This window comes from Panthera leo, chromosome C2 (genome assembly GCF_018350215.1).
Source record: "Panthera leo isolate Ple1 chromosome C2, P.leo_Ple1_pat1.1, whole genome shotgun sequence".
NCBI lineage: Eukaryota > Metazoa > Chordata > Mammalia > Carnivora > Felidae > Panthera > Panthera leo.
In genome coordinates, this window is record NC_056687.1 from 123,310,028 (window position 1) to 123,454,206 (window position 144,179).

Here is a 144,179-nt window from a genome sequence, read left to right on the forward strand (position 1 = left end):
GCACATTATTGATACCCAAGTACAGTGGCCTGGTTTTTAATCTTCTTACAAAATAAGAAGTCTGCAGGTAGTCAGTTCAGAACTGGACAGCAGTTCCGTGGTGTATTTAGCATATCAGGTATCTATCCACTCAGCCATCCTTAGCAAGTAACTTTGGAGTTCATGCTTGTCACTTCATAGACTCAAGATGGCTGCTTGGCCCTCCAGGCTTATATCCACATTCAAAGACAGGAGAAGGAAAGAGGAAAGGGACGAGGAACTCCTGTGTTCAGAAAGCAAAACCTTCCTTCCTGTTAATCCCAAGCAAATCTCTGTTGGTTCCCATGGCCACCTCTAGCTGCACAGGGGTCTACCACTCTAAACTAAATAGGGGTTTCATTGTATCCTGGCTCTGCACATCCTTGAATTACTCCTAACAGCGTCTTTGGGGCTCTTTTAGGGGATTTGCCATTCTCCATTAGGAGAGTCTTAGTGAGAGTAAAGTCAGGTACTTCCTCTCAATATCCAAAGTCAAAAGGATTTGCATACGCCCTCCCCAGGACAGCCAGAGGAGCACAGCGTCAACTTGGCTAATCAAACGGGCTCTCCCAGGACTTTGAATCACGCATGAAGTGGCCGGAATTTAATCACCTATGCCTGCAGTGGCATTCTGACTAGACCATTTCTGCTTAGAGATAATACCTAGGGTTTTCACCTTCAAGCTTCTCAGAACTGCTTTCTTCCCATCCCTTTCTAAGCCTGGGTCCCCAACCTTCCTGTACATTCTGAAGGGCCAGTACTCCCAATAAGCTTCTTTTGCTCAGTTAGCAGAGACTGTTTCTGTTGCTTATAACAACAACAAAAAATACTGATACCATCCAGCCCCATATCTGACCAGCTGCATGTGGTCTTGAGAAAATCACCTAACCTCTTTGGGCACTCTCTCCCCATCGAAAAATGAGGAGTATTCCCAAAGTACTTTTCCATGGTGAACAATGTATTATGACTTTGACCTCCTTCAGAGGACTTCTTTGTACCAAGTGGGCCCAGACAGACATCAAAGCCTGAATTAGAGTTTTAGCTACAGGGGAAAATAGAAAAGCTCCATTAGAAAAGATAATTTACAGCACTGGGGTGCTGGTACTGGAACATTCTTTAGGCAATTAAGCCTAGGTAGACACTAACCCAAACCCAGGCCACTGCTGGTGACACCAGAATACAATGATTCCATTAGCAAACAGATACCAGTTAGTGTCATCTTGCCATAATTTCAAGGGTCCACTTATTAATTCTATGACTTCAGCTGTTCTTGATTCTAAGACAGCTTAACCATGCTACTGTAAAATCTGTCTTTGTTTTCCACTTCAAAATCTCTTTGCAGCAGATGTGCAACTGCCTTAAAAATTTTCAGAATACAGGGGAGAGGCCTCTGTAAATTTATAGGCTGCACCTTCAAGGAAAAATTAGTTTGTTAGAACAGGAAAGTGGCCCCAGTTTGGCCTTACGTCCTAGCAAAAGCTCATTGCTTAGCTGCATTTAATAATCCATGAAACATTTCTATTAGCTTTAGTGTGTGAATGTGCAGCTGCAGAATGGGTAAAAAGAAGTGAGACGCAGGCATAAAAAATATGCAGAAAATGAAAATAAGTGAGATCTTAAATATTTGATCAAGGCCTCTATTTTCAGGTAAGCAGTTACCATCATGGGCCCTCACATGCCAACAGGAGCCACAGAACACCATTCTGAATTATTAAAATAACTAGGGGAACCTTTTCCTTCTTACTACTTTTAAATGAGTATGTAGCCTTTCAAGCTAGCCTTTTCTTAAATATTTAACACAGACATCAGGTCAAAGACAAAACAGCAAAGGTCCTCAATCCAATACTCATCTGTAATTGTGAGTCCAATTATGTAATGCTTCTCAACCACTTCATTTGATTTTTTTCTCTCTCCACTCCAACAATTCTCTGAAAGGAATCCAGTCTAGATTAGTTGAAAGTCCACATTCTAGAATATTTTCGAACTATGTATTTACTGATTTTGGTTATATTTTTTATTCACTCAATTCAATTGGTTGATTCATCCAACAAATACTTATTAAATACCTACCAGGCAGCAGGCACTGTTTGTTCTAAGTGTGGGGATATATCAGGGACAAACATATATATATATATATATATATATATATATATATATATATATATATATAAAGACTCAGCTCTTTTTGGACCTCATACTTATTTATTATGCAAATAAAAAATAAAAATATATTCCATAGACAGCTAACAAGTGGTATGTATGGGGCAGTGTGCAGTGTTTGTTGTTAGGTAGTGATCCATTAGAAAGCTGATGAATTGGGCAAGTGACCTTAAGAGTCAGGAGAGTGTAGCATTTCAATCAGTGAGAACAGCAGTGCAGTAACTCTGGGGTACAAACAGACCCAGTGTGTTCCAGTAGCAACAGCAAAGCCAAGGAGACCGGAGGTGAGGAATGCCCAGTGGTTATTGTCAGGTGACAACGTTAGGAAGAGTTTGTTGGGGCAGATCTTGTGAGGGCCTTGGGCCATTGGGAAGGACTTGGGATTTGACCCTAATTGTGGTGGAAGCCACTGAGGGCTTCTGAGCTAGAGGCATACTGGGTACTGCGTCATGTTTTAAAAGGATCACTTTAGTTCAATAGTAAGTACGGCTGATGGAGCCAGGTTGACAAAATGACAGTTTTCTCATGGAATCCTGCTCAAGAGGCCACATAAGAGAGAGTCAGCATTGGCATTATCTGTTCACTGCTTCTGAGAAAACACCCATCTTCTGAGGTGCTTACAGTGATTGAAAAGTTTGCCTTCTTCGGTCATTTTAAAAGTCCACCAGGCTCTCTTTTTTTTTTTTTTTTTTTTTTTTCATGTTACTTTTCCTCAAAGTGTGCCCTTTCTCATGAGAGCTCAGAAGTCAAGGTTATGGGCTCATCTAAACACAGAGGCTGACCCAGGTAAAGTCCTATCATAATCTGTCCAAGAGCAGATTTTCCAGAATGTCCTTCAGGGCACACTTCTAGGCCTGAGACACTGACTCTCAGCCATCTGCACATTGGTTACTGCCCAAAATGCTCCTACTGAAACTTTGTCAGAACACCGTTAGGTAATAGAAGGAAAGTGCAGACAGTGTTACAGCTTGATCTCACTGGGTAGCCACATTTTTATGCCTGGAAATAGTTTGAAAAATGTTCAAAAATGAGCTAATCTGTCCGTTGCAGTTTTCTTCCCTTTAGAGACCTCCCACTTACAGCCTTTGCTTGGGTGGGATAATTCTGAGGCATGTTCTTTAATAACTTCTAGAGTTTTCCCACAGGATTAAGCTCCAATCACCTGTTCTAGTAGCTGGCTTAACAATGCATCCTGCCTTTCCTTCCCTCCGTTCTTCATATTCCATTCTTCTGCTGGTGTTCCCTGTATCTCCCAAATAGGCTGCTTGCACTTGAATCCTTGTCTCAGGATCTGCTTCCAAAGGACTCAAACTGAGACACGCTCTATGTGAAATCTTCCTCTTGCCTGAGCCATCATGGTGATAGGATTCAGGAGAGATGAAACTTACCAAAAATTTTATCCCCATTAAACCCATAATCCAGTAGCACTTCATGCCCTCAAGCAAAGGACATGACTCTCATCTTGATATGTATTCCCCCTTCTAAAATATTAGGAGCTAGTTGTCTCTCCAGATGGATTTCTCAACCCCTGCCTCTCCCTTACTTAGGTTTGGGTAAGTGTGCCTATTGTGTGAGGTTCTTACTTCCTACCACTAGGAGACACTATTTTGTGCCCAGAAGGCAGACTTCCTCCTAGAGAAGACTAAGTCTTCTTAGGGAAGAAAAGTCCCTTGCATGGAGAAGTCACTGCCTCATATCCTGTGTCCCTCTTGCTGTTTGTGTCCAGAGTCAGGACCCTGACTCAACATGACTCAGCCCTTGATTTTATTTTTTTTCTTTTTAAATAATGTCTGCATCCAATGTGAGGCTCACACTCGAGATCCTGAGATCAAGAGTCACATGTCCCACTGACTGACCAGCCAGGCAACCCGATTTAGCCCTTTATTTTAATTCAACCTATGTTACCAACATGCCACACACAGATTCTTAGAAGTCCCTAAACTTTCTCATGAGCTTCCCACTCTGCTAGGAGACAAACTGAGTTTTGAATAAGAGAACACAAGAGAATTACAAAGGTCATTATACTTCAAATGTTTTTTTTTAATCTTAGACTGGGAATGAATGGTCTAAGTATGACACAAGATCCAGAAGCAATAAAAAGAAAAGAATGATTAATTTTAATATTCAATACATTTAATAATAAAAAAATGTGAGTTAAAAAAACAGTTAAAAAAATCCGTGTATACATGGATATTAAGCCACTTAATCCTCCTCTAAAGCTCAACGTGGCAGAGACTGTTACCTCCAATTTCAAAGAAGGAAACAAGCTTGAATTGGAAAAGGGATTTTGTCCAAGGTCACCTTGTAAAGTCACATTTCACACCCTCAGTCAGAGTTACTCCCAAGTCCTTTGCCCTCAGGAGCTGGACAAGGGAAAGAGAGCAGAGTGAGCAGAAGAGAAGGAAGGCAGAGCAGAGGAAGGGGAAGGGTTGAACTCTCAGAGGAGAGAAGGGGTGTCAGGAGGGTGTGGACACTTTTTTCCATCTGAGTGAGGAAGGGGTACCAGCCCCTTTACCTTGCCACTTACTGGGAGCTAGCTGTGTGCCTCCTGCATTGATACAAGAGGGATAAGTATGAGCCCTCCTAAAGCGGGGACACTGGGCAGGTCCAGCCAACCTCATGGGAGAAGTGAGAGGATCTGGTGACAGGGCAGGGGCCCAGAGCCAGCTTTATAAAACACTCTCCATTCTAAGGTTAAGAACTTGTCACGGATGCTAGGATAAGCTGTGTAGCAATCACAAAACCTTGACATCATCCTTGACGTCTCTTTTTTGCACACACCAGTTCACTCCATTAAGAAATCCTATTGGCAGAAATTGATGAATCTTGACCTTCACCCTATGACCCTTGAGAAGTCTGGATTTATGGAGGTTTCTGTGTGGGCAGAGAAAGACAGGCCACACTGGGGAAGCAAATTCACCAAGTAAATTATCTAAGAAGGTCTCGGGGGATAGAGCCTGAATTTCCAAGGTCTCAGGATTTTGCTCATTCCAAACAAATGGTCATTTGCAAGCCTTAATGCTATAGAGCTGTCTAAAATAGCCCTCCTTTCTCCCTTCCCCCATAATTGTATTAGCTGCAGGTCCCAGAAAGCCTTCCTCTACTCCTGTCTTGAGGTCTCAGAGCTCACCAGGGCAGGACTTAAGAATAGAGGTGTAAATTTGTCAGGAAAAGGGAAGCAGGGGCACAGTAAGAGAGTAAATCCTCATCTAACATGGCAGAAAGTCAATAGATAAATCAAGAAATCGCTATGTAAGCTTTTTTTTTTTTTTTTTTTTTTTTTTTTTAGCGACAAGGGGGTGACCACCAGAAGAACTAAATGGAGGAACTCATATAAAGGGCCACGTGTGGGGAGCAAGGGAGAAGGGCTTGTTGCTTTCATTATAAGAACATTAGGTAACTTTATTTTGTAAAGAGTGTTCATGCATTACTTTGATACGTTTTTTAATTCGATCTTTTAAAAATACAGAAATAAAAATAAGAAAACGGAACACAAAACAAGAAAATAAAAAGCAAAGGGACACGCAACACAAAAAGGGCTAGCGGGTGAGAGCAGGACGGGGATTGGGGTGGGGCGGGAGGGCGGGGCCTAGAACGAAGGGGCGGGACGCAGTGCCTCGTTCCCCCTTAGGGACCGCCCCCACCGAGGGGGCGGGGCGCAGTGCTAAGTTTACCTCTGACTCCGCCCACGGCAGGGCGCCCGGGGAGCCCGGGGTCAAGTTAGCTTTAGACCCGCCCTACCCCCGCGCGGGGGGCGGGCCGGGCCGCGCTCCGCTCTCCGCGTAGCTCCCAGGCCGCAGAGGGCCTTGCGCAGCGAGACCAGGCGTCGTCCCGCGCGGTCTTCGGGTGCAGGGCCGCGGGCGGGCCAAGCCGGATACCCCAGTCCTTGGCAGTCCCCCGAGGCTCACAGAGTGCTTCTGCGGAGCCTCGCCGCACGCAGGTAAGCGCCACCAGCCCGTTTTTGCCCTGGAGGGCGCCGGCCCACACCTGGGCGCTGTGGCTACAGGTGGCGGCGGGGTGCGGAGCCCGGCAGCAGTCCTTGGTGGGAGAGACTGTAGAACGCCTCCCCAGTACACCCGCGCACCGCGCATTCTCGCCGCAGCGTGGTGTAACCCCTAGAACCATTTGGCTCTGACCCGAACCCGGCAGACACGAGTTCGGATCCCACCTTTCCCACTCTGGCAGCCTGCGGAAACTTACCGTGTGCCACCGAGTGCCGGCCACTGGGCCAAGTGCTGGGCATACAGAAGTGGGCGAACGAACGTGGTGCCCGCTGCGGTGGAACTCACAGTGTAGTGGGTAAGACCCCTGTAAGAGCTGTGAAGATAGAAAGTGCAGGTTGCAGGGGAGGATTTAACCGGCGGTCCCAAATGTGAAGGGTGCTGGAGCACAAACTTCAGCATGAGTCAATTCCAGGGTGGAGAACAACACAGCAGACACATTGTGTTAGGAGAGAACGTGGCTTGTATGTGGGGCCTGCCTTTAGAGAGCTGGGCGGGGGGAAGCCAATTCCTGAACTTTCTGCTCTATAAAATTGGGGGGGGGGGTCTACGCATTGAAGACTGGGGCGTTGAATTTACATGACTGAGCGGTGTTCCCAGGTGTAAGTGAAGTACATTTGGAAACGTTTCTGAATGGAGCAGGATGCTGATCTGGACTAAAGAGTGTGCCAGCCTCTGAGCAAACACACTTCCCCTCTCCTGGAGTCCTGGTCCTTAGTCTGAGTAGAATCTCTCAAACAGCCTTTTCTCTAAAATGATGCTGTCTTTGGTGATTTATTCTGGAAACATTTAACTAGTACTCCCTTTTTATTGCTTCTGAGAGTTCAGTGAGAAATCTGCCTCCGGCCTGCCCTCCTAGAGCTCCTGTAGGGTGGGCCAGGTGAAGTAAACCGAGTTTCAGCCTGGTGGGCTCAGTGCTCTGGGAGTCATCAGAGGAGGGCTTCTGACGCTCTGGCCTTGCTGGGGAGCGACTCTCTGCTTCTGGGGAGGTAACCATTTCTCAGAAAGCCTCACCTGTTACTGCCAGTTCCATGAGCCCCCAGAACTTAAGTCTCACACTCTGACAGAGCATATAGTTACATGCTCACTCTCATTGGTGGTGTCACCCCTGACAACTGGCCAAAAAACTCCCCCAGAGGACTTAAGCCTCTGATCCCTAGCTGAGGACCCCTCAGATCTTGAAACCCCAGGGATTTAAGATGGGGGTGGGGTGGGGTGGGCACTTCAGGAAACACCTGTTAGCCTCTTGGTGTGTTTTATTGGCTTGAATGATCCCAGTTTCTTCTTTGCCTCTGTTTACACTGTTGGTGTAGACTTTAGGATCTGCTCCATGAAAACTGGCTGGGAGGCCCAGAGAGTCAGGGGACACAGTTGAGAGAGGAGTCTGTCACTGTTTGTGGGTGGTGGTAATAAAAACAGGACCGATGTTAACAGAAAGGTGCTGGAGGAAGAGGGAGAGAGGGCTGTCTTTGCAAACCTCAGCAGTGCCAGCCATAGAGAAGGGAAGGGAAACACTAGGCCAGGCGGTCACAGACCTGGGTTCAGATTCTTACTCCTTATTTCCCAGCTCTGTGACCAACCCTGGGCAGGTCACTTATCTGATTGTGCAAGCTTAACAGTGGTTGGCATACAGTTGACCCTGAAGAAATATTAACTCCCTTCCTCTTCCCCTAAATGAACTAAATAGGAAGAGTAACAGTGTGCAGGGCAGAGGATTATTATGGGATTTAATGAGATAGTGTACCCAAAGTACATTGAGCAGTGCCTGACATGTAGGCAGTTACTACTACTGCTGCTGCTGTTATCTCTTATTTGGGACAAAAATTGGTGAAACAAGGCAGGGGGAGAGTGGAGGTGGGGGCGAGGGGGTGGCTCTGAGGGTCTGTCCAGGATGATTAGCTGAGGAGCTGTGTTATCTGGGGCACTGGTTTTACCGCAAAACTTCAGCTGGGACCGGAGAAGGGAGTGTTCTGCATGATAAAAGGCGTCTTGGGGAGCCACTCTGTCCAGAGGCCTGGGGAGTTTGAGGTCTTTGAAGACTCTGGCCAAGGAAAGGCCCAGAAATTTATGGGTTAAGGGAGGGGGTGGGGACCAGAGTGTAAAAGATCTAAAATTGTCTCCTTCAGGTGCATCTCTAACCCACAGCTCATTATGGGTCCCCTGTGAGGGGCTGCCCCTGCCCCATCCTGCCCTGCCCTTCATCTGGGTACAGTAATTGCCTGAGACTAGTTTAGAAGCTGGGGAATCCAATCCTGTAAATCTTGCATCCAGCAGAGTACTGGGCCCAGAATGAATGGTGAATGGACGAATGACTGAACATAAACTCACAAGGCAAAATTCTGTGTTAAAGTGTGTTGTTTAAAACAAAACAAAACAAAACAAAAAGGAGTATACAGATAAGGCAAAATAGCTAGTGTTTTCAAGTCCTTGCTAAAGGCAAGTGCTTATTTTCATGTACACTGCAGTGTGGTGGTGAATGCTGCAGCTTTGGAGTCCGATTAAATTGCTTGTGTGACCTCCTGTGCGTCACAGAAGCACTCTAAAGCTCAGTTTTTGCATCCGGAAAACTGGGAGCCATGGTGTAGCCAGGGTGTAGCCAGGGTGCCATGGTGTAGCCAGGGTGCAGGGATGCAAGAGCATCTGGCTCCAAGGTCCCCAAACAGACCAGGCTGGGCCACTTACTGTTGACAGAATCCAAAGGCAGAGAGGAGTGGCGGTAACACAAGAAAGGAATTTATTTCAGTGACGCCAACACCAGGAAGACAGCAGACTAGGGTCTTGAAGATTGTTGCCCAAGTGCCAAAAATAGTTCCAGGTTTATATAAGGAAAATGTGGGATGAAGGTGGGTGGGTGTATGCAGGTGGGCAATTAAGGTCAAGTCCATTGTCCTGGGGTCAGTCACAGGGGGTCTTGCTGGCTCAGGGCATTCCTTATTGTTTGAGGGGGTAGGGTAGTCTTGGTTCCCATCAGGGGATGCTTTCCTGCAGGGTCCCTTGCCTCGTTAAGAGATAAGCTGGAAAGAAGAACTTAATTAGAAAGCTTGAGGTCAAAGGGAAAGTAATTGAAGTCCTCTTTCTATAGTACGTAACTCACAGGGCTGTTAGGAGTAGTAAGTAATGCTCGTGTATAAGTGTATAAAGTACAGTCTTCACTGCACAGACTGTGGTATAGTGAGTGCTCAATCACTAACGTTGCCATTATTATTTTTCTGTTTATCAATCCTCCAAATGATGTCCACCATGATGTGGAAACAGAAGGCCACAGACATGGGTGTGTGGCATTAACTCTGAACTCAGTCCCATCTAGAAGCAAAGACTCTCTGCAGACTCTAACCAGACAACGTGTATGAAATTAAGTCAACTTTATGTGCATTTCACTCATTACTTAAAGCCTTTGACTATATGAAATCTTAAAAGGAAAAAACCCTACAAAATTATAATTTATGTGCCTTTCAAGTTCAAGTGTTTTATCATCCAGATAAATCTTCTATGCCTCTATGTTAAACCACTTTGGGCTGTCGAAGCTCTTAAATAAAGTGGCTTGTCCTGACCAGTGTCTGTCTTTGCTCGTTTATCATAGTTCCCTGGTGAAGACAGATGTATCCCATTTTGCAGGACAGGCCTCGGGATGGCAGCTTCTACCCCACTGTTTCAGCCATGCAGTTCTGCGTGGTGCTGTTTAACAAACCACGGTGGACTTAGGGTTCCCTCATCATTGTCTCTCTCACGTGCACGTAGACCCGTAGCAGCAATCTGGGAAATAGGAATAGAAAGGCATTCATTCTGTTGCTAGTATGAATCTGGGGAAATCTAAGGTTCTCAGGGATGGGATTTTGCATGCAGGGGCCTTGGATGAGGGTGACAGTGTCTTCTGGAAGTGAGAGCTTTCACCTAGGAGCACCATCTCTGGGCCTGGCCTCCTGTGCAGTGTAGTTCTAATCTGCATCTCTGTGCCTCCCCGCTGTCCCTGCCTCTGCCCAGAGCCGCCCCTAAAGCTAGAATCTCTGGAGCAGCTGCAGAAGCCCTGCCCATTGCAGGGAAGCCGTTCTGAATCCACTCTTCCTTCCCACAGTCCTGATGGGCACCTGTGCCGGCCATGCCCTTCTCCAGCTGACCTGGACTGGGCTGTGAGCACTTCTGCAGCTATTGGACCAGGTGTTCTTGGGGCCCACCACCGTGCCTGGCTCGTTGTCCTCCCTCCCTCCTTTCTTTCCTTCCTTCCTTCCTTCCTTCCTTCCTTCCTTCCTTCCTTCCTTCCATAAATCCTTCAGGCAATGTCCCGGGGATTAGAATGCCGAGCCAAAATGACACAGTCTCAACCCTCATGTGGCCCATAGACATCATGAGACAGGTTATAAAGACAGACAGAATTAAGCACATAAACACACACAATGTCATGTTATAAACTGGATTGACTATTGTCAAGAAGTCTGGCCTGCCACAAGAATGTGGAAAGGTGGAACGGATACAGAAATAAAGTCTCTATTGATATAACATATGGCCATAAATGTTGGTTGGAGGCTCATGCTCATTTATAGACCTTTGAAGACCATTGGGTGGTATTTTTCTATGAATTCTGGTAAACAGTGTTTTATGCTGCCAAGGTAATCTTGTAAGAATGTGTACTTTAAAAAAGAATTGCAGGGGGCACCTGGGTGGCTCAGTTGGTTAAGCATCTGACTTCAGCTCAGGTCATGATCTCACGGTTTGTGGGTTCGAGCCCTGCGTCAGGCTCTGTGCTGACAGCTTGGAGCCTGGAGCCTGCTTTGGATTCTGTGTCTCCCCTCTCTTTGCCCCTCCCATGCCCATGCTCTGTCTCTCAATAATAAACATTAAGAAAAAAAAAAATTTTTTTAAAGGAATTTCAGGACGCCTGGGGTGGCACAGTTGGTTGAGCGTCCAACTCTTGGTTCAGCTTAGGTCATGATCTCACGGTTCGTGAGTTCGAGCCCCGCATCAGGCTCTACACTGACAGCAGAGCCTGCTTGGGGTTCTCTCTTTCTGCCCCCGCCCCCTGCTTCTCAAAAATAAATAAACTTAAAACCAAAGTAATTGTGCTTTAGCTTCGAAATGGGAGAAGAATTCTCATGTTCAATTTATTTAACCCTTTGGAGTTTGCAGAGCCCCTCCTTGGATGTTGTCTCATTGGGTGCACCAGTTAGCCTCACACATCTACTGGGTGGTGACAGCAGTCAGGCCATCTGGCTCACCAGAGGGTAAATCTGGGAGATGGGCCCTGGAGCCCTCTCCCTTCTGAGTGACAGGGTCTATCTGAAAGTCTGTTTTTTCCTTCCTTGATACCCCTGGGCACACAGGCTAAGGTTCCAGCATAGATTTTATCCAGTTGGAGCTAGTGCTGTCCCAGCACAGTCACTCGAGAGGAACCTCCTCCAGAGGGACACCGTGCCTGCCTTCAGTCCCGTTCAGTTCCAATGAGAGCAAGGAGAAAATAACACTAACAGCACGGTTTCAAATAAGACATGATCCAAACAGCCCCAGGAAACATTCTGTCTTCAGGACTGAATATTACTAGAGAGTTATTGTATTTGTTTGGCCAGAGCTGAGGGCAAAATACATCTTCGATCCCCACCAGTCTCAGACGTGGACCTTATTACAGGAGATGAGCTACCATCTTCCCCGAAGCAAAGGAAGGCAACTAGCATTGCTGTGCAGAAACTGAGAAGGTCAGTCTTGGTGGGGTGGGTGTGACTGCCGTATTCGCAGGGCACAGCTTTAATAGGATCGTAATCCTGTGGCCCTGAGCCATGGAGAAAAGAAGTGGCTCTGGAAATCTCCCTCCCATAAGGATGGCACTCAGTGACAGTGTTTATTCCCCTTGGAAGTGCATGTTAAGTGGTAAGTATTTATGAAAAAAGGCTCTGGGGAGTAAATGTGTCCATCAGTCAATGTGGAACTTTTCAGAGCTCCTAAGATGGTTTGAAATTAGAGCTAATCTTCCCGCCTTTCCCCTTCCGTCTTTCCTCCTCCCTTGCTTCCTCCTATAAAAGTGAACCGTTAAGGCAGGACACAGCCCAGGGAGGAGTGTTGGAACTGACTTGCAGAAGCAGAGTTAACATTATTAAAGACAGACATGTAAGGGTTTAGTGCCTCGATTCTGGTCCTTGCCACCTCCTCCCGGTGTTTAACAGAGAAGAGTGGGGAGCAAGGCCGACCAACACAGTTCAGCCTAATTACATCCTAACCACAGCCATCAACGGCTCTGCTATCAGCTAGTCTGTTCGCTGAAAAGCTTTTGCAATTGAGGAGGGAAAAGAATGATGAGAACAAGCGTGGAACTCACCCGAATTCTGGCCGAGTAAGTTGCTTGTGGGAGAGAGTGAATGGCAGTGTCATGAAGGGGACCACACCACGCCAGGCAAAGAGCGGGCTTTCAAAGGCTAGAAGTCTCTCTGTGAGCAGGTGCTCATTAGGGCAGAATGCCTGTTGCATGAATTAGTGTGTGGGAGTCTAAATTGAAATTGCTATCCACTTTCAAATGTTCGTTTTAGAGATCAGAAGTAGGTGTTTGTGTTTACTGCATGGACCCTAGGCATAGTATCAAAGACTGCTTTGCATTTTGGTTCTCTGTCTGGTCTTCTTCTGTGTAAGTTTTAAAATGCTGTTGTTGGTCAAGCTTGTCTTAATCTTTGTATGTATGAGAAAAAGGATGCCAGTGTTTCATCCACTTTGTATTTTGGGAGTAATCAAAGGACTGCAGATGATAAAGGTAGGGGGGCTGCCTGTTGCAGGGGTCGCTGAAGTGCTACCAATACTTTGGCTTCCTCTGGGATTCTGTCTTAAAAAAATAATTTGAAAAGTGAAAAAACCTGCTGTATAAAGATGCATCATTATTTATAATGGGGAAAACTTAGATGTGACCCAAGGGGTGCCTGGGTGGCTCAGTAGGTTCAATGTCTGACTTTACGGCTCAGGTCATGATCTCAGGGTTCCTGAGTTCAAGCCCCACGGTCAGGCTCTGTGCTGACAGCTTGGAGCCAGGAGCCTGCTTCAGATTCGGTGTCTCCCTCTCTCTCCGCCCCTCCCCCACTCGTGTGTGCTCTCTCTCAAAAATAAATAAACATTAAAAAAATTTTTTAGAAGTGACCTGAATATATAGTATAGGAGGGTATATTCAAATTACCAAAAATTAGGTTGATGGAATATTATGCAGTATTTAGAACTAAGAAGATTAGTAACTTGGGAAGTCATTCTGTGCTCAGCGAACAGAATGCTATTACATTAAGTGCACATTCAGGGAAACAGTCTGCAAGGGATGCCTCGAAGGGAAAAAGAATTGCATTGCAGCAGTGGAAGTAGGAATAATTTTTTTTCACATTTCAAACTTTGTATATTGTACTTTTACTCTCCTTTAAAAAAAAATCCTGAAACAAGCCAAGTTAAATAATGATCTTCATGTTGTTTGCAGTTTTAAGGACACTACATTTATGGCCTTATCCTGATTAAATCTTTCAATCAATAGTTCCTAAAGCCAGGGTTGGCTCCCTGCCTCCATGTCTCTGGTCAAAGGACATACTCTGGGTCCACTATCTAAATGGCCTGCAGATGCGCTCGCTCTGGCATGTAGATTCAGATTCTCAGGGTTTTTAAGCTGAAGAAGCTACCGCCCCTCCCCACCTTGTAACTTCATATCCTTCTGCTGGCCTCCCGGTCTTCACTGGTGGGGTGAGGGTAGGGGATTTGGGTCTGCAACCTTTGAGGACCTTGCTGGAAAAGTTTTAGGCATCTCTGCCCACAACACGCACACACACACACACACACACACACTTCAGGTCAGCCCTTGTCTGGAGCAGCCCGGATGTCACTCTGGCTTCTTGTCACCACTCAGGCCTTGGTACTCCAGTATCTTTGGGACTAGTTTGTTGTGTGTGTGTGTTTTGTTTTCGGTTTTTTGTTTTTTTTTTTAGTTTTTATTTATTTATTGTGAAAGACAACGAGCAAACAGGGGAGGTGCAGACAGAGAGAGGGAGAGAGAGAATCCCAAGCAGGCTCTGTATTGTCAGCAGAGAGCCGTGCAGAGCTCAAACTCACAAATCGTGAGATTATGACCTGAGTTGAAACCAAGAGTCAGAAGCTTAACCGACTGAGCCACCCAGGTGCTCCTGGGGCTAGGTTTTATATTCTTAATATCTGCTCTCCCTTTGTTGGCCCCAAACCCATGTATCCTCTCTGCCTAGTGCTGGCAAGGGCCTAGCAGCAGTTCTCGAACTCATTCAGTTGGCCGTACAATGGGACATCATAATACGCATCTTTATCTGAGACAAGAATTTGAGCGTGGTGATTGATTTGGGAGGACATCCCATGAAGCACTAGCAGGAAATAGGGAAATGAGCCAGAGAAGGACATCACTGAGCAGGTCACCAGTGTGGACCGCTGGAGTTTACATCTGCTGGGAATCTCTCACAGCCAGTGTGAAGCCCGCATCCCAGAGTTAGTTTCTTGTGGGGCTTGGGACTGAGACTATACCACCACTGCTGTCCGTCATTGGTTGGGCGTTGCTCCTTACGTGGGGTTAATTCTCTAGGACTTCTGGCAGCTTCCCGTCCCCAGGTGAAACTCCAGGGCAAAGGGATGCGGATGGTAGCACGTGGAAATCAAGCTGGTGCGCCCTAAAACAGTTGAGGCCTGAATGCTCAGAGCACAGCACTGACAGTGTCTGCTGTGACCCTCTTCCCTGATCACCTTGAACATTATCAGTGTACTAAATTGAACAGAACCAAGTTCAGAATTCCGTGCTGAATCAGAGACCCTTTTATACTAAATGGAAGAGTGCATTAAGGAGCAAGCAAAACCCCAAAAGTCTATGAAAAATTGTGGAAAGAAGTCTTTAAACAAGAAAAGTATCACCATATCTTTCCCTGTGAGCTGGGATAGCCTATTAATATTTGATTTAAGTGGCAGAATGCTAGTGTTCACAGCTGTACAGTGTGAGCCCCAACATTTGAAAAGAGGGCTCGAATGTGTAATAAGATTGATCTTTATTGTGGCAGTGTTTCCACCTTTGTTGTGCCTTGACTGTTTTCTGTTATTTCTCAAGTGCATTAAGATGATCTTAAAAGAAAAATTCATTGGGAGACAACATTTAAGCTCATTTGTCAACCCACGATTATATCTCCAGTGCTGTGTTTTAATATTAATACTGAATTCGCCATACTGACAGTAATACCAAAGGATGGGAGAGAATTTCTGTAGTGATGGCGTTTGGCACTGTGATAAATGTTTTGTAGTCATTGCCTTTATGTAGAAACATTCTATCTCCAATTAAAGATTTAGTAAGCTCTTCATCAAAACATCTATTCACAATTGAGGCGTACAAAATGGTTGTGCTGACATTTCAACTTAATGCACTCTGTAGTTTTGTGGGTCTCAATCCATTTAATATGCTTGTTTTTTTTTCTATGCACGGAAGAGGAATAGTGGCAGAAATTTGGGGGCATAATGCAGATTCTAGAAACCGTTTCCATGTACTTATCATTACCAACTCCACTGGAATATTTATCACTACAAACGAAGGCCTTACTACTCCAAGAGGTGATTTAAAATTGTTCCTGTAGCAAGCTCAGTAGGGCTTCGGAGCTAAACCCTTTGAGTTATGGGCATGTTAGAATTTGTGTGGAAAAGTTTCCGGATTCGAGTGTTCTAGAGGAATGAGGCCATTTCCCTTGAAGCTATGGTTCAACATGCATTCTGCCAAGAATGAGATGGAGGATCCCAATGTTTATGTCCTGTTCCCGCGTCCTGCGTGCATGGCAGACATCGCTCCTGCATCCTCCTGCATGCTCCTCCGTAAAGTGCTCCCTGCAGCTCATCAGACCCGGCTCACTAGGGGAAGCCTGTGGACTCCCAGCGCTCTTGCACACCTTTTTACTCATCCTTGTCATTGCTTTGGATGGCCGGCCAAGGAAATCTTTCATAGTCCCGCTACAAAAGAGAAAGAAAAAAAAATGCAAGAGGCAGTTGGTTTGATTACCTTGTACCTTTTTATTCATGTCTCTGTCATTCGGATGGTGGTTACTCAGTTCCTCCATGGTAGTCGCCTTTGCCTTTTCCCTTCTACCACATGCATTTGATGTGCTTCCTTTCTTCCTTTTTTTCCCTTTCGTGTTTCTCAGAAGATAAAGCAGGGAGGTCCACATTATTTGCTATTCGATTGAAGTAATTTGTATTAATGGGAATGCATTGAGATTTTAATTTTTTTTTTCCCTACCACTTGGGAAAGACTGCTCTGCTGTAGGTTACCGGTGACTGACACGTTGCCAGGTCTTCTGCGCTTTCCCTGTACATGTCTTCTATACAACATTGAGGCCTCTGACCAGGCTCAGCTCTTGAACCCTTCTTTCTTGGATTTTCCTCCTTCCTGCCTGATTGCCTCTTCTTTGATCTCTCTACCCGCTGCCTTTCCTCTGCTGGCATTTTCAGGGGGACAGCCCGAGGGTTCTCCCCTTGGTCTCCTCTTGTCCGTGCACTCCACCTGAATGATTTCATCCATGCCCCTGGTTTTTAACTATCACCTTTACATAGATGCCTCTTGCATCCTCATCTTCGTGCACCCCCTCTCTGCCCAGACCTTCAGCCTGCTGAATGGTGCCTCTTGTGATTCCCATTGGCATCCAGAGTCAGCATCTTGCACTTGTTCTAGATGATTCGTATTTTCACAGGGCCAGCCAAACACTTGCCCCTCTCAGGTTGTTTCTGCTACCTCCTCAGGTCAAGTGTTGTAAGTCTGTCCGAAAACTTCCATCTTGGAAAATGAAGCATCAGACAGGGGCACAAACCAAGAGCTCCTCCTCAATGCTTAGGGGCCTAAAAGCAAACAGTCATTTAATTAGCATCTCTCACAGTTCCAGGTGTTCACTGGACTCAGCTAGGCAGGTCTCACTCTGGGTCTCTCATTCAGTGGCAGTTAGATGGTAGCAGGGGCTGGAGCCATCTCAAGGCCTGGTGGCCGGGACCTGAGCCAGGCTGTTGGCTGGAACATGTTGTCATATGGCCTGGGTTCCTCACAGCATGGCAGCTGGGTTCCGAGACCGGGTATCCCAGGGGGCCACCTTCAGAAGTCTCATAATGTCACTTTTGCCCTATTTACCATCGCTCCCAGCTTCAAGGGGATGGAACATAGACCCACCTCTTGATGGAAGGCCTGTCACATGATGGCTATGCTGGAAAATACATTGTGCCACGGTCCCCACACAGGTGTGACTGTTCCTTTGAGAACTACCTGCAATGTCGCAGTTTTCTGTTTTGTTTAAAAATTTTCTTGAGTAGGTGACATGTTCACATGGTTGGAAAGTTCAGAAAAAATAAGTGTAAATGTATACTCTGAAAATATTCTTTCTCATCCCGAATGCCTGCCTCCCCATAGACAGCCACACTGCTCTGTTGCTTTATATTCTTTCAGCATTTATAGGTATTTTTATATTTCTGTTCTGTGCTTTGCTTTTTTGTGTCTCCTTAACAATATATCTGGGAGAGATTTCCTTATCAGTACACAGAGAGCTGTCTTGTTTTCCCTCCTTCCCTTCGCTCTCTCTCTTTCTCTCTCTCTCTCTCTCTCTCTCTCTCTCTCTCACACTCTCACACACACACACACACACACACACACACACACACAGATGCAGAGTATTGTACTCTGTGCCTTTACCTTAGTTTACTTAATTAGTTCTCTATCTGTGGGCACCAGGCAAGTGCAGGCATTACCGCAGTCAAATATGCCATCCTTCAGGTGAGAGAATGTACTGGAAGCCTTCCTTGAGAGCTGTGGGCAATTTTGTGCATCCTCCTCCTATCCACCTCTCCTCTCATCCCATCATGGCATTTCCCCTGCCTCCTCTCCTGGACTGTGGCCACCGTCACTCATTTCTGCTCTACCTAGTACAGGGCGCTCTGTGTCCACACCATACAGAGGTGGCCTGTACTGAAGAGCCAAGAAGAAGGAAGAGCAGGGGTAGGTGATTAAGTATAGGGGTGCTCTGTGTTCCCCTCCTCTAATTTCACTTGTGGCCACATCTCCTAGTTCCTGTTATCACTCCAGCCTGTCCCCGAAACTGAAATCAGGTCCCATTCTGTTTTGCTTGGTCTTGTGGGTTCAGGCCCAAGCCGGGCCAGCCCAAAACCACTCTCTGACAGCTTGTCTTATCCAAAAGTAGCACCAGCAGGGGTCATTGGGGGAAAGTGTGGGTGGTGGTCATCATATAGTACTAAGATATATCATTGATGAGTTACTGTCCTATAGAAATCCAGCAAAACAGAATTCTTCCCTTGTTGAGGAAATATGCTTAAATCACATACTTTTTCTGTTTCTGTTAGGAAATGCATGCCTTAAGGAAAACACACTGTTTTTGTTAAATTAAGGAGGCCAAACTTGACCCTCCACAAGGAAGATTGACAGTTGTGCTGTGGCTTAAAAGAAAGCTTTCTGGGATGGTGTATGTTTAGAATTTTTTGTAAGGAATAGAAACTTCTTTCAAATTATGTTAAAGCTAGGAATATGGCGATAATAGACAAGTTTCAGGGTATCAGGCACAGCTGGATCCAGGTGCTCAGAGGATGGCACTAGGAATCTCACCCTGTCTCTCTTTCAGCTCTTTCTACCACTGTATTGGCTTCACTCTCTAAGGTAGGGATGATGACAACTCCAGGTTTATGTGGAGTTTATAACTCCTGATTTCAGAAGAAGACACTCTTTTCTCCAACGTCCACAGCAAAGGGGCTCTGATTTGTCCATTTGTCTCCTGTAATAGTTGCTTTTCTAGGAAGTTAGTTTCCTTAGCATCTTGATAGACTTTCCAGAATCCTAAGGAGCTGTGGGAGAGCAGGTTTCAAAACAAAGGGATGCAGGACCAACACATGGAGCTGCCCACTGCAGATGGTAATTCAAAATTAGAATTTCAGCTTGTAAAGAATACCTGAATTGGGGGCGCCTGTGTGGCTCAGTCGGTTGAGTGTCCGACTCTGGCTCAGGTCATGATCTCACAGCTTGTAGGTTCGAGCCCCACGTCGAGCTCTGTGCTGACAGCTCGGAGCCTGGGGCCTGCTTTGGATTCTGTGTCTTCCTCTCTCTCTCTGCCCCTCCCCTGCTCATGCCTTGTCTCTCCTGTCTCAAAAAATAAATAAGCATTAAAAAAAAAAAAAAATACCTGAATTGGAGGTCATAGGTCTAGGAGTCAAGAAAAGGTTCATTGTCCTAATCTCTCTACTTTTGTATATGTTTGAAAATTTCTGTATAAAAATTGCATTAAAAAACAAGAGGAGAGGGGCACCTAAGTGGTTCAGTTGGTTAAGTGTCTGATTCTTGATTTCGGCTCAGGTCATGATCTCAGGGTTTGTGAGATCAAACCCTGCATCAGGCTCCTCACTGACAGCATGGAGCCTGCTTGGGATTCTCTCTCTCCCCTCTCTCTGCCCCTCCCTCTGCTCACACACACGTGCACCCCCCCCCTTGAAATAAATAAACATTTATTTAAAAAAAAAAAAAGCTTTTTTTCTACCCTGGTTTAGGAATTCCCAACAAACAATACTATACATCCATATATGTTTATTATCTGATTTTCTGACACCCTGTTTTTCTTTTCATTGTACAAAGAAACTTCAATCTTTATTTCCCTCTAAGCTGGGAATTGGAGGGGAAACACAATAGTAGGCCAACTATTGTGTGGTGTGCTGGGAGGGGGGTTTGGTGTAAGTCAGTAAAGTGCCCTTACATCCATGTGTCCATGGTTCCTAGGACAAAAGCCTTAGAAAATTCCATCCAGGAGAGAGAGGGATGTCCATGCCATGACCAAGTCATCATCTCTCCCTTTCATGGTCAGTACTTGAGTCTTGGTCAGTGTGGACAGACCAGGTGAAGGTTCATGGGGTCCTTAACCTTGTGATCCATGTCCATTGTTAGGGGAAGGCCCAGATCCTCAGGTGGTCATAGACTGGCTGCTAGAAGACATCTTCGTGTGTAGATAGCCTTTTCTTTTCATAGGTGAGGAAACAGGACAGAGAAGTTAAGTGGCTTGCCCAAGGTCACACAGCAAATCAGCAAGAGCAGAGCTTAGTTGGAGTTCCCATAATCTCACTCCTCAGTCTAGTGCCATTTAATAGCTGTGTGACCTTGAGTAAACCCCATTACCTCCCTGTGCTTCAGTCTCCTTACTTGTGATGATGGACAGAATAATGGCCTTCCAAAAAGTCTATGTCCTAATCTCTGGAACCCATGAATAAGTTTGATTACATGGCATGGGGGAATTAAGGTTGCTAATGAGCTGACCTTATCTTGGATTATCCAGATGGGATTGATGTAGTCATAAATGTTCTTGTAAGTGAAAGCGGAGGGCAGGAGAGTTAGACTGATGCACTGTGAAAAGGACTAGGCCAGCCATGAATAGCTTTGAAGATGGAAGGGGGGCATGAACTAAGGAATGTGACAGCTGAAAAAGGTAAGAAGAATCTGAAAGCTGGAAAAGGTAAGAAGTGGATTCTTCCCTCGAGCTCCTGAAAGGAGTTCAGCCCTGCTGACACCTTAATTTTAGCTGGTGAGACCCCTTTGGACTTTTGAGCTCCAGAACTGTAAAATAATAAAATGCATGTTGTGTTTAGCCACTAAGTTTGGGGTAATTTGTTACAACAGCAACAGGAAACTACTACATCTCCAAAGGGGGATAGTCATACCTGTCTCAAAAAACTGCAGCATGGAGTCGGAGAGATAAAGTTTGAAAATTACCCAGCAAATCTCCTGGAATGTAGTCGGTGCTTGATGAATAGTAATGTTGATGGCAGGCAGTGGTAGTGCTGGGCAGTGGTGACCATTATTTCAGAATGAAGGGGGAATAGTTGATGGCAGGTGTCTTTGAGGAACCAAGGTTGGTGCCTCTGAGATAAGGTTCAGGGCTATTAGGTCAGTAGGAGATACCAGATGACCCAGGTAGGTGTTCAAAGGCCCCCTCACAGGGACTTCTACTCTGATTGTCCACAGGCCTCCCTCCTCCACTTCTGCAGCCCTTCATCTGGCAACGCCATCCTGCATTGAGGGAGCGGGAGCTAGGAAAGGACTGACCCTGTGACCTCTTCCATCAGGGGAAGCCCTACCTCAGAGATCTGGTAGGATAGGGCCTCTCTCGGCCTGCCCCTCACACCCTAATGCCTCTGGCTGCCCTGTGGCCTCAAAGGTTAGTACTGCCACAGTGTCGGCAGCTGAACTTGAGTGAGCTTGCTGTGGCCCAGGCAGTTTGCTAGGCACTCTCTGACAGAGCCTGTGCTGTGGTCTCATTTATGACGGCCCTCAGAGGCAGGCCTTATTTCCCATATTACAGAAGAGCAAACAGAGGCTCCAGGAAGTTAGGCCACTTGCTCAAGGTCAAATAGCTTGTCAGTGACAGTGCTGGGACTAAAGGCTAGGTTCGTTTGACCCCACCAGGTCCTGGGCAAAATTGGTCACTGAGTGGGAGAAGAGAGATGGCCCACCCACAGGCTGACTGGACAGAGCATGGGAGTGTTTGGATGCGGTGGCCTGTGGGGGCAAGGTCCCCCCAGTCTCAAGAAGGAGGCCCCACTCCAGGGAATGCCTTCCATGCCCTCCTGCACCCCTGGGAATGGTGGGGCCCCCAGGTGGGACAAGAGTGACGCACATTGGCTTCCTGGGCCCTGTGGGGGCCCTCACATCTGCTCTCTCAGGGTCACCGCAACTACATCCATCTTTCCTTTCCTCGGAAGGCATACGCTGACATTCGGACTGGTGTTACAGGATATTGAGCACTTTTTGTTAATTATTGTTAATTTTATCAGGAGTGAGCATGATGTGGATAAATAAGAAACTCTCATATTCTTAGAAAGTGTCCTTTATTTTTGAAATATTTAGAGGTGAAATATCATGGTTTTTGTAATGGACTTTAACAGACTTCCAGGGGGAAGAAAAGATGAAATAAATGTGGAAATGTGTTAATGACCGTTTGGAGACCTCTATGTGGCAGTTCATTATGCTATTTCCTCTACATCTCTGTATGTGGTAATTTTGTATAAAAAAAAAAAGTGATTTTTTCTTTCTTTAATAAAAATCATTCACAGAGCCCTTAGGATGTACTCAGTCTTAAGCTAAATGAGACACAACTCTACACTCTGGAGGCCCACAGATAAATGACCACAGTGGCAGGGATGAACTTGGGAGCTGAGGTAGAGGGGCGTGACAGGGCCCGGTGGGGACAGTCCTCAGAGGAGGAGCCGGCCTGGAGAGGAAGTCATATCATGGGACCTGGTTCTGGCCCTCCTAGTTGTGCGGTTGCTTTTGTCGAGGTGTTTCTAGGCAGTCCTGAGTAAAGTAAGAGACAGCTGGCCGAGTCTTCTTTAATGCCTGGTCACTGAAGGGCTCCCTGCAGTGGGTGACTGTCCTCGCACAGGCAGGCTGACTTTTCCTTCATGGTGGCATTACTCCTTTGCTGTGTTATTATACGAGAAAAGGACCATGGTGTTTTGTCAAACGTCTCCTCGTGGTACATACTACTTATTAGGAATTCCATTGTTGCTGCAGATTCCCCAGCACATTTCCTTTGGCAAATTCTGTAATCTTTTGGGTTTTACACGAAGGTTCATTTTTCAAACTCAGCATTGGAATAATCAGGTTCCCTGATCTCCTGTTAGCCTCTGCTTCCTTTGCATTTTTCCTTATCAAAATAGCCAGCCAGTGAAGACGAACAGCCCCCAGAGTGCTTGCTCTTACCTTATCTTCTCAGCATTTCCAAGGACTTTGCCAAATCTGTAGCACCGTGTTGAGCATCTTTTAATACAGACATCACTGCTAACCAGTAAGCCGGTCTCGGCCAAGTACTGGTTAGGCTCTCCATATACAGTGTTGTTCTTCAACTAAAACTCCGTTTCTTTCCTGTGAGCCTTTAGACGTATGAACGCATAACAGGTGACCTCTGCGTGGTAATTTCATAAATTCTTGGTGAAATGAATTGTATCAGATCAATATATCCGTAGACTCATCACATTTTTTGAGCTGCAAGGGACTTTAAGATGAATCTGGTACAGCTCTGTTAGTGGAGGAAACATTCATTTTAACTGCATAGTCAATTCTCAATTAACAAGGGTAATGGAGTGGAAGGAGGTCAGTGATAATCAAAAATCATGAAAATAAAATTACAGTCAACACTGGATTTTCTGGGGGCTGATTAACTGGCTTGTGGATTAATTGAGGTTAAGACACAGCGGACCCCAGGATGTCATCACCTTGGTAATTGGTCAACAGCTGCTTACCACCTGGCCATCACTACCACCACCACCCCCCCCCCCCAACCCCGCCACCATGTCTCAGGGAGGAAAAGGGCTTCCTGGGGGCTAGATCAGGCAGAGCTGACTATCCCTGGCTGGATTGGTACCATGACGACACAGATGTCAGTCTTGGGCGCTAGTTGAGGGCTGTTTCTAGGGCCTGTCACACTTGCCCCTTGAACTGTGGTTCACGAACTTGAGCTGCATCACTTCTACCTGGAGGGCTTGTGAAGATCCAGATTGTTGGGCCCCAGGCCCAGTTTCTGATCCAGTAGTTCTGAAGTGTTGCCTAAGAATTTGCATATCTAATAAGTGCCCAAGTGACATTGATACTGCCAGCTCAGGGACCGCACTGGGAGAACTGCTGATTTCCAGACCGTTCTTTTCATCCCAGCTGCGCAATAGCGTTGTCTGGAGAGCTTTTTAAACCTACCGATGCCTGGATACACCTTGGCCAATCATATCAGAGACTCTGGAGGTGGAACCCAGGCATGGGTGGTTTTAAAACCCCCAGGTGATTTTACTATGCTTCCAGGACAGACTACACAGCTCTAGGGACTGTTACCTCCGTCATCTGCGTACAAGTCTCATGATTTTTTCCATCTCTTTCCTCCTTGTGTATTTAATATGTCTTTAAATGAAGTTTTTTTCATGAAAAAAATTCATTTAAAAATCAAACTATATATATCCCCTTCGTGTAGGAAAACTAGTCTCACAGGCCAGATACAGGACACATCTGTAAGAACATCTCACTCCTCTTACATCCCATCACATTTTGAGAGTCTCTATTCTAGAACTGTACCTTTTACGTTTTTCACAAAGGTGATGGACTATATTATTTCTGTCCTTCATGCTCTCTCACGGGCCAGGCAGGGTTGTGCTACCTCGGAGCACATCTGCTTCTCTGCCCATAAGAGAACCAAGTCAGAATGGAAGTGCGAGTGACTTCATAGCTGAGTAATCTCCATTAGGTGATCATCTTTACCTCTAAGAAAAGAATCACCCCATAGGAGAATAGATAAACTATGGCATAGCCCAAGAATGGAATACTATTCAGCAATGAAAAGGAACAAGCTACTATTGCACACGACCACCTGTGTGAATCTCTCAGACATTATGTTGAGCAAAAGCTCAACGTGGATGAGACTAGACACTGTATGATGCCATTTGTACTTAGAGTTCTAAAATAAGCAGAACTGATCTATGGTGGAAAAATTCAGAATTGTGGTTGCTTGGGAGATGTGGGACCAGGAGACTGAGTGGGAAGGGACAGGAGAGGAGGGCTTTCTAGGGTGATAGGATGTTCTGTATCTTCGTAAGGCTTGCTGTTACACGGGTGCATGCATTTGTCAAAATGCACTGAGTGGTCCACCTCAAGATGTGTGTATTTTATTGTATGTCCAAAAAGGAAAGAGAACACTGAACAGATAATGAACTCCAGTTAATGATACACATGCCGAAGTGTTTAGGAAGAAGTGCACTGCTGTCCGCCTCTTTGAAAGGCATCAAAAAAATAAGGCGGATTGATGAATGGATAGAGGGGTAGATACATAACAAAGCAAGCATAATAAAGTATTAATGGTAGAATCGAGGTGGACGGTATCTGTGTTCATTTAAAATTCTCTCACCTTTGCAGTATGTTTCAAAATCTTTCGTATTAAAGATGGGGCGCGCCTGGATGGCTCAGTCGTTTAAGCGTCCGACTTCGGCTCGGATCATGATCTCACGGTCCGTGAGTTCGAGCCCTGCGTCAGGCTCTGTGCTGACAGCTCGGAGCCTGAAGCCTATTTCAGATTCTGTGTCTCCCTCTCTCTCTGCCCCTCCCCTGCTCATGCTCTGTCTCTTTCTGTCTCAAAAATAAATAAACATTAAAAAAAACAAAGTTTTAAAGATGGGGGGCGGGGAATTGGCATATACATTCAGAACAACAAACAAGTGTTCCACCCGTGTGCCGGAGCTCTCCAGCATTTGCCACTCTGGTGAGTCTTGCCAAGGAGGCTCCTGCCAAAGACAGATGGGCTGGAGGATCAGAGGGGCGAACCAGGAGGGAAGGACGGGGTTCTTCAGAGAGGCTGCTGCTGTGCTGGTAGAGGACTGTGGCTCCCCTGTGCTGGGCCTGCTGCAAGAGAGAAAGCCAAGGGCCTTTCCTTCCTTCACCCATGCTGTGGCCTGGAGGGTCCCTAGGAGCATTGTCTTGGCAGTGAGCCCTGGGAGGGGCTGTGCAGAGGCTGTGTTAGATGTGGTCTGAAACAATACCTGGTCCCTGCCACAGAAAGGGCAGTATGAGTGAGTGAGGAAGAGTGCCTTCTGCAACCAGCAGAGCTCCAGAACACGTTGCCCCAATATCTCACTGGATATCCTGACCCCAGTTGTGGCGGGGAGGGGGGAAAGGTGGAGTGCTGGGGCATGAGCTCGCCATCAGGGGGATCAGGCAGGTGCAGTGGCGAGGGCAGCCTTCTGAGGCCCGGTAGTGGGCTCTGTAGGGTGCCCCACAGCACTGACCAGGGACTTGCTGGGTCCTCCCCACCCCCAGCACACCCATGACACAGTTCCACAACTTCCCCCAGCCACCGTATATCCCACAGCACAACTCTAACACCACCCCCAGGTCGCACCCTCACAGCAAACCCCCACAGTATACCCTCATGGCCCATCCCATAATATACCCCCGCCGCATAATGCCCTGGAAACATCCCCCACGACAGGATTTTCACCACACACTATGCAGCACAGCCCCTCCGTCACCTACACTTGACTCCCCCCGCCACATCCACAGCACACCTCCCCCTGAGACACGCCGCAGACCTACCCCCACGGCAGCCTCCCCGCCACAAGCCCCCACAACACCGTCTATAGCACATGCTCCTGTGTGACACCCGTGCAACACCTGCAACAGCCACGGCACACTCCCCACTGCGCACACACACACACCCCAGTGATGCACGCCTGCTCAAGTTTGAGTGGAAGTCCCCTTGCCTTTGCTATTGAGGGACAGGTACCTGCACTTTAATCTGCCCTTACCTGTCCTTACTCATGCAAGGATCTTGAGGTACACAGAGAGGAGGAGAGCAATTTACTCTTGAGGGAAGAATTTATGATTGATGTCTAAAGGATGGTTAATATGCTGATTACATCTGTTGTCTCCTGCAAAAGTGAATGAGCTCATCTTGAATACCAAAGAGTCTGGGGCTAGCCTGGAAGCCCCTCTGGGTTTCTGCGCCTTAAAGGTAGTGGGATGTGAAATGACCCGGCCTTTGTGATCAGACAGGAGCTTGTTCTGGTTCCTTTTTTCCTAGTGCCGCATCATCGTTGGCCAAGCGCTAAGCTTCAGAGCCCCAGGCTACAGTGTCCCCATCAGAAACAAAAGGATAATACTTCTCTGCGCAGTGTTGGCAAAGATTAAAGATAACACAAAAGACATTGTAGTAACAGGCACAGTGTATGTGCTGACAAAATAGAAGTTAGTAGACCTAAAAATTGCCTAGTGTATAAAAAGTGCCTGATAGGGGCGCCTGGGTGGCTCAGTCGGTTAAGCCTCCGACTTCAGCTCAGGTCATGATCTCACAGTTTGTGAGTTTGAGCCCCACGTCGGGCTCTGTGCTGACAGCTCAGAGCCTGGAGCCTGCTTCAGATTCTGTGTCTCCCTCTCTCTCTGCCCCTCCCCTGCTTATGCTGTGTCTCTCTCTGTCGCAAAAATAAATAAAAACATTTTTAAAAAATTTAAAAAGTGCCTGATACAGTAACTTTTAGCTATTTTCACTGTTACTATTGATTTACTGTGATAGTGATTTATTATTGTCATCCATGAGGGTTTAAAATGTGAACAGAGAGCAATATTTAGAACTTCCCCAGCTGCAATAAGAGTTTTTGCTTTGGGGCGCCTGGGTGGCGCAGTCGGTTAAGCGTCCGACTTCAGCCAGGTCACGATCTCGCGGTCTGTGAGTTCGAGCCCCGCGTCAGGCTCTGGGCTGATGGCTCGGAGCCTGGAGCCTGTTTCCGATTCTGTGTCTCCCTCTCTCTCTGACCCTCCCCCGTTCATGCTCTGTCTCTCTCTGTCCCAAAAATAAATAAAAAATGTTGAAAAAAAAAAAATTAAAAAAAAAAAAAAAAAAAAAAAAAAAAAAAGAGTTTTTGCTTTGACCACAAATGGCATTTTGAACATTTAAGTAGCTGCTTGTTTTTTTTTTTCCATGCCTGACCGCCCCTCCCCCCTCCCAACCTAGAGGGAGTGCCTTGAGAACAGGGACTGTGTCCTCCATAAGCTTGTCCCCAGGACTGAGCGCAGTTGCACATGGAAGATGTTAGGAATTTGGATGATTGGCCTAGTTTCTTTCTTTCTTTTTTTAATGTTTGAGAGACAGAGAGAGACAGAACATGAGCTTGGGGGAGCAGGGGGCAGGGAGAGAGGGAGGTGCAGAATCCAAAGCAGGCTCCAGGCTCTGAGCTGTCAGCACAGAGCCCAACGCAGGGCTTGAACTCACGAACCATAAGATCATGACCTGAGCCGAAGTCGGATGCCCAACCGACTGAGCCACCCAGGCACCCCGGGCACGGTTTCTTGGTGAGCAAATCATCCCAATATTAAAGCTCTTTAGCTCATGCAAGCTGTGCTTTTAAAAGTCACCAACAGCACCTTTAAAGCTACAAAGCCACAGTGGCATTCTCATTTACATGCTACTCTGTCAGTGAATGTTACATGCCAATTAAATGGGACATTAAGCTGCCAGTAGGCATGCAACTCTGTATGCTAGCATCCTCTTCGTGTCAGTTAGTGACCTGAATTCACTGCCTCCAGTACATTCCCAAGACTCTTCCTCACCCCATCCCAGCCAGCCCTGGCCAGGACAGAAAGACAGCCAGACATGGCCCTGTGCTCTATCTGGTTTAGGAGACGGGTCTGCGAGGCCAGTGAGTGTGGCTGGATCCCTGTAGAATTCCAACCACAGTATGACCATAGTTACTTGGGTGCATCTGACTAGGGACAGCCCATCTTCGAAAACTTCCTCCTTGAAGCAGAAAAAGCAAGTGTTAGCACCCAAGAGTGCGGGGGACATGTCTGTCCCCTAAAGCATCCTGTCCTCAAGGAGTTGTGCCAGAGAGCCCTGGCGGCAGCTGTTCCGCTGAGCTCTTCCCTGGTTTGCCACAGCTTTAGGTAAACTGACCATGGTGAGCAAATGTACCTATCTGGAAGGCTTGGTCTGACACAGCCCGCGGGCTTGCGTTTCATTTTTCAGACTCTTGCTGTTGTATTGCTGTTGGCAAAAGATGCAGCCTTGTGCTTAAGTCTTCCCTCCCTCTGTGGCTCAGGCACTTTAGTAATTGAAAAGTGCTCCGTTTCCTTCTTCATCTAGAGAAGTAAAAATAATTATAATAGAAAATGGGTAATTTGCAGCTACAATGGCAGGCTGATAATCAAAAACTTGTAAATGGAAACATGAGCATATGTTTATCACTTCTTTGAAATTAGAACGCAGTTGAAAGGAGCTGTGGCCTCAAAGAGGGCATTATGGAAGAGGAAGAGGCTTAGTTGTTCGTTGGAGACCTGCCTGCTAATGAGGCTTTAAAGCTCTGTTGCCTCAAGAGCAGCGCAGAAAGGAAGACGTCCCTGAGTGCTGTTGAGGGGACCCTCAGGTAACCACTTGTGGATTTGATCACTTTGTAAAATCACGTAGGGGCCACCACCATCAGGATCAAGTTTGATCTTGTCAACACAGAATACAAGCCCCTTGGCAACCTGATGGTGGAGAACCTTGTCACGCCCCCCAACCTTGGCTACTCTGTTGACCCTCTTGCAGCCCCACCATGCCCCATGGCCTCCCATATTCTCAGGCTTTGCGGATACTGTTAAATCTCCCCAACTCATTTACTTGCCTAGCCCCTATTCATCCTTTAAAACCCTAAACACCTGTTACTTCCTCCTGAAAACTTTCTATACTCCTATTGCCTGCTTCCCTAACCTGGCTGGGCTGGAGGGCTCCTCTGTGCACACAGGCTCCCTCTGTTTTTATCTATGCCAGTTCTTACCACGCTGGGTTGTGAACACTGGTGAGCCTGTCAGTCCCCGACAAAGACAGGTGAACCCTCTAAGTAGAAGGTAGCTTATCCTGCTGTTGCCCTGGTTCCTGGCATAGTACCTGACACATAGTAGGTGCTGGCTGATGTTTGCTGCATGAAGGGATTATTAATGGCAGTGGACTTTGGAACAGTTTCATAGTTTGTCTTTAAAAAGCACAGTTGGGGCATCTGGATGGCTCAGTTGGTTAAGCATTCGACTTCAGCTCAGGTCATGGTCTTGCGGTTCGTGGGTTCAAGCCCCACATTGGGCTCTGTGCTGACAGCTCAGAGCCTGAATCCTGCTTCGGATTCTGTGTCTCCCTCTCTCTCTGCCCCTCCTCCACTTGCACTCTGTCTCTCTGTCTCTCAAAAACGAATAAGCGTTAAAAAATTTTTTAAAAAAGGCACAGTTATCACATAGTCGTTGATAAAATAAATCCTATAATACATTCCCCAGACACCTGGAATATTTGGATCCTCTCTGTGCATGTTCATTTTTGTGATGAATGAAGGGGTGGATCATGAGGTAGGCCCGGCCAGTTTTCAAGTCAACAGTAAAACTGGCCCGAGAGACATCGTGGTTTCGCTTCTGCCTTACATCCCGCATGCCTCTGTGCCGCAGTCAGGACAGCAGTGTGTTCACTGCTTTGCATCTTATTTCTGTGATGAAATTGGAAGTACTGAAGGCCACACAAATGCTTTCAGCACTAAAAGGAGGTCAGTCTTTTTAATGAAATGTCTGTGACCCCAGGAAGCAAGTTTATTTCCATTTACGCCCTCATTCTGTAACCCGGAGTCCAGCTCTCTCTGCCTAGTGAGCGGGCGCGTCTGCCAGCCGCTGGGTTTCTCATCACCACGCTTATTCTGAGTCCGTTCCAGACACATGGGTCAGTAGGAGTGAAAGGTTTACATTTAAATTAGCCCCCTGATTGGAGGATGACTTTATTTTTATCTGCAGGTTAACTTGCTGAAGGCTTGCTTTTAAGCTAATCAGGTACCTCTCATGCCCCAAGACCTGGGGAGGTGGGGAGTAGGTATGATTCCTAGCCTAAGCATCTCACCTTAAGACACGCACTTAGAGTGGGGATGTTCCAGAGCCATCCTTGGCCTCTGGCTGTACCATCACGGGACTCTGTGTGTGCCATGTACTCTGCCAGCTCCTGGGACTCAGGGACAAAAGAGGACAGGAGTCCGAACTGGGAGGTTGGAAAAGTGCTGCTCACACCTGCCCTTGACCAGATCTCTTAGCTTGTCTCCATCTCCCTGACCTGAGAACTGTGAGGCTGGACTGGACTGGACTGGAGAGTGCCCCTGGTCCTCTTTGTCTGGATCTGAGTTAGGACATGTTGGGGACTGTGTGATGGGCAGGCAGTGAGTCCAAGGAAGGAGGGGAGGTATCTGGCAGCCTGGATTTGCTAGAGGAGTTTCTGGAGCTGGGGAAAGGCTGGTTGGTGAGGAGGCTCATTTTTCCATTCAGCGTTTCCCAAGGCCAGATTATTCTCCAGTCCTGTGCTAGGCACAGAGGTCATAGACGAATCGAGCTGAGCCGGGCTCTCCAGGCCTGGAGTTGGTAATCCAGTGGGGGCGGCGGGCATGCGTGGGCATGTGCTCACCTGCCCACATCCGCACCTGACCACGCAGACCGGGTGCACGTGCTGCACGGACTGGTTAGCTGTGTTTCCTCCCAAATGTGTTTGTGCCTGTTGTACTTAAGAAGTATACATAGGGGCGCCTGGGTGGCGCAGTCGGTTAAGCGTCCGACTTCAGCCAGGTCACGATCTCGCGGTCCGTGAGTTCGAGCCCCGCGTCGGGCTCTGTGCTGACAGCTCGGAGCCTGGAGCCTGTTTCTGATTCTGTGTCTCCCTCTCTCTCTGCCCCTCCCCCGTTCATGCTCTGTCTCTCTGTCCCAAAAATAAATTAAAAAAACGTTGAAAAAAAAAAAAAAATTTAAAAAAAAAAAAAAAAAAAAAAAGAAGTATACATAACTTTAGTAATCATTGAATATTACATAAACTGATGGATTGTGCATATAAAAGGAAACAATAGGATTTTTGGGGTTTTTTTGTTTTGTTTTTGAGGAATGAATTGAATGTTTGAAGAGATTTAAAAAGGTAAGAGTGGCCCCTCCCCCACTCCCACCCCCATGGGGTGTTGGGGAAAGAACTGAAACTGTAGGAGTGGTGGTCTCCAGGGCAGGGGAATTGAAAGTCAAGACCAATTCCATCCCCATGTTCTTCCTGTGCGTCTTCAGGTGCCCCCGCCATCTAAAAGAACCTGGAATGGGAAATTGTCACCGATGGATGGGGTTTTTGAAAGCTCCAGTCCCGGTCCCCAAAACAAAGCCCCAGCCCTGCATCAAATCACTTACTTGTATAGGTTTAATTTAAAGCTAAAGCTCGCTTAGACATTTTTTGATGGACTCCCTGCTTTGATCATTGCTTTCTGCTCCACCAGCCAGCCAGGGGTAGGTAAGAGGTCTTCTGTGGCAGCTGGGTGCCAGGTGGCTGCTGGGGGTGGGGGGGGTGGGGAGGGATTAGGGACTGATGGCTGAGAGCTGAGCCTTCTGGGGCCACATCTCTGCCTTGTCAACAGCTTGGGCTCTAGCCTGAGGACAGAGGGGAGCAGAGGAGGGATGAGCTCAGGTGTGCATTCAGGAGAGGCTAAACCAGGGAGTGGGGATCAGGACACCTCTGTGAGGAGTTTCGATGGGAGGAAGGCCAGAGTGAGGCATTACAGAGGGAATGGAGGAGAAGAGAGGTGAGAGAAGGAGCAAGTAGAGTGTATAGGATTCAGTGATACATGAATTTTAGGGCTCCCTTTCTTTAAAGGGGGCCAGAATCACTATCACACAACTGACTGGATGATGGTGCTATTCATTTATGGAAAATTGGAGAAGGTGATATGGATAAACTGAGAAGGATGGGGGCATTTCAGGTGGAGAGAAGAGCTCCAAGGAAGGGAAGGAAACAAGTGGCTCCTGGCCAGATGCCTGCATCATTTATTCAGCAACCCTTTATTAAGCACCTTCTGTGTACATGCTTAGAACAAGCCTGTTGGTCTCAGGCATCGAGGAGGAAAAGCCAACCAGGGAGGTACTTGGGTGCTAGGATGGCAGCCAGGCCCTGGAGGTTCCACCCCATGGTGCCATCGACACAGTTGATGATAGGGGGTGAGGAGCCACTCTTGTGGAGAAACCATAAGGAGGTGGTAAACGGGGGTACCCGTGTGCCAGGCCCCAGAGGCCAGAAACTCACCTCAGGGAGCAGAGGCGAGGAAGGGAGCAGAGGGAGAGGGCAGGCTGAAAAGATCACTCTGGCATGGGAGTGGACACAGAAGGAGAAAGGGTTTCCAGCTCTGAAATGCAACCTTTCCTTACTGCACACAGGATTCTGATTCAGGAAAATGGTAACCAAGGAACCACTGGTAAATGATCTGTTTGATTGCTCCGAAAATAATGGCTTCAATTGCAATGAGCATTTTATAGTTTCTGAGCATTTTATGGTTTTCTATTATTTTTGAATTAAACAGCTTTCTTTATTATTATTATGAGGTTTTTAACACTATCACTTACTTTTTGCATTATTCCAGGACTCATTGGAAAGTTTGAGATTTTTTGCATCGACAGTTTTTAAACCTATCCCTAAGTCTCATTTTCTTTACGGGACCATCTCTTAGGAACTTTTTAATCCAAGCATAGGTATTTTTATAAAATGGAACAGACAGAATAACACCAATATGGTGACATGTATGAAGCAGTGATTCCTTAAACTGGCAGGTCTGGCATTTATTCCCCCCTGGAAACATCTGTTCCTTTAACACCTCTATTGTTTCAGTAAAACAGGGGAAAACTGCTTATCATGAAACTCATTTTGTACTTTGAATTCTTTTTAATCCTCTGTTGAGTGAATTTGCATGCCACTGGTTAGGCACCTCAAGCTCAGGTTTTTCTTTCATTGCGCTTGGTTGTGGACTTCCAGAGTTACAGCCAAGGCTGTTTGCTCTTGGAGAAGCAAAGCTGCATTTTGTTCCACAGTGATTCCCTGCCTCTCTCTAGGGTGGGAAGGGCTAGAGATTTATTGGATCTCGATCCCCTTTCCTAGGAAAAGAGGCTGCTGGGCATTGGTTCGCTTTTGCTTTCAAAATTAGAGTGAATTTAATTGGGTTTTCAGAGTTTTGCAGTCCCACTTTAACATTATGCTGTTGGGGACCTGGGAATCCCAGCTGTGCCACCCCCAAGCTTGTGCTCACAGTCCCTTGCAGAAACGAGAAGTGCTGTTGTCACCTTGTGCACACCCAGGTGAGACAGCTTGAGAGCTGTGGCATGGGGACAAATTGCAGCTTGCTCCTCCTTGCTGGGTAACCTTGAACACATTAGTTCACTTTTCCAGCCCCAGTCTCCTCATCTGCAACGGGGGAATAGCAGCATCTAATTGAAATAACATGTGTAAAGCAACGTGCAACTGTGCTCCCATAAATGGTTAGTAATGACAATTGTCCCACTCAGGTGCTTTCCTTGGCTCCTGCACTCAGAGCCTTTTAGCCTCACTTCTGGGTCCCCCTGCATTCTGTGGGCGTTATGGCTGTTGACTCATGTGGCTCTTCCAGCAACCGTGGGCTGGATCTCTCTGTGGATCTCTCTGTGCTGGATCTCTCTGTGGCCCCATGCCTGGTCTGAGCACTGGCTGGCTGGGGTAGAGCCCATGGTGCCAGTCTTCACGGTTCCTCCTAGCATTTCCTCCAGCCCGGGCTTTCAGAGCTCTAGATGAGGACTGTCTAGACCTTTCCCTCTCTGGCCTGGCACTGGGTGGAAGGTGAAGGCTGGACATAGATGCAGGAGTGGGCCCCAGATACATTCTTCTGTGAAGAATGGAGGATATGGGTCCCCAGGCCGATGGGTGATTCCTGAACACCCGGGGAGGGATGGGCTGGGGGCATTCAGAGACACACTTGCTTTGGAACAGCAGAGGAGAAAGGCCTGGAACAGGAGCACTGAGGCATGGCTGGGAGAAGCTTGACAGGCCATTCGGGGGATGGTTGGGTCGGGAGCAAAATTAAGGACGGCCGTTTTGCATCCTTGCCCAGAGCCTGAGCCCCTGAGCCCAGGATTTTGGTGGTCGCTGCCCTCAGACCTGTCAGCTCCCCACACAGACAGCCCGCACCCGTGGGCCACCTTATCTCCAGCAGCTGCCTTTGAGGTGCATGCCTTGATTCTTAAGAGTCCGGAATCCTATAATCACTGATCAGAAAGCAGTTCAAAGCTGTTGTCAGTAGGTCAGCAATATCGTCTTCAGGTAAGGTGCCACACGTTATTAGCTTTCCCTCTCTTAATGTCACAGATGTTAGACAGACTTCCTCCTCTCAGGATAACCTCCAGCTTTTGGATCATTTGGCAGGAATATATGTGGAATCATTGGTGGAGTTTTTAATCTATTTTGTTTTTATTTTCCCCCCTTCCCGTTACTTAGAAACGTACTTTCTTGATCTAAGACTTGCTATAAGAACTGCTTTGCAAAAAAATGGAATTTTTACAAACCTTAGAGGTGACAGTCATACAGTAGGAGCCGTTATATGGTCTCTAACTCAGAAGCTTTATGTGATAAATGTTCTATGTTCTGCAGGCCTCTATATATTATCATTTCTGTCAAAGTTCTTCATACAACCAGGCCCGAGTGAGTCTCCTACTCTCTTACAAATTCCTACAAAAATGATTGTCAAGTTTTCATGACATCTCCATGCTCTTATTTTCCAAAATTTTTTGCTTTCACAATAGAAATGTTCAAGTAGGACTAAATTGGAAGGTAATTTTAAATAATCACTTCTGGGGTATTGGGGTGAGGAGCATTTTGTGTTTTTGTTTGTTTTGTTTGTTTTTTTTATTTTTAATTTGTTTTTAGAGAGAAAACGGGTGCATATGGGGGAGAGGGGCAGAGGGATAGAGAGAGAGAATCCCAAGCAGGCTTCATGCTCAGCACAGAGCTCGACGTGGGTCTTGATCTCATAATCCTGGGATCATGACCTGAGCCAAAATCAAGTCAGATGCTCATCTGACTGAGCCACGCAGGTGCCCCCAGCATTTTATGTGTGTTTTTTTGTTTTTTTTTTTTTTTTTATGTAAAAGATTGTGCATTGGTTTTCTATGATTACTTCTTGGATCCTGCTGTTGAGAGGAAATCAGATATTCCTTTTTGTTAGCTGAACTTATGAAATCTTCCCTGAAGGCTTTTAGAAATAAGATACTTCTCCCCTGGAATGATGTCAGCGACTTCTGCCTCAAGGAAGGGAAATGGGAGTAAAAGAATCGCTCCAGGTCCTTTCCAGCTTTATTTCTCTGAACTTATTATCTTCTTCTTCCCCCGCACTTGTCCCGCGGTGCCTGTCTCATTAGGCCTAGCGATGGAACTTGTGTGTCATGATCCATTCCTTGGATAAAACTTAAAAATCTCCATAACCAAACAGCTTGATTTATAAGGCACTGTCACATGGTGATATAAGTCTCAGCCCAAGCTCTGATTCTAGCTCTGTTACTACCTTCCCATGTGACATTGAATAAGCAAATTCACCTCTCCAGTCCTCACTTTCCTCAGTTATAAAAATGGGGGTTGGCCAGATGTCAACATTCTGCAAATGGAAGCACAAAACCAACAGGGTTCAATATTTTGATGAAGCACAGGCCGTCTAGATACGGCATTCCCTCTGCTTAAGGAAAAAATCCAGCTTCCAATCTTTGTTTTGGTGACAATTTCTTTAGAATACAGGAGACGAAAGTCTTCCTTGAAATTTGTAATAAGGAATCATAAAAATGTCATGACTTTTAAAGATATTGTGGCAAATCTTGGAGAAACATACCTTGAAAAATAAATACTTCATGCTATGTGGAGGAGAAGGAGGATTGGGTCCTTTCATTCCACCGAAAGCAGTAATTTCACTAAGAGCCATCACTTAAAAAGTATTTGTAGGGACTATCATCTTCAAAGCACTGTGCTCCTGTAGCATGTGTTTGAGATAGAGGTGGCACACCCCTGCTTTTATCCAAAAGAGAATTGTGCTTGTCATTTCTTGTCTGGAATGTTCCTCTTTGCTCTGGGGTCCTGAGACGCACTCCCGTTCATGTCTTCAGTACCCCGACTTGAGTAGTGTGAGATCAGTGCATATTTCCCCTAGCTGTATTAACACCTTTTTGGTGCATAATTGGTCAGCCTGACTGTACATTAATCCAAAGCAGCATTTCCAACAGACGACTAACTGGGAGACTCTGGATCTAAGAGCTCTGCCTTCGTATGTGATGAAGGGTGACTGGGGTGTTCTTTGGGGTGTCTTCTGAGGAGAGAGGCTACAAGGGTGCTTTTCCAAGGCACAGGGCTTCCTATCTTGATGGACAGCTCACCAGCACACCCTATTGAGGGCCGTGCTCCATAGCAAGCACAGGGACTGCATGCTCACCTGGTGAGAAAACTACCCTTCCAGGGGGTAAGAAAACCTTTAGAAACAGCCTTGTGCAGAATTTCTCCAAGAAAGTGTTCAAAAGACACATTTCCCTTGGCTTTGGTGTAAACCACTGAGTTGGTGGACAGTGGCTTGGCCCCACTCCTGTGGAAGAGACAAAAGACACACTTGCCTGGGACTTTGGTCTACTGCCTGTGCCTTTCTTTCTCTCTTTAAATAAAAACATGGCAGCACCACTAGGGAGCCTCGTAGAAAAGCCAAGGATTTTGCCTCGAGCCCTGCAACATTAGCTGGCTTACCAGCATCTTCCAGAAGCCCCAGCCATTCTCCAAAGACCACCTGCTGCACAGTCCTCCTCAGGCACTCAGTTCCCGAGGGCCCCCACTGTTTACCTGACACTATACTAGACAAGGTTCTCATAGAGTATCGCTATTACATGTCCATCGTTTCTTTCTTAAGACCACAAAAGGAGAACACGCTGAAGGAAGAAGCTCATTCGTATGAAGATGCCCATTCCACTTTGTCCCCCCAACAACCCTCCCCTTTCCTCAGAGGTGACGACTTGTTTGCAGTGTACCTATCAGGTGGATACAGAAGTGTTTCTATTCTACAGTATTTCTCTATATTACAATAACATAGATAGCTTTGTTTAACCAAAATGAGATAATACTGAAATGCTATCTTCAACTTGCCTTTTTTTTTACCCAACATTTACTCATTCATAGCCTCTAATGTCAGTGTATGTAGAATTATGTTGCTCTTTAATAGTGGCATAGTATCGTATGAGACTTAACCATTCCCCCGTTGGTAGACATTTGGGTCTCTAATTTTTCACTATTACAGAAACCCTCAGAGAGCAGCCTTGTAACATATGCTTGCAGGCATCTGGCCATGTTTATTAATAATTACATTGCATTTGTTTAAAGATGCACTCCCGACACATACACATAGCCACGCAGCCCTGTCTGAGCTATGAGGTTAATTTATCGGAAATATCTTAAATCCTCGGTACCCTCTTCACACTTACCTATTCACATTTTTGCTCTAAGAACTAGACATGTTTTCTTCATGTACTTAGCACCCTGCTTCAGGAAGGGACGTTGCCTGGAGCTGTCCCCAGGGACCCAGGCTTTTCTTAGCCTGTGCTTCATGGACCTGACTGCCCTCAGTTCCAATACTCTCATGCCCTGCTAGCTGGAGGCAGGAAGTTGAATTCTGTTAAATACCATTAAAAGAACCATAGAGTATTTGGGATGGGTTTTTGGGGGGGGGGGGGAGGGTTTGTTTTTTGTTTTTTGTAAACACTGAAAGCCTCCCCTCTGGCCCCTCTGTGGTTGTGTTAATTTTCTAGGGCTGCTGTACCAAATCCACAGACCTGGTGGTTTAAAACAGCAGAAATGTATTCTCTCACAGGTCCGGAGGCCAAAATCAGAAGCTTCCCAGCCCCAAATCCAGGCGTCAGCAAGGCCACATTCCCTTCAGAGAGAATCCATTTCCGGGGGGATCTGTTCCTTGCCTCTTCCAGCTTCCGGTGGCTGCTGTCTTTCCTTGGCCTGTGGCTACATCAGTCCAGTCTTCAAGGCCAGCATCTCCAGGTTTCTCTCTGCTCCTTCTTCGCAGGGCCTTGTCTGTGTGTGTTCAGGCCTCCCTTTCCCTCCCTCAGAACGTTCCATGTGATTGCACTCAGGGCCCTCTAGACGATCCAGGATAATCTCCCCAAGATCCTTCATCACGTCTGCAAAGACCCTTTCCCAAATAAGGCAACATCTGCAGATTCCAGGGATGAGGAACTGATTTCTTTGAAGGACATTATTCAGCCTGTTGCAATGGGATATCCAACCTGTTTTCCAACACACTTTAACTGCTGGAGCACGCTTGATGTTTCCTGTGGACTCTTTAGAAGGTGCATTTTCATTCCTAAGAAGGCAGAAATAGATGTTATTTTGTTCTGTGCACTGAGAAATGGGCGAGAAAGTCAGGGTCAGACAAAATCTCTAACTCATGAGCTCCTTTCACTGGAGAATACATGGCTTGAGCCACATGTACAACTGCTGTTAAGTTACAAACGTGCCTGTCTTCCCTTTTTAATTTGGAAATATTTCACTGTATAATAGATTGTATGTCCTAGCTACAAGGAAGTTGGGAAGCTGTCTGTTCTACCTTCCTGCCTACAGATCAAAGCATATCCAGACCATGAAATTCATCTTTTAAAGCTGTCCAGAAGAGGTGCGGACGAGTGTTCTACTGTTGTTAAAAACAATGGAGGGTGTGGGGCAATATGAAGGGCATAAGGCCTGGAGAAGCACAGGTGGTTGGTGGCATTAAAATACAAGGATGAGGTTCGTGAGCACACAGTTAACTGACAGAGCATGGCTGCTCTTTCAGACTCCCCAGTCCTCCCTGTGAAAGGCATATTACGGTTTTGGACTTGGCCCTACCCTTGCCATGTGAATGCTAATGTCTTATACTTCCATTTCCCAATTTCACAGCAGACCTGCATGCTCATAAATTAAACTGCATCGCTCAGCATTATCGTGTGCATTCTAGGATTTTGTCCAAAATGGCCCAAACTACTGCCTATTTCAGCAGAACTCCCTTTGGCCACTGCCTGTTAATATATTATAGAGACATTAGGACAGCGATTTGAGAGTGTAGACCAGGTAGGTAGAGCACGCACTTCCCTGCGCAGAGGTCTGCGAGCGCACAGGAGTGGCCCGGGAGAATGAGCGTGGGGAGATGTTGGCTGCCTGGGTTCAAACAGAGGGTGGTGCGTAGGAGGACCTTCCCCACCAGAAACGGAAGAAGTGATGTGTGTGCCAGCCCAGTCCATCTTCTCATAAAGAATCTTGGATGTTAATGGCTAGAGTTTAAAAAATAACAAATCCATTGAAAAAAGTGAGATCAAGAGAGCCCTGAATGTGGCTGATTTTTGTCACTTTCTAAGTCAATGAGGAGGGTTAAAAACATACCAAAGTGCCCACCACTGACCCAGGCTGCCAAGGGGAAAGGAAATAGAGTGAAGCTCTGTTTCCCAAAAGACTAGACTAAACACTGTTACTTTTGCCATCAAAATAATACATGCACATGGCTTTTTAAAAATTCAACTAATTCAGACAGGCTTTTAATATAAAGTTATAGCTCCATCCCCACCTCCCTGCCTACCTCCCAAAGCCTCTTTGGTCTCTTTAAATTCTTTTGTGGGTTAAATGCACAACTCTAAATTGTACCCAGAAAAGATAGCCATTGAGTCCCATTATGAAAGATTGATTTAACTCATGTATACTCTTCACCCTTCCTCCTTCCTCTCATTTTTGATGGCTCTGTTATTTTTTTATTCTTTTGTTGGTTACCTTTTTACTTTAAAAAATATACATATATTTCTTGAGTCACAGATGGTGACTTACTTACCTAATATCCATTCCTCCCTTCTTTTTTACAAACAAGCCCAGTTTTGTTGAGAGCAGCAATGTGCCATCCAAAAAACTATACTTTTCAGTTTGGAATTTAGTCAGTTTTATTCTTTGGATAGGAGTGGCCATGTCACTGGGTTCTGGACAGTAAGATATAAGCAGAAGTTGTTGGGTCGTGCTTCTGGAAAGTTCTTTATAAGGGGGCTGACTCAGCAGGTAGGCCTCTTTTGCCCTTCTCTCTTCTTCTTTCTTCTTATTTGGAACACAGATAGGATGGCTGGAGCTGCAGCAGTCATTATGTGATCATGAGACAATCTTGAGGGTAGATGGAAGGCATGTTCTAAGAATGACAGAGAAATCTAAAAGGATTCTGGGATGTTGATGACATCAGAGCGACTGTACTATCCCTGACCTGCCTACCTTCCCAAGATTTTATAGGAGAGAAGTTTATGCCCTGGCTTGTTTAAAGTATCATTTTCCCCATATCTGATACAACCAAATCTGTTTTTTTATTGTTGTTTTTGGTAAATTAATCCGTGCCTACACTCTCCATAAGGTAAGAGGAAAACCCTGGTGCTTCTCCTGTTTCTTTTCATCATTCTTTCCTCAACCACTTCCCTTTGGTAGCTGTATACTTACATTGCCAAGAGGTTAACATTACCTTTCTATTCTGTAATCACAGTTAAGCTTTCTGTGCCTGTTCACTAGATTGACTCTAAAAGCTGAACACCATTAAATAGGACTGAAATCATTATGACCACATAAATATTCACTCCAGGGTCAAGTAGCCCTGGACCACTCATAGGGAAATTCCTACTACCAGGGTCAAATGTATTTTCTTTTCTCATATTCCATAAAGAGCTTAAAATTGTGTCACATTTATTTACATGATTTTTGGACCACATCATATAGCTCTGTGTTTTTGGATTTTGAGGGGGGGAGGGTGGTCGTAGTTGAGAGAGAAATGCTCTCACCATAACCCCATTTGACCCAGCGTCTCTGGCCTCTCCTCTCTTTTTTCATAAAAGGCCCACACTTTTCTATCCTGTCCAGTTCTCTCCAGCCGTACAACTCTCATCTGTCCTAGCTTAACCATCCTCCTCGGTGGGATCCTTGTCTTCTACTTTTATTGGTTTTCCTTCCTTGTTTTGCTGGAACACTCCCCCAAAGAGCTACTTAAAGAGTACCCAAGAGGTAAACTTTAATATATGAGTTCCATTCGTATATAAAAATGTATTTCTTCTATTCCCATATTTAATTATCTAGCCAGATAGAGAATTCCAGATTCAAAGTCCTCTTTTCTCAGAAGTATGTACACATTGCTCATTTTTTGCATCTAATGTTGCAAATGAGGGGTTAGATGCCATATTATTTTCAGCCTTTTGTCTGTGAACTTTCTTTTGTTCGTTCCCTAGAAATCTTTAGTGTCTTTTCTTCTTAGTGTTCTGATATTTCAAGTCAAGTGTAGACTCAATTAGGTTGAGTTTGGTTGCAAGTAACAGGACACCAACTCAAACTAGCTTAATGTTAAAAAGGAGATTTACTGGTTCATGTAATTGAAATGCCCTAGAAAGTTTAGACTTTAGAAGCAGTTCAGTCAGGACTCTGGCTCTATTTCTCTGTAATTATTTTGCTCTAGGCAACTGGGTATGTCTCGAAACAATCCTGAAAGAACAGAAAACAAGGAGTCAAGGCAGATTGATGAGCAATGCGGCGCAATCAGAGTCTGGTATCAGAGAAGGCTTAGCAAAGGATACCTTTTATTTTAAAATTGTAATTGTGGTAAATTACATATAAAATATACCATCGAAACAATTTTTAAGTATATAGTTCAGTAAAGTATATTCATACCCTTATGCAACCATCTCCAAAACTCTTTCATGTTGCAAAACTGAAACTATACCCACTACCAACAACTCCTCATTCCCTCCTCCCTCCAGCCCCTGGAAACCACCATTATACTTTCTGTGTCTATGAATTTGACTACTCTAGGTGGTAGTCAAATATATATGGACTCATACAGTAGTTATCTTTTTGTGATTGACTTACTTCACTGAGCATAATATCCTCGTCTTGTAACATATGTCAGATTTTTTCTTTTTGAAGACTGAATAATATCCCATTGTATGTGTATTGTATATATTTGCATATATATCTACATGCATATACATATATACATCAAAAATAAATGTCACATATTATGTATACACACACACACACACACATATATATAACCATTTTGTTTATCCATTCATCTGTCATCTGTGGACACTTGGGTTGCTTATAGCTTTTGGCTACTGTGAAAAATGTTGCTACGATCATTGATGTACAAGTAACTGTTCCTGTGGCTTTCAGTTCTTTTGGGTATATACTCAGAAGTAGAATTGCTAGATCATATGGTAGTTCTATTTTTAATCTTTGGAGGAACCTCCATACTGTTTTTCACAGTGGCTTTACCATTGTACATTCCCACCAAGAGTGCACAGAGGTTCCAGATTCTCCACATCCTCGCCAACACTTACTGGTTTTTTTTTTGGATAATGGTCATCATAATGTATGTGAGGTGGTATCTCGTGGTAGTTTTAATTTGCATTTCCCTAGTGATTAGTGATGTTGAGCATCTTTTCATGTGCTTATTGGTCATTTGTATATCTTCTTTGGACAAATGTCTATTCAAGTCCTTTGCCTGTTTTTTAATGGAGTTATTTGTTTTTGTCATTACTGAGTTAAGGAGACCTTCTTTGGTTGGCCTAATGTGTGCTGAGTGCTGGGGAAACAAAGTTTAATAGGTAGGAATGGGTAGAGGGGGCACTCTAGGTAGAGACCAGCAGGAACAAAACAGAGATGGCAGCGTGGGTGTGTTCAGGCTTCTTCACGTCACCAGGCTGTGCTGGACCACAGGCACAGGTAGGCAAGCAGCCAGCACTGAAGCAGGCAAGGCACAGCGGTCCCCATCTATGGAGAGGAGCAAGGAGCCACTGAGGGTGCGAAAGTCCCCTGAGATACAAAGCTACCCTCACAAAGTTCCCTGCAGTCGGTGCCTGTGGGGACAGTGAATGCAGCTGAGAGGGGTCTGTTAAGAGGCTCAGGAGGCAGCTGCCCCTGAGGTTAGGTTCTGAGGTCACAGTGTTAACCAAAAATCATGTATGTTCAGAACAGTTCCTGGAGGATTCCCAGGATAGCCCCACATTGGAGTTCAACATACCATCCTTCCCAGGACCCACAGAGTGGGAGGTCTTCCAACTCAGATTCAGTCTCTCTCCAGCTGCAACCCAGGTGAAGCAGCTGCCTTGACTTTAGACGCCATGTTATGTAGCAAGTACCTGTCTTTACACACTGGAATCGCACTTGGCCCACGGAAGTGCACACACTGTGAGGAGAAGGCAAGAACTGAAGCCTCCTGAGATGGATCTCTTTGGATGCTTGAGGACACAAGCAATTGAATACATGACCAGCAGTAGCTGTGGCAGGAAAGATATTGTAGTAGCTCACATAATAAAGTCTAGAGAGAGGCTATACTAGGTTATTGCAGCAACTTAATGAGACCAAGTCTCTGGGTTGCCCTTCACCTCTGCAGCTGTCTAGGCCTTCATGGTCACCGGAGGGCTGTGGCAGCCCCAAGCGTCACATCCCGACACCACAGCATCCAGGGCAGGAAGCGGTGGAAAAAGGACCTGCTTGTATTTGGACTTCGAAAATTTTTCCCATAGGCCTCCAGGCACTTCCTTTTATATCTCATTGCCCAGGGATGGGTCACATGTTTGTGACTGGACCAATCATGGGCAAAGGGAGTGGCCTGCCATGGTGGGTGTGGTGCTGCGGTTCCTACCTGGATCTCTGCCCCTTGTCCCCGAAGGTGAACAAAATCAAGTTTCTTGGTAAGGAGAAAAGGGAGTCGCTGTGCTGCAGGAAGCACCGGCAAATTCTCTGCCACATCACACTCCCTCTGGAACATCTGCTCCCAGAAGACAGTGAGCTTAAATCATTTCACTTTGGCTATACTTTATTTTACACTTAAATTATTATTTTATTGATTTAGTGAGGCCAGCATATGTAAGAGAATTCACATAAGCTAGAATCCTGGGAGATGAAGCTTTGCTGTCTCAATTTTAGAGTGGATACCTCCAGATGTCTGCATCTGGCTTTACCCCCCACTTCTGGGCATGAAGTGCTCTTTACTTCTTCTGCCCTGACTGGATTCTAGCTCTGCCCATTGGCCTTGAGACCCTAGGAATCTGCCTGTGCCCCTGGGGCCAGGACCCTCCTTGTTTGAGCCTCTGGGCAGCCTCTGTGCTCCAGCCCCATGCTTGTGGCATGCACACTCAAGGATCACCATGTATTACAAGGGCCTATAGAAAGCGATCTGAGCCAAAGCGTGTACCAGACAAATACATTACTTTTTCAGAAGTCATAAAAGCAAATTAACCTCTTTGTTGGTGTTTTCATTCATACTTAGTAAAGTAAATCAACAAGTCCTGACTCTGTGGGAGGGAGCCTGGTGCAGATCAACTGGAGTGTTGTATATGACCTGGTGGGCTTCTTCAACTGCCCCAGCCCTGGCTGAGTTGGCCAGAAATCCCAGATTCCGTACTATGCAGGGGTGGATGAACACAGACCAATAGTGGCTTCATTTGGACTGTTCTTGCAGGAACAGGTAGAATCTGTCAGGGACAGTGGTGTCTTTACACAAGGTTGGCACATATGAATCCTGTTCCCTAACTCTGTGATGGAAAAGTTTCCTCCTCCTCTGAAAGCAGTGTAGGCAGTATAGTCCTAATGTGTCTCTTTAGTTCATCTTCACAGCCTCCATGGATGAGCTTGGGCTATCCTCATTTTTTAGAAGACTGAAGGGCTTATTCAAGGTTGCAGTGCTTGTAAATGCCAAGCCTTTTCCATTCCAGAGGTCCCCCAAGTACAAGCACAGGCAACCTCAGTTCAAGGCCAGAAGAAGCACCTGATGCCCTTCACTGTTAGAGTGCACATATCCTGTGTGCACAAGAAATGCATGGGCTTTGGTGCAGACATTGGCAGGGAATGATCTGCCAGTCATCCTAGTGGATTCTGAAGCAGTAACTGAGGGAAGAAACACAATCAGGTTTGTCTGTTTAAGGATCACAGGGTCTGCAGCGTTTCTGTGAACTGCCCACTCTTTAGGCCTAATTTCCAGCCAGCACAAAAGCACTTATGCATAACATTAAATATATGTGGGATGAACTTGGTTAAAAATTTTAATTAATCACATCTCCAAACTCAGGTCTGTTCTGATTTCATAGATCACTGCCCAGATTTGCAGTTATCTGCTCACGACTATGGCAGTCTGCTTATAGCTCAATAAAGAAGGAAAGATGAGCTTCTTGGCTTATAATTTTTGGAGGAAATTCTATTACATGAAACGGGAAAGGATTGCTGTGGACTAGGTTGTGTTGTGCCCAGTGACATTCCCAAATGAACGCCTGTCCTTGAGCAGCAGGATTCTTGCCTGTTCTCTCCCCTGCTGTGGCTCACTAGGCCTCAGCTGGTCTGTTCTGCCCTCATGGAGAGGCTGGCCAGCTTTCCACCTTTCCAGGCATTTTGGGATCTTCCTGTCACCTCCTATTGCCCTGAGGAACTTGATGGCAGTGGCAGCTTGTTTTCATTTTTAGTGAATGAACAAGGAAGCTAAACGGAGTTGCCTTCATTTTTGGAATTTTTGGGTTTAATTTTAGGGCTGGTCCGAAAATTCCATCCAAGGGGACTTAGGATGGAATGGAAAGCAGTTAGATGGAGCAGACACGGGGAGGGTGTTGGAAGGTAAGTGATGAGGCTGACAAAATAGGTCATGACCAGATTGTAAAGGGCCATGGGTGGCTGCTAAGGAGTTTCATTATCTACGATGCGATTGGGTGGCAGGGGAAGCATTCTAAAAGATCCCTTGGGCAGTTGAGCAGAGATGGGCAGAGGAGGGGACACTAGGACAGGTTAAGAGTTCACTCAGGTTCAAGTGAGAAATAATGAGCCCCAATCGAAGGAAAGAACTGTGGAGTTTGAGAGACTGATGGATAATAAAGATATTGCAAAGGTGGAACTGACAGGCTGTCAAAGCAAGGGAGAGAGAAGAGCCAGATGGCTGCCAATTTTGTGCTTTGAGCACGAGAAGGACCGTGGTGCCATCTTCTGCCATCATTATGGACAGTTCTGCATTTCCTGCCAAACAGGGACTCTCCCAGGGATGTAGAGGGTGTGAGACTGCTTCTCTCAGTACTAACTGTGGCTCATTGCCTACTGCTGGAATGGAGCAGAGCCCTGGACATACACCCAGGATTCGGCAGGGGCAGAGGCAGGGAATGGACAGAGGAGTCAAATGGTGCCTCTGAGGTGCAAATCAGGACCCCGGGTGGAGCCCAGCCAAAGTGGCAGACACAATTTATGGGGTAAGAGCAAAATTCAAGTCCACAAGGGAGGTGACGCCCCTGATAGTGAGACAGAAAGTTGCATGGAGTAAAGCAAGCCAGGAAATGCTGAGTATTGGAAGCGAGAATGGAAGCACTTTAGCCTAGGTCATGCCAGGAGGTGACCGGGGCTCTCTGGCTCTCATTCTGATCTACTTTTCACTTTTACCTTGTCCTCCAGTGAATAAGGTGAATATTCCTTATTTGCATTCCACTCTGCGTTAGACCCTGTGGGATCCCTGCCCTTGGGGTTTTACAGTCTTTTGGCAATTAGAGAGTGGGACTCAGTAATACAGACAGTGTCACCTTTAAGAGGTCAGAGGATGGAACAGTGACTTCTAGGTGGGCTCTCAGGGGAAGCTCTGTGGGAGAGCTGGCATGAAAGAGACCACCTAGCTCTAGAAAGTGGCATCAACAGAAGCCCAAGCAGCAGGAACACTCAGAAGACACATCAGAGAACAGCAGTTGGTCTCAGCGTGGGAAGGACATGGAGCCCATGTAGGGAATAGAGAGGGTGGTCAGGATACCATCTGGAGAGGTGGAGTGGGGCTAAAATCCCCAAAGTTCTAATGCCAGCTGAAGGACACGGCTGAACAACTAAATGCCAACGGAGAACAAATTTCTGAAGGTTTTATCGCTAGCTTGGCACAAAGGTCCAGGTTTTATACAGTGTTTAGTGCATGGTAGACACCTGATTGTTCATCGCAGTAATTTGAGTGACTTAACCCAAACTTTAGGACTAGTTGATCTGGTTGGCATATTGAGAAAAGATTGGACTGGGGCCACGTTGGGGCGGGGGGAGCTGATTGCAGAGTTTCTGACACCAAGTATGGAAGCTATTGCTGGGGGTGGGGTCTGTCTGGTCCACATCAATGGCCTCTCTCTGAGAACAGCGTGCACTGGCGTGAGCCTCACTGACCCTGTCTATACCATGGGGCTCTGTCCAGATTGAGACCATGGCACTGCCCTGTTCCTCGTCTATCCTGAGACCTCATGTTCAGCCCTTCCATTATGCTGTGACAGTCTGGTGGCCTTCGGATAATCCCGTGCTCCTTTACTGCTTTGCCTTTTGTGGAGAGGGGAATTAGGATGACCAGAGCTTGTTTCTGTTGTTAGCAATTTTTTAAAATCCTGATACAAGAAGATAATAAAATCCTATAGTAGGATGGGTCTCAGTAGTGATGGAAAGTGAAGACCTCACATGGGGCATATTGGCCAAACTTGGAGGTCATTGTACTGGGGGGACATGATGAAGGATGAAGAGAGATCATAGATAACGGGCAGGTTTTTATTGAAAGTGACTAGAAAAACGGTGGAATCTTTTTCAGACATGGGGTGTGGGCAGCCAGAAGCAGGTGTGGGAGACTGAGAATTCTGTTTCGAGTGCAATGAAAGGAGCTGGTATTTCTGGAGAACCTCCTATGGGCCAGGGACTATTCTAAGTGCCCTACATGAGTCAACTCTGATTAACCTTTATGACAATCTGTGGAGGTGTGTGTAATTATCTCCATTTTCCATATGGGTCACTGAGGCTAAGCACAGTGGATTAACTTACTGTAGTAGGCACAAGGCTATTCACCAAGTATATCTGTGTCCTGAAGTTGGAAAGCTAGAGTCAGATTGTATTTTCTAACTCGTTGAGGTTGGGTGGGGTTGTTGGAAGGGATATTGCCAGTTTGAGGCCAAGCATACAATACAATTGCTGGTGAGGGACCTTCTGGAGTCCTTTATTTTCCTCTGCTACAGACTGACCATATTCAGTCTGACTGCTCCATTGGCTTGAGTCCTGGATTGAGAGGAAAAGAGGATCCAGAATAGAGCCCAACCAGCATAGAATGCACACGTTAATAGGAACGTGAAACAGACCTTTATTGGTTTAAGCTCCTGAGATTTGGGAATTGTTTACATACCTCATCTGGACTCCCCTGACTCATACACTCAAGGTCGCTTAGTTAGGAAGTGCTTGCTAGTCAGCTTTGCATCCATGCTTGTCTGTCTTGTTGATAAGCCAGTGCCAGGTGGACATCCGTGGACCGGTAGGGGCCCATCAGCAAGGTCAGGGCTAGAGCTGTAGATCTGGTGTCATCTGTACGGTGTGGTAGGGAGTAGAGAGAAAGGCACAGAGATTTGGTCTGTGGGCTTTAGGGTAAAGCCTACTTCCCTCATATTTGTTCTCTCGCGAGGGTTTGTGGTCGGCTGCACATGTCCTGCTGCTAAGTAGGACATCTCTGCTGCCTGCCGGGTTCCGTTGGTTCAGAGACTTTGGCGTGAGTTTGTTGACAGCTGCACTCTCATAACATTGCTAAAAACTTCATAAACTCTGAAGCCTGGAAATAGCCCAAGTGATTTGAGGTTTTGCTCACTTGTAAATGTTTGAGTATTGTGTCCACAAATTGCAATTTGAGTAACTCCATTTTGAGGCACAGCTGTTATTTGGAAAAGACCCATCTAGGAACGCAAGCTCCTTGCAAAATGATTGTGCTTCATTTTTGTCAAGTATCAGAAATCCATTAAACTGCCAAGCCATATGGCAAATGCCCACTCAAAGCAGAGTGTAACAACACGCAATAATGAATCTGGTTTGGGGGAAAGGAGATAGGACACAGTCTGGTTTTTGTGATCTACAGAAAAGCAGATTCACTGCTGCACATTTCAGCCTTCTAGAGCCCTGAGTAAGGATTTTTCCTCCTATGAAAAATTCATATAAAAAATTAAGTTATGGTAGATTTTTTTTTCCTTAGGTGTATTTTCCCTTTCAAACAATATCCATTTGAGTTTCCACAGGTAAAATAGGCTTAACTGGGGTGGTAGAAACTTCTAAAAGTTTACACAGTTTTCATTTCTTTATACACTAGTTTAATAAACATTCATTAAGGTATCAGTATATCAGTTAGAATTGATTAGAATTTGCATCTGCAAATTGATTAGAATATATTAGAATTAGAACACAAGTTTCACTGTGTATAATAGAAAAAGAGAAAATAATGGTGACTCAGAAGATTATTTATCCCCTGGTAGAAGAAACCTGAAGGCAGGCAGCCTGGGGCTGGTATGGCAGCTTCAGGGTCATTAAGGTCCTGGCTTTCTCTTGGCTTATTCTCCGTCAAACTGGGAGTTGGTCCAGTGTAGTTACTATACTCTAGCCATCAAATTCTAGACAGCAGGAGTGTAGAAGTGGAGAAGGGCAGTCCGTCCCCATTTCAGGAGGGTTCCAGAAGTATCATGCAACACTTCTGTTCATAGATCTTTGGCCAGACCTTAGGCACATGGCCGTACCCTGCTGCAGAGACTGGGGAATGTGTATTTAGCTGGCAGGTTACTAGAGATTCCGTTACTAAAGAGGAAGGCAGAAATGGATATTGGGAGGTTACTGGAAGACTCTGTCCTACTTGGGGCCCTAGTGGTTTGTTCTTCCTGCCAAACTGTAACCTTGAGGACAGGGGCCAGGTTTTGTTTATCCCTGTACCTCTAAGGCACTAGCACGGTCGCTAGTCGGTTGTGATTTTCACGATCTGCTACTTCGCACTCCTCATGGGAGACGCCAGGCACTTCTCACGTTCTACCCCCTTGTCTGCTTCTCTGTTCCAGGGTGGCAAGTCAGCTGTGATCCGGGGCACATTTTTTCTTCATCACCAGATGTTCTTTCCATCAGCAGGACATTAAACTGTTTCTCACTAGCAAGTCTTAACTCCAGGGACAAGTGATGCTCAGAGCTGAGCTGTTGCAGTTGGAGCTAGGTGGAAGATTCTGGCAGTGGTGTGTGGGGACGGCCTTCCTTGGGAGTGCTCTTCTGTGGGAACATCTCCCAGGCCTGGGTGGTCTGCAAGAGATGTCTAACAGGGCAGCGGGTGCTAAAGTGGTCCTAAGGACCACCAGGTTTTGGTCACGGGTGACTGCAGAAATGGTGAACAAGTAGGTTGAAGCGGATGTGGGTACATTCTGCTCTGAACATAAAGAAAGGAAAGAGGAGCTAATGTTTCTGGAGAACCCCCTACGGGCCAGGTCCTGTGCTAGGTGAGTTAACCCGGTAACCCCCATGACGGCCCTAGGGGGTATGTGATTTATCTCCATCTGCCATGGGGCTCACTGAGGCTTAGAGAAGTCGAGTAGGATGCAAGCACAAACCCTCTCCTTACAAGCATGCTGAAAGAATCAGCACTGGTGTGTGGAAGGTTCTAGAACAATGCCTAGGCTTTCACTCAGGAAACCCAGGAGCTGTGACTCCATGCCACCTTCCTGCAGCAATCGAAATTCTTCCCAACTCCTGAGTGGGGGGTTGCAAGAGACCTCGTTCCATTCCTCATGCTCCCTCACATCTTTTGAAAGTTCTCCAAACTTAAGAGCCAGGCTGCCTGCTTTCCTGGGAGTCTCATAATTAGGACAAGTGCTTAATTGGCGTGTGTGTTTGCGCCAAGAGGTGGCTACTGGAGGATCCTCACACTGGCAAGGAAGGCTCGCTTTGCTTTTGTTCCCAGCAGCACCGTGTGCCCATAGCAACAGCGGGTGAATCCAACAAAGTTGAAAAGAAAAAGTGCCCGGAGTTCGCGTGAAGGTTGATTGCCCTGGAGAAGTTGACATCCTCGTGCAGATGGAAATGATTTCCCTCGGTCCTAAAAAAATGCGCTCGTCACCCCCAGAAATACAAACCGCGTCTCTTGTTTTCTTTAAGATGAGGAGTCTGGTCAAGAGGTCTGTGTAATGAAAGATGTTTGTAGAATCCATTTCCATTCTGCCCGAAGCCATCTGCTTTATGTCTATAATAAACAGGGATGTTTTCAGCCACTTTCCTGGGCCAGGTCCTGTTAGAGGCGCTCACCGCAGGGAAAGGTAAATTGACTGCCTCCCAAGCGATGAGCATTAGCACATTACATCTGCAGTGACGGCACTTAACCTTCCTGGCTCGCCTTTCCTTTCTGTGTCTCTGCGACGGCCTGTGACAAATGGGCCGAAGGGTACACACTTAGAATTTGGTGCATGCGGGGCATCGGCCAGCATCCCATTACCGGGTGATTGAAGTGAAATGCAGGCAGCAGGAAAGGCCATCCTGGGGGAAGATGGAGAAATGCCTGCCCTTCCCTAGGTGGAGAGGGCCTGGAAGTTGCCACCCTGGGGCTTCCTGACGCACTATCCTGGGAGCACCTGGGCTCTCTCTGAACTAGAAATGTACGAGTAAGTCGCACCCCTGCTGAAAATCCTTCTGAGGCTCCTCATTGCCCATGGAATAAAATCAAGTCTCCGAGACCCCCTAGGGGCCTGCAGGATCCCTACACCAACTGTGGCCTCAATCTTGAGTCACCCACACAGAGCCGCATGGATGTGCTTTCAGTTCACCACCCCCCCCCCCCCCCAGATGGTGATTTCGGGGCTTGGCAATGCTGGTCCCTCTGCCCGACACACCCTTCAATATCCTTGTCACTGGCTCGATTCCTTTACCTTTCTTGTCCCAGCTGGAAGGTCACTGTAGAGAATCTGCCCCCGCATAGGTGAGTTTGTTCATATCCGATAGCTGCTGTAACAAACTGCCATGGGTTACTAGTTTAAAGTGACACATGTTATTTTCTTATGGTTCTGGAAGTCAGAAGTCTGAAACCACAGTGTCAGCAGGACTGAATTCCTTCTGAAGGCTCTTGGGGACAATTTGTTTTCTTGCCAATTCCAGCTTCTAGAGGCCCCTTAACGCTGCTTGGTTCCCGGCCCCTTCCTCTTTCAAACCAGGATAGCCTCTTCCCTCCTGATTGTCACTTTGGCCCTTCCATCTTTGTGTACCTGACCCCCCTCCTCCTCCTTATTAGGACCCTCATGATAAAATTGGGCCCACCTGGATAATCCAGGCTACCTTCCACATTTCATGACCATTAACTTAATCACATCTGCAAAGTCCTTTGCCTATCCAAGCAGCAGCTGGTGACCTCCGCTTCTCCAGACCAGGAGGATGACCTTGGTGTCAGCGTGCAGGAAGTCGGTATACCCCTGTTGATGGAATCCTGACATTGAACATGGTCCAGCAGGCAGGCGTGTCTTGTTTGATTTCGGGCTGAAGTGGACTGGGGCCTTGACAAGGGGTCTTAAGTGCCTCTTGAAAGCCAGAAAGGTCAGTTTCTATCTGTGAAAGCCCCAGCCCATTGACCACTTGGGACAGAAACAAAGAGATGAGGTAGCTGTCTGAAAAGGATGACCCTTGGTTGGAGACACTCATTCTCTCATTCATTCTACACACTTTCTGAGCGCCTGTGCGCCAAGCACAGTGCAGGAGTTGAGGGGGGACCAAGACGAGTAAGAAACCACCCTGTAGGAGTTCACCTGCTTGGGGGAGAGCAACATGGAAATGAAGCAATGGCAGTTGTGTGGTGGCTGGAAAAAGAAAGTGATAAAATGTGTAATGGGGGGTACATATAGCACGGTGTGGGGGCGGGGAGGGACAATTGGATAAACACTCCCAGGAGAAAACCTTGAAGGCAGGGGTGTTTCAGGTAGTTGGAACAGCATTTGCAGAAGCGAGGAGAAGGGAGGCAGCGTGCTGCATTTGAAGAGCGGGGTGAGATGCTATCTGGGTGACTGTAAAGTGATAGATGGTAATCTGGAGAGGGGACGGGGGCCAGAGGTGGAATCTGGTTGCCTTGTCTCTCCAGTGTAATGATAAACTCCAAGAAGGCCGTGTATGCCTCCTTCTCAACTTGTTAAATCGTTCAGCAGCAATTACTGCTCACTCTGTGGCCCCCCATTAAATGCTTATTAATGAGAAGCCTTTCCGGATAGCAAACGTCTCCTACACTTGCTTTGTCTCACTAGATGTTACCAAATGACAGGGCAGATGGGTCACTTTCATGGCACGCATCTGGCCTCACGTCCGATGAGACCTGCACTCAAATTGGAGCCTGGTTTATTCTCCTGGTGGCCCCTGGAGTGAGGCCATGTCAATGCTATCATTGTATTTCTCCGGGTTTGGGCTTGGCAGGGTGTGTAGTCGAGGCAAGTTAGAGTATACAAGTGACACAGGAGCACTGACCTCACTCCTGAGCCTGGGAACGTGCACTCCCTGCCTCTCCCATCTCAGCGGCGGCTTGGATACTCTAAGTCGCTTTGGAGTAGTGTGGCTCAGTGGGCTGCTGGCAAGGAAAGAAAGACAGACATTAAATGTCATTGATTCTTCTTCCCCAACATCACACTTCATTGCTGTTGATGCCACCATTCAAACAAATGATCTAATTTATCGTTTCTAGGAACTTCTGAAAAAATGGATCAAAACCCCAGGTTACCTGAGATGTTGCAGTTACATGTTTTAACAGCTCTAAAAAGTTAGATTTTGTCAAAATGAAATAGAACTTTGAAAGGCTTCATAATAGTTGTGAACAACAGCCAGACTCCCCAGATACACTCATCACAGGGCTGCTCTTGTGAATAGCTCGGCACATTCTGCAAATAATATCTCATTAAACCATCCAACCTCCCTGGGAGGAAGCAAGCAGCAGTAGCTTACAGACCGCTTTCTTCTCCCGCAGTAGGGGGTGTTCCTGCTGCCTTAAAGGAAGCTTCAAGAAACCATAGCCTGCCTGAGAGTTGGTTGGGTTTTTTTTTGTTTGTTTTTTGTTTTATCTGCTTGCTATAACTCACAATACTTCCAGAACAACTTCTCTGCATTAGGAAGTGCATTAGGCCTTCCTCCCACCAGGACGCAGGACAACCCTGCAGCCAGCCGTTTCCAGTCTTCACTGAGCCCTACTCTGGGCCAGGCACTGGGCTTGAGGCTGGGATCCAGAGATGAAGAAAACACCACTTGTCCTCTTAAATGGGCCTATTGTCTGGCGGGGAGGAAAGACACAAGAGCAGGTTTTCCCTATAGAATGTGGTATATGATCTACTGAAGGTAGGCCATGGATCAGCTGACCCAAGGTAGCTGTCAGAAAAGCCAACATGGCAGCCTTCTACACAGTCAGCTCCAAGGCAGTTGTATCCCTCTGTGCTGTGAACTAGCTAATCCCATTTCCAATTCCCTTTTCCTTTCTGCTTCCCACTAGAGAGGCTGTAAAGCTAAATACTTTTCCAGCCTCTCTGGTAGCTAGAAAGGCCATGTGATCTGGTTCTGGCCAATGAGAAGCAAAAATCTACAGGGTGGTTCTGAGAAAGCTCTTTTGTTTTTGACTAAGAGGAACACTCAGGCCACTGTATCTCTTTGCTCCTTCTTGCCTTGATCCTATTCATGATGGCTGTAGCTACAGCAGCAGTCTTCTAACATGAGGGAAGATCTGAGAGAATTGCTGGTCATTGTTGAGCCCGTGACCTAATGGCAGCTGCCCTCTTTTACTTCTTGTCATGCGAGAAACAAATAACATCTGTTTGTTTAAGCTACTGAAGTTCGGCTTCTGTTGTCTGCTTTCCTTTAACCTCACCCTGGCCCTGAAAGCCCAAGAGTGTAGAGACAAGGGTGGGCAGAACCCTCATACTGCTTTGGCCCTAGATAAAGGACAAGAGGTAAAGTCAGAAAAGATCTGCAGATTAGATAATAGTCCTGTAACAATATTAATTTCCTGATTTTAATCATTACTCTGCAATTACACAAGAAAATGCCTTTGTTCTTTGAAAACACATACTGAAGTATTTAGAGGTAAAGAGGTATTGTGTCTACAACTTACCCCTAAACATTCTAGAAAAAAATATAAGTATACGTGCGTGCCTGCGTGTGCACACGCGCGCGGGTGTGTGTGTGTGTGTAGAAAGAGAGACAGAATGAGTGATAAAGCAAATGTAAGATATTAACATTTAAGGAAACTAGGTAAAGGATATACAGGAAGTCCTTGTTCAAGTGTTACAACTCTGCTTGCATTATCTGAAAGTATTTTTTTAAAAGTTTTTTTTAAACTACCAGTCTACTCTGGGACCTAAGTTTCACTTGGACTACCAAAGATGACATTATGAGGGTCTTACATACCTCCTGTAGATTCCAAGGTGACTCATCAGAGCCCAGGAGGGTATAGAGGTTACAGGAAGAACAAGGTCTCTGCAGTCAGGCTGCCTGGGTTCCAGTCCTGCAGCTGCTAAGGTCCCAGAGCTGGATAGGTGACCACTCACTCAAGGATTTGGTGAGATAAGGGAGATACCCTGACATTGTGTTTAGCCCAGGTCCCGGCCCACGGTAAATCCTCCATAAATGTTGTTATTGTTATTACTGCCCTCCAGTCACCTTTATAAATGAGATGTAATGACCTGTGTATACTTTAGGGACACTGATCTGGACAGCTGTCTGGTGCCAGCTCGCTAACATGAGTTATTGTCCCCATGAAGGCAGGGTGGCCACTGCCGTGGGTGTGGAGGTGCCTGACAAGATGAAGAGTCGAATCCCAGTGGTGCTCCTGGCCTGTGGCTCCTTCAATCCCATCACCAACATGCACCTGCGCTTGTTTGAGGTGGCCAGAGACCACCTACACCAAACAGGTCAGTCGGGGGAGGGGGGGGCAGGGCCAGTGGAAGAGCCAGTGGATTGGGCCTCGTGGGGCTTTGCTGGTGGTTGTCATCATCACCATTAGTAAAACTGCTTAATTTGTGAATTCACAGCATAACTGGTGGCATACATTTCCTCCATCATATTTGGCGAGCTAACACCCCTCAGCCCTGTGACACGTGTACCATTATATCCCTGACCATAAACTTGAACGCTTCTCAGGGCCCACCACCCCCTGCCACCTTGTGTTGCCCATGAAGGCTAAGAAGACACTGGGCACTTTACAGAAACTGTGTCCCAGGCATTCTCCCTGGCGGTGCCAGGAAGCATTTACCTGCACAGCCAGATGAACAGGTAGCATGTGCCTTGCTGCTTTTGTGCATGAGAGCTTTTGCTACTCTTCAGTGGGTAAGTAAACACACTATAATGGGAATTTTGACATTTTCTCCTTTGAATAGATCTTAGACAATTACAAATTAACAGTCTTGCATGTAGAGCATTTCCAATATAGATGGCAAGGCTCTGCCAGAAATATTTAATCAGCTGGGAATATTTAATCTAGAAATGTTTCATCTCTTTGACTTTCCATTTCATTATTAAGAGAGTAAAATGGCATTCAGAATCTGCATAATTATTTCTAAAGAATGTAAGTCATTTATATGTTGATGTCAGATGTATATGAAAGCATTTATACATTTATGTATACTTTATATATTCATATATGTATTTTATATTTTTTTGTTCAAAACTATTTTCCTTTAAGGGCAGTGTCTTTAAGCCAGAATCAATTCCTACTTATTTTTAATGTAGAAGAAAAAGTATTTGAGTAACATGCAAATAATTTCTTCAAAGAAGTTATGTACTGTTCACTTGTTTTAAAGGAAATGTCTTTGTTTATACAACAAATATTTTTAATTCAAAAGCTGAAAGTGGGTATCTACCCTTAGTAAATATTAGAGCTCTTACAAAGGAATAAAAAAAATCCAAACAATCCAGTGTATGTTAGCAGTATACCAAAGAAGAAATATAAGTGACATAAACTTAGGAAAAGATGCTCAACATTGCTAATTATCAGTGAAAATACAAAGAAAAACATGGTAAACAAACACCACTGGGTTATAAGCACCATGAGGGCAGCTACTGTGGCTGCTTGAGCACCACAGAGTTGCCTCCATCCATCACTAGGCTTAGAGTTGGTGCTCAATAAATAGCTTTAGCCTGTGAGATTGGCAAAGATTAAAGACTTACAGAATTCAGTGCTGGCGGGACAGGAAGGGAAACAGACACTCTCATCTATTGATAGTGATAGGATTAATGATAAAACACTCCTGGAGGGCAATTTGCTGTTCTGTGAGAAAAAAATTTAAAGTCTATACTCACCCATGATGAGGACAAAAATCAATCAATTGAAACTGAAACAGAACTCACACAGATGTTAGAATTAGCAGATAACATTAAAACAGTTACTATAATTATGTGCCATATGTTCAGAAGTAGAGACCTGGAAAATATAAAAAGGGCTCAACTCAAACATTAAGAGATGAAAACAGTATGTGAGGTGAAAAATACACTGGAAAGGATGAATAGATTAGATATTGCAGAAGAAAATGTTAGTGAACTTAATGACAGAACAGTAGAAATGATCTAAAATGAAACACAGAGGGGGGAAAAAGGAATTCTAAAAAGAAAGAAAAGAATATAAATGAGATGTGGGGTAACTTAAAGGAATTTTGAAATACTTGTAATTGTAATCCCAGAAGGAAAAAAAGAGGAAGAACAGGAAAGATTATTTGAATAAATAACTGCAAATTTTCCAAATCTGATGAGAACAGATTTTATAAGTAGCTCAACAAATTCCAAACACAAGAAACGTGAAGAAAACAACACCAAGGTGTATGATAGTAAAAATTCTCAAAGCCATTAATAAACAAAAAATCTTACATGCAGTCACAGAAGAACAAAAATAAAGAGGGCAGCAGATTTCCCATTAGTGAATTCAGCAAAAGGGAATTTAGTGGAATAACATCTTTAAAGTACTGAAAGAAAAAAACTGTCAACCTAGGATTCTATATCCAGCAACAATATATCTTTCAGAAACAAAGGCAAAATAAAGACATTTTCAGATATACAAAAGCTGAAAGATTTCAGTCTAACTTTCACTACAAAGTCAAACTTTCACTACAATAAATGCTCAAATCCTTTAGACAGAAGGAAAATGGTGCCAAATTGAAATGTGGGTCTACACAAAGGAATACACGGCACTGATAACCACATGGGCAATTATGTAAGTTTTTCTCTTATTATTTAAATTTCTTTAAAAGATAATTTACTGTTTAAACAAAAATAATAGGAACATATTGTGGGGTTTATAACATACGTAGAAGTAAAATATGTGACACATATATTACATAAAATATATGACAATATCATAAAGAGGGGGAGGGGAAAAATGGAAGAAGACTATTGTAAGGTTCATGTACATGAAGTGGTATAATATTACCTAAAAGTACATTATGATAAGTTAAAGATAGCTAGGTAGTTATTATAAACACTAATACAAGCACTAAAAAAGGCAAAGGTTTAGCTAATAAGCATACAAAGGAGATAAAACAGAATCAGAATATACTCAGTTAATTTAAAAGAAGAAAGGTAAAGAGGAAAGGGTCCAAAGAATAGAGGAGAGAAATAGAGAGCATATAACAAAATGACAGACTTAAATCTAACTGTACCAGTAGTCACATAAAATATAAGTTGACCCTTGAACAACACAGATTTGAATTATGCAGGTCAACTTATATGCAGATGTTTTTCAATGAATACACTACAGTTCCGAAAATGTATTTTCTCTTCCTTATGATTTTAAGATTTTCTTTCCTCTAGCTCACTTTGTTGTAAAAATATGGTATGCAACACATACGTGTTTCTGTTATCAGTAAGGCTTCTGGTCAACAGCAGGCTATTAGTAGTTAAGTCTGGGGTGTGGGAGAGTCAAAAGTTATATGTGGATTTTCAACTGGCACCCCTAAGGGTCCAGTGTAGTCTAACAACTCCTACTAAAGAGCAGGTGCTGTCAGATTGGATAAAATAAGCAACACCCAACTACAGTCATATCATGCCTACGTGAAACACAGTAAATATAAGGACACAGATAGGTTCAAAGTAAAAGAGTGGAAAACTACTCCATGCTAACACTAATTAAAAGAAAGCCGAACAGAGGAAAGAATATTACCAGGCATAAAGAAAATGATCCCATAATTATAGAGACCGGTTCTTTAAGAGGAAATAATTATCCTAATATTTTTTTTTTACTCAGTAACATAGAACTGCAAGAAAAAATGGATAAATTTGCAATTACAGTCAGATATTTCTATTCTCATTAACTGATAAAGTACACAAAAAATAAGGATATAGAAGACTTGAACGTTATTAATGAATTCAACCTAGTTGACATTTATAGAACACTCAGCAGAATACATGTTCCTTTCTAAGACACAGAGAAAATTTACCAAGATAGACATATTTGGGGCCATAAAAGAAGTCTCAATAAACGTAAAAGGAGTGAAATCACACAAAGTTCATTCTGCAACCACAATAGAAGTCACTGAGAAATCACTAACAGATCTCTGGAATATCCCCAAACATGAAAATGAACTAACACACTTCTAAAAACCCAGTGGTCACAAAAGAAATCCAGATGGAAATTAGAAAATATTTTGAACTAGAGATGAAAACAATATATCAAAAATTGGGGGATGTCACTAAAGCAGTACTTGGGGGAAATTTTATAGTGCTAAACACCATATTAGGAAAATAAAAGAAAGGTCTCAAATCAATGATTTTGTCTCCTACTTTAAGAAATTAGGAATAGAGGAGTAAACACAAAGCAAGCATAAGAAAATAAACAAGATCAGAGCAGACATTAATGAAATAGAAAACAGAAACATATTACAGGAAATTAATAAACCAATAACTGTTTCTTTGAGAATATCAAAAAATTGATAAACCTCTAGATAGACTATCAAGGGGGAAAAAAGAAGAAAGACACAAATTACCATTATCAGGAATAAGTTGACATAACTACAGATTCTACTGATATGAAAAAGATAAAGGGATATTATAAAAAACTTTATGCCTATAAATTTGACAACTTAATTGGAATAGACAAATTCCTTGAAAGACACACTATCAAAGCTCATTCAAGAATAGATTTTTATTTTTAAAGAATAGGTAACCTGAATAGCTCTGTATCAGTGAAATTTCATGTGTGGTTTAAAAACCATCCTACAGAGGATTTGGGGAAAACGGCAGACTAGGGAGCACCAGCAATCTGTCTCCACACCTAAACAGCAGTTGCACTGGCAGAATCGGTCTGATGTAACTATTTTGGAACTCAAGTCTGTTGAAGGCTTGCAACTTCTAAGGGAAGACTGGGGCAGGTAAATTGCAGCTAACTTCAATCAGTTTCAGTGCTTAGCACACTAACAGTTGCCCCCACGTGGCAGGCAGTTGCATACATGTTCCTGGAGCAGCCTGCACACAGCCTGAGATAGCCAAGGATGGCAAAAAGGACACTGTCCCCCAGATATCAGGGATCTGTGTTCTGATCCCCTTTTGCACCTCCCCCAACTCCCAGTATTTGTTGCAAGCCTCTCCCCCTCTGGTTGAAGGGATTTCCAGGGGATTTAAAGGGCCAGTGCCTTTTCCCTCTCCCCTTATTTTTCTTTTTCTATTGTAGAATCCAGACATTTAAAAATAACTGCATGTAAGGGGGGGAGGGGCAGAAATTAAAAATTGATCTCACATGCCCAGAGAAAGACTGAGAAAAGACCTTAAGTTTACACCTCAGACTGATCCTCAGGATAGAGACAGCTTAAAACGACTAAAAAGCAAAATAATAAACAATAACAAAAACAAAAACAAACCTTGGGGAAGGAGGAGAATCTGATTTCCAGAGTTACCACATCATTAGATTCAAATGTCCAGTTTTCTACAAAAATGTCACAAGACCTGCAAAGAAGCAGGAAAGTATGGCCCACTCAAAGGGAAAAGATTAATCAACAGAAACTGTCCTTGTAAAAGACCTGAGGGTGGATATACTAGACAATGACTCTAAAGCAACTGTCTTAAAGATGCTCAAAGAACTGAAGGAAGATGTGGAGATAGTCAAGAAACCATGAATGAACAAAATGGAAGTATCAGCAAAGAGACAGAAAACCTGTAAGGAGCTAAAAAGATAATCTGGAGCTGAAAATTATAGTTACTGAAATTAAAAATTCACTAGAAAGATTCAAAGACAGATTTGAACAGGCAGAACAAAGACTCCGCAAACTGAAAGATAGGACAATGGAAATTATCAAGTCTGAGGAAAGAAAAAAAAAAGATTAAAAACCAAATGGAGTATAAGAGACCATTGGACCACCATCAAGTAGACCAACATAGGCATGGTGGGAATCTAAGGAGAAGAGGAATAAAGGAGGAGAGAGAATATTTGAAGAAATAATGGCTGAAAATTTTTCAAATTTGATGAAAGACATAAATAAAAATATCCAAGAAGCTCAATGAGCGCCAAGTAAGGAGAAAGCAAAGAGATGCACACTGAGACACATTATAATCAAATGAGACACATTATAACCAAATTTGCAAAAGGGAGACACAGAGAATCTTGAAGGCAATGAGCAAATCATCACATACAAGGATCCTCAATACGATTTTCCGCAGATTTCTCATCAGACACTGTGGAGACCAGACACAGTGGGCTGATATATTCCGAGTGCTAAAAGAAAATAGGTGTCAGCCAAGAACCCTGTATCTGGCAAAACTGTCCTTCAAAAGTGGGAGAGAAGGTTGGGACCCGTGTTTTGTGGGACAGATCTGATGTGTCCTAACACTGCCTGAAATAGATACTGACAACCTCTGTAAGCAGGTTCAACTCCTGGCAGACATGTGTATCCTTACTGATGAAAATGACAATAAAATTGGGGCCAAGACCAAAAAGGATTGTCACCTGAATGAAAACATAGAGAAAGGATTATTGCATTGAGCTTGTAGGGTTATCTTATTCAACACTGAAAATAAGTTCCTGCTACCACAGAGATCAAATGCAGAAATTACCTTTCCAGGTTGTTTTACCAATACTTGTTATAGTCATCCAGTAAGTAATCCAGGAGAGCTAAAAGAAAACGATGCAGTTGGAGTAAAATGAGCAACACAGAAACATTTAAAGGCTGAATTAGGAATTCCCATGAAAGAGGTTCCCCCAGACGAAGTTAATTATCTAACAGGAATTCACTACAAGTTCCAATCAGATGGTATCTGGGAGCGGGGGCAGGGAGGGGGGGAAGGGACATGAAATTGATTACATTTTGTGAGCAAGAACCTAACTTTGAATCCAGATCCCAGTGAGATTAAGAGCTATTATTATGTGTCAAAGGAATAGTTAAAAGAACTTTTGGACAAGGTAGCCAGTGGTGAAATGAAGAGAACTCCATGGTTTCAAATTATTGTCGAGAATTTCCACTTTAAATAGTGGAATAAACTTAAATCATTTGAATAAGTTTGTTGACCATGAGAAGATACATAGAATGTGAATGTTGAGATGAATGGTTAGTAAAATACTGAAACTTTTCTCTACTTAGTAACCTCAACATGATTTTTTTATTTTTTTGATACATTGTGGTAAACATTGTCAGCACACTAGTGGAGCACTTTGCTCTTTGCCAAATGCTTTATAAATCATTAAATTTTCATCATAGTCCGGGGGGGAAAAGTGAGGGATAAATTAAGACATACCTAGATTAACAAAAGCTGAGGGAGTTTGTTACCATTAGATCTACCTCGCAAGAAATAGGGAGTTCTGTAATAGGGAGTTTGTTTCCTACAGAATTTAGAAGACTGATACATTTGAAGAAAAAAATTCATTTGTCTAAAAGCTAGTATTACTGTAACTTTGGCTTGTAATTCCAAATCATGTTTTCTATATAATTTAAGAGACAAATGCATTTAAAAGAATTATGAGTTTATGTTTTGGGGCACACACTGTATGAAGATGTTAACTGGTGACATCAACAACCAAAAAGGGTGGGGATGGAGGTTTAAAGGAGCAGAGATTTTGTATGCCATTGAAGTTATACTGGTGTAAATGTAAAGTGTTGTAACTTTTGGATGTCAAGTGTAATCCCCATGGTAACGACAAAGAAAATAGTTATAGAATATACCCAAAAGGAAATGAGAAGGAATTTAAACATTCCACTACAAAAAAATCAACTAAACACAAAAGAAGACAGTAATGAAGGAAAAAGGGGGAAAAAACCATAAAGCGTTTAGGAAACAAACAGCGCTATGACAGAAGTTCGTCCTTATCAGGAATTACTTTGACTGTAAATCTTTTAAACTCTCCAATCAAAAGACAGAGATTGGCAGAAGGAAAAAAATCCATGATCCAACCATATACTATATACAAGAGATACTTTATATCCAAAGACAAAAATAGATTGAAAATGAAAGGTTGGAAGAAGATACTTCATGAAAATAATCAAATATAGCAGGAGTGCTTGTACTATTTTCAGACAATATAGACTTTAAAACAAGAAGAGTTACAAGAGACAAAGAAGGACACTGTAGAATTATAAAGAGGACAATCCAACAAGAAGAAAGAACAATTATAAATATTTATGCACCCAAATACAGAAAGCAGCTATTAACAAACATAAAGGAAGAAATTGGTAATTAGGGACTTTAACATCCCACTTATATCAATGGATAGGTCATCCAACAGAAAATCAGCAATGAAACAGGGGCTATGAATGACATATTGGACCAGATGGATCTAACAGATATATTTAGAATATTCCATCCTAAAACCATGGGATACACATTCTTTTCCAGTGCACATGTAATGTTCTCCAGAGTAGATCACTCATTAGTCCACAAAACAAGTTTCAACAAATTCAAAAACAATGAAGGCACACCATGCATCTGTTCTGACCACAACACTGTGAAACTAGAAATCAACCACAAGAAAAAGTCTGGAAAGAAAACAAATGCATGGAGGTTGAATAACCTGCTACTAAACAATGAATGGGTCAGCCAAGAAATCAAAGAGGAAATAAAAAAATACATGGACAAATGAAAATGAAAACATTATAGTCCAAAATCTTAGGGTGCAACAAAAGCTAACAGAGAAGATTATAGCAATACAGGTCTACCTCAAGAAACAAGAAAAATACTAAATAAACAACTTAACCTTAGACCTAAAGCAGCTAGAAAAGGAACCAAAAAAGGCCACAATCAGTAGAAGGAAGGAAATAATATAGATTACAAGAGAAATGGGTAAGATAGAAACTAAAAAAAATACAACAGTAGAACAGATCAAGGAAACTGGGAGCTGGTTCTTTCAACAAATCAACAAAATTGATAAACCTCTAGCCAGACTCAAAAAAAAAAAAAAAAAGAAAGAAGGGAGGGAGGGAGGGTGGGAGGAAGGAAGGAGAAATAACACCACAGAAATACAAAGTTATTTGTCTCCTATAAGGGATTATTATGAAAAATTATATGCCAACAAATTGAACAACCTAGAAGAAATGGATAAATTCCTAGAAACATAACCTCCCAAAACTGAACCAGGAAGAAGTAGGGAATTTGAACAGATTTAAAGTTTGAACTGATTTAAAAACAAAAAAAACTCCAACAAAGGTTCAGAACCAGACAGCTTCACAGGAGAATTCCACCAAACATTTGAATAAGAGTTAATAACTGTTCATCTCAAACTATTCCAAAAAATAAAAGGAGGAAATCTTCCAAATTCATCTGTGAGGCCAGCATTACCCTGATACAAAAACCAGATAAAGATACCCCCAAAAGAGAAAATTACAGGCCAATATCTCTGATGAGCATAGATGCAAAAGTCCTCCATAAAATATTGGCAAACTGAATTCAACAATACATTAAAAAAAACATTCAGGGGCGCCTGGGTGGCTCAGTTGGTTAAGTGTCTGACTTCGGCTCAGGTCATCATGATCTCACAGTTTGTGAATTCGAGCCCTGCATCCGGCTCTGTGCTGACAGCTCAGAGCCTGGAGCCTGCTTCGGATTCTGTGTTTCCTCCTCTCTGCCCCTTTCCTGCTCATGCTCAGTGTCTGTCCCTCAATAATAAATGTTAAAAAAAAATTCTTAAAAAACAAACATTCACAACAGTCAAATGGAATTTATTCCTGGGATGCAAGGCTGGGTCAATATTCACAAATCAATCAATGTGATACATCACATCAACAAGAGAAAGGATAAAAACCCTATCATTTCAGTGGAAGGAGAAAAACCACCTGACAAAGTACAATATCCATTCATGATAAAAACCTCAATAAAGGGGGTTTTGAGGGAACATACCTCTATATAATAATGGCCCTATGTGAAAAACCCACAGCTGACATCATACTCAATGGTGAAAAACTAAGAACTTTTTCCCTAAGATCAAGAAAAAGACAAGAATGTCCACTGTCACCACTTTTATTCAGCATAGTACTCTAAGTCCTAGCCACAGCAGTCAGACAACAAAAAGAAATAAAAGACATCCAAATTGGTAAGGAATAAGTAAAATTTTCACTATTTGCAGATAATATTACATCTAGAAAATCCTAAAGATGCCACCAAGAAAACCTGCAACTGATAAGTGAATTCAGTAAGTTTGCAGGGTACTAAATCAATATACAGAAATCTGTTACATTTCTATATGCCAATAATGAAGCAGAAGAAAGAGATATTAGGAAAACAATGCTATTTACAATTGCACCCAAAATAATGAAATGCCTAGGAATAAACTTAACCAAGGAGGTGAAGACATGTACTCTGAAAGCTATAAAACATTGATAAAAGAAACTGAAGACAACATAAATAAATGGAAAGATATTCCATGCTCATGGGTGGGGAGAACAAATGTTAAAATGTCTGTATTACCAAAGCAGTCTGAACATTTAATGCAATCCCTATCAAGTTTTTCACAGAACTAGAACAAACAATCCTAAAATTTGTATGAAACCACAAAAGACCCCAAACTGCCATAGCAATCTTGAAAAAAAAGAACAAAACTGGAGGTATCACAATTCCGGATTTCAAGGCATAGAACAAAGCTCTAGTAATCAAAATAGTATGTTACTGGCACAAACAACAGACACATAGGTCAATGGAACAGAATAGAGAGCCCAGAAGTAAACCCAAAATTAAATGGTTAATCTTCAACAGAGGAGGCAGGCATATGCAAGGAGAGAAAGACAGTCTCTTCAACAAATGGTGTTGGGAAAACTGGAGAGCTACGTGCAAAAGAATGAAACCAGACCACTTTCTTACACCATAAACAAAAATAAAATCAAAATGGACTAAAGACCTAAATGTGAGAGACTAAAACCATAAAACTCCTTGAAGAGAGCAGAGGTAGTAATTTCCCTGACACTGGGTGTAGTAACATTTTTCTACATATGTCTCCTACAACAAAGTACTAGAAGTTATAGCCAGAGCAATTAGGCAAGAAAAAGAAACAAAACACATCCAAATTGAAAAGGAAAAATTAAAATTATCTATGTTTGCAAATGATATGATCTTATATGTAGAAACCCCTAAAATTTACACACACACACACACACACACACACACACACACACACACACACACACAATCTTTAGAATAAATGAATTCAGCAACATAGCAGGATACAAAGTCAACATGCAAAATTCAGTTATATCTATACACTAACAATGAACAATGTGAAGGTAAATTATGAAAACCATTTCATTTATAATAGCATCAAAAAGATTAAGATACTTTGGAATTATCTTAACCAAGGAGGCAAAAGACTTGTGTAATGAAAACTCAACACAGTTGCTGAAAGAAGTTATAAATAAATGGAAACACCCCATGCTCATGGATTGAGAAAAGTTATTGTTAAAAATAACTTAGGTTAAAATTTTTAACCTCCTATTAAAAAGTCAATACTTGGGGCGCCTGCGTGGCTCAGTTGGTTAAGCGTCCGACTTTGGCTCAGGTCACGATCTCGCGGTCCGCGGGTTTGAGCCCCGCGTCGGGCTCTGGGCTGACGGCTCAGAGCCCAGAGCCTGCTTCCGATTCTGTGTTTCCCTCTCTCTCTGCCCCTCCCCCGTTCATGCTGTGTCTCTCTCTGTCTGAAAAATAAATAAACGTTAAAAAAAAATAAAAAAATTTAAAAAGTCAATACTATCCAAAGAAATCTACAGTTCCATGCATTCTCTACCAAAATCCTAATGACATGTTTTGCAGAAATAGAAAAACCCATCCTAAAATTCTTAGGAAATCTCGAGAAACCCCAAATAGCACAACAGCCTTTAAGAACAAAACTGGAGAACTCACACTTGCTGATTTCAAACTTAACTGCAGTGCTGCAATAATCAAAACAATGTGGTCCTGGCATAAAGACAGACATTTATAGTATATAGACCAAGGGAATAGAATAAAGAGCCCAGAAATGAACCCTCGCATATAGGGTCAAATGATTTTTGATAAGGGCGCCAAGATCATTCAATTGTGAAAGGTTAGTCATTTCACCAAATGGTACTGGGAAAACTGGACATCCACATGCAAAAGAATGAAGTTGGACCCTTACCTAACACCATATACAAAAATTAAGTCAAAATGGATCTAGGACCTAAATATAAGAAAAAGAATAAAGCTCTTAAAAGAAAACATAAGATAAAATTTTAACAATGAATTTGGCAGTGATCTCTTGGATATGACACCAAAGGCATAGGTAACCAAAGGAAAAATAGACCAGTTGGACTTGGTGAAAATCTTAAAATTTTGTGTATCAAAAGACACTAACAAGAGTAAAAAGACAACCCAGAGAATAGGAGAAAATATTTGCAAATTATGTATCTAATAAGAAATTAATACCCAGAAAAATAGAGAACTCCTAAAACTTAAAACAAATGAACCAATTAAAAAATGGACAAAGGAATTGAATAGACATTTCTCTAAAGAAAATATACAAATGGCAAAGAAACACATGATAAGATGCTCAACATCACTAATCACTAGGGAAACACAAATTAAAACTACAATAAGATTCTACCTCACACCCAGTAGGATGGCTGCTATCAAAAAAAAAAAAAAAAAAAGAACACAATTGTTGGCGAGGATATGGAGAAATTGGAACCCTTGTGCACTGTTGACAGGAATGTAAAATGGTGTAGCCATTGTGGAAAACAGTATGGCAGTTCCTCAAAAAAGTTGAAATAGAATTTCCATATGATCCAGCAATTCCACTTCTGGTATGTACCAAAAATAATTGAAAGCAGGGTCTCAAAGAGACATTTGTATACCCTTGTTCATAGCAGTATTATTCACAGGAGCTGAAATGTGGAAGCAACCCAAGTGCCTATTGATGGATGAATAAATAATCAAAATGTGGTATATGCATACAATGGACTATTATTCACCCTCAAAAGAAAGGAAATTCTGCAATATGCTGTAACACGAATGAATCCTGAGGACATATATGCTAAATGAAATAAGCCAATCAGAAAAAGACAAATACTGTATGAGTACGTTTATATGAGAAACTTAGAGTAAATTTATATGAGAAACATTTATATGAGAATGCATAGAGATAGAAAGTAGTATGGTGGTTGCCAGGGGCTGGAGGAGGGGGAAATGGGGAAGTATTATTTAATGGGTATAAGAGTTTCAGTTTTACAACATGAAAAGAGCTATGGAGATGGACAGTGGTGATGACTGTACAACATTACGAATGTATTTAATACCACTAAACTGTTAAAAAAGGCTTAAGATGGCAAATTTTGTTATGTATATTTTACCACAATAAAAAAAACTGTCCCCCACCATACATACATAAATTAATAATTTCACTGGTGAATTCTGCCAAACATTTAAGGAAGAAATAATACTGGTTGTATACAGTCTCTTCCAGAAAATCAAAGAGGAGAGACTACTTTACAACTCCATCTGTGACTCCAGCATTACCCAGATATCAAAACCAAGCAAAGACATCACAAGAAAAGAAAGCTATATGCTAGTATCCCTCATGAACATAGATCAAAATCCTAAACAAAATATTTCTAAAAAAATCTAACAGTATATATACAGGATAATATATCAGTACCAATCTCCTCTCTTGATTGTCTCACAGATGAATGCTTAGTTTAACACCCAAAAATCAGTTAATGTAATTCATTACATTAATAAACTAAAAAGAAATATGTGATTATCTCAGTAAAGACAGTTGTCAAAAGCCAACATCCACCCCTAATATTAAAAAAGAAAGAAAGAAAATACAAAATAGCATATTAGGAATGGAAAGGAATTTCTTCAACCCAGTAAAAAAAAAACTATCTGTGAAAAACCTACTGTTAACATCTTAATGGTGAAAGGCTCAATGTTTTACCCTTAAGAACAGGAACAAGATAAGGATCTCCATGCTTGCCCCTTCTATTCAACATTGTACTGGAGGTACTGGCCAAAACAGTAAGGCAGGAAAAAGAAATAAAACCTAAAGACAACGCAGAAGAGAAAGGATAGTCTTTTTAAAAAATGGTGCTGAAACAATTGGATACACTAATATGCAAAAAAGAAAAAAAGGCACTTCAATTCATAGCTCACACCATGTGCAAAAACTAACTCAAAATGTATCATAAACTTTATTTTATATATATATAATTTATTGTCAAATTGGTTTCCATACAACGCCCAGTGCTCATCCCAATAGGTGCCCTCCTCAGTGCCCATCACCCACTTTCCCCTCTCCCCCACCCCCCATCAACCTTCAGTTTGTTCTCAGTATTTAAGAATCTCTTATGGTTTGCCTCCTCCCTCCCTCTCTGTAACTATTTCCTCCCCTTCCCCTCCCCCCCGGTCTTCTGTTAAGTTTCTCAGGATCCACATATAAGTGAAAACCTATGGTATCTGCCTTTCTCTGCCTGACTTATTTCACTTAGCATAATACCCCCCAGTTCTATCCACATTGCTGCAAATGCCCAGATTTCATTCTTTCTCATTGCCAAGTAGTATTCCATTGTATATATAAACCACAATTTCTTTATCCATTTGTCAGTTGATGGACATTTAGGCTCTTTCCATAATTTGGCTATTGTTGAAAGTGCTGCTATGAAGCCTAAAACTATAAAATTTCTAGAAGAAAACATAGGACAAAATCTTTGTGACCTTAGGTTAAGACTTCTCAGATGAGACCCCACAAAAAGCATACTCCAAATAGAAAAACAAACAAGTATAAATTAGACCTTATTAAAATTAAAAGCTTCCATTCTTCAAAAATGAGTACGAGAATGAAGACAAGCCATAGACTGGGAGAAAAGATTTGCAAAGCCTATATCTGATAAAAGATTGCACCTACAATATATAAGGACCTCTTAATTCAGTAATTTTAAAAAAAACAAGCAATAAAAAAATGGGGAAAATATTGGAACAGAGTCTTCACCAAAAAAATATAGAGGTATGGCAAATAAGCACATGGAGAGATGTTCAATTAAATAAGGGAAATGTAGAATAAGACCACAAATAAGAGATACCACTACTCCCATACCAGAATGGCTAAAATTGAAAAGGCTAACCTAGAACTATGGTCAAAGACATGGAACAATTGCAAGTTTCAGTCACTGCTGGTAGGAACATGAATATGCAATGGCTATGGAAAACAGCTTGACAATTTCTTTCAAGCTAAATGTTTCCCTGCCATATGATTCAGCTGTTCCATTTCTAGGTATTTACCCAAGAGAAATTAAAGCTTCCACTCACGTGAAGACTCATGCACAAATGTTCAGAGCAGCTTAATTACAACGGCCCCAAACTGGAAACAATCCAAGCTTCCATCAACACGTGAATAAACAGGTGGTGGTTTATCCACACAGTGGAATAGTACTCAGCAACAAAAAAGAATGAACCCAAAACATAGATGAATCTCAAAATAATTATGCTGAAAGAAGCCAGAGCAAAAAAAGAGTACATATTTTATGTATTCCTTATGTAAAAAATTCTAGAAGTTACAAACTAATCTACAGTGACAGCAAACAGATTAGTAGTTGGGGGTCAGGGTGTAGCATGGGGCAGGAGAGAAGGATTACAAAATGGCACAAGGAAAACATTGGGAAGTGATACTGCGTTCGTTATTTTGATTGTTGTTTTGGTTTCTTGGGTATATACATGCTAAAACATACTAAATTATACCCTTTAAATATATTTGGTTTATTGTATGTCAATTATACCTCAATAAAAAATACCAAACTTAAAAAAAAAAAAAAGATTCCACAAGGCTGCTTCAGTTATATGTAAAATGTGATAAATTCTGTAGGACATATGACCCGATTTCTTTAACAAATAAGTAGTGAGAAAGAAGAATTGGAAACTATAATTCAAGACATTTAAGACACATATGAAACAATACCATGTATGGACCTTATTTGAATCCTGATTCACGTCAACTATAAAATGATATACATGCAAGACTTGGGAAAATCTGAAGACCGAGCAACTGGTTGGTAGATGTATTAAAGAATTTTTTTAAATTTACATTTATTTATTTTTGAGAGACACAATGAGACAGAGCACGAGCGGAGGAGGGGCAGAGAGAGAGAAGGAGACACAGAATCTGAAGCAGGCTCCAGGCTCTGAGCAAGCGTTCAGCACAGAGCCCTATGTGGGGCTCGAACCCACGAACCGTGAGATCATGACCTGAGCTGAAGTCGGACACTCAACCGACTGAGCCACCCAGGCGCCCCAATGTATTAAAGAATTAATTTTTAAGGTCAATAATTGTTTTTGTGTTAAAATAAAAAGTGTCCTTATCTCTCAGAAAGAAAGTATATACTCTTGGTCTACCAATTCCACTTCACAAAATTTATCCTAAAGCAAGTGTGTGGGGGGAAAAAGAACATTTCTATTTGGAAGTAAGAAGAAATTTATTTCCCTGTAAATCTCTAAACAGTGCGTGGAGTAATGTTCTTTTCGGGATATATACCCTCTGCTTGACTTGATATAAACATCTGTTTGACTCTTAGCCACTAAATGCCTTTTCCTGCCAACCTTGACTCATCAGAAATGCCCCCTGGCTTCATGGGTGTTGTCTTTGCTGTGAGGCTCATCAGGGTAGAGTATGCGGTCTGCATTGTAGAATGTGTCACTTCACAGACAGGTATCTTCATCTGTACTATTTGGGGGACATAAGCATCCCTTGATGTAGTTGCAGACTCTCTTTTTGCTGCATGGGAAGGAAGGCTCTGGCATGGCCCAGCGAGGTGTCAGAGAGTGTTCCTGATCTCCCAAGATCATGGTAACCACAGAATGCATGGATAATCTATCATGGATATATTATGTGTATTATATGTGATTTCTATCAATCGGGGTATTTGTGAGTGGAGGGGCCTTGGTTATGAATGACCTCAAGCACTTTCTTTTCTTTATTCTCATTCTTCTATGCAAAGTACTTGGTCACTTTTGAAAGTCCAGAATGGAGTCCCCTGCTTGTGTCATTGAATGTTATACATTCGGCTGACACCTTTCAACATCCCACAGATATTTACAGCGTCTTCTCCAGACCGGGCACTGTTGCCGGAGATAGAATTGATTAAATTGCATACCCTGCCCAACAGGAATGCATGAGTAGCCTAGGTCACCTGAGGAATTTTACCTCTGTGGGATAGGACTGTCTGCTTCCCTTAGACAGTGAGACGCATGGTAGCAGGCGACTGTGGCACTTGGTAAAAAGGAGGGGCCTTTCCCACCTGGCATGTGGGGGAGGCCTCTTGGGGGAGATGACACCCAAGGCTTGGGGAATGTGAGAGACAGTTTAGGGGGCATTATGGACAGAGAAAGGAGTATGGGTAAACACAGCAGTGGAAGAGAATCACATTCCAGCATATGGGAGGGAGAGGAGGCTGACAAAGCAGGGAGGACCCAGGTCTTGGAGAAAGGAACTTTCCTGCCACCTTGAGGGGTGTGTGGTGTGGATTTCCTTTCTGTGCTCAGGCCTCATCTCCTACCCACACCCCCAGTCACTGGCAGCAGGCGCCAAAAGCCAGCAGATCTATGCGCCAAGCCATAACCCGACCCCCGTGATCTCTCCAGGGACATATATTCAAACAGTGCCTTTCCCCTTAATCAGAATCAGCTCACGATTAAAGCTGGATGAAAATCTGGCCCTACAGCTGACTTTCTTTTTTCACAAAGAAAAGTGAATGTCCCTTCTGTTGGTATATTTTCACTAAGACAGCTCACAACTGTAATTTGATATTGCATGCATATAAATTGGATTAAACTAGCTAAAGCATTTGTTTAGTACCTTTAAGGAGAAATGAACAGCGTCTCTAACGGCTTTCTGCTTGGAGCTCTTTCCCCTTTCATAAACGTCCCTTCTCCAAGCTGCATTTGTCCTTCCTTTGTTTCCTTCATCCTGCTTCTCCCCAAACAACAAAACCTTACAAACCAACAGAGGCAATACAGCAAAACTTCTATCTCTAGTCCTGTGATAACACAGGATAACCCCTTCTTCACCATGAAAAAAGTATCCATTAGATGAAACTTAGCTCTGTGGATTTTCATTGTTTATACACTGACAGTCATATGAGCCCAGAGGAGAAAATGTTGAACCAGCTCTTATTTCACACTCCTTTACTTGAGAGAATGTTTGGGAACAAGAGATAGGCTAGTATGAATGTGTCAGGCCAGTGGATGTTATTTATAGTGTGGTCCTTTAACCTTAGGCACTTCCTGCTTTGTACCACATGTCGTGTGGGGCTCTCGCAGAGAAGATTCTCAGAGGTTTGATGGATGAATTTGAGTAGTGGGGGTGACTGGTTTTAAAAAGTTCATTTGAGATTTTTATTCTTAGTTTGCTGATTTTTGACAGAAATTATGCAGCCCGACATATGACTAGTCAACGCCATCAGACACACCTACAGCATTCATTGAATATATTAAGAACCCGAGCCTGCATTTCTTTTGAGATGTTGGATGTATTCCCAGATGTAAGTTGTTGTTTTCCCAACATGTAGTCACAAACTTACTAATGGAGGTTGAATTAAATTTAAATTCTGTTTTCTGTTACTTAGAGGGTTTATTTCTAGGCAATAGGATTTGGCCGTTGGCCTACATTTCCTATACTTCAATAACAGCCACTTGTATGTCTTTTTTCAAATCAAAATTTCTTTCAGTTTAATTAAACTTACTCATTTAGCGACTGTTCACCTGTTTGTTTTAACAGATGTACATCTCCCTTACTATTTGCCAGGGAGTAAGTGCATTACATGGACTCATTTAACCTTCATTACTGCCCTCCAAGGTGGATACCGTTACTCTCCCTGTTTTACAGATGAGCAAGTTGATGCTCAGAGAGATTGAGTCACCTGCCCAGGGTCACACAGCCAGGAAGCAAGACAACCAGTCTGCCCCACAGTGTGTGCCCGTAACCACATCATGTTGCCTCAGTCATTCCACGTGTTTCTTGAGTACCTGCCTATGCTGGAAACTTGCTAGATGAAGAGACAACATGGGCACAGAAGTGGTCCCTGTGCTCCTGGGGGAGTGCCTTAGTCATTCAGGCTGCTAGAAACAAAAATATCATAGATGGGGTGGTTTGCAAGCAAACCAAATACATTATTTTTAGCTTATTTTTAGAGAGAGTGCACGTGTTCACGTAGGGGAGGGACAGAGAGAGAATCCCAAGCAGGCTCTGCACTGTGAGCAAAGAGCCTGATGCAGGGCCCAATCCCACAAAATGTACCCTGAGATCATGATCTGATCCCAAACCAAGATTTGGCCGCTTAACCGACAAGCCGCCTAGGTGCCCCAAATACATTTATTTCTATAGTTCTAAAGGCCAGAAGTCTGCTCTCAGGGTGCCTGCAGGATCCGGTTCTGGTGAGAACCCTTCCAGATTGCAGACAGCTGACTTCTCATTGTACTTGCACAGGGTGGATGGCAGAGAGAGGAAGCAAGCTCTCTTGTGACTCTTATCAGAGTGCTAATCCCATTCATGAGAGCTCTAGACCCATGACCTCATCTAACCCCAGTTACCTCCCAGAGGCCCCCCCCCCGCCTCCTAATGCCATCACATCAGGAGTACAGTCTCAACTAAGAACTGGGAGGGGGTGTCACAAGCATTCAGTCCATAACAGGGAGGCAGACATTAATCAAATCCCACAGTCAGAAAATTACTCAGATGACTGACAGGAAGCTCTGATGTTCTCAGTATGAACAGTGAGGCAGTTCAACGTAGTAAGAAATCAAGGAAAGTGTGTGGGTATGTAAGGACTGAGTTAAAGAAGAATAATGAGGCACTTTTTAAGTTAAAAGTGAGGTTGGCTGGGGTCATAGGATGTAGGGTATTCTTGGCATAGAAAGGTGGATGTGCAGGGCGCCTGGGTGGCTCAATCGGTTGAGCATCTGAGTCTTGATTTCGGCTCAGGTCATGATTTCACTCATGAACTGCAAGATCATGACTTGAACCAAAGTCGGACGCTCAACCAACTGAGCCATCCAGGTGCCCCTGAAATAGTACTTTTGATAAGAGACCCTGAAGAGAAGGTGACAGATGTGGAAGGTTACCAGAAGGTAAAGTTGGCCTGATACTGGATTGGATCTGATGGGGAGAGTGTGCCACTCACCAAGAAAGAAAGAGTCCTAGATATGGACCAGACTTGAGCAAAGGCAAGTTCAGCTTCAGACATGCTGGGTGGAGAGACCTGTGAACGTCCGTGGGAAGGTGGTGATTAGAGCCAGAGAAGACAGGCCTGGATGCAGACATTGGCAAGTCACTTGTAGCTAAAACAGGCAGATGTCCACAAGGGTGAATGAGATCAAAGAGCAGGAGGATTACAGAGGGAGGTAAGCCCTGAGGGGCTGTAGCATTTTGCAGCCCCACAAAGGAGGATGAGCTTGCAAGGGAGCCCAGAAGACTGAGGAGCAGGAAGGAACCAGAGCAGTTTTGGTCACAAAAGAAAGAGAACGCTCGGCACCTAATACTACTAGGAAGTCAAGTTAGATGAAGACTGAAAACCCGCATCTGTGGGCTTTAGCAGCATGCAAATAATTGTCTGTGAGGATGCTTTTACTGACATGGTACCATTGACAACCAGGTTGGAGAGAATGAGAGAGGAGAACCGGGGACACTTGCAGGAATGGCCAGGTCTGGGTGAAGTGGGGTTTGTGCAGGAGCAAGGAGGGATTATTTGTAGTTAAAGTCTGAGAGAGTAAACGGACTAGCCACCCTGAAGGGAGCATGTGTGGCCTGTCCAAGGTGGGGTTGCCATACCTTCTGATTTTGTGAGGGAAGCTGCAAATATGAATATTCATGTGTCAAAGATTATTGATTGTTGCAATGCTTGTGATTTTAACATATGGGAAACTAAACATTCAAGTGTAAACAGATATCCAACTCTAATAAATAGGTTCCTTTTCCCCAAAGTCTCAGAGTAGCAATTCCAAAACTACTTTCTTTGTATCCTAGAATTAAGTGTTAAATAAATATCTTGTGGATAATCGAAATCAGGTTTCTGTAACAAACACAACGGAGTTATAAATATAGACAGAAGGAACATAGAAATACCCTAGTGATGTGACATTGGAATGGAAGGTATTACTGTGACTTCATGGATATAAACGATAAGATAGGTAGAAAGACAGACATGTCTGTCAGTATATATGCAGACACACATACATCTATATCTTATTCCTATCTGCTGAGAGGGTCTACAGACAATTATACCCCAGTAGCAATAGTACAACCTAGCATTCTAATCTCAGTTTCTTTTTTTTTTTTTTTTATGTTTATTTTTGAGACAGAGACAGAGCATGAGCGGGGGAGGGGCAGAGAGAGAGAGAGAGAGAAGCAGAATCTGAAGCAGACTCCAGGCTCTGAGCTGTGAGCACAGAGCCTGACACGGGGCTTGAACTCATCAACCATGAGATTATGCCCTGAGCCAAAGTCAGACTCTCAACCGACTGAGCCACCCAGGCGCCCTGCTAATCTTGGTTTCTACATACCATTCTGTATCAAAAGGGCTCTTTGGAAAAATGGTTGGTTCTGGGGCTGGTGCAGGGAAAGTCTAAGATGAACCTGGAATATCTTGCAGAACCAAAAAATAAGAATGTGCTCAAATAATGGGGACATAGCAAAAGCACACAGGAGCCAGCTTGAAGGAGTTCCCACTGATAAAATCTAGGACAATTTGAGCATAAAAATAAATAAGGAAGTAAAGGATTATAACTCATTGAATACAGTCCATTAACCTAAACTGGTATAAATCAACTTACTAAGTTAGTTAAATGAACAAACAGATAAAGGGAGAGACAAGAAAGCTTTTTCTTACAGTCGAATGCCAACTAATAAACAGAGAAGGAATGATAGAGCCAGAAAATCACCATTTGGCAACCACATAATAAGCAATGGAAGCAAGAATCGTTAATGGGTTCTAAAACTAGTGGGTTGAAATAAGATATTTGCATACCCACAGAGTAACTCCTGACAATAGACTCGTTAATCAGAAAGGGAAAAAATCATAACTTTACAGCAGAGAAATCCAGCAGATACCATCTTCACCCAATGATCAGAGCTGACATCGGCAGGACAGGATGTAATGACGGGGTGTTTCCTGACCTGATGTACGGAGGGCAAACCGTCGCCATTGCTGTGTTGTTCCCGCCACAAGTGCGCAGCCTTAGTCTCCTCTAGAGGAAACGTGGCACAAAGCTAAAAGCAAGAAGCAGGCTACAAAATAACCGGCCTGTATAAAATGTCGGTGTCACCACGGGCAGACTGAAGAGCTATTCTAGATGGAGGAGGAGCTAAAGAGACAGGATAACTGAATGCAGTCTACAGATCATGGGTTGACTGATTATTGCTACAATAGACACCAGTGGAAATTTCGTGACACATGAATTGGATCTGTAAGTTAGCTAACAGTATTGTGTTGATGTTAACTTCTCGATTTGTATGATTTTATTGTAGTTATGTGAAAGGATGTTTTTGTTTCAAGGAAACATGCTGGGGTGCCTGAGCGTCCGACTTTGGCTCAGGTCATGATCTCGCTGTCTGTGGGTTCGAGCCCCGCATCGGGCTCTTTGCCCACCACTCGGAGCCTGGAGCCCGCTTCCGATTCTGTGTCTCCCTCTCTCTCTGCCCCTCCCCTGCTCGCACTCGCGCTCTCTCTTAAAAATAAATAAACATTTAAAAAAATTAAAGGAAATAGCTAAGTCTTTAGGGACACAGGGACACCATGTCTGCAATTTACTCATCTGGTTCAGAAAAAATATACGTGTGTATGTGGAGAGAGGGAGGGAGGGAGGGTGAGAGGGAGGGAGGGTGAGAGGTAAAGCAAATGTGATAAATATGACCATCGGGGAATCTGGGTGAAGTGTGTATCAAAATTATTTGTAATATTCTTGGTATTTTTCCTTAAGCCTGAAATTACATCAGAATTAAAAGGTCTTTTTTAAAAAAACTCTAAAATATTAAATACTGACTCATTAAAAATAAAAAATAATTACATTGTGTGGACCAAGCAAGACATGCCTGCCATGGGCGGCAGATTCAGGCTGCAGTTGACTGATTTTCAGCCTGTTTGGTGGTGTTCTGTGGGACAGGGACTACAAGTCCAGGCCCAGGTGGACAGACTGGCCCTAGGCTGCTGCTCTGTTGTAACGGGGGTGGACAGACAGGGCAAAGGTAGAGATGCCCCTTGTGGCTTCCCTCACCTTCCAAGATAAGAGGCATGGTCCCCAGCTGAGAGTGAGGGTTGCCAGGAACTCAGAGGCTTGAGGAGGGAAGATGGTGGGTGTGTGGTAGGAGACCACCTGGGCCAGAACCTCACCTTCGTGCAAGGCGTGTGGCTAGTCAGCAATGCAAGAGGCCCCAGGGGTGGCTTTTCCCAGCCGTTTTTGGTTGCTCTGTGGCAACCACAGAGAAAGAAGGTAGCTGGGTTCAGCCGGGGAAGGAGTTGGCTACCTGGATGTGATGGTGGAATGCAGAGGCGTGGGGCTTCAGGTATTGCCATGAGCATCCTTGAAAGGACTGACCTGGGATCTCGAGTGATCAGAACTGAAATGCAGAAGGAGAGGGGAGAGAGGAGGCGGGCAGGGCAGGGTGAAGAGTGACTGGAGATGCCAGCAAGGTGGATGTGCAGTCTTATCAGATATGGTAGAATCCACGGCTGCCAAGGAGAGCAGAAGGAACAGATTAGTGACTGTAGCCATCTTGGGGGGTTACAGGGCCCAGTGCATAAAGGAACCCGGAGTGGCTTCAGGGTACAGAGGAGAACACTTTGCTAATGAGGGGGCAGAGAGCCAGTGTGTGAGGTTGTCCGTGTGGACTTGGAAATTGCACCGCAGTAGTGGCCAGATTGTAGATGGAGAGGATCACATTGTGCCAAGTGCAAAGGCCAAAGTATGACCATGGTTTTACAGATTGGTAGATAGAAGCTAAAGGGGCAGGGGGACCATGAACCCTCAGTGAAGAAGGAGATGCCAGGGAACGTGCCACTACAGAGGGCAGAGTGGAAGAGTCCGGGCAGAGTGGGCAGCTGAGTCAGGGCGTGAAAATAAAGAACCTTGTGAAAATGACCACGAGGTAGAAGAGAAGAGCCTTATAATGTGCAGACCTCTGAGCACAGAAGGATTTTATGAAGATGAAGTTACTTCCTGTCCTACTCCTGAGAGCCTGTGGCTGAGATGGGGCCGGGGGAGGGGGAGGGGGAGGTGAGGAGGGGTGCTTTAAGCCCAAGAGTAACAGAGGGTGTCGCATGCCATAGTAACGGTGTACATGCAACGGCTGGAACACAGACATTGGTCAGGGGTCAGAGGGTAGTATCGTCCTTCCCTCTACAGACAGCGAAACTGAGGCTTGGGGAGGTTGTCAATGCCACAGCTAATACGTGAGGAGCTGGAGCCTGCACCCAGACCTCAGCCTCCAGGGCGGTGTTCTCCCCTCCCCGTGCTGCAGACATGTAGCGGCACGCTTTTTCGAGGCCTCAGCAATAGCAGGTCTCAAACCCAGATCTGGTGAGAGCAGAAAGTGTGGCTGGCCTAGCTGGAAGTGGGAAGGGGTCCAGGCTTGACCTTGGAGTCTGGAATGTGGACTTTAAGGCGAAGGGGACTCATTCAAAGTCTTAACAAGGTGGCCAGCAGATGTCTAGTAGGTGAAGCCTCGGCCATGGAAGGAAGCTTGGCACAGGGCTTCCCAGGTAAAGCGGCTGCTAGAATACTCTCGGCTGCCTGCACCTGGGTAGCTCAGACTGCTATCCCGCACCAGGACTGCTGACTGAGACTTCGGGCCCTCTTCACCAAGGCCAGCACGACCTTGGGGGCAAGTGCACAGCCCTGCACAACTCCTGGCAGCAAGGTGGCCCAGGGTGCGTTTCCCACCTTTTTGTGAGACCTTGTCACGTGCCTGGATAATATTCCTCCCTCCTGGCTGTTACTTGCCTGCTCATCTGGAAACTACCATATAGGGAAATGACTTCTTCTGAGTGAACTCTTGCTAGCCCTGAGCACTCATCTGTTTTTCTGAGCGCTCAGAAACTGCAAATGGTAGGCTCTGTTACCTGATTCTGCTCAGATTTGGATTCACGGTCCCCAACTACAGTCCAGAGTTCATCCTCTGTGCTTCTCCTATGACTGACTAAACGGATGCCTAGTTTTCTAGACACATGGGACAGAAGTGGGCGCAGACCTGCTCTCAGCCAAATCTCTGCCCCAGCCTAGGTGGGATCCAGGAGGCCTGCCTGTGCCTGGCAGCCTGCCAGGCAGGACACAGACTCCTCCCAGCCCTGCCTGCTACCCAGCCACTCAGCCCCGACTTGTTTCCGGGTTCCGGGATTCTCATCCCTATTGCTGCTTTCCCTTGGATGCCACAACCCACAAGAGCAAGCACTGCAGAGTAGTGAGCCATAGAGGGGACACTGCTCCCTTCCCTGTGACCATGGGGTCACAGAAAGAGCACTGGCTTTGAAGTCGGCCTTGGTAGCATACCCACTCACTAGTGCATGACCTTGAGCAATTTATTTCACCCCTCCAACCTGTGTGTCCTCCGCTGCAACAGGGGAATAACATCTCCTAACTTTGCAAGGTTGTTTGTCATAAGGCTTAAGTGAGATGGTGTACGTTGGGAGCCTGGTGCACGCGACCCGTCCGGTACACGTCTGGTCTCCCCGCCTGCATCCTGAGCAGACCTCAACCCAGCTCTGGCTTCAAGCAGTTCCTGTTCCCGTGGCCACAACCAGACAGGTTAACATAATATTCTCATATCTATGCATAGGGGTGAGAAAACCACAAAACAGTTTCTCCTGTTTTCTTTAGCCCTTCCTTGATACTTTATGATGTTATTTCCTAACGATCCTGCCCCACATGTTTGTGGCATCCCAGATTAAATTGCATCGTAAAGATAACAACCCAGTTGAAAGCCTTGTCCTTTTTTTTCCCTTTGGACAACCTTGAGGAGGGGAAGAGTATTTTTTATGGCTCCCAGGTTTTCCTCCCAGCGACTTGCATTTTAAATTGGAGCCTATTTACTGCAATATCATTTACACCAGCAGTTTTCTGTGTTAAATAAAAATATCTGATCGGCATCCACTGTGATGCCCATCACTTTCACTACCCTTGTGACTCTGGTTTTGATTCTCTATTACACAGTGAATATAGAGAGAATTAAATGCATCATGATGATAAGGTGGCACACTACAGTTAAGGGGGGTAATGGGGAATTAAGCTCTAATAATTTTATTTAAGGCAGTGACAGCCCCAGTCTGGGGTCTTCTGGGCTTTAGGAGATACCGTGAGAGCAGGAGTAAATATTATATAAGCTCAGCATGTTGCTTTAATCTTGGGCTCACACAGACGTTTATTAATCAAATAGAGTGATTTTAATATATATTCATGGGCAGTTCTCCAGCCTGGCCTGAAAAACTGTTTATTTTCACATTTCTAATTTACAAGATTTTTCTAGAGGAGATAGATTTAAGAATGTTGAATTATTCCAGCAATTGTTTTGAACCAAGATAATTTTTTTCTTTCTCATCTGAGGCCTCAAGGGCTTGAGGGCCACACAAGTGTTACATTCCAAACTCTTTCAAAAGGAGGTTACTTTTCTGATTTAGTAACAAATCAGCATTTCTTTATGTGTCTACCCGGAGAGGTGGCTTAAAAGAAACCAATCCCGCGAGGGTCTCTGAGGGGGCAGTTTCCCTGGCAGATACCCTCGCACCAGACTCGGCCATGCCAAGTTAGGGGTGAATAGCAGTGAATGTGCTTTATATCAAGCCCCTCAGACATTTTTCTCCTTCCCATTCCACCTTACTACTGCACATACACAGAATGCTGTGAAAAATGGGAACCATTACCCGTGCCTTCGTAAACTAGAAGACACTTCTAGAAGACTCTTCTTCCCCCATTTTTCCATCCCCATCTCCTTTCCCCACAACCAAATACAAAATGAAAACAGAGTAATGGTTTTTGTTTCATTGTTTGCTTATTTAGTGTTTACTCTGTCTCATTCCTCAAAGAGTTGAGGTTACAGGTCACATATCCGATAGAGGACTACTATCTACATAAAGAATTCTCAAAATTTAACAATAAAAACCCCAACAGTCCAGTTAGGAAATGGGCAAAAGACACCCAAGAGACACTTAACTAAAGAGGATATACAGATGGCAGATAATAAGCACATGAAAAGATATTTAAAACATTAGCCATAGGAGAATGCAACTTTAAAACCACAACGAGGTATTGCCACACGCCTATTACAAAGGCTTAAATTTAAAAAAAAAAAAAAAAATGACACTGAATGCTAGAAAGGATGCAGAGAAACAGGACCACTCATAATTGCTGGTGGAAAAGTAAAATGGCACCACCACTCTAGAAAACAGGTTGGCGATTTTTGTAAAACTAAACATGCAACTACCATATACCCAGCAGACACACTCGTGAGCATGTATCCAGGGAAGGGAAAACTTATTTTTCACACAAAACCCATACACAGGTGTTCATTACAGCTTCCTTTATATGGCTAAACACCGGGAAAACCTCCAGGTGTCCTTCAAGGGGTGAATAGGTACACTGTGACACATCCGTACCAGAGATTATTATTCAGTCATAAAAAGAAACCGTCCACACAACACCTTTGATGAATCTCCAGGGAGTAATGCCGAGTGAAGAAAGCCAGTCCTAAAAGGTTACATATTCTGTGATTCCATTTATATAGCATTCTTGAGATGGCTAACTTCTATGAATGAGAATACATTCGTGGTTGCCAGGGCTTAGGGATGGGGCTTGAGAGGAGGGAAGTGGGTGTGGTTCCAAATGGACAACTGAGGGCTGTCTCTGCTAGGGGAACTATTATGTGGCTCCACCATGGTGGTGGTGGGTAAATGAAGCCTAAGGATGTGATGGAATTTCATGGAACTAAATACACACAAATCAAATGAGTGCATGTACAACTGGTAAAATGTGAAAAAGATGGGTGGATTCTAGCGATCCCCACGTCCTGCTCATGATAGGCTACTGTAAGGGAGCAAGAAGTTACCATGGGGGGAGACTGGATGAAAGACATATGGGATTGCTCTGTATCATTTCTTAAACTGCATATAAATCTACAAGGATCTCAAGATAAGTTTAATTAAAAACTCAAAACAAGAATTGAAACAAGATATGTACTGATAATAATAGAAGGACAGGAGGGCTAAGTGAGGAAGGGACACTATCCATCAGTGGACTTCTTCCATGTGGAGAATAGGGGTTCAAACAGAGTCACATCATCCTCAAGACATTCCTGTGACTATTAATATTCCCATTTACAAGATAAGGAAACCTGAGGCCTGGAGAAGTAACACGTTTTGCATGAGACCTCCCCAGCAAGTAAAGGACAAAGCTCCAATCTCTCAGAATGCAAAACCAGTGCTCTTAACATCTCCCCCATCTTTGCAGCAAACCCTTATTGTCTCTGCCTGCTGCTGCTGCCACACCAACCGTCAGGCCTAACCTTTAGCCCCTGAGGTGACAGCCCCCCCCCCCCCCATATGCCAGGACCGGCAACCATCTTTGTCTTTCAAACAGGAAGCAAAGATTATTCAGAGTCAGACACAAGCATTTGCCTTCTTTGCTAAGCAGATCATAAAGAGAACTCATGCAAAGAGCATTCGGAAAACCCAGGCCCAAATCCAATAAAACAGTTAAGTAACACTCCCAACAGTACAAAGGGCATTAATTAAAACAAATTGAAAAGATGTGTCTGTATAAATATTTTTGAAGACAAGGCTGTCGAGAAGGAGTTAGACCTTGGGGAGATTTATGAGTTACTGATAATTATAGGGGAAATAAATCTTCGGAAGACAAAATCACTTAAGAATAGATTTTGTAAACTAATGAGATCGGTTCCTTCCAGCTGGTGGATGGGAACAGCGTGGAAAGTTCAGGGGGCTGGGAACAGGGCAGAAGCCAGGACGAGGGAAGAGAGACCCTTCTCTGAGTATACCTTTTTTTATAGTCTGACTCAGAACCTTGGAATCCCATACCAAAAAAACTAAATGTATAGCAAAAGTCAACCTGGAGGAGAGGGGAACCCAGGATGAAATACAAATAGTAACAAACAGCTTTACCTGATTACAAATGAATATACAACCACACTGGAGGCAGGGAGAAAACAAAGAAGCAACCTCAGGAACTTGGAAAGCAGCAGGATGACTGGATACTGGGAGGCTAACGCCAAAAAGAAGCTTTCATAACTACTGTTCTCCAGTTATAACATTAATTTTCCACGGGGGTACAGGTGAGCAGTTTTGAAGCTATTTTACACAAACACTAGGAGCAAGCAAATGCGTAAATTCTTGTGGATGGTACAGCCAGGTTTCTCACTGTTGAAGAAAGAAGTTACCGTAAGGAAAGGAGGCAAAGCTGGAATGAACCCCATAGTGTCAGATTAGAACTGGAGGTTTCAGTATGAACTCGGGGTTTTTAATGTATCCATGGGTGGTGATAGAAGGAAATACAGGGAGGTGTGTGTACATGTGTGTGCGTGTTCTATAATTATGTGATCTATAATTATAATGTCTAACATATAATTTCCTAGTTCTGTCTTCGAAGAGATGCCTAGAAACCACAAAACCTCAGTAGCAGGGAGCACAACCATCGCCCTTGGTTTCTAAATGCCATCCTTCAATTTCAAAAGCCAGGGCTTTCTGGAGAAATGTTGGATTCCAGAGCTGGGGCAGAAAGAGAACAAAATGAGCCTAGATTGAGTATTTTATGGTGCCAGAAAAGCAAGAAACTTCTTAATAGGTGATAGGAGAATGTCAGAAAGATACTGGAGCCAATTTTAAGGTGCTTCTACCGGGCAAATATGGGATAATTTGAGGAACAAAATAAATGATGATAATGGATTACACCCCACTGAATAAAATAAATATCCATGAGTCCACGTTGATATACATAAATGATAGGATGGATGAATAAATACATACATACATACATATATGAGAAAGGACAGTTCCTCCTTACAGTAGAATTCTAATTAACGCTGTAGAAGGAATGTTGGAAATAAAAAAAAGAACCACAGGGCACCAGGGTGGCTCAGTCGGTTAAGCATCTGATTTCGGCTCAGGTCATGATTTTGCAGTTCATGAGTTCGAGCCCCACATCGGGCTCTGTGCTGACAGCCTGGAGCCTGCTTTGGATTCTCTCTCTCTCTCTCTCAAAAATAAACAAACATTAAAAAAATTTTTTTTAAATCGCCATTTAGCAAACATCACACCAGTGGTTGTTGCACACCAGAATCAATGTACGCTAAAATTAGTGGGCAAAAGTATGACAGGAAACAGGGTATTTGCATAATCTCTAAGTACTTTCCCATAAGATGCTTATTATTTACAGGCGCACAGGAGAAAATAGTAACTTAACAGTAGAGAAGTCTGACAGACACCATGTCAACCAAGTATCAAAGTTAGTATCACCGGAATCAAGAGAAATCAATGTCTGGCACCCTGAAAAGGACACATTGAGAAGGGGCACAACATCATTTCTAAGGTGTTCTTGCTGAGGTGCAGAAACGCAATCTAATGGAGAGAAAACCATCAGACAAACCAAACTGAGTGAGGGGTGTTCCACAAAAACACTGGCCAGTGCTTTTCTAAAACGTCCAGGTCATAGAAGACTCAGGGGCTGTCCCCAGGTAGAGGACAATAAGGATACAGGACAGTTACATGCAGTGTGAGATCCTGGATTGACTCCTGACCAGAAAAAGGTGCTACGGGGGAAATAGGAATAAGGTCTCTAGGTTGGTGAGTAGCGTTAATGCTAACTTCCTGGTTTAGATCGTTGTGCCATGAGATGTTAACATTAGCAGAAGCTGAGGGAAGGATATGGGAACTCCTTGGACTGTCTTTGCTAAGTACTTTGCAGTTTGTGGAGTCTAAAATTATTTCAAAATAAAAACTTAAAATACGTAAAGTTACAAGGGAAGTGAGTTATATTGAAATCATTATCCAAATGGCTAAACAAAATTGTTATGTTTAATTTTATCACATGAAACCAAAATAATAGTAGTGATGTTACATTTGAATGGCTCCATACATTTAACAAAATGTTTCTACATGCGTTCTGTTATTTAAGCCTCCAAACAAGCCCATGAGGTAGCATTATTTCCACTCAGCCCCCCTCCCCTCCACATTTTAGAGATGAAGAATCGTGATGTAAGAGGTACTTGGTATAGTTAAAACAAGCACAGAGCACATAAACAAGCAAAAACTTCAGAACCAGACAAATAAACCTGCTTCCACATCCCAGCACTGTCATTTCCAGCAACGTTGGCCAAGCCAGCAAAGCAACCTCAGGGGAGTGATGGCAACTGCCTTTTGAAAAAAAAAAAATCTGTGCATGTCTGTATGTGTATAGAATATACACAGAGCTTTGCATATATTTATATATTTTTAAGAGTTAACAACAGGTACATTCGCAGAGCCATCATTTCTAATATCAGTATGTCTAAGGAATGAACTAGGGTCAGGAGGAAGGAGGGACAGTCCCCTGCCAGGCACCCTCTGCACTAGCCTCACAATCATCCCCAATCTGTCTTAACAGCTTTGGTTACGATCATGGTCCCTGGAACCAGACTACCTAGGTTCACACCACAGTACTACAGTTAATCTGCTTTATGACCTTGGACCGGTTATTTAACTTCTGCTTCACAGTTTGTTCATTAGGAAAAGGGGACTGACAGTCATACTTCTTTCATATAGGAGCCATCAGAATTAAGGAGATGGCCTATGTAAAGTCTTCAGCAGAGTCCCCAACACTTTGTTAAGCACTCAGTGCATGCCATCCATCATCATCGTGATTATTGTATACACTTATGCATGTACAATATATACAATGGTGCATACAGAAAATACAACTTCAAAGTATTTCATTTGAATACATAAACTGTAACATATAGTTAAGCTTTTTTCTTCTGTGACTCCCCCACCTAGACTGGACCCTCAAGCAGTAGCAAGCCTCATTTCCTCATTTTGTGCTGGTTTTAAAGCCCCTCCGTGGTTGCCCCATGGCGAGCGCCAGGGACTGCTCCTAAACTAGCTGGAGTCCAGCTTCCACATTTTTAAAATCACATTGGGGCTGAATCTTCCCATCCGATAAGCTGACGTGGCAGACCTGTGTGACATGTTTTACTCTGGTCACAGAGGGAATTGAGGGACGCCCGCCTTGGATTGGAGATCCCGTTTAGCCTCTAGACTATACACCCCAGGATTATGCCATGGCACCCTGTCTGGTTCCACTTGGCTACTGGGCTGCCGTAGTAACTCGGGATAACTACATGCAATTCTATCAAGGCTTCCAACCTTTGAGCGCCACCTGAAGTAATAACACCGTTGTTCATCTCCTCTGCAGTCTAAACATAGGAAGGATGGTGCCCACCCTGGGTGTGGTGGTCGTGGCTGCTCCGAAGCAGTTCTAGGGGCTGCGGTGGTGGTGACGGCCACACACACAGGTGGCAGTGGTGGCAGTGTAGATCATGGCGTGCTAATGGCAGTGGTGTTCATCATCCACAGTGTGGTGGTGACGGTGGTGATGGGATGGATGACGGTGTTGGTGAGGGCAGTGATCTTGTCGGTCCTGACATGATGGTGGGTGGCACTACCAACGTGGGGGCAGTAGGGGCGTGGCGATAGTCAGAAATGCCGATCATGATTTGATGATGGTGGGAGTGGTGGTGACAATCAAGTAGATTATGATTCCGCAATTTACATCAGCGCCTAAACCTGGATGTCATGGTGGGAGGTCTTTGTTCGAGGAAGCTCCCCGCAAGTGATCTTGTATATACACGGCCAGTTGTAAAACACTTGCTAGGCCTGGGTCTTACAGGCAGTTTGTCTAAATAAATGCAGCCCGATCCCCCTGACATAATTTGCCAATGGAGTTAACTACCTATCTTACGAGGTGTGGTCCTCTGAACGCTTATCAGCAGAATGTTCCATGAAACTAAGCCCTGATCCTTCTGTGCCCTTCGTGGAGAGTTACTATGCACATCCACACATTAGGGGCTTGCAAAGGATCTGCATTTGGCAAGAAGACCTGTTTCACTTTGTCTATCCTGGTATTTCCAAAGTTTATTTGACCACTGAACCCTTTTGGCGGGGGGCAGGGGGGGGGGCACGTTGCTGGTAGGTGCCTATAAATCATTACACAGGGGCACCTGGGTGGCTCAGTTGGTTAAGCGTCCAGCTCTGGCTCAGGTCATGATCTCACAATTCGTGAGTTCGAGCCCTACATCAGTCTCTGTGCTGACAGCTCTTGGAGCCTGCAGCCTGCTTCGGATTCTTTGTCCCCCTTTCTCTCGCCCCCCCCCTCAGAAATAAACATTAAAAAAATTAAAAATACAATACAATAAAATAAATCATTACACAGAACAGTTAGAGATATGCTGATCTAAACAGCATTGGAATGAAATAAATAAATAAATAAAACTCTCAGGAGAAACGTTCCCCCAGAAGGTCTAATTTTTTACTGCTTGTTGAGAATGGTAACTTTGGTTAGCTTTGCAACTCTAAATTATGTCTTATATGGCAAATGGAGAAGATCACCTACAATTTACATAATCAGAATTGACCAACGAATACATTAAACAAGTTAACTAAGGGTATTTTAACAAACGAACCTCAAAAATGAAATTGCATTAAACTCCATAAAACATTTGCCACCTAAGAAACCCATATCCTTCTTTTTGTCACTAAATGCTTTTTATTGAGATACAATTGACTCTATCTTTTTATTCCATATGCATAACATTGGTGATCTGGTCATTACAGCAAAGCAGTCCTTGTTTACTTTAGAGCCCAGGTCTGGGTTAAGGAAAGAACCTGTGTAACTGAAAGGGGGTGGTTCCTCTGTGGTCAGTACTGCCCCCACAGATCTTTAGGGGTGCCTCACGGGCACCCAGGATGTTTGGGAAGAGTCTAAGTTCCTATACCTCACTGCCAGAGAGTAGGCTCAGGCGCCACCCGGGATATGCATTTTTAACAAGGACATCATTCAGTGTGGACTCACTTTGAGAAATATCAGGAAAAGTGCTAGTGTTAAACATGCTGTTCTCCTCCTGTGCCCCCACAATGTCAACCCTAGGAAAAATTCCAGTTTCAGGCTCCTTGTTCCTACGGCGGCTGAGGGAGCAGCCCTGCCATGGAGGTGGGCTATCTCCACTCAGGTCTCTTCCCTCAGGCAGCCGCTGTTAACCTCCAGGGCAAAGTCCACAACCCCACCAGGTATGCTTAAAGAATTAGGAAAATGGCTTTCTCATTTCTACAGTGATCCCTTCCCATTCACTGAGTGATCGTTAGTCTTAACACGAATAATGCGAAAAGGCAGCCGAGCAATTTAAATTTTATCCATAAAATTAAGCCCTATGTTTCACCACGGCGTTTAACTCCATGACCTATTTTATTGAATCCCTTAGCAGATCTTGGATAGTTTCCTTGAGCGTAAATTACCATGAAGGTAAATTGAAAACGTATCAAGAAATGGGCAAGGATATTAGTGCAGAATCAAGGAGTCATCAAGCTTCAGTTGTTCTGAAGACTTAAAAAAAAGTATCTTTTCCATACAGTTTGAATGGAAAGAACTGATTTGATTAATAAGACTTTACTTTTTCATAGGTCACCGTCTGCCTCCTGCATTATACGTAACTCAGTGTAGAGGCCCCTTCCTCCAAAAAGTCTGTTCCACCTGTATAGAGCCTCTTCTGGGCTCTCTTCCTCGTGTACCTCTGCCCTCCATTGACCACCTTGTGGTGACTGTCTGTCTCACCCAGGACTGCACTCCCCATGAGGACAGGGCTCCCACAGCATTTATTTCAGAACTTACAGTGCTGGTACACTACCTGACTTAAAGTGCATGCTGGGCTGCCAGCTCAAACAAAGGCATGTGCCACCCTCTTGCCTTAAGAAGAGGAGAAATGGTGTCTGTAATGAAAATAAGGGATAAGAAGGGGAAATTCAGATTCAAGGGATATCTCTAGTGTGCTCTCCAACCATGTATTCGCCCTGAACTGGTCTTCGTCTCCTACCTCAGCTCATTGGATTCAGGTCAAGAGACTGGGAAACAGGGAGGTTAAGTAATTTGCCCCAGGTCACACAGCTCATAAGCAGCAGAGCTGAGTCTCATCACTCAGATATTCCTCTGCCTGCTCGCCCTCAAGTTCCTGCCACTACAAAGCCCGTCTTAAGAGGACACTTGTGGCGTATGGCCCAGGACTAGTTACTCATCAATGGGAAACGAGGCTGCTTGGCAGAGATTCCACACACAGAGGCTGCCCACAGCAGCATTTGGTGCTTCTTCGCATGACTCCTTCAGCAGACTCCACACCAAGCCAGAACTGCCCAATTACAGCTTGCCCCCCACCGCCTATTTTCCCGTGTGAAGTTCCTGCTAGATCTAAGGCCCCCAAAGAGAACATAATATGTTGCTGAGGAACCATGAGACCCTAGCATTTGGAAGTTCTGGTGAGTTCTTTTTAAAACCTCCCTACTCTGAAAGGACACTCATTCTGTTCAGCAGGCAGAGGGAACGCAGCCGGGAGTTAAATGTTGGAAAACAGAGGCACGCAAAAGAAGAACGTTCAAAATACCCTGAACGCACATAGGGTGCCAAGGAGCCAGCCACCCCGTCAGAGACTTTGTCGGCACTCCGAGAAATGGGGGACACGGCCAGCTGAGCAGCACCAAGCACCTGAGCCTCAGGGAAACCATTGTAGAGGATGGGACAGGAGAGAGGAAATAAAAAAGGCCTTGCTATCCAGGACCAGGAGGGACGTTTAAACCCTATGAAATATCGCTGCTTTGTTGTTTACCTTGCTAGGCTTTTAAGAAGTTGCACACAAAGAAAGCAGGACGTTTGGAAACGCAAGAAAGAGAAACCTCACCCTGACAAGCCGCGACATTGAAGGATTCTGGAGACCAGAGGGGGCTTTGTAGTGTGCAGGAAGAGTGTGCGGGTGGAAAGAAAGCCTCTGCACAGAAAAAAAGGGAGGGAAATGGAGGGCAGACAGAAGAGCCTCATATTCCATGGGCACTCTGAGAGGGAGGGAGGATGGTTACACTTCACGAGGCCACCACTGTGCTCCCTGAAGTCTACCACTCTACTCGGGATAACCAGAATTCCGGGATCTGTTCTCCCTGCTCCAGGCTTCCTTGATCCAGGCATTTAGTGGCCTTTGAAATTGATGGGTGCTTCTGGCCAGCAACACCCAGCGCAGAGCAATAAATAGGCAGTCTCAAGTTCACTGGGACCAGGAGAGCTAAGAGCAATCTGGCTTAGGAAACAAACAAACCAAAAGGCAGAACTTGAGGGAGAAAATAAGGAAAAGCGTGCCAAGGTGGCCTCAAAACCTCAACAGCTTCATGTTTTCCAAATCATATCTTCCAGACTGAGCTTGGAGGCCAAGTTCAATCACAATAAGCTCTTTGTAAAAGCATGCAGGTCCATTTGATTGAGATCCTGTTTTTTGTTTTTTGTTTTCAACCGGCTTATCACCCCTCTGGCTTCCTTTCCTTGTTTACTTGATTCCTCACAGCATTTGCAACACTTGGTCCTGATGTTTCTTAAAAGATTTTCGCTTTTCAAAGCCTTGTTTCCCAAGGTGCTTTGCAGCACAACCAAAGAAAGAAGAAAACGGACAGAAGGGTCCATGAAGCAGGGAAGGGTTGGACTGTGCCCATGTATGCAGGGATACTGGACTTCCCTGAGCAGAAGTGGGGGGTGCCGGGGGGATGAGACAGTAGAAGGAGCCGGCCAAGCCTGAGCATTACCTAATGCTTCTCCCAGTTGTTTGGACAGGTGTAATTTTGTTTTAAATGTGTATGGTAATTCTTAATAAAATGCTGATAAATGTGCAAAGCATTCTCTGTGGTAATAATGAAGTCTTTACACTTTGGAATGCCATTAAGTCTTACTTCATGGTTTGTGAGGCTGCCGGCATTTTAAGTAGCATTAACATTTTCTAGAAGCCCAGTCCTGCTGGGGGACACGGTCAGCTCTAGAGGGGGTGAATCTCTGTCATCCCCCAGAGTGACCTGGTTTGGGGTCGCATTCACAGAGGTGGAGCTACCGAGTGGTACTCTCCCTAGTTCTGGCCGGCTTAGGGCTCTCCGAACCTCACTGTCAGTCACCCATATAGTGCCACAGAAAAAGTACAGGCAGGCCTGCTCCAGATCCCAATCCTGCCATTTCCTGGTGGTGTAAGCACAGCAAAGTGATAGGACTTTTCTGGATCTCCATTCCTATTCCAGTTATTATGCCTAGGTACCAAAGCACCCCAGACTCAATGATATAAATTGACCATTTTGTTACACTCACAAATTTGGTGGATCAGGAATTTGGACACAGCACAATGGGGATGATTTGTCTTTGCCCCATGATATTTGGGGACTCCTCCGGGAAGACCTCAAAGACTGGGACTGACTAGAGAGCTGGGATCAGGAGTCATCTGGAGACTTCTTCACTCACACATCTGGCAGTTAGTGCTGGGTATTGGCAGGGATGCTGACCATAACATTTACACGTGGCTTTATCACTTCATCGTGGAGTCTCTCTGCGTAGGCTAGTTTGGGCTTCACAGCCTGGCAGTTGGGTTCCAAAATGAAGTGTCCTCAGATCATAAGGTAGACATGCATGGCATTTCTATGACCTAGCCTCAGAAGTCACATAGTATCACTTCTACCCCTAGGTAAAACATGCACAGTGTGCACCCAGGTCCAAGGGGGAGGGGCACAGACTTTCAATGTAGGAGCGACTGGGTTCCAGAAGGGCACGCGTGCACTGGGAGATAATATTGTGATCATCTTCCAAAAAGACAACCTGCCACCATTCCCTCCTCTGCTTCTGCACCAGACAAGAGGATGGAGGGAGTGACAATCGCTGAGTACCAGCTAAGTGCCATGAACTATTCATGTTATCAAATTCTCATTCGTTTATTTAAATAACTCTGGATTTAGGAAAATAGAAGGGATTGTGACTATGTCACATATTCTCATGGAGATGGCACAGGCACGGGATCGCAAGTCCCACCAAGCAAGCAAGTTTAGAGTTTTTGTTCATCTCACATCTACTAATATCCTGTTAGCCGAAAGGAGTCTCATGACCAAGCCCAAAGTCAAGGAGTGGGGAAGTACATTCTGCCTTTGTGAGGCTATGGCGGGGTGTGTATAATACTATAATGACAGAGTGAGGAATTAGGACCAATAATTCAATCTACCATACCCATTTTCTAGAATGAAGAAAATTGGATAAGGATATTGTGGCATTACAGCTAGTGTTTAACAGTATAATCTGGGATGCAAAATACCCATATAAAGTAGTAGGTTATCAAATTGCTAATAAAAGAATAATTCAACATGACTAGGTAGCATTTATCCCAGGTATTCAAGGACAATATACCATCAAGATATCTATTAATACATCGCATTACTAAGACAATATATTTTTATGGAACCTAAATCATCATCTCAATACACACTTAAAAGTCATTCAATAAAATCCAACACCTACTTAGGGATTTTTTTTTAAGCTCTTAGTAAATTAGAACTATAAGGATACTTTTCTAGCATGACAGGTAATGGCATAACACTTCAGAAGCATTCCCACATAAGCAAGGAAATAGGAAAGAATGCCTCCTCACCACCATTATTTTCTAATGGCATCAGTCAAAAATAAGAAATATAGACAGGAGACTTGGTTTTCATTATTTGCAGGTGGTATTACTGTATCCCTAGAAAATCCAGGAGAAGCATTTGAAAACCCATCAGAACTAATACGTTCGGTAAGGTAGTCCAGATTAAAAATAAACAAACCAAAATACAGAGTTTCCTACATATCAGTGGCAATACTAGGTCATGAAATGTTTATAACTATACAAAACATGTAATATATAACATATATAAAAACATCTATAACCTATATGTTATATAAAATACCAGGAAAAAAAATCATTCACTGGATAAACCACCAAGGACACACGTCCCCAGGGCCAACCTGAACTAGAAATGTGAAGGGCATGGGTGGGAGCAGCCCCGTCTCTCTCCTAAGAGACTTCACTTTATGCAAATATGACCAGGTCCTCAAGGGAATGGTCATTTATTGATTGGCTTTCCAGGGAAAGCATCCGTGGCTATTTTTCTTCACTTAACTTGAGAGAAGTATCCCCAGGTTCACCTGGAAGACTAACCAAGTGCTCAGAAAGCTCTATCAGGTGTTAAAATGTAATTTCTAAAAAGTGATTAAATGATCAGGATACTGACTCTGGACAGCCCTATGGAACACAAAGTCTATGTAAAAAGATCAATAATGTCTTGTGAGTCAAATACAAAATGAGTGGTGGCGGAGACAGAGTATTTAAAAAAGGACATGGGACAGTCCCTTAAGTATTTAAAGAAAAAAGTCAATTTGAGTTCCTACCGTATATATTTAGCATTCTTAAAAAGCTAAAAATAAACCTCAGAAGAGGAGAATTCCCCATCGATGGATATTTCCTGTGACCTACAGCTCCCTCCTTGCACTACACAAGCAAGTGGATTTTTGAGCTGCAAATAAAAATCAGAGTAAACCTAAATGCTGCCTTTATCCTTCTGCTGTAAATTAAAAAATTAAACAGGGACCTAGCCAGTCTATGACAGGTCCACCCAGCAGCCCATGCTGGACAGACAGACCTTTCTGGAGGCAGGAAACCAGTCAGAGAAAAGTAACAGATCTATGAAAAGGAACTGTGTTTCTTTTTTCTTTTTTCTTTTTTTTAATTTTTTTTTAACGTTTATTTATTTTTGAGACAGAGAGAGACAGAGCATGAACGGGGGAGGGTCACAGAGAGAGGGAGACACAGAATCCGAAACAGGCTCCAGGCTCTGAGCTGTCAGCACAGAGCCCGACGCGGGGCTCGAACCCACGGACCATGAGATCGTGACCTGAGCCGAAGTCGGACGCTCAACCGACCAAGCCACCCAGGCGCCCCAAGGAACTGTGTTTCTTAAGATGGTCCCAGCCTGTGGATTCTGGCCAAGGGGCCCTCCACTTAAGAAGATAAAATTATTGAATCTCTGGTTCTCCATGAGATTCAAGAGAAAAATGTGATCACAGCAGAAAATCAACCTGTAGGGAAAAGGAGCAGTCTGAGGACAGTGAATGGCGTTTGGGGTGCCAAATTAGAGCTCAGTGTAGACGAGGCAGCAGGGAGGTGATCTCTGGAGACGAAACAGAGAACCAGAACAGTCGGAGGAATTCTTCCAGAACTCAAGAAAAAGATAAGGACGTGAAAATTCAAAGAGACAGTAAAGAATTAATGCCAGCAAGTAGAGCAGAGGCACAGTGCCAGAGGAAGGACAGAAGCGTCCCTGAATTGAGTTGAGGCTTTAGTTCATGTGGACGTGGGGGGTCGGAGCTGGTTGAAGATCTACACCGAATTCCCAGCAGCCACACTGGAGTTGGATGAGAGGTACAGGACGTGGAGGAGAATCCTCTCTATGAGGTGCCGGCGGACCCAACAGGGAAACATTTCATACACTTGTTAAAAAGACTTCATACACAAAAAGACAAAGGAGCAATGAGTATGAACAGGTGGTCCACAACAGGAGAAACACACATGTCTAATGAGGAATAAAAATCACACGAGAAATAATCTTAAAAGCAAATGGTAAACCACAAAAAGTTCCTGCAGATTGGCAAAGATGTTTTTAAATGAATAATCCCAGCACTAGCCAGTATGGGGTGAGATGGGTTCTCTCATACCATGCTAGTGGCTGTCTCCTCTTGTTCAGGATTTCGGAAAAGCAGTTTAGCAAGAGGTAGCGAAAGCCCCGAAATCTTCAAGCCACTAGTTTTCCTTTCTAATAATTTATCTTAAAAATGTATCTGTGGGGCGTCTGGGTGGCTCAGTCAGTTGAGCGTCTGACTTCAGCTCAGGTCATGATCTCTCAGTTCATGGGTTCGAGCCCCACATCGGGCTCTGTGCGGACAGCTCAGAGCTTGGAGCCTGCTTCAGATTCTGTGTCTTCCTCTCTCTTAGCCCCTCCCCACTCACACTCTGTCTCTCTCTCTCAAAAATAAACATTTAAAAAAATTTTTTTCTAATGTATCTAAAAGTTGCAACCAAGATCTACAAAGATGGTCACAATATATTGATTCAGGTACAAATAGATACATAGATTAATCCTATTATTATACAGCCATTAAAAATGGTGTTTTTAAGAGTGCTTATGGCCAAGGAAAATGCTTATGATATAATCTAAGTAAAGAAGACACAAACATTTATATTATATGAAGAAAAACAGAAGAAAAAGACAACCAAAATATAAACAATATTAACCTCTTGGATACATTTGGTTGATTTCTGATTCTTTACACTTTTCAATGTACTGAAATACATCTACAAAGTACATTCATGTTAAACTTATTTTCTAGATTTTTAAACATATAGGCTTAAAGTTAAGTTGCTATAAGGCTTATGGTAACTTTGTTCCATCCCTTCCTTCCCCTCATTCCTGGTTCCCCGGGGCAGTCACATTTGACTTTTTTAGCTATTTTCCCTATTGTTTGTCTCCCTATAGCTACATAATAAGCTTATACTGTGTTTCTTGATTTTTCAGATTTAGACATTATCTGTCGGCTTCCATGAAGATTTAGCTCTTTCACACCTCTGCCCTCACACTTCACCTCTACCACATGCTCCCAAATTGATGAGCTCACAACTCTGGGTTAAAGTAATATTGTTCCCATTTATGTCTGGAAATGGCATCAACTAAGCCTAAGTACAACTAGGATTGCATTGCCTGTCGTATAAACCTTGGCTCTTCCTAGAGTTAATAATTATTTATGTGTTTCCTTACGTTCCTTATGCCTATCGCTAACTAATTCAGTCCCAAATTTTCCAAAAGATCTTCAAAACTCGGTTTAGTATATAAATAGACTCATACCCTTCCTAGAGGCCTTCAGCTCCCACGTGGATGGCTGGCTCTCTGTGCCATCATCCGGCATTTCCCTTCACTGTTTCCCCGGCGATTCCCTTTGCCTGTCTCCTGGTTTGGAACCCTTGTTTCTTGGATCCTGTGCCTTCTGCTTCTTTTGGTTTACTCTTGTTGGGGTGGAGTGCATCCTCCAGCATCTTTCTGAGAAAGGATCTACAGGAGATCAATTTTCTGAGACCTTGCATATATATGAACACGACTTTATTCTATACTCCAGTTCACAGGCCAGTAAACGACAGCCCATGGGCCAACTCTGGGCCCAGTCTGTTTTCCTTCTTTCTGTCAGCTAGAATGGTTTTTGTTGTTGTTGTTGTTTTGTTACATTTTTAAAGGGTTGTTTAACAACAACAACAAAGGACTATGCAACAAAGATTGTGTGTGGCTGACCAAGTCTAAACTATTTGCTATCTGTCCTTGAACAGGAAAGGTTTGCTGACCCCTATTCTAATTGCTTGGTTGTTTGGCTGAATATAGAATTCCAGGTTGGAAGTAATTTTCCTTTCCTGTGATGAAGGCTTTGCTCTCCTGTCTTCTGGATCCCAGAATCACTGTTGAGAAATCCAGTTCTATCCTGGGTCCCAGTCCTGTGTGTTCAACCTCTGGTTTTCTCTTTGGAAACGTTTGGAATCTTCTCCTTAAACCTGATGGTCTGAAGTTTTGCAATGGCTTGTCAGCATGTCAGCGTGTGCACTTCCTTTCCTTCAGCGTGCTGAGGGCTCAGAGGGTCTTCAGTTCTGAGAACTATGTCCTTCTAGTCTGGGAAAATATTTGTATTATTTCTTTGGTGTTAGCCTCCCTCCGTCTGCTTTCAGGAATTTCTGTCACTTAGATGTTGGGCCTCCTGGGGCAGCCCTCTAATTTTGCCTTGTTGGCATATAATTTCCTCACACTGATCGTCTGATTCTTCCACTCATTGACTTTATTGCTGCTGTCATCCACAAGAATATAAGTTCCACGAGGACAGGAATTGATCTGCTCCATCACCATTGTATTTCCCCGGCACCTAGCACAGTACCTGGCATGGAACGGGCAGTTGGTGAATACTGTTCAATTCTAAAAGTTTCCTCCTGTTTTCTGATTGTCCCTTGTAAAGCATCCCACTCTTGTTTCGTGGACGGGCCATCATCTCTTCTCCTCCTGACAGTATTATTTAGAGATTTTTGAAATTTCCTTTTGCTCTGTGCATCAGTTGCCTTTGTGTCCCCAAGTTCCTTTTCTCCCGGTGGTTGTTTTGGTCTCCGTCTTGCACGGTCAGCACCTTTCTAAAACCTGTCTCTCCTTAGGCTATCCACTCATATTTACAGATCAGGCCCTAAATGCTGGCTGGAAGCTCTGAGGATATGGGTGCAGCTGGCAGGCCCCGTGGCCATACGATCAGGCCCTGGGTATAAGACCCCTAGGTGTGAGGACCTGTAGGAGTCTTCAGACACCCTCCTAGGTGGGACTGTTCCCCAGAGAGACATCTCCTGTCTGGTGTTCTGGGAGCCAAACTATAGCCTCCTGTCTTAAGGATGGTACTTCCTCCTCTCTCCTGTGCCTGTGTCTGGGAGGCCGGGGTCTCTCTGGCCCAACCTCAGCAGAAGGCAGACATCCGGCCTTCTGCCGGGATGGGAGAATAGGCAGGTGATTGGATCTAAGGGCTCCTTAGGCAAACTCTGAACTGGTCCTCCTGTGTTCAGGCACTCTGGCACCCCCTTCTCCAGTTCCTGAGCCCCTCCGAGCTTCTGCCACACGGGGCACCTTGCCTCCTACCTCCTTAGCCTCCTGCAGACTCTGCTTGCTCTGTTACCATTGTACATCAGCCCTCCAGCTTCTACACTTTTGTCGACCTTTCCCATGCACTGTTGTCTCCTTTCCCACTCTGTTGGCCCTCGTGACGTCATACGTGTTCTATTCCTTCATTGCCACTTTGTTAGAACAGAAGTGGAGATAAAGGATTCTGTTCACCATGTTAAGTTCACAGCCACGTCTTGCTGTGGTAAACCCAAGGAAAGGACAGTATAGCTTCCTACTAAGAGATGTGCTAGTCCTGTTACCCAGAATTAAAAGTCAGGTTCACATCCTTAGAGAACGATCAGTCTCGTGGAAAAGACAAATAGGTCTTACTCTACAAAGGCTGTAATGGAGGTGTGTCTGGGCAGCAGTGGGGTTGCCAGAGAAGCGACTGTATCTTCCCTAGGGGGAAGGAGGGTCACGTGAGGGGCAACACTGGGATTATGGGATTGTGGGAAAGGGAAGAGGCCTGAGCTCATAACCATTTGGAGGGCAAGAAGGAGTTTTAGCCTACATTGTTATTTTTATTGACTCTCCTCTCCTGGGTGCTATAACACAGCATTGCTTTCCCACTGTACCACCTGCCCCATCAAGTTGAGCTAAACCATCAAAGGTGACACCAGAGTACCCAAGATCCTAGCAGAGTTGCTCGGAGGGCTGCCTGGTGCCCCACACTGTTTCCTCCAGTAAAACAGACTAATGTGAAGGTTAAATGTATGCAAATTTCCCAAGCGAGCTGGCACTCAACAGAAGTTAGCTTCCACTTTTTTTAAACCAGCCCCCACTTTGTTTAAAGTAGGAAAGAAAAAGAACTAACATGTTCTGTGTAGCACATGGAACTCAGATACGCAGGAATAGAAGTTCCTTTGCTTTCTAGAACACTCACCTTGCCCTTAAGTCACCACTTCCATGAATGGTGGGAAAACATTTGCCACGTCAAGGTAAATGTCTTCTAATCTTAAATTTATTCTGTTACAGGTCAATTTTTAATCAAGTTAGTCTTTTGCTGCCTACTTTCCCAAGAGTGAATTAAGCATCGTAGGTAGCTTTATCATCCTGGCATCTGAAAAGGGGCATCTGGCCCTGAATGCCCTCCAGCCTAGAGGGGTGCCCTTGACCTCTATCCTCTCTGCCTCCACTTCTGAAGTCTCCTCAGCTTCTCTTGGCTAAGGCACTACCACTGCTGTCTGGGCCCGTGCCTGGGCCCTCCCTGTTACTAACAACGCCATGGTCCTTGGCCTTGGGCTGCACGCCATGTATGCCCTACCCACCCCCCAGAAGTATCCCCGCTGACTTCTCATTCTCAGCCCCTTTCACTCCTCCTCTCAAAGAGCCTGGGGAACTTTTATGGATCTCTGCCATGCCCTGCAGAAGCTGAGGGGGACTTGGAAAGCAGAGGAGGGGATATTTCCTGAAGACTGGCAGTTCCACTGTACTGAGGCCATGCCACTATACTGGCGCAGAGCACGATGGTCTCCTCCTACAAGTCCAAGTGGGAAGCAAAATGCCTGCCTGCCTGCTTTACAGTCTCCAAAACTAACTAGGCTCCTTAACTCTGCCCTCCCCACCCAACACACAGAAGGCTCTGTCTCTGAGGGGTAAGAGGGTACAGGGAGCAGGCCTCGACTTCGGTCTAAATTCTTGGTCACCACACACCTTTTCTACCAGGTTCTTCCCTATGCCTGCTGCTCATTCTGCCACCAACCCCACCCTCAGCCCAGAAGGGACTTTTCCTTTCCATTTTCATATTCTCTTCTTCTTACCACTCTACAGATTTTAGTAAAACTGTGTGCTCTGACTGCCCAGACCTGCTGTTTTGTTTTTTTTTTTTTTAGGGTAACTTTTAAAACGTAGATAAATCTTTCTCAACAAAGCCCGATTCTTACAAAATGAAAGCTTTAACCTTCACACAAGTGTTCCTCTAAAATGGGTCTTAGGATCCCGTTACCAGAAGTCAAAAGATGAACATCCTCTCCTTACTCTCAGCTGGGTCTGCCATTCCCCGGGAAACAATGGATGCCTCAGCCTCCAGGAAGGAGGGGCCCGGGGCAACCAGGTTTAACAGAGCTGGAAAATTGCATCCAAGAACTCTCAACATCCAGGGGGTGGTCAGGCTGTCCTCTTTGGATCAATTCTCCCAGCAAAACAAAAATAAACGGTGGGTAGAACATTTTTCAAACTTCATTATTAAAGCCAAAAAGCAGGGATGTCTCAGAGCAGCTGAGAGAACACCTGTAGCCAGGGAGGTAAGCAGGCTATTAGAACATCACAGCCACTCGTGCCCTGTGGGCACTTGCCAATACTGCTCACTTAAGCTTTGAATCAGTGGCCATATAAGCCGAGAAGGAAAGAATTCAAAGGCTGGAGCCCTCCCAAGCTGAGGAGCCTTATACTAACTTCTTCCACATTAAGCTGGACCCCCAAGGAGCTACACCTTCAAGGCCAAGGTGAACTAGATCTTAACCCACCTTCTTCCCCTAATCCTAGAGGACTTCAGAGAAACCCTGATACTAAGGCAAGCAGAAGAAGAAAAAGGCAAGGATAAAATATCACTAGGAAGAAATTGCCACACATCAACCTTTGATCAGATTTGCAGCCCTTTGCCTGAAATAGTCAAAGAAGCTTCAGTCGACAACTTCATTTAAAGTCATCCATGACTTTTAATAACTCTAGCGACCTGGGAAACACAAACATGAAGCCTGTCTGGAGGAGGGCATATCTATCTTACGCATGGGAGACACCCCTGACAAATGATTAGTCCAGGGCATTGACCGGCAAGCAGTCAAAAACAGCATCCAAAATTCACACCATCATTTCAAGAGTTGCAGAAAAAACATTTGATAAAATTCATTTATGACCAAAGCTCATTTTAATTTTTTTTCATGTTTATTTTTTTTTTCAACGTTTTTTTTTTTTTTTATTTATTTTTGGGACAGAGAGAGACAGAGCATGAACGGGGGAGGGGCAGAGAGAGAGGGAGACACAGAATCGGAAACAGGCTCCAGACTCTGAGCCATCAGCCCAGAGCCTGACGCGGGGCTCGAACTCACGGACCGCGAGATCGTGACCTGGCTGAAGTCGGACGCTCAACCGACTGCGCCATCCAGGCGCCCCTTTTCATGTTTATTTTTGAGAGAGAAAGAGAGTCAGAGTACGAGCAGGGAGGTGCAGAGAGAGAGGGAGACACAGAATCCGAAGCAGGATCCAGGCTCTGAGCTGTCAGCACAGAGCCGGACACGGGGCTCGAACTCACAAACCACAAGATCATGACCTGAGCTGAAGTTGGACACTTAACCTGCTCGACTAAGCCACCCAGGCGCCCCTGACAAAAACTCTTAAGCTGGGAATAGCTGGTAATGTCTGTTAAAGTAACGTACACGTTATTTGTCAGGATAGGCCAGGGTCATTTCAAGAATTTACCACATTAGATAACGTTTCCCTCTCATAAATCCCATGTAGATCCTGAAGAGCTACAGAGCAGTTCCCTGCCCAGCTGTGTCTCAGGGGTCCCAGTAGGCCCCACCCATGGCTTTGCCTCCTTTGTTATGGCTTTCAGATCCACTATGAGAGAGTTGGAGAGTCTACACGAGTTTTTGTGGCCAAGTCTAGGTGGGGCGTACATCACTTCCACCCACATCCCACTGACTATAACTCAGTGAGATCACATGAACCCGGCCTGATTTCAAGAAGAACAGATATATTAGCTTCCTATGTGCCCAGAAAGGGGGAGGGGGTGGCGGGGAAGAGTTTTAATGAACACGTGCCATTATCTCTGCTACAACCTAAAAAGGATATCTATAGAAAACTTGCAGCAGACATCATATGTAATACTGAAAGTCAAAAGTTTGCCTCTGATATCGGCAAAAAGGCAAGGAGGCCCGCTAATACCACCTGTATTTGGCATCCATCATGCTAGCGGTCTTCAACGGCGTGAGAAAAACAAATAAAAGGTGGAGGGATTGGAAATACAGCAAATTTGTCCATATTTTCAGATGGTATATTTTGGACATAGAAGATTCAAAAGACTATACAGAAAAATTATTAGAATTAATAAAGTTTAGCAAGGTTACTGGATATGCATCCAAGATGCCTAAATCAATTCTATTTCTATAGATTGGCAACAAATGGAATAAAAAGTATTTTCTAAATGCCATTTATAGTGGCATCCAAAAAATCAAGTGTCTAGGAATAAACCTTATAAAAGATGTTTAAGTGCTCTACAAGAAAAACCGTAAAACTTTATTTAGGTATATTTAAGGGGATCCAAATAAAAGGAAAGATATATAATGCTTGTGGATCAGCAAGCTAAAAAATTGTAAAGACATGAATTCTCCCAAAATTGAATTATAAATTCAGTTCAGTTCCTATCAAAATTTCAGCAGGGTTTTTTGGGGTGGGGCAGGGACAAGAGGAGGTGTTTCATCTGTGGAACTTGACAAGCTCATTCTAAAATTTATATGGAAAATACAGGAGTGCCTGGGTGGCTCAGTCAGTTGAGCATCTGACTTCGGCTCAGGTCATGATCTCACGGTTCATGAGTTTGATCTCTGCGTCAGGCTCTATGCTGACAGCTCGGAGCCTGCATCCTGCTTCAGATTCTGTGTCTCCCTCTGTCTCTGCCCCTCCCCTGCTCACTCGCTCTCTCTCTCTCTCTCTCTTAAAAATAAACATTAAAATTTTTTAAATAAAATAAAATTAATATGGAAAATACAGAAAGTCATTCTTCTGTTCTTCAAGACATTCTTGAAGAACAGGTGGGAAGAAGAACCAGGTATCAAGATGTATAATAAAGCTATATTCGGCAAAGCAGTGTGATGTTGTATGGGAACAGGAAATAGAGCAATAGAACAGAGGAGAAGAGAAGCACACAGGTGGACACTTGACATTCGACGTGGGTGGTGACACATAGCAGCAGAGTGGACGGGGTCTTCTTGGTAAACATTGCTAGAATAATTGACTACCCAAACGAAAAATAACTGAATAGGATTCACATCATGCACCAAGACCCAAATGTGAAAAAACAAAACTGTAAACCTTTTATGAGATAATACAGGAAAATGTCTTCATAACACAAAATTCACTAGCCATAAAGGAAAAAGCTAATAACCCAACTACGTTAAAATTAAGAACTTTTTCTTTTTTTTTTCTATTTTGAAAGGATTCCATAAAAAAGAATAGTAAGACAAGCCATAAAACAAGAGGGTATTTATGACTCCTATAACCAACCCCAAAAGGCTAGTATTTGGAATATATAAAGAACTCCACAAATCAATGATAAAATCAGCAGACAACCCAAAATATGGCCAAAAGATTTGAACAGACACTTCACAAAAATTTAAGCTTGAATGTTTAATAATATATATGAATAAATGCTCGGCCTCATTGGTAAGCAGGAAAATGAACATTGAAAGGACAGAGATATGACCACATCCATCAGATTGGGAAAATCCTGACAACGACCTCGTGTGGTATTGCATGGAACTCTTGCATGGCTGGTGGAGGGTCAGTAGCTACAGCCGCTTTGGAAAACCTTCCAACATTATCTAGCAAAACACCACAGATATGTTTACACCCACCGTATGACTCAGCGGGTCCGCTGTTAGGTGTGTGTCCTAAGAACATGTGCCCGTGTGCAGAAGGAGCCTTGTGGAAGAATGTCCTGAGGCAGTGTGGTTTGTAATCATCCAAAGCCAGACTCACACCAAGTCCATCAAAGTAAAAGAGATCAATTATTTAGTATATAATCTTGTAATGGAAGGTTATGTGGCAGTAAACCTGGTTGGATTACAGGAATGTTATTTACATAAAGCGTAAAAGGCTTAACCAAAGTATATATTCATGTGATTCCCTTTATAAAAGTTTCAGAAGCTAAATGAAGCTGTGTTTTTTTAAGGCTGCATAACTACATGGTAAAGCTATAAAGGAAAGAAAATTAATAGTGTAACAGTAGGAAGAGTGATTAAATTCTGTCACAGTGGGGCTTGCAGTAGGGAACATGTGGAATGCCAGAAGTGCTGTATCTTCACCTAGGTGATGATGAAAGCAGGATACACTTTATAACTCTCTGTCAAGCCATATGTGTTTCATGTTCTTTTATATGCATGTTATGTTTCATAATACAGTTTTTAAAAATATATCACATGCTAAGACAAAATACCATCCCACTGCAGAAGCATTACCTAATGTCTAGCCTTACCACAAGAGCCTGCCAAACAGGTGTGGTCCCATTTTACATCCAGGAAAACTGAAGTTCAAATGACTAAGTATTTTATTTTTCCATAGGCTGGTAATTGCCTAGGGTGCACTACTAAGTGATGGACGCCAGAGCCCCCACCCCAGGCTCTTTGAGTCCTGTCCATACTCTTTCCATGCTGGATCTCTGCAGCCTCCACAGTCTCCCTGTGGCTGTAAACTTAAAGTGTTCCTTTCTCCAGTCCCACAACCCACGTCTTTCCCAAAGTAGACCCATCATTTCCCGTCTACTTCCCACCTCCCCCCTACCCGTCAGTGCCCGATTCCATCCTGTCATCTTTGATCCATGAGACTCCCAATGGTGGCTAAAAAACTACACATAACTATTGCCCCGTACATGATTAGAGGATATTAGCGCCTCTGTTGAGTCCTCCATAGGAGGAAGTCGTGATGTTCCTTCAACATATTCTGACCCTAACTGTCCACACTGCCATCTGGAAGCCTTGTCTGGCCACACCCTCACAGCCTTGCTCTCAGGAGAAATATTACTCTGGGCTGTAGACGACTCTAGAGAAGCACATGGCCCCTGAGGCAGCCTTTATCCTTGCCTGAGGGGGCTGCCCCACAGAGGAGAATGCCAGAGTCTGCTCCCACTCAGGGGCAGGGTACTTTTGTACCCGCCTGATTTCAGGCCACTGGGTAGTCAGTGTTGGCACACACAACATCACTGTTCTCCCTTGCCTAGGAATGTACAAGGTGATCGGGGGCATCATCTCTCCTGTCAACGACAACTACAGAAAGAAAGACCTCGTGGCTGCCCACCACCGGGTGGCCATGGCCCGGCTGGCCCTGCAGACATCTGACTGGATCCGGGTGGACCCCTGGGAGAGTGAGCAGGCACAGTGGATGGAGACGGTGAAGGTGCTGAGGTAAGAGTGAGCATGCTTTTGTGTGATGACCAGAGGCCACGGGACCTATCTGCAGAGCCCAGTGGCTGAAAGGCAGGGACCAAGGCTCAAGTGGGGCTTCAGCCAGGCTTTCTCAGCCAAAATCCCAGCAGTGCTTCTTTGCAGAGGGAGAGAGACAAACAGACACACTCAAAGAGGTCCCGAGTGGAAAAATCACAACCCACCACCCTTCCGGACACACTTTCTGGGAATGCCCGATCTTGTTTCAGACGGCTGTATCCTCGGGCTCCAGGGCCGCCACCGAATAGATGTGTGACGAGGCACTTAAGTTCTCTGAGACACATCTCTCGCCTGCAAAATGGGGACCATAAAAACCTAAGAGGATGTTTTAAATGTAAGAACTTCTGACACAGAACCCCGTAAGAATATTCAGTAAGTGGGACCCTTTATCATTGTCACCATTGACTAGGTTGAAAATTACATCTACGCAATAAGCCCTCTCTTCTAATTGTACAAATCCAGGTTCTATAAATCCAGACTTTTATGTAAAATTGAAAAAAAGAAGCTATAAATCTAGAAGGAGTTGCTCAGGATTTTTTTTTTTTTTCCTTTTGGAACTGCTTTTAGCACTTAGCCTAAGTAATTTGCTATTTAAAGGCCTGGAGAGTCTTGTGTGTTCGGACAGTGGGTCACTGACTTGTGTCTGGGAAGCATTCCTGGGAGTTTGGTAGAGGAACGAGAAGACCCACCCGGCCTGGCTGTCAGAGGGGATGGTGAGGGGGGCCCTGCCTGTCACTAATGACAGCCAGCCTGGCTGGAAGGGATTGCAGACTGTGTGGGCTGTGTCTTTTATCTATTTGCAAACACTAGGATTTGTCAGGGAATAGGAAGCACAAGGGAGAAGGTCAAATAATTGGTGGGTCTTTTCATCCTAAATCTGTTCAGCTTTTCATTTCTTACTCATCTTCAAAGTTACTTGGTTGAAAACTGTTTACCCTTTCCTTTTTTAGTAAAGGTAAACATTTTGTTCATTTAGTTACACATGCCGGTTCTGATCGTTTGCTTTTCACTTGGGAAAGAACCAGCTAGAAGCATTCAGCAATTCAGAGCTACTTCAGAGCCTGCTGGCAAATTAAAAGAAGAGCAAATATGAAATAACTGTTAGGATACCTGTTCTTTTTTTAACATTAAAAAAAAAAAACAAATTTACACCTGAATCATCCCTTCAGAACAAGCAATCTAGCCAGCCCTCATATATCTAGGATAGCAGAGGAGAATGCAAACAGTACATAATCCAGCACGCCATTTAGCTTTAACAGGTCGTCGGAAACAAAGACCCTTTCCTCCTGCACCCTGGGAGAGGCAGTGTGGCCTAGGGCCCAGATTTTGGAGCCCAATTTACTAGCTCAGTGACTTGATGTAAGTGAGTTAGCCTCTCTGAACCTCAGTTCCTCACCTAATAAAACGGGGATGATACCACCCACTTCTCTGGGGGTACTGTGTGAATTAAATGGGATGATGTGGGCAAAATACCTGGTTTATGGTAGGTGCTGAAGAATGCTAGCTACCTTCCCTGCATCCCTAACACGGGCTCATAATTTATCATCCAAACAGATAAGCCATTCCTGGGTAAATAGGAACGGACCACAGAACTACATAATATTTTCACTGCTTCTGCTGCAAAATGCAGGCGTGTGCTAAGATGTTACTGAACACATTCTTTTTCTTTTTTTACTCTATCCTTTAGTTCAGTGCTTCTCGGCCCTGGCTGCACACTGAATCATCGAGGGAGCTTTCAAAAGTACTGAAGCCTGAGTCTTATCCCAGAGACTGGGATGTCACTGGTCTGGGGTGGGGCATCAGAATTTTAAGAGCTCCCTGGTGATTCTAAAGTGTGGCCAGGATTGAGGCCACCGCCCTCAGTCACAAAGTACGTGAATCAGGTTTATGATTAGGACCAAGATCCATCCAAACCAGTGGACCCTGGCTGCAGGAATCACCTGGGAAGCTTTTTAAAATGTTCATTCCCCACCCCCTACCCCACCTCAGAGATTATGACTTGTGGGTAGGGTCTTGGCATGGGTATTTTGTAAAAGGTCCCCAAATGATTTATTTTGTGCAGCCAAGATTAAAAATCTGTTGATATAAAGAGAGAATAGTTTTATCAGAGAGCTGATTACATTTTTTTTTCAATTTTTGGAGTGAGCTGCATTAGAAGAGGTTATTGCTAATGCTTTCCTAAAATTACCAAACGCGTTTTTTTAAGATTGAAAATCTGGTGTTTGTAAAGTTAGGTGATTTCAAAAGCATAGTAGAAACCCACCCTACCCTTTGCTCCGTATCTTTCTGATGGAATCAACAGTGAATTTACAACATAGTGACAAATAGTGTCACTATGACAAATGTCACTATGAAGTAAATTCACGGTAGAGTTCGTTGAGGATTCTTTTTCTCCTTATCAGGTTGCTTATTTTCATTCTAATTTTTTGTTTAATCTACGCCAGTTTTTATGCTTTTAGGGCATTTGATAACTTAGTTCGCTCACCATCTCCCCGTGTCGAAGGTCCTTAGTCACAATGCCATTTGATGTGGTCCATCATCAATCATCACTACTGTCATCTCATGTGCCCCTTTGCAAGCGTGATCTTATGTTGTCCTCGTTTTACAGATAAACTGAGGTTCAGAGAGGCTAGGTTAATCAACATCGCAAAACAAATAAGCGAGTAGTGGAGCCCAGCCTGACTCTGAAGCCATGCTTACGGTTATCTTCAAACCAGTGACCTACAGGTCAGGGCACGGTGTGGCCAACTTTGTTCCTGCCACCGTGACCCAATGACCTTCTGACCAGACATCCCTGGAAACCTGTGGGGCCGTGGAGGACACAAAGAACCTGCTCCCAGGGTCAGCCCGCAGGCTCAGGGCTAGGCACACCGGGACACCACTCAGGCAGACAATCAGAGGAAGCAATGGCCACCGCCCTACAAAGGCAGAGTGGAGGTCTGTGAGGTAGTGACATTTGACACTGAAAATAATGATTGACGCATCAGAGTTCAGAGACCCAGCTTATATTCAAAGTAGGGTCAACTTGAACTAGGAGCTTCAAGGTAAGTAAAATAAAATGACCATCACCACCTTTACTGATCACTTACTGCGCTCCAGGCTTTTTCAGGTATGTACTATCTAGTCCCCTCAGCAACTCTGAGGAGTAGGTGGGTGTGGTCCCATTTTACAGATGAGGAAATGGAGGCTTTGAAAGGGTCAGTAACATAGGCAGGGCCCTACAGTTAGAAAGTAGAGGTGCGACTCACACCTACTTCAGTCTGCTCCAAGATTCCAGACTTACTCAGGAGCGAATCCTCAGACGTGAAGCTTACCAAAACCAAAGCAGACAATGATGGAAACACAGAGTGCAGCTAGGCCCTAAGAAGACTTGACTGAGTGTCTGAGATATCAGGAAGGACTTTGGGCCAGAATCAAATGTATTTATTCGTCCACTCCTTCCATCAGTTCCTGAATTCAGCTGACTTTAGGTAAGCAGTTACTGAACTAAGAATATTAAGGTGACTTAAATGAGCTCACTATTCACACACTGACAGTAATGATGATAAGAACAGCTAATGTTGATTGGACACTTTCTGTGGATGGGCCAGTGCTAAGCTCCTCCCTTAATCCTCAGCATGGCCCACAGGGGTGGGTGTGGTCATCGTCCCCCATTCTACAGATGACAAAACCAGAGGCAGATTGCTTAAGGAACCCACCAAGATTCACAGCCACTAGTTGGAAGCAGAATTCCAACCAAGCAGTCTAATTCTAAAGTTTAACCTTTATACTATGCCTTCCCCCAGCGATACTCAGCAGTGAGCCACCTGCCCAGCATTTGGCAGGGTAGAGGCACTTTCTCTCTCATGGTCCTGTGATACTTGGCAGAAAAGAGATCGGCATTAACTTCGATCATGACTAATACACAGATGAGGTCAGTGAGGCTCTGAGAGTGTCAGTGACTCACTCAAGGTCACACAGGCGAGAAAACCGAAACTCGAATCCACCCGGGCTGCACAGCACCTGTTTTTTCCACCAGGCACTGCTCTCTCCCAAACGCAGCCCTCCTAAATGTATACTACAGTAAGTAGAAGGTGGAAGATTGCATTGATACAAGATGTGGTGACAACCTGTGTTTGATCAGGTATCTCTTGATTTGCACATTGATTTGCTAAAAGAACCAGGCATGCCAAGATGGTGTAAGTCTAATCAGATCTGAAATGCTAACATGTAATGAGAGTTGCTCTGTCCTGCTCACTGTTCAGAGCACTTTGCACTCCTTTCATCTTTGTGACCACCCATGAGAGGCACACACGATTATCACAGGTTATCCCTCATTACACAGGTGCTGAACCATCCACAAAGAGACCTAGAGACACATGCCCAGGGTCACCCAGCTGGCCTCTGGGGGGAGCTGAGCTGGGGACCAGGCAGTCTGGCTCTAAGCCAGACTTAGTCCTCACCCCCGTGGAGTTCTGAAATACTAGTTTCTGACAAGAGTGAGCTGTGGGCCACGCACACAGTGCGTGCCCTGCTTACTGTATACTGTGCCAGTGCTTACTGTATACTGGCTCATTCACCTTCACAAAGGTCTAGAAAGTAGACATTATCCCAGCATTACAAATGAAATTTTTTAATGTTTATTTATTTATTTTGAGAGAGAGAGAGAGAATGGAGGAGAGGCAGAGAAAGATTCCCAAGCAGGCTCCACGCTGTCAACGCAGAGCCTGACCCGGGGCTCAAACTCACAAACCTTCAGATCGTGACCTGAGCCGAAATCAAGAGTCAGACACTTAACTGACTGAGCCACCCAGGTGCCCCTTTACAAATGAAATTTTTTATTTTGAACTCAGGTCTGTCTGCTTCTAAGAGCCCATATCCTTTAACCCTTCTCAACTGTTTTTTTTTTTTTTTTTTTCTAAGTGAGGTATTGAAGACAATGTTAAAAAAGTAGAAATATGCTCATCCCCGCACCCTGCCCCTTTCACCAGGGCTCACAAGAAGGTAATCCATGGTCAAGAGGTCCCAATCGCACATGCTTTGTGTCCCAGCACCTGGCACAGGCCTGGCACATGGTAGGCCCTCCACCAACACCTGGGGAACGAGCTACCTGCCTAAAATGGACAAAAGCAGGTTGAGACTTAAAAACTGAGACCCCTGGGTGGCTTTACGGGATGGATACATCCTGAGCCCATGTGTTTGCAATGCAGGCATCATCACAGTGAACTGCTCAGATCTCTGCCCCAGACGGAAGGCCCGGACCATGGCAGGGCTCACTCCTTGGCCCCAACAGGTGGGTGCACCTTGTCCGTCAGAGGGAGAGATGTCAGGGATCCGTGCGAGAGCTAATTCCTAGGCACAGCTAAGGATTTTGAGGCTAACCTAGTTGGGGGTGACACTTCCCCAGATTGAAGGGTCAAATTAAACAATCGGCCACCACCCCTTGTAAATCGTTACACTAATTTAAGATTTTCTGCCTCAAAGGAGTTTACTTACCCTCGTGACTCATGCTCGTGACATGGATTACAGTCAGGGCTACACAGGGATAAACTAGTGAGTGATGCTGGGTTCTTTTAAAAGCCTTAGCCTGAGTACAGACTGTGCTATTATAACCCTTACGCTTGTAGCCACGTTCCTCACTGGCTTACTCGAAAGAGGAAACCTGTTTTTAAGGGGATTTTTTTTTGGAGCCCACTTTCATCGTACTTTTCGCGTGTTGCTGGACAGCCGCGGTCACACCTGCTGCGCAACACGTGCGTGTACATGTGTACCCACAACAGAGGTACACCGCTGCCCACACCTACAGCAGAGATAGTGCCAACCGTGCTTGTAAGGACAGTAAATATGCAGCTGTCGCCAGTTCCAGAGGAAGATTCGCAACCAACGTAACCAAAACAAACAGGGTGGTCCTGTGTCATGTGGGCTCACGGATCAGCGTGGTGAGAAAGGAATGAGGTCAGTCTCTCCTTACATACCCTCACCCTGTCCCTCTGGTGGGATATGCTGAGAGCCAGAGAAGGCTAGGCAGGCCCCCAAGCTCTGCCTGTGTGTTGCCGGCCCCCTCCAATGACAGCCTGCCAGGGCCCACCCCACTTGCTGGTGGCCTCAGGGGCCAGGGGACCACATGTCTCCCCAGACTGCCAGCTGCACCAACGGGCACTCCTCAGGCACCAGCTCACCTGAATGGCCTACCTGCACTTAGAGTATTCGAGAACGGTCCTGCAAGGGCCCTCCCCCCGCACCAGCCAGGAGCCTCATAGCCACGCTTGGTGGCCAATGCTGTGGAAACACCACCTGCCACAACCTCAGCACATTCCAGCTTCCTCTAATGGGTCCCTGTAGATTCCAGCCACACTGACTGACCAGGAAACCATGAAGGCGGTAACATCTAACATCTAGAGTAGTTTGAAAATAAAGCCAAAAGACAGACAAGAGAAGACCACATCACTGAGCAGGAATAGAACTGTACCGTCAGACAGCCCGCAGGTCTCCGACGTGCCTCCTCCCGGCATCAAGTGCTGTCAAAATTCCACATGGATTGTCCTTTCAGTTTGTAACCCTAGGTTTCTACTGTGTTGTCAACTCCTGGTGTTTGATGGAATCTTGTCAGCTGTGATTCCAAAGGACCTTCCCTCTCTAATGGCAGTCCTGGTACCCTGGGTCAAGTTTATTCGCCCCTCATGCGAATAAACGGGAGCACCCAGTGATGGAAGGGCAGGATGTGACACTGGTCACACTGGGCTGAAACCCCAGCAGGCCCATCTGTGGGTTTTCCTAACAAGGGTCTCCCAGCTGTGGGAGGTGGGATGCTAGTTCCAGATCAGAAGGGCTTGGGAGCGTCACAGTCAAACCAACCTAAAATGGTTTCTTTACTGCAGGATTTTTCAGTCTTTACCATGACACTGTGCATTGTGACTCTACCAGAAAGGGAACTAGCTTGCCGCCATCATCACTAATCATGGGACTCTTTCTAACACATACTGATAATTTCTCAGAACTAGTGCCCCCCGCCCCCAAACACAGATTAGGAAACACTCTTTTAAAAGGACTCAAAAATGCCAGGGGGCCCTAAAAATATCATGCAGCAGGCCCCAAACACTGGTCAAAGGATCACTCACAGCAGAATCACTATGAGGCTTATCATGCTTCCCAGGCCACACCCCAGACCTCCTGAGTGGAAATGGGGCCCAGGAATCTGGATGTCTAACAGGCACTCTGGGATTTGCTTTACAGCCCATTTGGGGAACTGTGCACTAGAGTAGGAATCTAAGGAGGAGTTACAGCATCTTTGCAATATTCATTTTATTCTTCTGGTCTGTCTGCCTCGCTTCCCCCCTGTCCCCCAGTCATGAGCACAGGCGTGTTCATTCTCAGCCTTCTTTCTGAATCATCTCTGGCTCAGCAGCTACTCTCACCAGGGTTCAAGAACACTGTCTGAGCACCTCCCCAGACCAGGCTCCAGACTCAGGAGAAGATAGCCCTCCACCCCAACCTTTGACCTAAGCTAGAGACAAGCTGTGAATGGTAGTCGAGATGTGGATTAGGAAGGCTGCCTGGAGGAGACACTTGCACCAAGACTCATGGGATCAGTAGGTTATCTGGGGTTGGGGCATTTCCGGCAGAGAGGCAGCGGAGCAGGGCACAAAGGAAGGAAACAGCATGGGTGCTGGGCAGCCCTTGCTCTTAGGGAATGCCAGAGGGTCCAGTGACGGGCAGGGAGCCTCCAGTGATGTGGGAGAGATGCCACATTGAGGCTTCCAGCCGCTCACCCTTCATCTCCCTGCACAGGCTTCCGGAATCCCTGTCTCAGCTCTTTGCCTGGACTGCCCCCCTCCCTGTCCCCTTCTTGGCTCCCCCTTCTAAAAACCTATCTGTCCTGTTAGGCCCAGGTTGGACCCGTCTTCCCTGTGAAACAAGTCCCAGCAGCTTTCACAGAGATGAGCTCACTCTCTCCCTCCCTCCACCAAAGCTCACCCACATTCTTTTCAGATTTATTTTTCTAGGGGCTACTCTGCTTGGCCCTGGAATGCTGGGAGTTTGTTCTTTATCCCCTTTGTTGCTCTTCAAACCCTAACTCCCGTTCATCTTGCTCTCTTCTAAAGTAACTGTTAAAAAGAAAGTTTATGTTGAATGAGAAGTGGGCTTTGTAATTTACCAAAATGTATCAGGGGCTTTAAAAACGTTCATGTCCTTTACTTGATATATTCCCCTTCTAGGAATCAGACTGTGGAAATAATTAAAAATTGGGACAAAGATTTATGTAGAAGGATGTTTATCACAGCCATTTTTATAATGGCAGAAAATAGAAGCAACCTCCCCGTTTAAATATAAGGGAACATTTAAGTAAATTATTCTGTACCCATAGGATGAATAATTGACACAAAATGTTTCTGGAGAAAGGCTTATGAGGTAAGCGGAAAAAAATCAGGATACGATACTGCATATATAATCTCAAGTATATAAAAACATGTAAATATACTTACACATCTATTTGCATGTCTAAATCAATAGAAAAACTGAAAAACCACACTCAAATATTGACGGCTTTGGAGAAAGCAGAATTGTTTTCTACCTTGAATACGTGTTTTTCATACATTTTATAATTGACACAGATTTCACGTTTGTGATCAGAGGTGGCGGGGGGGGGGGGGGGGGGTGGGGCGGGGAACTAGAGCAATTACAAAAAGGAAGGAGGTGGAGTTCTTCCTCAGCATACATTGGGCTTCTGATGAGGTGGCTTGTAGATTACTAGTGGCAGAGCTCTAAAGGACCGTTCTGTGTGCTGTGTATTTTATTGTGTGTTCTCCTCTGGGACTGCAGATTGTGGGCTGAGCTCAGCATTCTCTGGCTGCCAGAGCCCTGCTCGTGTGATTTGCAGCCCTCCATGGACTGACCCAGCCGTGCCGAGCTCCAGACGGCTTGGCTGTGACACTTTGGGACAGATGATGCCTCGGTCCTCTAACAGCCCAACAGTGTCAGTCTCTTGTGAAGGTGGTCCCTGCGCTCAGCTGATGGGGCTGAGCACAGCTCAGCAACCTTCAGAGAGGATTCCCTTTCCACACAACCACGGCAGGCCCCTCATCTGACTCCATTCTGCACTGATTGTTCCACGGTGGCTTTGTCTGGTTAATTGGGGTGCTGCCCTTTAATACCTGGCTTCAGCTCTGGTGTCCCATGTCCCCAGAAGTCCCACACTGCTGAGTGTGGCTGCGTTCACTCCGCCCCTCAGTTTCCAGAACCTCCACAGGAGGTCAGCCCCATTTTACAGCTGAGGAAACAGGCCCATCTGCTGTAATTCTCCCAGGGTTCCGGCAGATCTGAAACCGGAAACCAGGGCTGACTGACCTCAGGGCTGCTGTTCTTGACATTAAGAATTAAGGCAGCTGGACATTCAAAGAAAATGGTCCCGGTGGCACTTCCCTCACTTTTCATATAAACCTCTGCTTCATCTGCTTCTCGAAGTCAGTGGCTATTCCAAAGAGCACATTGCCCCAAAATACCTACGGACATCCGATTTAGATCACTGTTTCGTGCTTGAGACGAATCAAACCGGCAGCCTTTTTTCAACACCTCACACTTACGAACCTTGGACTTGGACAGCCAGTCATTAGATCTGAAGTGCTCATAGCAGTGAGGTAAATGGATTTGAAAGAGATGTGATGGTCTCTTTGAGGACTGCCCAGAGTTGGAGTCCAGGGCATGTGTTGCCAGAAGAAGCGATCACCTCACAGACATGCCTTTGGTTTGGGGGAAAGGGAGGTGTGGGCATGTGTCCCCTGTCAGCAGAAGCACACAGTGAATTGTACTCCTGTCATTGTTCATAAATCAGACGGTATCTAATATCTAAGCCAGTAGGTATAAATTACCGCCACAAAAATCCACTGGGGGGGGGGGGGGGGAGGGCATCAGGGTGGCTCAGTCGGTTGAGCATCCAGTTTGGCTCAGGTCATGATCTCGCCCAGCGAGAGTTCGAGCCCCGCGTCGGGCTCTGTGCTGACAGCTCAGAGCCTGGAGTCTGCTTCAGATTCTGTGTCTCCCTCTCTCTCTGCCCTACCCCTGCTTGTGCTGTGTCTCTCTCTGTCTTTCAAGAATGAATAAACATTAAAAAAAAATCCACTGTGGAGAGAGCGGGTGTCTTCTTGTTCTTTGGCCTGTGGAACGGGGGGAAAGTGTGCTCCAGGCCTCAGGAGACCCTACAACTAAATGCCCATCATTCCACCTCCCCTGGAGGAAGAGCACATACAAAAATCACCCAGGTGTTTAAAAGGTCAAGGCTGCTCTCTTGTTATATTACAACGGCTGAATAAATAAACTGGAGTAGAACCTCCCAGATGCAGAATAGTCTAAGTCCACATACGTTGTGAGCAATGGGGCCAGCTCAGATTAGTCAAAAGTATGGGTTATTGAGTAATTTCTAAACACAGTTTTATTGACTTTAAAAATACTCCCTAAGTGTTGAATGGATGTGTCAATGAATGGATTAGCGGATAAGCAGGTGGATGGACGGATGAATGGCAGTTAACAGCCATCACACGTACTCAGTTACAGCACTTTATATTTATAAACTCATTCAATTCTAAAATAACCCTAGGAGAAAAGTACTGTTAATATCTCCATTTTAAAGTTGAGGTCACACAGCTGTTGAATGGCAGAGCCAAGACTTGAATCTAAGGTGCCTGGTTTTAGAGTCCTAGTTCTTAACCATGGGGAATTTATCAATATATGCATCAATAAATGTTTGAATATCATTTCATTATACCAATATTATGCTGCTAGAGTGTTTGAAAACTGCTTCTGTAATTATATCTACTACTTCCAAAGGAGTGAATAAGTCCAGTGTCCACTATTTCATGGATGGGGAAAGTGAGGCCCAGAAAAGGATCCATCCAGCCCAACTAAAGCTAGAAATCAGACCTCTCCGTGACACTTCCAGTTTCTCACTTTCCGTTCTACAGCTGGTCTGGTGCTCCTTTGTAAACTCCTCTCTCTGATCTTACGTCCAGATTCCTTCCAAAGTTCCACAGTAGAGGAGCCTCAACCGACCATTTACATCAGGTGTTTCCCCAGCAGGTGGGATCCCTGAACCCCTCCCAACTGAGGTTTCATGGTGACCCAGAGATGCCAACACTCTAGAACACAGCTTTTGCCATTTACTGAAGCTAGAATCAGCTTCCGGAAGGACCAGGGAACCTACTGGTTGCTTCAAGTGTGGACTTGATTTTTCTCCCTTTCCAAATTAGCCCTTTGGAAAGGGACACGAATTTCAACGGTGCCGGGAAAAATAAAGGAAGGGCTTCTTGGTTCTGATGCATGTACAATTTTCGCCAGCAGGAGGCGGCAGAGCCCAGCAGTTATAAATGCCCCACCTAGAGGCCGGCTGTGGGGTTTGAATCCTGACTCTGCCGCCTAAATGAGTGACCTCAGGCAAGTCGGTCGCCTCTCTATGCCTGTTTCCCTCCCGCAGAATGGGCACAATAATAATGCCTACTCATCAAATTGTTCAGAGAATCAAATGAGGTTAAATACATCAAGGGCTTAGTGATAGTGCTCATATGAGCACCAACGTTAGGTTTTATTTTATCATTAAAACCATCGTTGTTAGAACAAATGCCAGAGGATTATCCACATTGATTAGTTGTTCTAGAGCTTTGTTGTATTGAAAACAGATGAAAAGGTCACTAGCTTTTGGTTATCCAAATAACCTTTATAATTAACCTTTATGATGAGATTTTACTTACAAATGTATCAGGTGTTAGGGCTGAAATAGATTTTGAGAAAGGCAGTGACTTGCCTGAAGCCCACAGCTTGTTAGGACTAGAGATTTTACAATCTTACCTTCTATCAGAAGATGGGGTTCACAGCCGCCTTTGGACTACTGCCATGGGGTCCAGCAACCACCGACAGACTTTTGGTAGAATACTGGGGGGGAAAAAAAAGTTGTTCTGATTTCTTGGCACTTTGCCACTATTAAACAAAAGATTGTATTATTACAATTGTATGTCCCTGAAGTAGCTTCAGATCCCCTTACACACTTTTTCAGGCGTGAACACAGTGTAGACATTGACTTCCCAATACACTCCGAGAAAAAGCATCTTGTGCACTTTTCAAATGGAGTATGTTATCTTTACTGGCCGTGACCTTTCTGTAACCTTGTCAGGATCCGCCCTTGTTTTTCCAGCTGTGCCTGAGCTGAAACTCCTCTGCGGGGCAGATATCCTGAAGACCTTCCAGACCCCCAACCTCTGGAAAGAGGCACACATCCAGGAAATAGTGGAGAAGTTTGGCATGGTGTGTGTGAGCCGGACAGGTCACAACCCAAAGGAATACATCTCAGGTTCAGCCATCCTGCAGAGGTACCAGCACAACATTCACCTGGTCAGGGAGCCCGTGCAGAACGAGCTCAGCTCCACGTACATCAGGCGGGCCTTGAGCCAAGGGCAGAGCGTCAAGTACCTGCTCCCAGACGCTGTCATCACCTACATCAAGGAGCAGAACCTCTACACCGGGGACAGTTCCTAGAAAGACAGCACCCAGAGGAATGAAGGACAAGCTGGGGAGGGCCAACCACGCCTCCACGAAGCTCCTCCTGAGGAGAAGGCAGTCAAGGTCCTTGGCTGTTTTCTTTGTGGTGGTTGTTTTGCTTTTCCATTTTCCTTTGTTTTATGTAGACAATGATTTTCTTTCCGAGGAGTCTTCTGTCCCAGGAAGAGGAACAGGCGTCTACACAAGAACGGACGTTTATCAAAGAAGTTAAAAGGGTGCGGCAGGTCAGGAGAACTAGACAAGAGCTCTCAAAACCTCTCGCTGCGGAGGTCTTCTTATTTGGTTAAGTGGTGACTCTGCCGTGCACACAGATGAAGGCAGTTCTGCACGAGGCACGGGCCCCTGAGGGTCGGATCAGAATTGCCCACACTCGTTTTTTAACTAGGACCAGGTGCAGCATGCTGGTCTTGATTGGAGAGACTTGACAGGATGCTAATTACCAAACAGTGGGCTTTGTCGACGCCTTGTTGCAACAAAACAATACTAATTGAGGAGTCAAACATTTGGAAGCAGCACTTTGCTGATTCACTTTGAATCTTCCCTTAAGAGCCACCCGGCTGCCTGCCTAGGCTGTAGATAAAATTTAAACTAAAATCTTTCTAAGTAGTAACCCTCAAATAATATTTTTGATACAGTGGATATTTTTAACATGACTTTTTAAATCAATGCCAGGGCTCCTGATTTCCAAGTTTCTAAAAAGGAATGGAGGTGGGGCGCCTGGGTGGCTCAGTCAAGCGTCCGACTTCACCTCAGGTCACGATCTCGCGGTCTGTGAGTTCGAGCCCCGCGTCGGGCTCTGGGCTGACGGCTCAGAGCCTGGAGCCTGCTTCAGATTCTGTGTCTCCCTCTCTCTGACCCTCCCCCGTTCATGCTCTGTCTCTCTCTGTCTCAAAAATAAATAAGCGTTAAAAACATTTTTTTTTAAAGGGATGGAGGTAAAACAGATGCCTTGACTATTTTAAAGGATCTTTTTGAATGTTTTATGACTACCTGCCTGTTTGAATATTGGCAAAGGGATAAATAATAAATTGACATCAAAAAATACTAATGAAAATTTTCTCTTTTTTCTTCCTTTGTTATATTATTAATGCCTGATGTACCAGCTGTTGCTTTCTTTTTAGCTACTCCATGAAATTTGCTGCCGTGCCAGTGGAACTGATATGAATTCATAAAAGTTTATATTCCCAGGTACCAACAATGGAGAAGCAATTGCTTTTCAACACCTTGCAAAGGGGCTGTAATCTGTAGCTCCGGGTCGATGGCTCTGTTCAGGTGGGCTCTGAAAGATGAGAAAAGGAACCTCACATGTGTTCAGGATTTTCATCCCACTCCTGATTAAGAAGAGGTTTTAATTGGTCTAATTCTGTTTGAGTTTGTGCTTTACACTTGCTGACCAAATGACTGAATGTATTCAAAATTTACTTCTCCATACTTTTACCCTCATTCATCCTTGCTACAGATTTAGTCATGCAGAAAAACAAAGGGCCAGTCAGGAAGAATCTAGCATCTTCCCAAACATATCCCAGCGTTCGTGTGTGTGTGTGTGTCATGATAAAGAGGAGTAAAGTAGGCCATCAGGGTTCCAGGGTCTAGAGTAGTGGGGCCCTCCTGGGGGGGGAGGGGGCTCCCCTACACCTCCACCCCCTGCAAGCTCTAAAGCTGTTGGCCATTCCCTGCCCTGACTGAGCTCTGCACCCCATGGGGTCTCTAAGAACCCTGATAATGCAGGGGAATGGGAATCAAACAGCCTTGTCCACAGTCAGCTGTGTGACTTTGACCAGCTCCCTTCCACACTGTGAGCCTCAGTTTCCCAAACTCTAAAATGGGGCAGTTCGAATAGTCTTTAAATTCTCCTCTAGCTCTGGTTTTCTGAGGCACTGAGTGTCCTACTTCAGCCTGCCCACCCTTCTTTGGGTCCGGTCCACTTCTAGCTACACTGGGAGCTCTCCAAGGGCAGAGGGTCTTCATTTTTGTTTACTGGTGTACCCTATGTGCCAAGAAATTTGCTGTTTCAAACACGGTCACAGGACACAGTGTTTGCATCCCCTGGGAGCTGGATAGAAATGCAGACTCTCAGGCCCCACCCCAGACCTACTAACTCAGAATCTGCATTTTAATAAGATTCCCAAGCCAATAAACATACTAGCCTGTTACAATACACATTAGTTTTATTTTTTAATAAACTGAATATCTGATTGAAATTGCATGACGGGGGCGCCTGGGTGGCGCAGTCGGTTGAGCGTCCGACTTCAGCCAGGTCACGATCTCGCGGTCCGTGAGTTCGAGCCCCGCGTCGGGCTCTGGGCTGATGGCTCGGAGCCTGGAGCCTGTTTCCGATTCTGTGTCTCCCTCTCTCTCTGCCCCTCCCCCGTTCATGCTCTGTCTCTCTCTGTCCCAAAAATAAATAAAAAAAAAAAAAAAAAAAGAAATTGCATGACGTTTACTCTGGTGAATATCTCCCTTCTTATCCTCTGAGCAGCATTTCCCCAGTTTTCTGTATGGAGTATCAAAAGCAAACAACTGGGGTGCCTGAGTAGCTCAGTGGGTTAAGCGTCTGACTTAGGATTTCGGCTCAAGTTGTGATCTTGCAGTTCATGGGATCGAACCCCACATCGGGCTCTGCACTGATGATGTGCAGAGCCTACGTGGGATTCTCTCTCTCTCTCTCTCTCTCTGCCCCTTCCCTGCTCACTCTCTCTCTCAAAATTAATAAATAAACTTTAAAAAAAGAAAGAAAGCAAACATCTGTAGTGTCCAGCAAAAAGGGGTAGAGAGGGATCCTGTGGGTTTGAGGCAGGATTTCTCAACTTGAGCCATTATTATTATTATATATTATATATTATATTCACATGACTCAACATCGGATTAAAACTAGAACACAGGTCATGAAGGCCCATACACAGCATACCCTGCAGCCAGAGGGCCCAGCTTCACCACAAAGTTAAGGAAGCTAAAGCTAGTCCCTCATTTGCCTGGGCCCTTTCCAACACCCTGGAGGGGCCTTCATCATGTGGGGATCTAATTTCACATTCGTGATTTTTATTCTTTTTCTGAAAAGTGACCTTCAAATTTATACAAAGTTTAGACTCCATAAAACATCAGCAATTCCTCCTATGACAGAGTATAGACAGCAGGGAAGAGAGGATGGATTTGAGACCTGAAAGATGAATTCATAAGACTTGGGGATGGGTGGAGGCTGCTGCGCTTTCAGGCAGAATGAACAACATATGCAAAGGCCCTGAGGCAGGAGAGGGCAAAATGAGCAGCATGATGAGCTAGATTCATCATCAAGTCCTGAAGGAAGGGGTTTACTATTGCAGCGTGCACCTGACAGCAGGCATCCTGGCATGCCACCACTGCCCTGCCCCACCTTGCCATAGGCTCAGGGCACTGGGCCCAACGAGGCTTTGACGAGATGCCCTCGTCTCTCTGATTCATGGCTGTATCATGTGGCTCCCACCATTTCTGAGCCTTTACATTGTCTCCTTCTAAAATAAAACAACACAACGAAATCTACTTTATAATAAAGTAGATATAAATACACACACACATATACACGCATGTGTATCTCTCTCAATTTCTAGACTCTTACTTTGTCTCATTGATTCATGTAGCCTCCCTTTTTTTAGTATCAGAAGAGAAAATATGTATCACTGCTGTGCTCTGATTTATTGCATTGACACTGACCCGCATACCTGATTTCACATTCCTTTCCATTCCCTCTGGCCTTCTTTGTATCTAGTTTGCCAAGGTGTTTTGTTTATTTTGCAAGAACAGAAGCACAGTGTGTTGGCCTCCTGGGTAAATAGAATTTCCAGCCTTAAATAAAGGTTCTCCTGTGATAGCAGATGCTGTCCAAACGAGAGGAGCTCTGCATCCCAGCCCGAGGAAAGAACTTTCCATTTATGATACTGGCTGTGTCCCTTGGGACAGAATGATGTGAAATCCCGTTTTAAACCAATCGTGCTCCAGATTGGCAAGGTCCGTTTGATAATTGGGTTAATACATGAACATGAATTTCCTCATCCCTGGCCTTGCACTCCCTGTGCTAACAGTATTTTCTGCCTTCACTTTTTGCAAGGGTCTCCATGCACCGACTGTGTTCAATTTAAGTCATGACCTTATTTTCTTGGACCAGAGCTCACATTATAGATACACCTGTGTGACTAACAAACAATCTATAATAAGGCACATAGGCACACACATCAGAATAGTTTAGAAATGCTAAAATAACCCCGGAATGTCTTGTTCATGGCACCATAGACTGTGAAAACCAGAAGGAACCCTAGTGTTCATCTGGTCCCACCTTTCTCAAATTATCAGAATGCTAAAATCCCACAAATTAGTGGGGTGTTCACTATTAAGAACAATAATTATAATAATAATATGGTGTCCTGTGGACCAGTTAGGAGAGCCCAGCTTTCCTTCTGGTAAAATCCATATTGAGCATCTACATGCCCTGCTGGTCTTACTCTCCATGCATTCCTCACACGCAGCCTCTTCTCTCCATCCCTCCTGACACCCCCCAGCCCAGACCGCCATCATCTCTTAGCCCAACTACTGTAATGGGTCTCCCCAACCCATTCTTGGCCCCTGCAATCCCTTCCTCACATATGAACCAGAGCAGTTTTGTGATGGCACACAAATCTGGTCGTAATGCCTCCCTGCCCAAACTCTTCAACAGACACCATTAAGAAAATGGAAGACAAGTCACAGACTTGGAGAACGCATTTACGGAAATGTAAATCTAATAAATGATTTATGTCCTGGATATGTAAACATCTCCAACAATTCAAAAAGAAGAAGACTTGGGGTGTTCCGGTGGCTCAGTCAGATAAGTACCTGACTCTTTTATTTTTAATGTATTTTATTTATTTATTTTGAGAGAGAAAGACAGAGAGAGAGAGAGAGAGAGAGAGAGAGAGAATCCCAAGCAGTCTCCATACTGTCAGCCCAGAGCCTGATGAAGGGCTCAAACTCACGAACCATGAGATCATGATCTGAGCCAAAATCAAGTCAGATGCTTTTCTGACTGAGCCACGCAGGCACCCCCTAAGCATCTGACTCTTGATTTCAGTTCAGGTCATGATCTCATGGTTTGTGGGATTGAGCTCCAAGTTGGGCTCTGTACTGACAGCATGGACCCTGCTTGGGATTCTCTCTTGCCCTCTCTCTCTCTGCTATGCCTCTCTCTCTCTCTCTCTCTCTCTCTCTCTCTCTATCTCTATCTCTCTATCTATCTCTCTCTCTCTCCCTATCTTTCTCTTTCAACATAAATAAATAAACCTAAAAAAAAAAAAAGAAGACTAAAAATCCAATTAAAAATGATTGAAAGATTGGACTAGATGTGTGTTGGAGAAGGTTAGTTAACATAATAAGCCTAACAAGTCCATTTAGAAAGAGCCTGTTGATGAGGCTGGCCCTCGGCCAGTATCTGAGAAACTGGCTTTTGGATTGCTGCCTACTATTCTAACTGATAAGGCTGTTTTGTCTACCTGGGGCACTGAACCCTGCTGTCCCAGCCTGCCCAGACTGGTACAAACAATGCGACTTATAGTGAACACCTGCTCTCCTATGAGCTTGGAATTTCAGAAATCATGGCTGGTCTGGCAGGCAAAGTGCCTACGTCACTAGCCCACAATAAAACCCCTGGATTCAGAGTCTCAAACAGACTTCCCTTGGCAGAAACACTGCAGACTGTTGCTGCATTTCTCTGGTGGAAGAAGTGTGCTCTGTGTGGCCCCCACCTGTGCAGGAGAATTTTGGAAGCCTTCACATGGACTCCCCCAGACTCCACCTGATGTGTCTTTTCCCCTGGCTAGTCCCTGCTGTGTGTCCTTTCACTGTAATGACCCACTGCCATGAAGATATGGCCCTGGAGTCCTGAGAGTCCGTCAAGAGAGCCACCAGATGTGGAATCCCAGAAACAAAACACTTTACCAAAGAAGATATATAAACGACAAGTAGCACATGAAAGATGCTCGGCACCGTTAGTCTTGAAAGACCCACAATGAGTGACCACTTTGCACCCCGTGAATGTTTGAAATCAGTCAGCAAAATCCCATTCTTACGAATCTGTCTGGGGGCGCCTGGGTGGCTCAGTCTATTAAGCATCTAACTTCAGCTCAGGTCATGATCTCTCAGTTTGTGGGTTCAAGCCCTGCGTCAGGCTCTGCGCTGACAGCTCAGAGCCTGAAGCCTGTTTCAGATCTCTCTCTCTCTCTCTCTCTCTCTCTCTCTCTCTCTCTCTCTCTCAAAAATAAATAAACATTAAAAAAAATTTTTTAAAGAATCTGTCCAAAGAGATGCAAACATGTGTCCACTCACTTGTATGTGAATATTTATAGCAGCATTGTGACCCAAAACTGGGAGAATTGAGATGTTCTTCAACTGGTAAATGGATAATAAACAAATGTATCCATGCAACGGACAATTATCCAGCAACTAAGAAAGAACCAGTGATAGATACCTGCAATAAACAGAAAACTCTCAGAAACATGCTGAGTGAAAGAAGCCAGGCAATAAGACAACATATTGTATGATTCTATTTATATGAAATTTCTAGAAAAGGCAAAACTATAGACAGAGGCACAAAGCAGACCGGTGGCTGCACGAAGGGGAGAGCGAAGACTGACTGCAGGTGGGCACAGGGGGTGGGGGTGGAGAGGGGACAAGGGAGAGATTGGAATGTTCCAAAACTAGATTGTGGTGATGGTCGCACAACTCTATAAATTTACTAAAGCTCATCAAACGATGCACATCAAATGGGTAAATGTGGTATTTAAATTATACCTCAATAAAGGTGTCTCTTAAACATCTAAGCTTCCTTTGTCACCCTTGGAGTGAAGACCTGACTCCTCCTGGGGTGGCTGTCCCACCCCCCCCCCAAGCCCACATGCCCAACAGCCCACTGCTGCAGCCTGGCTTTACGCCGTGTCCCACACCCACACCTCTCTTTCCATCTGCGCTTTCCCTGTGTGGTCCCCACGACGCACCCGCCCCGCCATGCATGCTATCTCTCTGCATCCCTTCTTTGGGCTGCTTCCCATTTTGTCTTCTGTTCTCTGCCTCACCTTGCCCTCTTCCAGGAAGTTTCACTTGTCCACTCTACCTGTACCCCCCACTTCCTACCTTCCTCTTGTAAGAGAATTTCATCACTCCGGAAGTGACAGATTCGAAGTTCTCTGAAAGCAAGAATTTGTCTTGATCATTGCTCTTTGTCCCTAGCACAACTCCTGGCTCAGTGAATATTTCAGAAAATATTACCTAATAAGCATCTTAATAGCTCTGAGAAGCCGATGACATGCACACCTGTTTAACTTTGTATGAACCAGTGTTTTTGAAGCCTGTTTACACATACGATCCGTCTTATACATACACACTTAGTAATATGTGGAACACAGTACTCAAAGGACTTTAGGAGGTTCTTATCTGAAGTTTTTTCCCAGTTTTTTCTGTTACAAACAATGCTGCAATAAATAACCTTATACATAAGCCCTTACAAACCTGTGCTTTTGTGGGATAGAGTCCCAGGTGTTGATGGGTCAAATGCTATGTGTACTTTCTATTCTAATTGATGATTGTAGACACTAGATTTATTTTCAAGATTTTCTCTTTTTTTTAATGTTTATTTTGAGAGAGAGAGAGAGAGAGAGCACATGCATGTGAGGGAAGAGGGAGAGGGAAAATCCCAAACTGGCTCCAGAGCCTGACGCAGGGCTCGAACTCACAAAAGGTGAGATCAGGACCCGAGCCAAAATCAAGAGTCAGATATTTAACCAAGTGAGCCACTCAGGCACCCCTACGCTAGATTTTTTTTTTTTTAAATAAATTGATTTTTTTTAATTAAAACAATTTTTTTTAATATTTATTTTTGAAAGAGAGAGAAAGTGCAAGCAGGGGAGGGACAGGGAGGGAGGGAGACACAGAATCCAAAGCTGCTAGCACAGGGCCCAACACACGGCTAGAACTCACAAACTTTGAGATCATGACCTGAGCCAAAGTCGGTCACTTAACCAACTGAGCCACCCAGGTGACCCTGAATAAATTGATTTTTTTTAAAGAGACTCACAGAGCTGCTGAAAATTCTCATTTTCTTATTTTGCAGGGAGTCACCTTCGTTATCTTTTATACAAACCAAAATAATATCCATCTCTTTATAGATGACTTGTGCTAATGAATTTCAGGAACTCCTTCACCAGAGCATAGAGAGACGTAGTAGTTTGCAGGCAAACATCGTTCCTGGTATGTTGGACGGGTGGAAGAAAGCAGGTATTTGGCCGGATGGTGGATGTATGGATGGGTGGTCAGATGGCTTTTACATCCCATTCTCCTACCTGGAGCCCAGGAGCATGGTGGCACCCCAACGGGACAACTGTGCTTGTCATGCTGCAGCTTGGCTGTCCTGCCCACTGCACCCGCCCCGCATGCTGTGTTCCTCTGGGGGAGGGTGGTGGGCTGGCTGGCCGCTTGCACAAAGGCTCCCTCCGGGGCCTGTTACCAGGACTGCAGGTCTCTCCTTTACTCCTTTCCTTGGCAGTGACACTCCCGTGCTTACACCTGTCAGTGACTCTCCTATTTCCTACAGGGCAGAGTCGACATAGCTTGTTCCAACAGAGAAGGTTCTCTGTAGCCTGGCCCTTCTTGTTTCTCCACATTCTCTTGGCCTGGTTCAGACCAGGCCATGCCTCCCGCCCCCAAGGCTCCGCCGCGGCCATGCTGTCACCACACTTGATTACCCCACCTTCCCTGAAGATGCCAGGCCCTGCTATGCCTCCCTGCTTTTGCGTGTGCCATCCCCTCTTGGGAGTGTCCTCCCCACCCCTCTGTCAGGCAAGTCCCCACTCATCCTTCTAAACTTTGTCCCCATGCTCAAGTGCCCGCACGTCCTGGAAGCACTCTGTACAAGCCTCTGCGCGTTGCACTCTACTGTCTCCCACCAGACCTACATTCCTTAGGGCAGCGTCTCACTCAGGGCTTCATCCCCAGCACCTCGCCCAGTTCCAGGAACCCACAAGGTGCTCAGTAAGCGTTTCTAAAAGGACCCATAAACGCGTAGCTTTGACACCTGTCCCCTCCCCATTCTTCTGGTGAGTATCCACTGGGCTCATGTTCCTGTGTGTCCAGCTCGTGACAAGGTGCTGCAAAGAATATGGAAGGAATTTAAGATGCAGTCTCTGGCCACAGAGCATCCCCAGGCATGCTGCATGTATGCACAGAGAAAGAGCTCGGTCCTCCTGAGGCAGTGTGGAAGAAACAACATGACCAGGAGAGCCCAGGGCTCTTAGGATCCAGGAGAAGGGAAGGGGAAGCATATTTAGGCCAAAGGATCCAGGGGAATAAGGCTGGGCTGAGAGCTTGGGACACTAAGCCACCAGTGCGGGGGGGGGGGGGGGGGGTGTGCACGGAAGAAGGAAGGGGGACGTGACGTATTACATGGGACAACTGGACTGTAGGGGAAAGAGGTACAGACAGGACAGAGAAAAAACATTGAGGCCACATGGTCAAGGGCCTCAGATAACAAGGAAGAGAAGGAAACTAGGATTTTTTGAGGATATGTGTTCCAGAATCCTCAAAACTAAGCTATGAGGTGAGAGTTCAGAGACATCAAGGGACTTGCCCAAGATCACACAGCTAGGAAATGGTGGGCCTAGGATTAAAATCCAGGTGTGCTATTCCACTGGATTCTGTCATTCCAGTGGGCAGGGGTGGAGCATGAAGGAAGCTCACAGATGAGAAGGGTCTTCACAAAGACTATTATAATGCAATTTGGAATATGTTTTCTGTCCCTAAATCAATGTGCTCCTCGCCTATTTCTTCCCTTTTTGGAAGCACAAACCTTCCACCAGCCGCCTAAAAATTGTGTTCACCCTCCAGTGTTTCTAGGGAGACAGGACCTAGGCTAAGGCTTTGAGGCCTGCCGGGAACTGATCAGAGATCCTGATCCACCCTACACCCCCTCCCTCTCCCCTCCTCAACTGGCCTCCCCTCTGAGGCCACCTCCCCCTCGCTATAGGTCAGCACAGACCTGCTCTGTACTCCCTCTCAGGGCAGTCCTCAGAGGGCTCGGTCACATGCTTCCTGGAAATCAATGTGTGTTTGACCAGCTGCCTCCCTTCCATCCCTCATTGTATAATTCTGCCCCAAGAACGCAAAAACATTGGTCCAGCAAGATTTGTTCTTTTTAAATCTGTCCAGAGCCTCACTAAGGTGCATTAATCTTTAACTGTTTATAGATTTTTCTGGTTAGAATATATACCCTGCGCTTTGATTCCACATGGGGATTCAAGTTCTGTTTCCATATCGATGATGACTTAGGAGACATACTTTCTGTCTGGGATTTTCTTCTGTGGACTTATCTATCAGATCTAGCATGCCAAGGCCCCCATAGTTCTTTGCCTCATTCAGGAGACAGTAGCTGGTTAAGACCTTGGGCTTTGGGGTCAGACAGAGCCAGACACAAATTTGGTTCCCAGCCCTGCCACTCTACCCATGTGACCTCGAGCAAATCACAAAACCTCTCTAAACCTCATTTTCTTCTGAAAACCAAGATCCAGTGGAGTCATATCTGAGCCAGAGTTCTGTAATCAGCACAAAGTGCATATGTGGTCATAACAATTACTTCTGAGAGTCCTCAACTCTTCAAGGACTTCATCTCCTCACCCACCTCTACTACCCCTCACCCTTTCTGATCTCCCCTCTTCTTCCAAGGGCAGCTGCCTGGTCCTTCTCTGTCCCCGAAGTGAGCCTCTCTGGGCTGCCTCCAATCCTCCCCTTCACCCAGCACCTCTGATTAGCTTTATAAGAAGGCCCAGGGTAAAGTACCCAAAACCACCATCTTCCATAAAAAGTAGGGAAGTGGGGAAAGTTGTAAATATATATAGGTGATTTTTTTTTTCTAATTTATCGCTGGCCAAAAGTATATTTTAAGAGTTATCATCAAAGTGCAAACACAAAATTTATAAATCTCCTATTAGGTCTCAACTCCTCAAGTACTTGAGAAAGGCTGCTCAAGAAAAGTGATTAAAAAAAAAAAAGTGGCCACCTTTAAACAGCCACTGGTCCATGAACCTATTGGAAACAAAGCAAACACACGTGGGTCAAAAATCTGCCTTTACTTAATGTTGGATCTAAGACTTGGCAATGTCTGCTCCTTGGCAATGTCTACTCAGCTTCTCAGATAACCTGCCCCTACCTCCCATCTTAGTCCCCTATGGGCATGTCCCAATCAAGGTACACTGACTGGCCAGCAGTAGGTAGATAAATTACATTGACCCTGTTCCCACCTTTTAGTGACTCTGGTATAATGTCATCGCTAATGACATCTCACTTAAAAATTCCTTTAGTAAAATAGCTTCTGATCCCATATCACCATCCCCATCAACCAATCCCATATCACCATCATGACATGGCAAACATGGGATCATGACGTCTCCAGTCATTCCATCTACCGTATTGCCTATAGGAGGAAATGGCCATTTAAAAACTGGAATCAGACTGACACTCAGAGACTGACCTCTTCTGACTTCTGACCACCTATGCTACTCCACAAGATGCTGTCTCCCAGCTGAACCAATGCCCGGGGACCATCCTGTTAGATGTCTGTAACTCTACCCAAACCCTCCCAATCCTATCACTGGGTTGGTGGGCCTCTACTCCAGAAGGTCTCCACCCCCGTAAAGGGCTGTCAGGTCAAGAGATCTGCTCCAGCACAATCACCTCCTCAGGTCTCCAAGGCACAGCTTTGGGACTCATGTCTGAGGGCTTCCACCAGTTTATGGGTGATTCCCCCCCCAACCCCTGCTCCAACATCTTTGCCTGCCTCCACAGCACAGGATTCCACAGGACCCATGCTTCATTTTCCAGGAGGCAGTCTCCTTGCAAATAGATGTCTATGGAGCCAGAGGATTGAAACGTTGGGACCCAGATATCTTTGTAGAAAGGATATAAGACTTTAGAGGTGGGCTGGGGTAGATAAAATAGAAAGTGTTCTGTTCACAAAACTGCCACAACCAACAACATCTCCCCATTGAGTGACCTGGATCTACCCACCAGGCCACATCCTCACTGTAGACAAGACCCTTGCCAGGCCTCACCTTCCATATCAGCTTTTCCAAGGTGCTCTAGCCATCTGGTGGCAACCCTGGGGAGCTGCCACAGCACCCTGCAGCTGGAATTGCAGGAAAACATATGAAAGTGACCACCCCCCCCACCGCCGCTTCCCAAAAATCATGCCCCGGCATGACTCAGTGGGAAGCCTCCAAGACGGTGGACATAGATGACTGCCCACTGGGGCCTCCCATCTTTCCAGACCCTGGGAGGCTCTGCTCTCCTCGGTGGAGCCCTGAGCCTCGTACATCATTTCTGGTAGCATGTAACACTGAGCAGTCATTCACGTGAGGTAACACGCATCTGGGGTTTATAAACACAATTTAATAAAACAAACCCAGAAGTCCTATCTGTACTCAGCAGTTCTAGTGATGGTCATTCACATGCACAGCGGGGCTCAAATGGGGCTTTCACAATCCTGGCCACAGAAGACAATGACTTCTCACCTCGTGGCATCAAAACCCTCCCCAAATGCAAGGCAAACTACTCTGAGATACCCTTTTTCAACCAGCAAAAATCCAAGCTTTTGACAACACAATCTGTTAGTGAGGAAACAGATTCTATCGGGTGTCACTGCTAGTGACATAGTACAATCCTAGGGAGGAAATTTGGCAATATCTAGCAAAAGTACTTTAAGTCTTTGTCCTTTGACACAGCAATCCCACCTCTAAGAATCTATCTCAAAGAGACACTCACTAAAATATAAAAAGCCTTAACCTGTTCATTGCAGCCATATTTGTTATAGCAAAAGACTGGAAACAACTGTCAGCAGGGGAGGGGTTCAATGAGCTAGGGCGAAGTCACACAGTGGAGTGCTCTACCACCGTAGAAGGGAAGGAGGAAGCTCTCTCTATATTACGGTGAGTGATTGTATTAAGTTAAAAAAAAGTATATAGTATGCCACTATTCATCTAAGAAAGGGAGACTATGACTCAATTATATTTATATTTTTTAATGTTTTTTTCAAAGTTTCATTTATTTTTGAGAGAGAGAGAGACAGAGACAGAGTGTCAGTGGGGGAGGGGCAGGGAGAGAGGGAGGCACAGAATCTCAAGCAGGTTCCAGGCTCTGAGCTGTCAGCACAGAGCTGGACTTCATGGACTGGAAGATCATGACCTGGAGGCTCAACCCACTGAGCCACCCAGGCGTCCCTATATTTACATTTTTAAATGCAAGGATAAATCGTAAAATAAAAGATACATATCAACCAATGGCAATATATGAAACTTGTTTGGATCCTTATTCAAACTAAAAAAAAAAAAAATTATGAGATAAGTGAGCACTTTCTGAATACTTGATGACATTAAGGAATTGTATTGTGGCTTTTAGTTGTGCTAATGGTGTTTGTTGTGTTGTTGTTTTTAATGAGTCTTTTAGAGATACTTCTTGAAATGTTTCCAGATGAAATGATACGGAGATGTCTGGTCTTTGCCTCCAAATAATTTTACAAATGGGGTGTGGGTGGGAGTATAGATGAAACAGGATGGGTCAGGGGTTAATAACTGCTGAAGCTGGTGGTGAATCCATGCGAGTTCCATCTACAGTTCTCTCTATGTTTATGTAGGCTTAAAATTGTCCATGATAAAATAGCTAAGAAAGAAAAAACAAAGAGTGAGAGGGAAGAAAGGAAAGGAAAGGGAAGGGAAGGGAAGGGAAGGGAAGGGAAGGGAAGGGAAGGGAAGGGAAAGAAAGGAAAGGAAAGGAAAGGAAAGGAAAGGAAAGGAAAGGAAAGGAAAGGAAAGGAAAGGAAAAGGAAAGGAAATGGAAAAAGAAAAGGAAAGGAAAAGAGACATTCTCCATGCAATGTATGTCACAATGTATAGAAACAATCATGTGTCAATGAAAGGTGGCTGACCCATTCTGCAGAACCATTTTCTAGACAAAAATAAATGCCAGGCTACCCCCACAAAGTGGGTGTAAGTTTCTGCTGTTTGTAGACATGGTGTGTCATTTGCACATCTGCATATTCATGAACCCATCAAAGAAAAGCATCCTGGGTAAACCTTGGTGCCCCTCAGCCCCAGTGGCCTCTTGACAAACCCTCTCACTCCTGAACACAGCCCAACACAGGAAGGCAGCTTTTTTGGGCCACTCTCATCCCTTCAGGCATTAACCTCACAGATGGCACCATGACAGCTCAGGGATTGGAGCAGGGTCGTTCTCCAGAAAATAACTCCAGAGACATATTTGAACACAGGAAAAGGGAAGATTTTTTTTTTTTATAAGTCTCCAAAATAAAATGAGCCCTTTAGAAGAGAAGCAGGGGTGTGGTGTCAGATGAGGAAGGTTTTCTTTATAAACAGGAGGTAGGAATATGTAGTCACCTGTCCCCTGCTGGGAGACTCAAGTCTCTAGGTGTGACCTGCAGAGAGGGTGGGGCTCGGGCTGGAAGGTACTTTCTGCCCCAGCGTTTTTTTGAGGAGCATCTTTTGGGGAGGGACAGAGCCTCAGGGTCTGTTCCAGGACTCTCTGCTCCAATCCCTTCTCCCTGAGGAAGATCTGTTGCCCCAACAACTGGGGACACCGGGCAAGCTGCTTGACCTCTCAGTGACTCAGGGACAGGACTGGCCAGCACACAAGGCGATTATAAGGGTCGTGGGCAATCAATGAGTCATTTCATGGAGATGGCTCCCTGAGCTCTAATTTATCCCCATGGAGCAGACTGATCTGCTAAAGAATGAAATGCACATTTCCTCCTTAGCTCCTCTGAGCTCTCCTTTCCCTCAGGGCCCTTGGCTCTTTCCTGTCCCGCTTCGCGCTACTCTAGGATTGCTCACAGTGCCTACCAGTGCCACTGTATATGCACAGCCTCAGGGTGGTTCCCCACTGTCCTGCTTCCTCTGCTCCATGGTTTTGGTGGCTCTTTGGGACCAGAGATCCCACAGATTGTGGATCTCCACTTCTGTTCTTAAGGCTTGTGAATGAAGCAAGCCCAATTAGGATGTTTTAGAGTGTTTATACCTCTCTCCCTTTCAGTCATTAACAAGCCTCCGCCTTCCACAGCATTCCTTTGTTCCCCTCTCTCCCTTCCCAGGGCCTCTCCTCCCCTCCTCCTGGCTATTGTCAAGATCCAGCCAGAGCCTCACCTCCTCCAGGGAGCCCTCACTGATTGCCAACTCCACACAACCCCCCCCCCCCCACCGTTCTTTATACACTGTTACTCTCTTTGCTCTACACATCCCAAGTGACAGCATCTCAGACAAAAACAAACTCCAAAAAATACTGAATAATGCATTAAATCAACCATGACAGGGGGCTGAAGAAGGATAACTGTGATGATACCTAATGATTCCATGACACCCACGGAGTACTTTTCATTTCAATTCATTAGACTGACCTTAAGGCCCCAGAAGGGAACACAGGTCAGCACGTTTTCTCCCTTGCCTTCTCCCTCACTCATAAGGCCCCCTCTCTCTGGCTCAAATAGCAGTATGTCTGGAGGAATACTCTGTGCCATGCCCTTTATATTTGTCTCCTTTGCTTCTCACCTCCTTAAGAGGTAGGTAGTCAGAGTGTCCCCATTTTACAGATGTGGGAACTGAGGTACAGAAGGGAGAAGCAACTTACCCAGGGGCACTCAGCTGGACAGTAACACATTCACCTTCAAACCAAGCACTCAGCCTTTAAAGCCTACCCTTACAACCAACCCCCAGCTGCAACAGCACAGCCAGCAGGGGACACACTTGGGAGAGCCCTCCTGGGAGGAGATCTAGAAGGGCAAGAGTCTACTGACCCCCGGGAGGACAAAGGCAGCACAACCAGGCTGAATTAAGTGCCCAGCTGGCCAGCTCAGAAGAGTAAGGTCAGGTAGGCAGGAAACGTGTAAGATGGCCAGAGGAGGGAGGAGTGGCCAGATGTTGGTTCTTTAGGATGAACAGAAGAGGACCAGACAGGTGAGGAGGGCATGCCTCTGCCTAGAGCATGAAAGGACTGCTCTGGGCATGGCAAAGGGCCAGAACAGACTGGGCCAGGCACTGCCATGTGCCAGGCACTGTGCTGAGCATTTGGCATACACCATCTCAGCACAAAGGGAGACTTAGCACAAAGGATGAAGGTTGCAATAGGTGAGAAATCTGGCTGGCCGAGCTGGATGGCTCAGAGGAGCGGGAAGAAGGGTTTAAATTAGTTTCAGGTAACCAAGAAATGGCCAGTTTACTGCTTAAGCCTTTGGCTGATTCCCGGTTCTGGTGAGTCAAGCTGACAAGGAAGCCCAGGGTCATGGCTGGCCCTGAGTAGATGCCACAGAGAACCCAGTCCATGCCAGGATCCACCCATCCATCTGACTGAGCCACAGGGGTTTCTTCTTGCACCTTCAGGTTGGGCAGGGCTGGGACAGGGTGTCCTGGCTGTCCACCGAGATGAGCCCTGAGCTGGCTAGGGAGGGACGCAGAGTCAGGATCAGGGTGAACAACTGATGGCCTGAGGGTCCCAGAGCCAGGTGAGATGAGATGGGAAACCGACCTGATAGGGGCACGGCTGTCTAGAGCAGTGTGATTCTGCACCCCTCTCCCAGGCACTTGGCGATGTCTGGAGACATCCTTTTGGTTGGGGGAATCTAGTGGGTAGAAGCCAGGAATGCTGCTAAAAATCCTTCAATCCATAGGACAACCTACCACCACTCCCAACAGAGAATTATATGGCCCCAAATGGCAACAGTACCATGGATGGGAAATCCTGGTGTGGAGCAAGCTGGGTAAGAGGGGCTTAAAATCCAAGGCACTCCCTGCGATGAAACGGCCCCTATTCTGAGGAAGAGGCATTTTTTTCCCAACTCAGCAAGATGCAGTCTGAGGCAAGGACTAGCATGAGCCCCAGGCTGGGGCGGGGGGGGGGGGGGGGGGGGGGGGGGGGGGGGGGGGGGGGGGGGGGGGGGGGGGGTTGGGGGGTGGGAGGGGGGAGTGGGGGAGGGGAAAGCCATGGCAGTGCTAGGGGAGGAAGAGAATGTACCTGCTGTCACCCAGGCTTTGATTTGTGCAAGAAGCAATTTATAAGAGATACTTAGTCTTTAATGGAAGGTCAAAAAGTCAACCCACACGATTATGTCATCTCTTTACTGGCAAAGGCAGAGGTTTTAAAGCACTTTGACATACCCACCCGGTGGGAAATGAAATGTGATCAAAGATCTTCACTGTGGAACTGTTTCTAAGAGCAAAGGATTGGAAACAAAATAAATGTCCATCGGTGGTGGGCAAGCTAGATAAACAATGGAATATCCCGCCAAAGAATGACATTTTCTATGTATAGAAGTAGAAAGGTCTCTGGAATATATTAACTGGAAAAAAAGCACAGTGAGAAGAACACTACGGAATACTTCGCTGCCATTAGATGAAAAGGGAGGCAAAAAATCAACAGTATATTGATCATTGCTTACATTTGCATAAAGCAGGGGATCTCAAACTTCTCTTTGTATCGTAACCACCCAGAGGGCCTTTTCAGCCATACTTAACTTTAAACAACATCAACCTTGCTTTTATTTGGGGGAGGGATGTGGAAATGTGCCCACTTTTCTCGCCCAGAATGCAACTCCCCAGCTTTTCTGACCCTGGCCGCTCACCAGCCCGACTGGCCAGGAGCAAAGATCAGTGACCAGCTCCTTTCCTAATCACTCCGGCAAACCCTCCGAGACTGTTTGTTAACCCTTAAGTGGCTGCTGAATGTGAGACGTTCAAGGCGTTGGAAGGAATCCCTCAGGAACCAGACTTGAAGCCACTAAAGCACCTCCCCCCTCCTCACCCCCATCTCCTCCTCCATCTGGAAGTGACCTTCAGGTCACTGAATGAAGGTGGCCGCAGGCCAGAGACAAACCTGGCCCTCCGACGCCCCCTGCCCCCGCCCCGCCCCCGCGAAGGGGGCGGAGCGACGGCTGCGAGGGCTCCTCCCGCGGGCTTTGTGCGCGCCTGGAATCCAGCTGTCGCCGCCCCTCGGAGCCCCCTGCCCCCGGCGGGCGCACATTTCCGGGCCGCCCACCACCCCGACCGCGTCGGTAGCCGCTGCGCCTGACTGCTCCGTGGCCGTCCCGCCCCAGTAGCCCCCGAAATGCCGGTCGACTTCACCGGGTACTGGAAGATGTTGGCCAACGAGAATTTCGAGGAGTACCTGCGCGCTCTCGGTAAGTTGCTGCCCCGGCCGGCCGCTCGGGGACGAGGGCTGGGCCCCGCAGAGCCCTCCCGAGGGCCCGCCTGCCTCTGCCTGGGCCAGCCGCCGCCCCGTGCGCCGGCCAGCGAAAGGGCTTCGGCCGCCAACTTGGAGGGTGGGGGTTGTTAGGACTAATTGGTGGTAAACATCTGATAGTTGTCTCTAGACTTGGGTAACTTCATTAGGAAAGCTGGGTCTAGTTTGCTAGGTTTTGTTGGTATAGGGTCAGCATAAGGCCAGAAAACTTTGTTGCAAAAAAAAAGAATGCGCAGAACCGGTTGCTGGCTGAGACAGCGCTAAGCGGACAGGAAACCCCAATGGTGCTGCCCCGGGGAGGAGCCGGCTCCTGGGACCCCGCTACCGTGGAGACAGTTATCTGAATTTTCCTGCCAATTCTCTGTCCCCTCTACCCCCTCATCCCCTTCAGATGTCAACGTGGCCTTGCGCAAAATTGCCAACTTGCTGAAGCCAGACAAAGAGATTGTGCAGGACGGCGACCATATGATCATCCGCACGCTGAGCACTTTCAGGAACTATATCATGGACTTCCAGGTTGGGAAGGAGTTTGAGGAGGATCTGACGGGCATAGATGACCGCAAGTGCATGGTGAGGATTTGCATACACCAGGGCATCTCCTGCCCAGGGGGCCTGACCGAAGTCTGGACTACTTCCTTTGGGAGGGAGGCGAGGGCCCTTATGTTCTTAGGGACCAAGGATCTTCATACTCCCAGCCCTCAAGGTAGGCAGCACCCACTTATCCACAAGCATCCCCCTGTGCCTAAACAGGATAGTGATGGATATGAAAGCTGCAGATTGTTGAGTCTCTGTTGTGTCCGGGCACTGAGCCAGATGTTTCATACATTTGACTTTATCTAATCCTCACGACAACCTATGAGGGTGGTAGGAGTATAACCATTTTACAGATGAGGAAACAGTCTCAAAGAGATGAGTAACATGCCCAGAGTAGCTAGGGAGGGGCTGGGCTGGAATTCTAGGCAAGTCTGTTGATTCTCTTCTCCTCTGCCTGTACTAGGGCCAGGTGGAGGAAGGCTGAAGGAAAGGAGGAAAGAAACACAGGGAACTCTTTTGAAGTGTAAAACTTCCTGTATAGCCTAGCATGAAGCCATTCTAGGAAGCAGGGGATATCGTGATCTCCCTAAAGCCTCTGACCTGCCCCACCTTGTCCCGAGCTGGGATTTGGCTCCTGGCCCTCCCCTTCCCCACCCTATATTCCACTGCCTGCTGAGCTTCCTTTGAACCTTGCAGCCAACCCCTACTCAGTAGGTCATTGCCATGGTGGCCCAGGCTAGAGGAAGCATTCCTGCAGGAGGGGGAGGGAAGTGAGCAGCCTATCCCCAAGGGTGGGAAGCTGATGACCCAGAGACCCCAATTAGCGTTTCCACAGGAAATTCTAGAAGGTCAGCCCCAAGTCTCTATCAACATTCTTGGGTCACTGGAAGGTCTGGGTGCTCCCAGCATCCCTTTCAGTCTTGGGTCCAGAGCTAGTATTGTATGCTCACCCCCAGGGACCTGCTTTGCTTGTTGACGGAGCGCCCCCCCCCCCATCTCCCTTCCCCCTCCCAACATTTACTGAGGGTCTGCTGTGTGCCCTGCACCACACCATTATTTTACACCATAGCCCAATGAGGGAGAGATCCATGACCCCATAATATACAATGACTGAGGCTCCAATAGGGGAAGAGACTTGTAAGAGATGGGATTTGAACCCTAGGCCTTTGCACTTTGAAGCTCACCCTTCTGCTCCCTGCCAGGCCCCTGTCTGCCGGTCACCTTTGCAGAAGCCAGATGGCAGAGGTTTGCTGGGGCTGTGGTTGAAGGTGCCAGAGTGTGGAATCCCAGGCCTGGACTACTCACCCCCAGCTTGTTGATTCATCCGAAGGTAGTCAGGAGTTGATGTCTGAGTCTGCTGTTTGGAGTGATGGCAGAAGAGGGGGTAGCCAGCAGGGAGTGTCCTTGGAGAGGCCGATACTGGTGTAGGAACATGTCAGTTGTGCCTTAAGAAGGCCCAGGGCCTCTTAATCCTCAGAGAGGCTCGCAGTGGGAAAGGAGACCGGCAGCAGGGTCTGCCTTGGTAAGGTGAGGGCTCTGCCTTCCAGATTACTGTCCACGATCTGTTCCCTGGCCTGCTGGATGGAACTTAAGGACACCTCTTGTCCCCAGCTCACTCTTAGGGTACTCACAGAGCACATCAGACATCTCTGTTTGTTTTAGGTCACTGCAGCCTCTGGAATGTGCCCGCTTGTACTTACTTGGCTAATTGCCTTCCATCTTGCTTTCCCTCCCTCATCCATTACTGCGTGAGACGTATGTTGATCACCTGGTAATACTAGCCAGTGCTTGTTGAGTGCTTACTGTGCACCACATACTGTTACCACGTACTATTCCCATTTTATTTTAACCCAATCTTCACAATACTGCTTTCAACCCCATTTCACAGATAAGAAAACTGAGGCAAGATTTCTTGTTGTGTGACGTTGGGGAGGTTAAGTAAGTAGCCGAGGGAGGGTTTGAATTTGGTCTGTCAGCTCCAGAGTCCCTGCCATTAACCACTACACAGCACCTACCGTGTTCCTCAGACACTAATCACGGCCCCAGGCACAGGGACGTGGAGGAGGGTGTCGCAATCCCTGATGTGCCAGGAACTCACAGTCTTTGTGGTGAAGACAGACACACAGAGAGAACATAGTGTGATTAGTGGTGACAAAGGGAAGCACCTAGAGGAGGGGAACCCAGAAGGACTTCTGGAGGAGGTGGCTTCTACCCAAGAGGAAAGGGGTAGAAGAAGCGAAGGTTTCAAACACAAAGGAAGGGGCACATGGCCTCCTCCTTTTCTCAACTCAGCATTAGGACATCAGGACAACCCAGGTGAGCAGATCAGGGAGCCCAGCAGCTGGGCAAACTAATGACATTGGACTAAGATTCATGGTCACCTTTGCTGTCCCAGGACTCCGGGCGCCCCTCTCCCAAGTGTATGGCACTCACTCACCTTGGTGCTATTGGGGGGGTGGACGGCCTCTCTGCTCCGGCCTTCCCTTGACCCTTTGCATTGCAGAGAAGTCCTTCTCTGGCTGCCAGCTGGATGGAAGCCTACGGTGAAGAGCATAGCCAGGGGAGGGCGGAGGATAATCGAATTGTAGCGACTGTCCAACCTGAGGCTTGCAAGGGCCAGAGGAGCTGCCTGCCAAGAGGCCGCAGGGGCTGAGGTCTCCAAGTCCCCCTGGGGTCTTGGGCCAGGCAGTTGCCAAAGCTAACTTTTACCGCTGCCCCTTCTGCTCTACACACTCCGGCACCCACCAGCCGGGAGCAGTGGCCAGGAAGAGGCCAATCTGTTCTCGGCACCAAGTTGGCTGGATTCTAACATTTCCTTCCCAGCACATCACAAGGGTCTCATTTCTCACCTGGGATTGTTCATCTGTTTTGTTCATTCCTTTCTTGGTCCGACAAGCATTTTATGGTGCTTACCCATATCTTTGCAACCCCTGTGTTACTGAGACGAATTGCACAAGATTCCTGCCCTCATAGAGCTCAGGGCAGTGGGGGAAGCCAGACATCCTGTGATAGCATGTGGGTGGGGGCAGGACAGCCAGAGAGGCACCCCCCGCCCCTGGATCTGGGAGGTCAGGGAAGGTTCTCACAGGAAGTAGTCTGAACTGTGGCTTGAAGGATAGACAGGAAATAGCCAGGCAAGCAGAAAGGGGACAAGAGGAAGGCCAAGGCCAAGAGAACAGAAGTTGGTAAATGCTACTTCAGACCTGTCCCACCTTGGCCTCTGGGCTCAGCCCTGGAGACACAGAAGCAGCAAGGCCTTCTGGAACACCCAGGCCATTTTTTTTTCAGTGATGGCAGTACAGTGAGCTGAGGAACACAGTGTAGAGGGGTGAGGGAGCAGTGGTCAGCGAAGTTGCCTGGTTGAGGGGGGCCTTGGAAGACAAGTAAGCATTAGGGCATATGCAGAGATGGGAAAAGTGCATTCTGGACAGAGGGAGCCGTGTGTGTGAAGGCCTAGGAGTCCAAAAAGGCCTGGTTGTAAGAGGGCCTGGGAGGTGGGAGACGTGTAGTCCACAAATACCAGAGTGCCAGATGTGACTGGGGAAGACAGGAGTGATGAGGACCCAGTAGGGAGTCTGCGTGTGACCCTGACAGGCTGCAGGGACCCCTTGCAGGGAGAGGTTTGGTCAGACTGACATCCTTCCCTAAGGGCCCAGGGGCTTGCTGGCTCAGAGACCTCCGATTCTGCCTCTTTGTATGGGAACATTATGTGTGCTCTAGCACAGCAGCCAGAGGGTGAAATCTGGCCTGCAGATGTGTTTTTGTTTGGCCTGCACAGTGTTTGAAAATTTTCAGAGCCAGTTGCCAAAGATTGTAAGATTTCATAGAAAAATCCATATTTCTGCCTGTTCTTACCAACAAAATCAAGATGGCTGAAAACACTGGCTGCCCATTTCTTCCTGTGCTGTGTGGACCCCTGGGGCATTGTCAGAGCTGTCCCTTTAGATGGGACACTGCCCAGGCCTCACCCTGCTCTGTTAACCTGAAGTCCAGGATCAAGGAGCCCTTTGTCTTTGTTTGCACTGTGGGTTCTTTAAAGTAGAGTTCTTTAAAGTGTCCTGAAGCAGACACCAGCCACAGGAGCGCACAAACTTGTTAGAAACACAAATTCTCCGGCCGCGCTGTTGGCCTATGGAATCAGAAAGTCTGGGTGGGGCCGGTGGCTTGGGGCTCGGTTTGTGCGCCACATGGCTCTGATGCGGCTGAAGTTCGAGAACCCCTGCTCTGGAGGAAAGAAACATCTCTGTGTCCGTGCATCTCTGGAGACACTGGGAAACCATACAGTCAGCTGCAGAGGGCCCCGGGCCACCAGCTGGTTTGGTCCATCATCTGACCCCCGGAGACATTGCCATCCAGGCCCAGAGCCACCTGGAATGGCCCAGAGCCACCTGGAATGGCTCAGCAGTCTGTCCCCAGACTGAGAGGTGGAGGATGCAGATTTGTGTGGCCTGGGATCACTCAGCTCACATTTCCAGTCTGTCCTATTCAGATTTTATGTGACCTGAAGGCAGCAGGGACTGTCATTTTGGCGGAAATGTGTGAAGACTGGGCTTAGCTTTTCTCCGCTGCCGCCTGCATGCCTTTATCCATTAAAAGCAAATCTCGGGCCCAGTTTGAAGCCAATATCACGTATTAAATCCAGCACAGGTAGCTTTGGCAGGGTGGGAGGGCTTGCAGGAGGAGGGCTCTCCTCAACCCCAGATAGTGTTCCCCCCTCAGGCCAGGGAATCCCTTGGAATGAAGAATGATGGACTTCTTTGTTCCCAGCTGTCCCCAGCATGAGCAGCTTTTGTGGCAGAAGATAGCCTGGGTCGGAATCACAGCCATGAGCCCGGCTCTGCGCAGTGGTGGCAGAAGGGCCCTTTGTCATCCCACCTCGGACACTGGGGCCAGTTTTCCCTGGAGGGGGCACCTTTGTTCATTTGGGAGTCTGGTGCCTCTTGCCCAGGCTGAGGCTTCTCCCTCAGCTCCAGCTGTGAACTCAGGATGACCCCTTCTGCAGAGCCTGCCTTCCGGCTTGCGGCCCTCCACCCCTCTGTTGCTTTCTTTGTTTTTATTGTAAAAGGAAAAAGAAAGTTCAAATAGTGAAGGAGAGAGTGGACTGCAAAGGAAAGGGCCCCTTCCCCTACTTGGCCTCATTCCCACCTCCCAGAGGGTATCACCGCTCCCGTTTCTGGTGGATCTGTCGGAAATCTTCCTCGAATATAGAAGCTGTCTATCTATTGATCAGTTTAAAAAAAAAAAAAAAAAAAAAGGAAGGAAAGAAATCCAGTCCTTGGCTCCTTGTTTTCTCACTCAGTGCTGCTTCTTAGGCATCTTTCCATGTCCGTGCTTATAGATTTTCTGAATTCTCTCTTTTAACCATCTGTGTTTCCTTCCCTTCCTACCCTGACTTCCTCCCTTCCTTCCTCCCTTCCTTCCTTCCTTTCTTCCTTCCTTCCATCCATCCATCCATCCAATTATATATGGTAATACATGAAATCCACGAAACTGCTGTTAACACTTTGGTTTAAACTCTTGCCAGCTCTCTGATCCTGTTCTTGTCTCATTAATGGGTTTTTTTCTGGTTCATATTTTAAAGAACACAATGCCAATGGCACAATTAACTCCCTGGACCACAGAGCTGTGAACGCCCTCAGACTGGGGAACCTTCCGAGGGCCACAGATCAGGCCCCCAGCCCTCTGCTGGGTCCTTTCCAGAATGGAAACACGGAGTCTCTTTCATGTCTTAGCTAAAGTTCTCCGACCTTTGAAATCGGTGTCAGCAGCATGCTTTTGAGGATTACAAAAAGAAGAATTTAAGCAACCCAAATAAAATGCACAAAGTAGCTTTCAAGAATCACACTGTTGTGTTAGGTTTTGTTTTTTGTTAGGCAGGAACAAAGAAAAATAACAAGCCCTAAGTCTTTACCAAGCACCATGCCTGCACCGAATGATTTTAGCACTTTTCTCTTTTGGTCTCCACAACAGATGCAGTTCTCTATGTGTCGTTATGCCCATTTTGCGGATGAGAATCTGAGGCTCAGAGAGGTGAAGAACCTTTTTGACCCCAGGTCCCAGCCAGCTGGTGGCAGAGGAAGGATTCTAACTGGTCTATTTATAAAGGTCTGTATTACAAGGTCTCCCTCGGAGCTCTGCGGAGGGCCCGCACCTCAGGTCCTTATTGTG

The 144,179-nt window shown here is 45.2% G+C and overlaps 2 protein-coding genes and 1 pseudogene across 7 annotated transcripts in view; all 3 read left to right on the forward strand.

Moving 5' to 3' along the window:
* Positions 1–5,902: 5,902 nt before the first annotated feature.
* Positions 5,903–119,971, forward strand: NMNAT3 (nicotinamide nucleotide adenylyltransferase 3). 4 transcript variants are annotated; one of them, XM_042955137.1, is made up of 6 exons: positions 5,903–6,118; positions 56,062–56,211; positions 106,454–106,637; positions 106,886–107,010; positions 111,866–111,948; positions 112,383–112,617. In XM_042955137.1, the coding sequence occupies exons 2-6, from the start codon at positions 56,103–56,105 to the stop codon at positions 112,542–112,544; spliced, it is 663 nt and encodes a 220-aa protein (XP_042811071.1). In that variant the 5' UTR covers positions 5,903–6,118; positions 56,062–56,102; the 3' UTR covers positions 112,545–112,617. The 4 variants fall into 4 exon arrangements, with proteins under 4 accessions (XP_042811071.1, XP_042811072.1, XP_042811073.1 ...); XM_042955138.1 differs by lacking the exons at positions 106,886–107,010; positions 112,383–112,617 and adding an exon at positions 115,476–116,516 and having other exon boundaries at positions 5,904–6,118; XM_042955139.1 differs by lacking the exon at positions 106,886–107,010 and having other exon boundaries at positions 5,904–6,118; positions 112,383–114,908.
* Positions 61,173–62,805, forward strand: LOC122229724 (annotated as a pseudogene).
* A 17,201-nt stretch (positions 119,972–137,172) lies between the features above and the next one.
* Positions 137,173–144,179, forward strand: part of RBP1 (retinol binding protein 1) — a 24,460-nt gene continuing 17,453 nt past the window's right edge. Inside the window, exons 1-3 of one of the 3 annotated variants that reach the window (XM_042955141.1) lie at positions 137,173–137,415; positions 137,869–138,047; positions 143,982–144,116. In XM_042955141.1, coding sequence (XP_042811075.1) covers positions 137,343–137,415; positions 137,869–138,047; positions 143,982–144,116 — 387 coding nt within the window. In that variant the 5' untranslated portion in view covers positions 137,173–137,342. The remainder of the gene's footprint in view (positions 137,416–137,868; positions 138,048–143,981; positions 144,117–144,179) is intronic. The other 2 variants (XM_042955140.1, XM_042955143.1) reach the window with 2 other exon arrangements.

Excerpts from the sequence above, each read along its gene's own strand:
- NMNAT3 (XM_042955136.1), top strand. The coding sequence starts at position 56,103 with ATGAAGAGTCGAATCCCAGTGGTGCTCCTGGCCTGTGGCTCCTTCAAT. Across the intron at positions 106,638-111,865 it reads GAGACGGTGAAGGTGCTGAG|GCATCATCACAGTGAACTGC; the intron begins GTAAGAGTGAGC and ends TTTGCAATGCAG. Across the intron at positions 111,949-118,833 it reads TCACTCCTTGGCCCCAACAG|CTGTGCCTGAGCTGAAACTC; the intron begins GTGGGTGCACCT and ends TTGTTTTTCCAG.